Below are 144,179 nucleotides of genomic sequence, written 5' to 3' on the forward strand. Positions count from 1 at the left end.
ACTTTGGAATGGCCAAATTGTACGTCGACAAAAAACACCAAAAATCACATAATGTATAACACGGCAGTCGGCGTGTTTGGAACATTTCAGTTTATGAGCGCTAACAGTCATTTAGGTATAGGTAAGAAGTGTACGCGTAGGTAGATGTACTATAATATAATTTAATTAAACTATTGTTAAAATTTCATCTTTGTCAGTTTAGTACAATTATTATGATCTTCATTATTTAGTTACAAACACAATATATTTAATAAACTTTTCTTGTAATTTCGAAACATTATATAGGTATAATTAAATATTTTATTATACATTTTTAACTAGTAAGTCTTTGCATAAACTTGTTCAGTAGGCCCATAATCTTCTTAAATAAATAAACAAAAATAAATAAAACATACAGTAAAACCAATAATTTCCAGACTATATTTTATTTTTAAATAAACTTTAACGATTCAAACAATTTTTTTATTAAGTTTTTGTAATTTTTATAAATGGACATTATTAACCAATAAACAGATTTAAAAATATAAAAGATAATTAATTGATTTATTTGCAAATAATAAAACGTGACCCAAAACCAAAACAGATTGTATTTTTAATTATCAAGTTACTTATTGAAAACATAGAAAAACAATTTTAAAATCGATTGAGTTTTTTAATGAATAAAAATAATATTTATAGTTTCTTAGTTTCAGAAATACAGAAAATTATAAAGTTGTACGGTTGTTAGTAGATTTAAACACGGTTGTTAATACAAACTCTGATAATTTTTGCAATATTTTACATTTTTAATACCATTTTTACGTGCTGCGGAAAAGTTGATTTTATTTTATTATTTAATTAACTAATTAAATTTAAAATTATAACAAATATAAAATTAAGTTATTTAAATATATTTACACGCCTGCATTATTAGCCAATAAGATATAAAAACTATGATACCTTGGTAAACAGTATTGACACTTATCAATAACCTTCCAGAGTAGAATTGTTAAATTTAATTAGTATTATTATTTGAGTAATTTTATAAATCTTAAAACCAATATTATCATAGTTTAAATATGAAATACTTAGCGTTTCCTCATAAGACGTCGCTTTATTTAGTTTACAATGCAGTTTAAATGTGTACAAAGTACATAGTTAAAATCAACTTGGATTGCAGTTAATAGTGTAAAAACTTTTTTTTAAATTATCTATATTTTTGAAATTATAAATCTCTCAAAATGTACCGGTTTCTAAATTATTTATATTTTATATTATTAATAAGTAACTCTATAAAGAAGTTATTTTAAAATTATGAAAAAAACTGTTTTTATATGAAAAAAATTAACTAATTATTGACACTTTTTTGTAAATCACGTTAAAAGGAAGGCAATTGAGAGTCACATATACTAAACATCATCAAAACACTACACTAAAATTCGTACTACATTTTAAACCAATGCTACTAACTTTTCATTATCTATCTACATAATATACCAACCTATAAATTATAACGATGTGTATATACTTAAACTATGTATAGAGCAAAGTCGCAGAGACGACTTGGAATCTCTTGGATACGTTCTACTGTACTTGATCAACGGCACGTTACCTTGGATGAAATACTTTGAAGAAGACAATGTCAATATAAAAAGCTGCGGAGATATGAAAAAAAAAAATTACAGCGAAAACTCTTTGCGCCAATTTACCTGGTAAAATGGGTAGACATAAAAAATAATCTCATATTTGTAGGTATTTTAAAACAATGTGAGGACTGATCATTTTTTTTTTTTTATCTATAGAAGAATTCGCTAAATATTTTGACTACGTAAAAAAAATTGGAGTTTATCGAAACTCCCAACTACGATGAATTGATAGATTTGTTTCAATCCGTTTACAAGCGTGAAAAATTTCCCGAAGACAATTTATTTGACTGGTCGACTGGTTTAATATAGCATAAAATAACTTATGCATCGTAAACCATAATAAAAATACACAACTTTATACAATGTGTCTCGACGAGGTTCATTGATATTTGCTAAACATAAAATAAACTTTTGGTTTTTTTCCTAATTATAAACTACACATTTAAAAATTCGTATCATTATTATTATTGTAGAACAACGGCAATTCGTGTGAACAGAAATATCTACGGCGTATAAACAATTAAAACAAAAATCTATTCTGAAAGTATACACTACAGTACTACACGAAATAATTATTCCAAATGGTTTTCGTCGTAATGCTAAGTGCGATTATATTTTATCACAAACGCGAAAAAATAACTGAATGTCACTACAATGACAATATCGTCCGTATTGAATGTACCAACAGTGCCCAAATTAGATGAAATTTAATCTCTGTATATGGTGTATACTGTAAAAGCGATTGAACAATGAGAATCAATTTCTAGAAGCAATCGGTCGTTTTAATCAGACAATGTGTTCATCTCAATTGGCGATTGAATCACCAACTTATCGTATTAGCGTAATCTTAAGAATTGCCACACTACCAGAGGATTTGTAATTTCTGGTATATAGTTATAGACGTCGTAATACTACACCACAAACTTACAAAGTGCTCTTGCTTCATCTTATTCTATTTCACTACAGCTTTTACCTAATTTGAAATGAGATCAAACATAATAATTATGATGCACTTAAAAATATAAAATCGAAATTAAAATTATCGATTGACGTTTGAAAATCAGTAGATATTTAGTTTCTTTTGAAAGAATAAAGAATTAGGTATTATTATTTTTTCATTCATAATTATCGACTGAGAAAATTAATGAAATCCTTTATTTTTACATTCAGAATTACCTATTGTTTTAGATGCATATGATATACTTACATATAAAATAGCTTATGACGCAAATGTAATATGCATATCTAACGCGTTATACCCTGTACCGCTGTCCTCCGTGAAAACCGACGAAAATATAGAAATAACGACGCGTGTACAATATAATATGTATATCATGCATAAAAGCACTCCAATATATGTTTATCATTTCTTTTGTACGTTTTGTTTTGTTTTTTATTTACCATTCTACCTTTCAATATTTCTGTAATATACGCGTCTGCACAAAAACATTCATATTATTTACATAGGTATTGTCAGTATATAGTGCGTGAAGTATACCACAAAACAGCTCAGCCAATCGTTTGATATTTATGCTTATAATAATAACCGTATACCTCCTATAGGTAATAAATATAAAAACAAAAACTATAACATATATGATATGTATATAAAAAGAGACAGGCTGCAAAGAGAGCGAGATACACACACGAGGTGAAAACTAACAAACATCACAGAAAATATTGTTCAATATTTATCGAAATATATCGAACGTTTCGTATGTATAACACGGAATCTAGTATTAATAATAAAATGTAGATATTATCAACGCGAGAAAAAACAACAATGTGGTATAAATAGACTGAACATTATCAGACGACGGACAATTATTATTGGTTTAAAAACCTCTCTACGATAAATTAAAAGCCTAAATTTGTTTAATTGTCTTATAAAATATTGTTTGAAGACAATAGACATGTAAGCAAATAATAAGTGAGTGATATTTCGTTTTCGTAAGTTTTAAAAAAAAATAATAAAGTTATATTGAACATTAGTGTTGTAAGTGCTTTGTGAAATTGATAGGTAGTCTTAATTTTTTTTTATTGAAAATTTTAATGGACATAATTATGAACTATAGTTAACTATAATTAAAAAATTTAAGTGAACAAAAACTTAGTAAAAATTTAAAACGAAAAGCAGTTAACGACATGTTTGCTAGCTCGTTAACAATTTACATTTTGAACTGAAAAATTATAATATTGGAAATATAACTTTTGAAGACATTTTATTAACAAAAATAAATATCTATGCTCAATCTTTAAAACTACTCGAATTTTCTACTACATCAACACAAATTATGAATTTCATGGACAGTCATCCATTTTTATATCTGTATACCTTTAGTAAAGATATCCTTCAGATAATATTCTTATACAGCTGTTATCATAAGTTTTGATGTTTTTCTTCCGCATCGTAACTGCCGTTTGTCGTTTATATTCCAGTAAAAAAATTATGATAAATCGTGTTCAATGCGTTCTACTCCTATATTACAATATTATTGAGTATGAAAACACGGCGTTCTAGGTAGGCTATTTCGCTGCACGTACACTTTCGCAGTTCTATATTTTATTTCAGAAGCTTATAAAATATATAAATATGAAAATATGAATAACATATTAACATTAGACTTAGTATACATGACATGGCGATTTCGTGTTTGCAAATAATCAACTTTGAAACGATTGGGATTCAAACGACTGTAGCAACACTCACTACACACCTTGCACGTCGCTGGACATCTCTGTATATTTTATGGAACCAAAATTAAAAAGAGGCAAAGTAGATATAACCACTGTATTGTATGCAGTGTCGAGGGAACTTCGTCACTGAGGAATATATCACAGTAATATCTGTGTTAAATTGGAATTCAATGATAAATCATTAAACACGAAAAACGATTCTTAGTGAAAAATGACCTGTGAGTGCGTATAACTATAAATATATTTATATTTCTGCTATAGAAAATCATTAAACTTTCAATAATTTTACACATTAATTTAGATTAATGTTTACGGAAAACATCGCATTTGAAAATGTCATAGTGTATACAATATAATAATGTATACAGTGAGTTTCAAGTTATCATAAATAATTTTTTTGATTTACAACAAAATGACAAAACCTATTTTGTCGAAATAATTTGTTTGGTGTTTTAACAATTTCATTTTTCACAATAATTATGAAAATTACTTGGAATTTTTAATCAGAATAAATATTGTTGATGTTGAAAATCAAAGCATTTTTAATCAAAAAAACAAACCACAGATCATTATAAAATCAATACTTTCATCGCCTCGTTTCAGATTCTAAAACATATAGTCTACGCAGCCGAACTGAAATATAGTAAACACTGAAGCTATTTTTATTGTGCGTTTATTTAAGTACACTAATCCATTAAAAATAAATTCAACGTACAAATTTGGCCGTTTCACAAAATCGTTTGAGTGGCGTAATGACATTTGAATAAACCGTACGATATTCTGCGGAGAGAGGAGCGTAATATCAATAATTTACCTGCAGAGCTACCGCCTAACCCGGCTTGCAAGCCTGCAGAGTCATACGAGGTATAGGACGAGTGCTTCCAGACGAGTTGCTGCGAAACATCGCCGCAACGCGATTCGTAGAATATACGAATATGATATTTTGTACGACAAAAGTGAGCTCAGTTTTTGAGCTCAGAGTGAGACAAGCAATTTAGGAACCCCCCCCCCCCCCCCCGGTTCAGTTCTACGTGTAATTTTTTTTTTACACCAAAAAAAAAAAACAAAAACCAACGGTACTGCAGTACCTGTATTTTACAGGCATTTGTCGTATTTTTAACGTTTATCAGAACATCCGCTCGCATTTCATCACGTGTTGTTATGAGATAATCGCCACGAAACAACTTCAGACAACCCGTGCTGCTGAGATGTACTTGACTCGGCGTTGACGATAAGGACGGAGATACATAATATGATATAATATTATAATGATATTATCCCCACGGCGCCGGGGGAACCGAATCGTGCGATGGCGTGCGCGAGCGCACGACCGTGTGTGTGTGTGTGCATATACACACTTACATATATATATATATATATATATATATAGAAGACCACCGCCGCAAGCCCCGCCCCTACAACTAAAAGCTATCTGAATCAAATAAACCGACACGAAAACGCGCAGAAACAAGTCATAAATATATATATATGTGTATACAATATGTGCACGTCATCATGTATATATACAAAACTTACAGTCGAATAAGTCGTCGTCGCCTCCACCGCCACCGCCGCCGCGCGCGTAACCATGGCGAAAAGTTATTCGCACAAATCCATATATTTTGTACCGACGACGCCGCATCGTCGTTTACCCCCGCACACGCATATTATGATAATTTATGTACACAATATTTGCCGCCCATAACACCAATATGTCTGACGAGTTAATATTTATTTTATTTTTTTTTTTCCCCCGTCACTCTCGTTTGTCGTACGGCGACATTCGATTGTCCGCGATCTAAAACCTCGCGTTGCATGCGTATACGCGCGGCCGGATATAGATCAGGATTTTCGTCTGGGTTTTTAGTCTTTGTTTCTCTCGTTTATTTCGTTTCAACTACATTGTTTTATCATGCGATCATATCACTGCGCATAAAACACGTCCATAATAATATACCAGATAAATGCTTAATAAAAAAAAAATATAAAAGGTCAATTACTCACACCTCACCGCGATTAGTCCCGTATATTGAGTGCGTCTATACGTAACCACGTGACGGTACATAATGATAATTATTTTATGGACGACTTTTTTGTTTGACTGATGCAAACGAAAAAATATCGTTACCTATATCATATTATATCATAGTACGTAGGTATCCACTATCCAGTAAATCTTAATAAATTTAAACCTTCTCACAATATTTTATTCTGCCAGAGTACTAGACTAGAGATGATGAAAATCCCAGCAAACTATGATTGATTGTCTTACAACTTTTGCTACTTAGAGTTCTATTTATTACGGAATTAATATCCTAAAAAAAATACAATATTAATGATGAGAGTTTTAAAATTTTTTATATGTTTAGTTTATTTTGTATAAATTTTCTTTTCTTTAATTATTTATTAATTAACTGGTACTTGATTACTTCATCTATTGTTATATTTTACTTTTGCGAAATTATACATTTCAAATGTTAAATTAAAAATCATCAACTTTTAACACAAGCTTAACTTTTTGAGATTTTCAAATTTTACAACACACTAGGTATATATATTTTAATTTAAGTTAAAGATGTACTAATTAATTGAATATTTTGTTAAAAAAATATGTTATAATATTATTATTAAATTAACTAAATTTATCAGTGTAAAATGCACAATTTCTGTAGTTCAATAAAAGGATGAAAATAACTTAAATAAATATAACTTTATATAAATTTCCATAAAAAATAACAATCTAACTTCTTTCTGCAATCACATTACTACTCTGAGATGTATAGTTAACTATAAAATACCACATAACTCAGTTCAGCATTAAAAGACATCTGTGTCATGATCTATTAAAAAATTAACCAATATAAAATCAATAACTCCTGTAAGTAAAGTCTATCATTAGATGACCTCTATTTCTGTTAATAATTTATAATCAATCTTACATGTATTATTTTAACTATTTATTTTTATTTTTGTATAAGTTTATATTTTTATTAATTTTGACTAGGCCATAAATATTCAAAAAAATAATGTACTTAACCAATTTATAACTAAGTGAAATTACTTTTTTTTTATTCAAATTGTAACTTAACAAGCTAAAAATAATTAGTTTACTGTCCAATATTTATAATTTAAAAAACATGATCATAAAAAAATGTAATGTTAGATAAAAATACAACTAGACAAATTGTTGAGTCTCTATTACAAATATTTATTTATTATAGAAATATTATTTTTTCTGGTTATATTTCTAATATTTTCAAACTATTAAGTAATAATAGCTGAATAAGTTTGTAAATAAGTTCCAAAATAATCTCCAAACAGGTTTATCAAGCTCCGCTTTACTAACTCGCAAATAATTTAAGGCTGAAGAGTAATGTGAACATTTTAAATTATTATATGTATAGTACCTATTAAACTTTAATAACCACTTGATAGTGGTTAGGTAGCAAAACTTATTGATCTTTGTTTATTCTTTAATACTTTAACCACAATTATTATATTAAAAATATGAATATTTACTGTAAAACTATGTGTTGAAATACCATTCTAAAATAAATTCTCTTTTTTTGACATTTAATGACTATTGTCCATTTTTCTAGTTGAATTTATCCATATTTAATACATGAATACAAATTACAAGCAGAAAGTAGTTACCAATTCTGTTAATGGTTAACTATGGTTAGCAATAGGTTATTTTTTATAACTTAACCGAAAACTGTTCACCTTTTCTAATTCCATAATAAATTATTCCATTTTTTAAGTAGGCCCATGCCATTTTAGGAGAAGAAAAACCAATACCAACTTCCCCACTCTTGGAAATAACAATAGCTCCAGCACTGCCACCCACACGGGCAGACATACCATCACATGCTTTCTGAGCTGCAACATCTGGAGTTTCACCTAAATAATATAAATATTTGTAATAAATATCATAATTTTTAACTAATTAATGATAATTATAATTTATACCATTTTCCAAATTTTGCATTATTCTTTGAGCCAAACAATAGCGCATTATGCTGTCACCGTGGCCAGTAGTTGAAATAGTGCCCACATTATTATCACAGTAACCACCAGCACCAAGAACAGGTGTATCACCAACCCTACCTGCCATTTTGCCAGTGATTCCTCCTGTAGAAGTACATGACACCATATGCCCACCGTTTCTATCCATACCAATTGCACCAACAGTTCCAACACCTCCACTAAAAAACCAAAATATATTATATATTTTTAATAAAAATTGATCTTTACAGACATATATTATTACTGTCCAATTTCAGTAGTAATGGGTTCGCTGCCCGATTTAAAAAAATTGTCCAAGCCTGTTCTTGCATCACTTGTTATCAGATAATCATCACTGACAGTTTCAAATCCCATTTTTTGAGCAAACTCATTAGCACTTGCACCCATCAAAAATACATGAGGAGTATTTTCCATCACTTTTCTGGCTAGTGCTATTGGATGTGCAATGTTTCTTACACCAGTAACACTCCCTTAAATTAAACAGAAATAAATTTAAAATTCATCATCATATTATATGTTTGATATTAAATATTTCTCACCAGCCTTCATGTCTTTTCCTTCCATAATAAGAGCTTCCATTTCAATTTCACCCTTCAGATTTAACACTGATCCACGACCTGCATTGAATGCCGGTTCATCTTCCATGTACTCAACAGCGGCTTGACATGCATCCATAATAGATGATGTTTGTTTATAGATTGCATGAGCCTTTCTGATAGCAGTTAAAATTCCATCAAACTTTGGTTGATCACGATTGTCTGGTATATTTCCTGCTCCACCGTGCACAACAATCACTGGTTCAGACATTATATTTAAACGCCAGAAACAATCTTAAATACAATGATTTAATATCAACAGCATCAACACAAAATATTAAAAAACTAGATTTAGTACCAAAATATAAATGCAATGTAGGTGCAAAACTGTAAATGTATTTTTGTAAAAAAATCAAGTATAAATCATAATATTAAACTACTTTATACGTCTGTACATTTCATAAATACAGTAGGTAGTTATTCCTATGTTGTAATACTTGTAATCTTTATAACATATTTTCATTGTACTATACAACAGTAACAGTGGGTAATCTGTTTATAAAGTGTTACTAAATATTAATAATGCGATAAATAAGTACTATTAATACTATTTAAAAAAAAAATAATTTAAATAAACATTTAACAAGTTGTTTTATCTCTTATCAATTAAACTGTAAAATTGAATAATGAATGTGAGTAGTATTAACTTAAAAGTTAAAAGGACGCGAGACGATTACATACGTTGTCTTCGTTTTATAAACGTACAACATAATAAATATTAAATTTACGTTCGGTAGAACCAATTTATGTTGTAGCATAATATCAAAGAGCATTGACCTATAAATTATGATCAAACTTAAAGCATTGATTATGTATAACAAATAATAATGTTATTATACATAAATATATAATAATTAATTAATGCTTAAATGTAAGAAGTAAGAACATTATATGTTATCTCTCTTCACTGAAGAGTCTGTAGTATTTAACGATGTTTTAATTTTTTAAACATTCAATATGTATTACTATTATACCTTAAAAATGTAAAAATCGTTAAGCCCAACCAAAGATAACAGATAATTTTTGTAGGTACCTTTAAGTTTTATCATATTAAATATTAATCTTAGGTAGTTCACGCTCATATTAAAGCTAAAATCACAGAATCGATTTTACTGAACGCAAATTTGCCATGTTGATTATTTGTAAGACAAATTCAACACAATATGCGAGAGTAGCATTCTGTGAAGTTATTTTTACTTAATATAATGTACTATACAATATACATTGACCATAGGTAATAAACATACTTGATGGTTCCGATAATTACAGTTTTAGATTTCTAGTATATACTCAATAAAACATTACAATGCCAAATCATAAAACATTAAAATCACTAAATAGGTAGGTAGCCTAGCATAATATATACTTAGTATAATACCAATAATTACGAGTACATCTAGATATTTGCTATAATTGTTTCAGATTAGACAATTCAATTAAACATTAACATGAAATAATAAACGTTTTCTATCTTAACTTTGAATTTATAAACATAGGTAGCGTAGTAAAATAATTGAACCTACTGTTATGCAACATGGCCAACTAGAAGACTTGTTTTTGCCTTTTAGCAAGAATATATTAAACTTTAAAAATTGTATTTTTGCTTCTACAGAAATTTAGAAAAATTACATAATCAATATTCTCATACCTTAATTAATTAATAATAATGAATGTATTTTGGAAGTGTTTATTAAATGTAAATACCATATTCTTAAAGGAAAGTCCAGGGGCAAATTTCAAAATTGTAGGTATTACCACTATTACCTAACAGTAATGGCAGTATTATTTCCAGCTGTTATTCGTTAATTTATAACACTTGCACAAACAACCATACTCGAACAGTAACTCAGGAGTCAGGTTCGTTACATGTAATAGTTTGGTACAATTTTCGTTTTCAAACATCTTACAAATAACAAAGCAATCTTGATGCTATTTATAGCCATAATAAGATAATGTTGTTGGGTTTAATTCAGACATTTTACTAACAACTAATAACACAGATCGTACAAAATAATAAATAATAAAAATAAGAAAAAAATCAACTATTAATGGAAATTTTAAACAACACTGGAACAGATAAAACTATTAAAAAAAGTGACTGCAACTTAATTTAATCAAAAGTGAACAAAAATTACCTATACACAATACACATAAGGTTTCTCAAAAAGAACTGTTATACAACATACATATTTTTTCTTATCTCTAAATACAATTTAATTTATTATTACTTATATTTGTTATTAAAGGTGTTTAAGTTATTATTTGTTCCATAAAATATTACTTTGAGCGAATTATATTTGACAAAAAGTCTTTCATTTGATTAAATCCTTCATTTCTTATGTCAAAAAATACACCACTTTATTTTCCCAATTTATTTTTATAATTCTTATTTAATACTTGAATGTTTTACCTTATAAGCAAAATATTGTTTCTGCTTTTATCAACATTTTTCAATAAATACTTTTATAAATGAATCCAGTTTTTAGATAATATGCCCACTTCATTTTACTAAAATACCAATTAACTTTTTTAGGCATTTTCTGGGTAGTTTTTTTAAACACTAGGAAAATTTCAAATTATTGTCAAAAATAAAATACACAGTAAAATATTAACAATTTATCATTTTATACTTATTTATTATCAAAGACAAAGTGTTTACAAGTTTATTCTTCGGTTCCATCAACATTCTCCGTACCCAATTTTTTGAATGTAGGTACATTCACCCAGGTGACCAAAGTGTATAACTTGTGTGGTGAATCTTCATCATCATTTCGTCTCCTTGCTAATTGTACACGAATACGGAACGGTACACTCCTAAAATTAAAATAAGCTTACATTATAGAAAACAAATTATTAACTATGTAATATTATTAATAATTCAACTAATTTAAGAAAAATAAATAAAAATATAAATGTATTTATATTTAACTATTCTAAATTAATTTACACATAATAAACAATATATGTGATTTTAAAATTGAAATAATTTGTTATAATTAAATATTTTTAGGTATGAACTATAATAATAAAAATTTGTTTTGAGGTTATAGTCTTATCTACTCAAATCCATTTTATTAGGAATAATAAATTATTTATATATTTTATAATTTTACAAATAGATGATTATATATGTACAAAATTATAAATAATTAAATTCAGTACTTGATATATTTTTTTTGTAATTTATTAAATTTAGTAATCTAGTAAATAAATGTTGTACAACAACATTTCTTCATCATATTAGATATTCTTAAAAAAACTTCCATTAACCCAGATAACATTCAATCAAAATTAATCAGACTATCAAGGCTCTACTGTACTTGAAATGTTTTATACATAAAGCTGGACTAACAACGAAATATATATTTAAATACTATTTCATTGGGACTAGACTTAAATATATCTATATATTTATAATACATTTTGAAACAAATATTTGAAATTTGTTATAACAAAAAAGTAGCAATTTTATTGATAAATGCAATTTGATTTTTGTTTTTTTCTCAATATATTTCTAATCAACAAATACTGTGAGTCTCCATATAAGGAAATATACTTCAACAATCTGAACCATCAAACAAACTACTGTTTAGTGACAAAGTATCCAATATTTAAGAATTACATTGCACATAAATATCAAAACATGAATTTTAATACAACATCATGAATTAATAAATTTAGTTTCTATTTGTAATGAGTTTAGGTCTTAATTTTCTATATTATAATTAGTATATTAGTAATTATTTAAATACAAATAAGAATTATTTTTTTAACACACCATAACCAAATAGTACCCAATTTCTAATGATTAATCAAATAAAAAATATCTCTCTTCATAAACATTGATTTATATCCATAAAATATTATTTTAATTACTAGTGAATATTAACTTAATTCTCTTTATATTTTAATCAAATATTATTATTTTTATTAACTCACCAGACAGTAAAGTTAATAAGACAATTTTTAATAGTAACATATAAACATTAAACTTAATGTTTTATTATAATCTAGACCTAAAAATTAAATTAGAATTAAGAACTTATTATTGGCCTAGTGACAAATTATCTAACACAAATATTCATATCAGTGGAAAGACTTCAAATAGAAATTGATCTGATATTTAAATTAGATAAAACTAATAGTTAATGATATAATACAAACTATACAGACAAAAATATTTTACATACCTTATTCCTTTGGACCAGACGAACTTGTTCAACCTAGTGTCAATGCGCACATCTTGTGTGCCCATTTGTTGGGTGGCAAACTTGCGAATTTCTTTGATCGCACGGGGAGCTCGCTTCTTAAAACCAATGTTCAAAAGCCTCTTGTGCATGTTAATGGTATACACTCGAGTGACCACCTCATTGATCGCCGATTTACGTTTTCTTTCCCTAGTTAACTTGGCCATCTTATGAATTCGTCTGCAAGACTGCAACAAAACAACGAATTAGAAACATAAATAAAAATTTGGTACCTTTCACGTCAATTATCGATTAACTCTATCTGTTTAATAGGTGTTTCGACAGTAATCGGTATTAAATCTTTAATATATAAACTAATACATAATAAACACACTAATGAACAGAAACGTACGCAAGTACTATTATAACATCAAATGAAAAAAATAATATTTTTTACGGATAAATCAAACAAGTTCAAAGTATAAAGGTTTATTTATTATATTACCCTAAATACTTCTCAATTCTCAGCGACAAATAAATTATATTGACGTTATAGTAAAAGGATTGAGTTGGATAAAAAATTCAACTTACCCGAATCAGACGAGAAAGAACGAAGAATTATTTGCCAAAGAGACGAATTGTTTACAAAAATCTTTATACATTAACCTATAATATTTATTACCACATTTTACACGCACGTCGACGGTACAAAAATAAGTTTGGTCACACTGAAATCACTGATAACAGTAATTAAAAATGATAAAATAATATAGATTAAAATATTATCAATATTATCACCAATTGCCATAGGAATTAGGGATTATTAGGGATTAGATAATAGAAAATAGAAAATAGAAATATAAAATCCATGACCCCTATTTAACAATTTAAGACACATTCAAGTATCTTTGATCGTACCTAATATTTAAATTATTATTAATTATTAAAGGCATTAGAATCACTCTGTCATAACAGTCTGAAAATTCTGGAATGTGTGTTTTCGTCTTTCTAATGTAAAGATTGAAAAAAAAAATTAAATCAATGCTATACTGTCTGCTCAGAACTTTTCCCTATACAAATAAACGATACCTTTACAACATATCATTGAATTCAAATTTGATACATAAATACCTACATTAAGATGATTCACTTGAATCTCGACACCTGTTATACTTTAGTAGAGTCAGACCGATATAAGTACATTTGTCTATCTTTTTTTATGATCATGTATCTATTTAAAATAAAAAAAAATTCAAACATCGAAAGAAATCTTGTATAAAATTTTCAATGGTGAATTTTTTAATGGAAAACGATCAGTGGTTCAATTTGTGATAAGAAATAAGGTGATAACAAATAAAAACAATAACTGATGTCTGTTGCTTGACTTCAAATTTGATTTTGACGCCGGTTTTATAACAAAGTTACTGGTTTACATTAGCTAAATTACTGTTTTAAATGTTTTATTTTTAACATGAATGTTATGTAATCTCATTATTATTTAAATGTGGTAATAATGTTTCAATTTAATATAGTATCATCATTATAGATTATGGAAATTGATGGTAATGATTCTTTTGAAGAGAAATATCTTTTGGTCGCTAAAGCCGACAATGTTAAACACATTTCGTCTTTGTTGAAGGCAGTTAATTTTAAAGATGTGAGTTATTTATATAAATACATAATATTAATCTTAAATTATACTCTTTATCTAATTAATGACTTAAATTATATACTTTCATAATCAATAACTATTATTTCTTTTAAACTCATTTATTTATTTAACAAACACAAAAAGCAGAATATATTGAATTAATTTTGAATGCTTGTATAATGAATTAGTTGATAGCTAGAAAACTACAATATTATATTAAGCTAAAGAATTATTTAAAGTGTGGATGAATATGTTACAAACTTTCAACTATATATAAAAAGAGTGATGGGAAAGGGGGGAAAATACTAAAAAGTGAGTTTCTTGTGCAAAAATCTGGTACTCAGAATAAGATTGATTAGAGATCAAGAGTTTCAATTGAGCCTTTGACGAGAAAAATAATATAAAACATATTGGCATCAGTAACACCTTAAGACAAAGAATGCCTAAGAAAAATTATTAGCAAAGAAGTCATGAGAGTGGAGTGAAAACATAATGTATATTAAAAACTACAATATAACTTTAAATAAATCTATCAACATAATGTTACTATATAAATATGCTGTTTTTAGGTTGGTGTATGTTTTGCAACTGAACACGGTTTAAAAATTGTGGTAGAAGATTCCAAATGTGTACAAGCAAACACTTTTATAGGCAGTGAAATATTTCAAGTATGCTGTAGTATGTTGATGATTTTTTTCTTATGTGTATAAAGTACATAATCAATTTAATTTATTTTCCAGGAATATCATCTTAATGATGATACGGTTGCATTTCGTGTCGATCTCAATACTTTGATTGAGTGTCTAACAGTCTTTGATGGGTGTTCAACTAATCCTAGTTCTACAACTGCTTTAAAGTTGACGTACAAAGAATATGGTTCTCCAGTGAAATTATTGTAACTTTCTATAAAATAAAATAAATTAGCTATTACAAATTTGTATTTTAACCTTAGGTTAGAAGAAGGAGGTATAATTACTGACTGCTCATTAAGAACAATGGAAGTGTTTGATATCCTTGACTTTAGTATACCAGCAGAATCGACTGTCAGTAAAATTATATTAAGATCCTCGGATTTTAAGGACATTCTCAATGACATTGATGGCACTTCTGATTATGTAGAATTTACATTTTCTGAAGAGCCACAGTATTTTAAAATTTTAACTTCTGGAATCGCAGGAAAATGTAGTGTAAGTCTAATAGATTGAAAAACTGAACAAAATTATTACTTTCAGCACTCGATTATATTTGAATTTTTTTTAAGGTTGAAATTCCGTCCAAGAGTGAAATAATGGAGCAGTTTGTTTGCAATGCAACAATTACTGTTAAATATAAATACAAACAGATCAAACCTTTTTTAAAATGTATGAACATATCACAAAAAACATTGATACGGACAAATGAGGATGGACTGTTGTGCTGTCAATTCATGGTACAAGTAGACAGTCATACTTGTTATTTAGAATATTTTGTGAGTACTGTTTTTAATAAATTGTCTCGCATTAAACACTCATTGTATTATCATAACTAAATAATAAATCTAAATTAATGATATCTTATAAGTTACTAATTTTAAAACTGATTACTGAATACAATTTGTAAACATTTAACGGCCAATCAACCTTAAATATTAAATATTAATTATTATAAACTTTGTTTCAGTGCACACCGATTGTTGATGAAGACTGATGTATGAATTATAAACACGTAACATATTTGTTCATTTCATGATATATTACTACAAATTATTATTTGTTATTTTGTTACTTAATTCTATTTTATACAATCTATAAACTAATAAAAAAAATTATGTTTCTATAAATATTAAATATAGTACATTTTTGTAAATATCACATGAAAATATATATTATATTTTACTCCATGAAAAAAATAATCTTAATATTTTTTCTTCACACAATACAATTTTATATTTAAACCATTACTAGATTTTATTTATTATCATTTGTTGCCTGTCAGCAAATACTTAATAGTAAAATAAGTTAAAATTGTAAGTTTATAACATTTCCATTAATATTTTTATCACAAAATAGGTATTGTAAAGAATGGTAAGAATATAAATTTTATGGTTTATTAAAAACATAATTTTATATCAGAAAAATGTTTACTGTATTTTTGTAGTCTGATCAAGTGAAAAACAACAAATCTTGGATCATCAATTGTTTTTCAAAATTGAGTTCAAATAGTGAACACATATCTTCCATACCAATGAGAGTAGATTTTCTAAACCACTCGCTGAACATCTTAGCAGACAAAGTAAATGAATTCATTTACCTCACGCCTGAAACATACGTCATGCACTTGACTCTTAATTTAGGAATTTTATCATTTGATTCATGTCATCACGGAAAGTGGGTTCTAAGCTTTAGTGATGAAGAATCTGTAATGGATTGCATCAAAACATTGAGAAAAAATGACATTAAGGTGACAGACATCCAGAAATTTATGTCAGAAAGAATGCACTTGGAAGAAGTTATTAACAAAACAGTCACTATGGAAGGTTTCCCACATTTTGTAGCTGAAGTGGAAAATGCTATAAAAACAAAACTGTTTGATTATTAAAATTTAATTTAATCGAAAATAAGAGAATATATATAATATTAAAATGAATGTTTAACATGTCTAATTTCAAATCTTAAGTATATAAAGAAAATGTTTTTTTTTTATTTCTTTCCAAAAATAATTTGTATTTTCAAAATTTTCATGAATTTAATTAAAATTTGAAATTTAAAAGCTAATAGACAAAATATTCTGACTATTAACTTTTGTTTATTAATAGAAAATGAATCACTTTAAAAAACCTTGTATTGAATTTTCATTTTTGTCCATTGATAAATATTTATTGATATTCAAGTAAAAAAAAAATTTTAAATTAAATTGACTATAAATAGCTCAAAAAAAAAAAAATATGTATTATTTTGAAAATTATACCTTATAAAAGAAATAATAAATTAACCAACTAGATTTAATTTTCTACTAGCAACCCTCTCCCCCTATTTTTAAGAATCAAAGCATTTTTATTGCCTCAAAAGGTGATGACAGACAGAAAAAAAAACACATATTGCAAAATCAATAAATTCATTGCTCTGCTTCTATAATATTTAAATATTTAAAACCAAATGATTCTTCGCAAAAGATAAAAAATTGCATCGAAATAAAATTAACGAAATTTATTTTTAAATGTCAGCTAAAAGAACGTTTAAAAATACACGAATTAAGCGATAAGTCTATGAGAAATCGTCAAAACATTCTGTGCACACACTGAGAAGTTCTCATAGACAAAAAGTTTCACGCTCTAAATATTAATAATACGTTGAATGAATAAATTATTTTTCGAGGTAAAATTTATGGAAATTCAAATATACAAAGTGTCAACTACGTAAAAGTTTTAAACATCATAACGAAATTGTATAAAAATATATAAAAATGCAATGCAGAATCAGAGAACTTAAATTAGTTTCATTAAAATAAAACTTTTTAAACTATTAATTTTTAATATTATTCATCAAAAATAAATAATAAATAATTAAATAGAGTAGGTACTCAAAAATATCTAATTAATATAATATTATTATTTTTTGTATACTTTATAATACATAGATATAAACTACAGAGTATACATTTTTTTTCTAGTTAAATTATACATATATACTGATAATTGTCTTCATACTTCATACAGATTATTATCTTTGCATAAAAAAAGTAGTTGACAAATTAAAATTAGCTTATTGTAGATTTTATAAGACCTTCACTATTCTACTACTACTCGAACTTTAAAAATACCTTTCACACTAACTATAAATTAATCAAATACCTAAATAAAAACTAAAAGATATGAATTTTTCAATAATCCATTCTTAATAATTACTAATTATTATAAACATATTTTTTTGTCCGTGTAACAATAATTAAATGACTAATTAAAAACAAAGTTTCATCAGCGTGATTTAGCTAATTGCTTTTATCTTGAAATATTTTACAGGTCTTGTAAAATGTTAAAAAAATGTATAATATTAAAATATACATTCATTGTTCTTATATTGTATTATTTTGTATCTGTATATATTGTATAAAAACTACAACAAAAGGAATCCAATGGTAATGTTAAATTTGAGGACTATTCGCATAATTGTATGTGTATACTGAAAACTGTTTATTTGCAATAAAAAAAATAATAAATATAGATGATTAAAATATAAAACAGATGCGACTAGTAAATCGCTAAACGTATTGTTAAAAGTAAAATATTAAAACGATACAGATATAATAAACAGGTCCTTTAAATTTGTCGCGTTTACAAACTAAAAACATATTTGGTGTTCAATAGACTGAACATTTTAGGTATGTAAAAAGCTGTTTTGAACAATATACTTCGTAAAAAAAAATATATTAAATCAAATTTTCTCTTTTCCCTTTGGAAAAAAACTTGCGATATCGATCGACTTATATTAAAACTCATAAAAAGGACGATCGGGTAGGTGATCGGTTTATGTTCTTGGTTTAAATGATTAATGATAATTGATAAGCTACGAGCTTCTGTTAACGGCAATGCGGCATTCGATATACATGTATAATATAAGATTTCTCGAGTTCAGTTTGAACAATCTGTATAAATAATTAATTATAATTTTATATAGGTACTGTGTACGAGTGTAATAGGTAGCGTATATGTAATATGAAGTGTTTAGTGCTGTGCTCTAGAGTTTGATGAAGAGCTTAGAGCAGTCACTGTTTGGTACAGAATTGAATCCCAACGGATAAGATACATAGCTGAACATTGATTAACATTAATATAAATAAAAATAATAATATATTTAATATTTTAATAATCGCTTTAATTTAATCACACAAATTTAAAATGAAAAATATTTAAATTCTGTTAAGCTTTATTTATAAGCTTGAAAAATTAATTAACATAATAGTTACGAGTTTATGTTGTTTAATTACAAAACATTTTTATTGAATATTTAAGTCCATATTTAAGCATAGTTGCATATTGCACATTCAAACATTTTTTAGTCCATACATTTACAAGCCCTATTAAAATTACATAATATTAATTATTAGTATTATTATTATAATCGTTGTTTTACCTAAATACCTAATTAAATATGTTACCTGTCTATAAATTTTGTTTCAACAATCAAAATATTGAACGTAATCGTTTATAAAAACGTGAGAACGATCGATGGACGTAGAACTTGTCGACTTAGAGTCTGCTTACCAAGACCCGAACTTCGTTATCGCGAAACCGACAACAGAAAACGGGAAAGAAGTGATTGCACGTGTCTTATTTGATTTTTCCAGACAACTTAATGTTTAGCCGTCGAACTATACACAGCAGCAGAAATTGTTTGCAATCTTGCGCTCTTCAATAATAGAACCACTACTCAATAATTATTTGCTTGCAGGATATTTATTATTCTGGGAAATAACATACACTATGGTCTCCGCATCTATCGCCATATTCGTAAAAAAGAGATAAGAGGATAAAAATCGATTAGGCTCAATTGCGACTTTCAGTTAGTTATGGGAAGTGATGAAGCCAAAACCTCGAATCGCTGAGACGATTATATCTCGATATATTAATCAAAAATTCAAAACTGTTCGACTACCTAAATACTCGATCAAAGAACGACCACGAGATTCACCGAGTTCCCGTCAGTCAGTCATAAACTCATAACCATTTTTTTACGAGTGTAGATATATAGGCGATGGTAAAGTGACCGTATATAAAGACAACGCATGACATATTTTGAGAACCACTGAATAAAACTGATTAATAAAAATTGATTTCTTACATCAATATTGGAAAAAATCAACATAATTAAAATTAAAATCAATAAAATAAAATAAAAACAAACCATCACATATAATAATGTGTGGCCATGTGGGGAGGAGGTTCATTTCGGTAAATGGGTTTTTAAAATTAGTGATAAACCATCTGTAGTGGAATGCTTTGAAACATTGAGGAAAAATGACAATAAGATCAGATTCAGAAATAAATATCGGAAAGAATACATTTGAAGGATATTATAATAAACATAGTCACCGATGTAGGTATCTTACAATTTGTAGATGAAATGGAAAATGCCATAAAAACAAAACTGATTGATCATTAAAATTAAATTTAATCAAAAATAAGAATAATAATATAGTTATAATATTAAAATTAATATTTTACATGTCTAAAATACTAAAATGTAAGTATTATTTCATGTGTTAAGTACCTATATATTAATAAAAAATAAAATCTGTTAAAATCCACTACAATAGTAAAATATAATATTAAAAAATTATAATAAATTACACATTATTTTTTTATTAATTAGTTTGCAACACAACTAGCCTCTTCGTTCACAAAAAAATGCTCATACACAAATGTTTTCTATTATAATATTAAAGCAAATATAAAAAAAAAAAAGAAACAAATTACATTACACCTTTTGGGTTTTCAGTCTTGGTAGGAGTAGAGAAAGGATTTGGGCATACCGATTTGACCTATATCAGAGTACTTGTTAGAAAATAATACTATATAAATGGAATAACTTTTATTTGCGGGGAGAACGACTTGTGTTGAGCATTGGTAGATCTTCGTCTTGTGAGTCTTCTTCCAGTCGATTGTTTCCATTGCATTCTCCGTTCGATGCACTGTATGTTTCTTCTCTGGATGCTTTCATTTTCAATATTTGCAATCGTTTCATAAAACCATCAGCTTCACTTACAGTGGCACACTCAGGTTTACGCATTGGCATAGATGTGATTGGTTTTAGACTGTCATTATTTCCTACACAATAAGCATAGAGGAATATATAAGTGCTAAAAAAACAATGATTAAGCTAAAAAGAAAAAGTTCAATAATATTACCATTAGGTTCAACTAAACAGCTTTTTAAATTGTCTTCAATTGCTGACAGTTTACGGTGAATATAATCTTGAAAATATTTTGTAGTTTTAGAAATATGTGGTTCTATGTCTATATTTGGATGCTTTATTTTGAATCTATGCAACTGTTGTATGCCCTATTAAAAAAATACACAATATATTGTATTTAAAATAAAGTGTTCTAAGACTTGTACAAAAATATAACTCTGTCATACAGAATATACCACTAATTAATCATTAATTTCTGACATACTACATAATTGTTTTATTAACTCACTTCATCAGTGTTTTCATGTTGACTAATTAGTTGGAATATATCAGATAGTTCGTCATATGGAGTTCGATGTTTTCGTTTACTACTTTCAGGTCTAGGTTCACTGTTCAGATGCTATGAATATATTAAATTGACATTTAATAAATTACATGGTGAACGATGATCAAAGTAAATATTTATAATTAACAATTTTAATAGTTACCCTTAAAAGTTTATGTATGTAAACAACCATTTCTGAATCTTTTGGGAATTCTGGACTAGCTAAGCTTTCCAATACTTTATCACTACGTATTTTTACCATAGTGTGAAGAACAGTTTTACATGTTCTTAGTGGGGTGTCAGATGGTTGTTTTTTCCAATGCTTTGAATCAAACTCCTTGTTAATTTTAAAATAACAATTTATTAGAAAATGCAATATTAAAAAAAAAAGATAAATGTATATAGTTGAATTACCTTTAAGAATCTGTGTATATGTGCAAGGACCCGCTCGTAGCATAATTCATCACCCCATTCTTGAAAATCTTTAACTATTTTCCATATACATTTCATTACTAATTCTTTATAATGATTAGACGAGTTTTGAGGATATTTAACTGTGTCGTAGAGCATTGCCAACAAAGCACTGAAATTATTAAGCTTGTATTAGTCTAAAATAAATGTTGGAATAGAGAAAATGTTTACCATGTAACTGGTGTATGAGCAGATCGTTCCAAAACATTCATAATGAGACTGTTTACACATCGTCCAAAAAGTTGAGTATCTGTACTATTTTCTGGTCCCTTCATACTTAGTAGATACAACAGTTTTGAAAGCAAATCTCGAACAATTTGTTCATTCAGTATTAAGGTAAATTCTTGATATTTGTACAACTAAAATTATAAATTTATCAATGAACTGAAGATCATTTATGGATACACAATTTAAGAAAAAAGTGAAGTAAAAATTGTTGGGATGAAAATGAGAATTGAGTACTTAGCGAGTATTCTCACATATGGAGCATTTAAGAAATTGAATTATTTAGAGCTTATTGAATAGCATTTCACTTATTTTAGAATCTAATAATAATCAAAAATAAATAATACTTACATTCAAACATATATTAAATATATTCTTGTATCCAACAGTGACATCAATGTCATGAGATTCAGATAAAATATCAAATTGTTTAATAATTGCATAAAATAATGATAATACTTTTCCTCCTTCTAAAAACTTTGATCTCATCTGCAATAAATAAAATAGAAAACATATATAATACATATCACATAAATATTATGTTGTAATTAATTATATGAAATATATGATTTTATATGTTACATTCATAACATGAATGTGTATCATTTGCATTTGTTTCAACTTTTGTGCGATTATGACTGTCATATTCTTTATTTATCTATTTAATACATTAATATGAGAAGAATCCGAGTGTGTTTTGGCATATATGTCTAAGTTCTATAAATGTACTTTATCTATTGTATCACATGCACTATATCACAGAAAGAAATTTCAAAATATTTTATTTTGCAAAATCAGTTTGAATATGATTCCAGTGATTATATATCTGTTACATCCCCAAATAGCTCAACAGATTTCTATGAAATATAGACTTATGTCAAACACAACATTAAACTTCTAACTCTAAATGTGTTTACTTGTAAGTCCAATACATTTTATATTATTGTACATCACAAAGGTGTATTCTACTATAATGTACTGCAATCATTGGTCATATAATTCAAATCAATGCTAGTTTCTATACATTCCTAACATATTATCAGTGTCTTTACAGAATTGTAATTAAAAATCTTTATTAATCCACCATAAGTATCAAATACCTGCTAGTAAAATTCTTGCTGCCTTGGTCAAAAGATAACTCTAATACAAGTTTTTAGTGTCAATAAAACAATTGCACCAATTCTATTTTTTATAAATCGAAGATTTCAAGTTAATAATACAGATAATTATGAATATAATATCTCATTGTTGAGTCATTCACACGATCACATACAAAATTATTGCTAACACTATCCCAGATACATGAAATGTCACAAAAAACACTACTCAGAGAATTATACAAAAGATCACAATAACTCTACATAATATGAGCTCAGTAATCAATTATCATACAACTTTAAAGAATGTTCAGTACTCAAGTCAGTCTTTAAAGAATGCTGGACTAATACACCAACAAACACAACCTTAGTTTTAAAATAAAACATAAGAATATCATGCACTGTTATTATTATATTCTAAATTGTAATTCGTGTTATTATTTACATACATATATATAAATACTGGAATTGTAGTTAGTTCAACACCAGTAACTAATAAAATAAAATAAAAAAATATAAAATATATAGTATTTAAAATAGTCTTACATCAGGTCTCAAAAGCATTTTGTCGAGACTTGTTAGAGCAGTTTTTGAAATTTCTATATTTTGGGATGTAACTTGATTTATTAACTGCTGAATAGGATCAGGTGTAGGTGCTGGTGGTGTTTTAGGACTTTTTGTAATAGTTGCAGTACTGTATGGACTCACATTTACACATGGTTTAGATGATGATATATTATCAGGTAATGATCTAAAAACAAGAAAATATTTAAGTTCATGTAAGTATATTTAATAATATATAAACAGTTACATACTGAGTATGATCTTGAATTATTTTTTTGAATTTCACTTCATCTTGATCTGTATTCCAGTTATATGACTTTAATTTTAACTCTGGTTTTGAAATTTCTTCTGCCTCCAATTCTTTAATAAACTTTTCATCGAGACCATAACGTGTCACTTGAGGTTCATCATAGACTTCACTAACAGGTCGTCTAATAAAAATACAAATAATAATATAAAATATATTATAAGTATTTCTGTAAATGTTTAAACTACTAAGAAGTTTTAATTACTGCATCTATTCGACTCCAGTATGAACATAATATATACTATTTATAAGTCCTAGATATATTGAGATCATGCATAAACAATTCATATTATAATATTTTAATTACCTTAATCCCATTCGTAATGCAGACGAATGCTCTATGGTAGTAGGAATGCTTCCTGTTCTATATGATAGAGTACTTGTAGATCTAGAAGGTGAATCATTTGAATATCTTTGAGGACTAGATGTATGGTTAGATTCTTGTGAAACATTAAATGTAGTATTGTGTTCTTCTTCTTCGTCAGAATTATATTCATCGTCAACAATATTCTCAGTGACAGGAACTCGTTGAACGGGAGGTACAACCATTTTGATAGTTGGCTGAACAGTAGCAACTGGCACAGTTCGATTTTTCGATGCTCTTTTTAATCTTTCTCTCAGAAGACCCATATCTTTTTCAGATATCTATATAAAAAGTAAAAATGTTTTATAATTATTTTGTAATTACAATTACACAAAAAAAATCAAATTATAACCAATTAGGAATATAGCTGCAGAAAATTTAAAACACATGATACATTTTTATTCTTACTACTTCAATCTTAAAATTGAATTGGTTATGATTAATTAATTATCAAATTAGTATCACACGATTAATATTATTTTAGAATGACAAATTGCTAGATACATATTTAATACTTATATCATACTATTTTACATGATAAGTCTATTCTTACATTGCCAACAAATTTAAAAAGTGCTTCTCCATGTAAAAAGAATGCAGCAACAAAGCAATTTAGTGCAGCTGTTCGGACGGAATTATCTCTATCTCCAATACTTTTTGCGATTTCTTTACAAGCTGCTGCAACATTAGGTTGGCAAATTGAAGTGCCATAATCTTCTATCATGGTCGCCAAATGTTCTAAACACTCTAAAAATACAGAAAATATTATGATATGTATAATAATACTTTTTAATAAATCATAATGCTGATTAAATAACATTACCTGAACGCTGTCTAGAATTTTTTGATTTAACACCATCCATAATGTACTGAAACATTTTTGTATTTGGGAATATGAATGCAATTTGTTTTAATATGGCACGGACATTGCTTCTCACTGTATCTTTCGGATCACCCAACTAAATATGTGAAAATAAACAAAATTGTTATTTAAATCTAAATACTATCAAAATTAATACATTAAATACATTTATGTATTAATGTATTATTTAATTTTTTTAATACATTACATTTTTTTTTTTATAGATTTTATACATTTAATATTTATTTTTACTTATACTCACTTTTGTTACTAAATATGGCACAAAACTTGATGCTTCAGTATCATGAAGAGTGTATTTTTGAGCCATTAAGATGTCGAATATGTGTTGTAAATAGTCAAGGCCTTTTAAAAGTACTGATGGATTAGTATCAAAAAATCTTAAGGTCATCCATTTCAATATTAGATCAAGATTACTAATTAATGCTCCATTGCTATCATCTGCTGTATTCAAATCCTAATTGAAAATTGGAAAAGAATTAGTATATTTAAGAATATATCAGATAGTCATTTTTGTAATACCTCTGAAAGAGTTTCAATTGCTTTAAGATGATATCTAAAATCTGAATGAAACATGTTTGTAATCAACACCTTGTTAATACCAGCAGTTAACATTTGTTCTCGAAGTTGTTCAACAAATTCTTCTCGAGGAGTAGTAAAATTCCATTTTAATGACTAAACATACCAATATTTTGAAACTATTATTTTTCACTAATAATTAATAATTTAGGTACCTAAACAATTCGATATATAATTATAATAAATGTTTTATTTTTAAACATTCATTGTTTTGACATACATGGTTTTACAACAAAAGCTTTATACTAAGTTAAGCATTGTCTTAAACCCAATGAGAAATTAATTTTAAAACTGCAATAAAAAATAAAAATTAGAATTGTATCAAACTTCAATATTTTGAAAACATTAACTTTTAATACAATTTATTGATTTAGAATATTTAGATAATACAAATATAAGTATAATCGAAAAATTTAGTCCTAATAAATACATAAATAATTTTACTTTTAATTTGTGTTCATCAATATCACGCTGATGCTTTAAGTTATTTTTTTGGAACAATGGGCCATTATCTACTTCTTCTTTCTTTTTTCCAGTAGCTGTACTTACTCGGGGAATTACATTTTCCTTAAAAAAAGAATACATAAATAATAAGTTAACTAATATTTTTAAGTCAATTTAAACCAACTTTGTTAGCTTTAGCAGCAGCTTTAGGAGGAGGTATCTTTGATCCTCCTGATTTAACTGAAGAGCCAGCAGGAATACCAGATTTTACAACCTTAGGTTTTTCAATTGGTACAACAGGTAAATTTGGTCTTTCTTTGTCCAATTTTTCTCTACAAAACTTGACAGACATGGGCTACAAAATGAACAATTTAATAAAATATTCAGATAACTGTTAATATTTTTAAATAATAAAATTATACCTTTAATTTTTCACATGCTCCATACATAGAAGCATAACCTAAGTGCATCATAAATCCAAGTACAGCCTTTTCAGAAGCACTGCGGACACTTGCATTTCTATCTTCAAGACTTGTGTAAAGAACCAAAAGCAAACATTTCAGCTCGTCAGCTGGAATAGACTTAGAAGGGACTAAAAAAATAAAAAAATAAATTGAAAATTGTTCAATTATATTAGTAACTAAAATCATACTGAGTGGTAATTTTTCTGCAAGCCAAGTCCATAATTCTGAACGTAATGTTACTGAATTATTTTTTAACGCGTCCAAAAGTATATCACCTCCAAAAAATTCACGATAACCACATACATCTGCCCATGTATTCATACATTGACGAGCACTTTGACATTTAAAAGTCTAAAATAGTTTAAACATTCATTATTATTATATATTTATTCTGATAAGTGATTGGATGAGTAAAAAACATAATAATTAAATACCTTTGGATCACCCAATGCATTTAAAACACCAGGTAAATAACCTTTTATATAATTTTTAAAAGAAGATCCCATAGCTTTTGAAATTAATTCAACTAAGTTGATTGCATTTGAACCAAGACGAGCGTTTGAATCGCTTATCCTAAATGATAATTGCCAATAAATTAATTAATATAATTTATAATTATTTTTAAATATTTATAAGTAACTAGTAGTTTATACCTGTCTTGTAAAGCTTTTCTAGCTTCTCCTAATTCACTTGTAATAAATTTAGCTTCATTAACAATATTTTGTAGTTTAGTTAAAGCATCAGAACGAACCTAAATATATGTTTATAATTAATACAATTTATTTTATTTAGTTAAAATATCAATACTACTTACTTTCCAATCTTTATCTGAAAGTTCATTAATCAAAGCATCGGTTATTTGAGGAGATATATCAACTCTTGGTACAATGTCTCGTATGTTAACTTCATAGGCAGGTTTATCTTCATCACTTGCAGTTTCTATGGATTCAGTAGATCCATCCATATTTTTTCCACGAGTTGGTTTTGGTGGAGCTTCTCCTTGATGCTAATGAACAAAAAAAAAAAACTATAAGTATTATTATTCCTTATAGAACACGTAATTTTTTTTTTTTTAAGACATTCCTAGCTAGTTGCTATCCAAGTGTACTGATGAGTATGTGTAATTTTTCTTTTTCACTACTTAATATATAATAATCAAATTTACCTTTTCAAATTCTGCGTTTATTTGTTGCACTAAAGTTGGTTTCTCATTTTCAAAAAATAAACTTAATTGAGGTCCCATATAAAGATACATAACACCTAGAAGAGAGATAACAGCCAAACGAACTTGGGGGTTAGAAGCACTCACAGCTTTTTTGACATTTTGCATCACAGATTTAGGTTCAATGCTAAAATATAAATAAATAAATAAATAAATAATATATATATAAAGTTTTTAGTATTAAAAATTATATCATTTAAAAAAATTAAACATCAAACATAATAATATTATCATAAATATACATTGAAATTACATCATTTCACTACCAATTGTAAGATTCTAGTATTTGTTTTAACATGTCATGGTCAATATCAATTATCTATTACAATTCTACAAAATGATGGTAGATATCCCAACATTAAATTTAAAATAACAAATAATAAAAACTAAAAAAAAAAATATTATAAGCTCAACAGTTAAAAGTAAAATTATAATATGTATGTTGGTTATAATTTTATAAATATATTGATTAAAATAAATAAATATGATTACTTACTCCAATTCAGACCTGATAGCATGAAATTTAAGATAATATTTTTAATACATAAATAATTTTAGTATAAAATTTAATATAACTAAAGTAATTTATTTTATCAAGGTAAGATATGATTAAAATTGATAAAATTTACTTAGTTCATTAATTATTTACAATGGTAATATACTAATATACTTAATGAGTTAACATTTATTATATTCTAAATAATAATAAAAATAAAAATGTACTTACATAAATCCAAACTCTAAGATCGCACCTGAAAGCCAATTTAGGGCATCAATCTGAACTTTAGGGTTTTTCTGTACAGTAAATGCATATTCTAACACTGCATTACAAACCAGATCTAGTCTTGTTGATTCTGCGAAAGTAGTCAATACTTGACTAGCTAGATTGCCATTTTTATTATCACCCAATAGAGAAGAAACATCTTGAATACAGCAATTCATACCAGTACTATAAATATTTAATAATAAAAAGATAAATTAAAACCGAAAGTAAAAAAAAAAAAAAAAAACCAAATAAGTAATATTAATACCTAGTTATAGGAAACTTTTCAATGACTTTTTTCAAACACTCAAGTCTCAATTTTTGTATTTGTACATTATTATCTTTTATGCCAGGTTTCTTATTTAGTATTTTTATTAACACTTGGCTGCTAACTGTCAATGATTCCATTTGATCGATTATCTAAAATAAAAAATTTATAAAATATATAAATACTATTTTTTAAATAAATAGCACAAACCTGAGAAAATTCTTGAACATTAGACAAACGAGTTTTCCAATTGGCATCAACCATACCATTTAAAATTTCAGGAGAACAAAATGTCAAAGCCAGTTCTTCTAATTCATCTTCTCCAATTTCATTTTCTGTTTCAATCGGAGGAAGAGATTTTGAATGTACAGGTTTACGTCCTCCTGATAATGTAAATATAATACTAAATTTATTAAAATATTCTGAATTTTAAATTTAATAAATATATACCAGGAGCACTCATAGGTTTTTTAATCTTATTGTTGGTAACAGTTTTACTAGGAATATTAACAGCTGTGCGAGTTCTTCTAATAACAGTGTTTTTGTTAATTGTAACTGTTGCTTTTTTCTCTGTAACATTAGATGAAACAACAGCAGGTTTTGATTCTCTAACAATATTAGTTGGTTTAGCAGTTATAACAGCTTTTTCCGATGCTTCTTTTATCTAAAAAAAATAATCGCCATTAATAATAATAAAAAAATATATTTTTTCTACTTACTTTAGCAAGTTTTATAGCATCAACAGTAGTCAAAAATGGAAGAATATTTTTTTCTGATACAACCTTCCATGCAGTACCAAGAGCTTCAGCAGAATTATCTCGTACAGTTGGATCTATAAAATAAAAATAACTAGTTAATGAATAAACAAAAATTTTTTATTAATGTTCATAAATATACAGTTAAATAAACGTTTATGCTCTGTCTCATTTAAGAAAATAGATGACAAGTTTCTGCATACTGTTGTGATAATATAAATGGCCAAAGAAACTACAATTTAATCACCTGATATAAATTATTTATTATAATCTATAAAAATTAAAATTATTCTGTACATTATGTTGTTATAGAGATATATCAATGGATGTAATCAAATAAAATATTAAAATTTAACTAATATGAAGAATTATTTATTTTTATTAAATAGTTTTTATTTGATTAATATAATATTAAATTGTTTAGCACAAAACATTGATTTAACAAACTATCAAAAAACAAGAAATAAATTTGTTAATCAGAAAAATATGATAAGAAAATATTGTAAGTTATGGAACTTAAAAATAAGTAAAAAATTAATATATTAAAAATACTTATGGATTTAGTAAGAACGAATAAAATCAATTTAACTTATATGAATGATGTTGAAAATAAACTAAACATTGGCCAAGACATAAAAAAAAAAATATGTCAACTATAATAATTTATTAACAAATACAACAAACAAAAATATGAAATATGACTCAATAAAATACACGGGAAAAGTAATAAGTAAAATAATAATGCTGAATATGGATAATATTATGTATATGTGTATCTTGTATGTGCATAATAATATAATAGCATAGGGTATGTGACTTCAATAACCCATTTTCTCGTAATAGTGATATGGATTATTGATGTGTCACAGATAAGATCCTTAAAAACATTCCGTTGCATACTCAACCTCCACTTATAAACATATAAATATGTTTAAACACAGACTCTATTAAAGTATCAAAAACAGAAGAAATATGTAGTGTAGCAGTATAATTTTAACTTTGAAAATTATTTTATTACTATATTTTTTTTATTTTTTTTTTAACTAACTTGTACCCACTAATTATAGTATTTTAAATTTAAATGGGGAGGAGAGAAATCAATTAATTTCATACAAAAACTTGAAAAGATACATAGTAATTCAAATTATATAATAGAATGAAAATTGAACTAAGAGAAATGAGTTTATTATCTTTCTGTTAATTGATAAAAAAAACTGCTTCATGCCTTCAACCACATCATTAAATACATTACTGAATATTCTATATTTTAGGATATACCAAATAAATTTGACAAATTTTATCATACAAATGATGTTTATAAATTTATTGATAATTTAAAGAAAAAAAAATTTGTAAAAGTCTCAACTATTGGATACACTAAACAAGGAACTCCTTTAAAAATAATACACATAAAACCAGATAATAATCGAATAATTAGTGATATTATTTGGATTGATGGAGGTATATTTGTCTTTACACTTTTAAGTATTAAATAACTGTCTGAATATTTTAAATATTTTTTATTAGGTACTCATGCACGTGAATGGATAACCATTTCATCAATGGTATACATAATAAATGAATTGATACATAATAGAAAGTCTTTACCAACATACATGAAAAATATACATTTTGTCTTAATGCCAATTGTAAATCCTGATGGGTAGTATATTAGAGAATTTAAACATATTCAAATTATAGCTATTAGTTACTTTACCAAAAATTATTCAATATTTAGGTATACATATTCATATGAAAATGATAGGTTGTGGAGAAAAAATCGTGTTGAAACATCTAATAACAATTGTATAGGAATAGATTTGAACCGTAATTGGAATTATAATTGGTACAGCATGAACTCAGATAAAAACTATTGCTTAGAAAATTACCAAGGAACAGCTCCAAATTCAGAATTGGAAATAAAAGCAATCATTAAGTTTATTATGAAAAATTTAACTAAAATAAAGGTCAGTTTTATAAAAATTAAAGACCAATCCCTGCCTATGAACATGCATTACCTTTCCTTTATTTAATATAATACTAAGTAAAGTATTTGAAATAGAGTAATATTTGATACTAATATTTATTTAATGTAGTATAAATAATTAATTACATAGGTAAATAAACAATTACAAGAAAATCCTATTTTTTTTTTTTTTTTTTTTTGTTAATATAAAAAAATACTAACATAAAACTATAATACTATAGTTAACATAGTAAGAACTCATACCAAATTAAAAATAATTAGTACTTTAAAAATTCAGTGGCGTATTTACGGGGGGGGGGGGGAGGGTCCCCGGGTCCCGATCCCCCCAGAAAAAAATAATTAAAAAAATCATAAATAGCTTGCTACGTGGTATCTTGAAAAATAATATTAATTTATATTATGTGTTTTTAATGTTTGTATTACAATATTTTTAAAAATAACTTGGGTTTAACTATTAATTGACATTTATTTTCATAATAATAGTGACAAATATTTAGAAAACTTTATACATTACAGTAACACACAATAAAATACTATATAAATATAATATATTAAATAAAGTAAATACTTATAAAAACCTCTTGCTGAACAGGGATTTATAACATTCCATTCATATGGGCAAGCTATTGTATTTCCTTGGGCATACACTAAAGATCATTTAATAGAAGACTATGATAAACATCAAGACATAGCTAAATCCATGTCATTAAAAATATTTGAAAAAACTTCAAACACCTATACTATTGGTCCAGCAAGTAAAGTGCTATACGCAGCATCTGGTATAATCCAATTAATTTTAATAAATTATATATTTAATTAATACAAAAAAATATTTTACAGGAACATCAATGGATTGGATGAAAGGCGTAGCATATATAAGATACGTATTTACATTGGAATTAAGGGATACTGGTATCAATGGTTTTAATTTGCCTACTAGTGAAATAATACCATCTGGTCAAGAAGCGTTTTGTGCGGTTTCTGTACTAGCTAAAGTTGTGGAATCTGATTACCAATCAAAAGGTACATTATGTAGGTCTAAGCAACTATTGTTTAGTATAATGTTAACAATATTTTATTTTAATTAAATAATGAATTTTTGATCTACCAAATATTAATAATAATATAAAATAACTAACAAAGAAATCGTTAGCTTGGTCTGTCAGAAACATCAAAATGAATAAAAACTAGAGTGAGCACGCTAACACATGGAAACAAGTAAACCCATTATTAATTTTAGTTAGCAATAGACTTAAAAGAAGAATTATGTTAATATGTATAATTAATTTTGTTATTTAAAGAATATTATATTATATTAAATAATAAATATATGGAATAATTAGTTTTTTAAAGCTTAATTTAAAATATAATCAATTTAAATTGTAGTTTACGAAAAAAAAAAAAATTACCTGATTCATTTAATGTTTTTATTAATGCAGTAGTGAAAATTTTTAAATATTTTTTATTTAAAATTGACGGTGTACATTTTGAAAAACATCGAGTTAAAAATGAAACTGATTCAGCCTTTACTGATGGATTTTTATTGTCTATTGCAGTCAAAATATCTTCATGAATAGATTCAAGTGTCATCTAAAATAATTAAAAATTATTACATCTATAAAATTATAGCTGTTATAAAATTTAATTTACGCTTAAGTATATGGCATCCACAGCATCTCGAAGAGGCAATACAACATTTTGTTTTTTTTCTTTAAACTTTTCCAACAATGCTGGTATGCAAGCAGAAGCATAAGTTTCAAATCGTTTTTTTAAACCATTAGCTAACATAGCCATACACTTTGCAGCAATACCAACTATTATAACATTCGAATCCTTTGTAATAATCTATAAAAAAATAAAAAATAAGTATACATACATAAAAGTATATTAATTATATTATACTAATTTAATATTTAAGTTTTTAATTACAAAGTAAAATTATTACTAAAAATAAGAGAAATATAGACTTATTATAAATAAAGAAATAACAAGGACTATGATTTTAATGGAATGCATTTTTTTCTTATTTTAGATTATCTGCATAGGTCGAATCAAGTAACAGATACTTAAAATGAAATTTTGTAGTTTTTAGGTTTTTTTTTATTAATATGTAATGCATATTTACATATTTTTGAAGTTAGTGCTATAAAAATTATGTCCCTAATTTAAAATATTATCTTTGAGGATATTGTATTAGATTTAATGCAATGCTCACTATTTTAACAGGTATAAAATTAAATAGTTAAATGTAAAATTTAATATAATATTTATGTTATATTCTATATTTAGAATGAATAGTACAGCACAGTATTACCATATAATGTAGTTAACTAATAAAAATCATCACCAATAAATTACTTTCCTTAATTTAAAAAGATTTTAAATAAAAAAATAAAATAAAAGTATTATTTATTTCAGCATAAATTTTGTTTTTTTCAATTTTTTATAGTTTTTTCTAAAAAACTTAAATTCAATTCCTTTATAATGTTATGATTTCTTACTTTCTTTAAAGCTCTGACCAAATCTCCATATTCCCCACTTTCTAATTTAGGAGCTTTAGACAATATTCCTTCTAGCATATCTATGGCTTCTTTACGTTCTTGCCATTTTTTTGCTTCAAGCTTTTCATAAAAGTCTTTATTAAGTTGACTAAGTATGTTAACTGGATCAATATGTTCTTCTGGGTCATCAACAATTTCAGTGCCTTCTTCCAGTATTATATCTATTATTTAAATTTTTTTTTTAATTTAGCTTACTTGGAATTATTTATTTTTTAGCTTACCTCCATTAGCAGCAGCTACTTCTTCCATTTTAGCAGCTTGTTCTTGTTGAGAACGTAAGAATCGTGTCGGTCTTGGTTTATCACCACTTATTTTTTCAAATTCTACTTCCAACTCTTGAATCTAATTTAAAAATTTATTTTATTAAAATATTACAAGATAGAATTTGGGTATTTTTACTTGTAAAGGTTTTAGACTAGCTAAATTAGCTTTGACAGGTGTAGGCCCAATCCAAGAATAGATTTCTATGGCCAATAATTTTGCTTCATCTCTAACACTTTTGTCTCTATCTTCAAGAATTGATTGCAATTTTTTCAATAAAGGCTTAATATTTATAACTTTTGATCCGTATTCTCTACAATAAATAAAACATGACAGATTTAAAAAATTATAATATTAATTATCACTAATGATTTTATGTATATTGTTTTTAATAATTAGAATTAACATGTTTATAATTTAAGTTTTATGATTCAATCATTTTTTTTTTTTTTTTACTAGGATATACTTACTTTATTGCTTGAGTTGCAGCTTTAATACAAGTTGAAACTATTTTAGGAAATTTATGATCCATTCCTTTAACCAATTCTTCTATTACTATATCTTGTTTTTCAATTTCAATAAACATTAATGTTATTTGTATAGCAATATCCTTAGTTTTTGCTTTTGGTGCACCATAACATTTTGTTATCAAACCAGTCATGACATCACCCACCGTACTATAAAAAAAATTGATAAAAAACACAATACTATTTAAGTAAATTATAGTTAATTAAAATTTTTAGTTAACTAACCGTCCAGCTGTAGCAGAATTTTCCACAAAAACCAAAGTGGCTTCAAGACCTTTTTCTTGTGCGACCGCATTGCTGTCAATAACAAATTTCTTTATTATTCCTGTAAATTTGTTCCATTCAGGAGCTTTTTCATCTAATTGTCCAAATAATTTAATAGCTTCTTCATAACCACTTATTCTGGCTTTCCATAACTAAATAAAATAATTAAAATTTAGAATGCTTTTAAAATAATTGTAATAGGTATTATGTCAAAATGACCAAATATCTTTTTAATTTTATGGGTAGCAATAATTATATGTGATTTTGACTTAATAACTAGAAGTATTCAAACAAAAAAAAAATTTGCAAATGATATTATATAAATTAATACAAAAACACAAATAGTTACTTTGTGTACACATCGTTCTTCAATAGGCAACTTTGTATATGATGTATCTTCCTCAGCAGTCATTTTTCCATAAAGTTTATCAGAATAATATGAAGTTTAAACTCAATAGTTTATTTTTTGATTCATTAATGCGCTAAAAATGAAAATAAATTTAAATTTAAATTATGTAATTTATACTTAAACAAAATACTTATAGGTATATTGTACTTAAATGAAATCATGTTTTAATTATTGATTAAAAATTTTTTATTAACTTTTATTAGGAAATTTTGTTTTACATTTGAATTTAATTTATTTTTATTAACATTATTATCATTGAATGTTAAAACATTCAATGATAATAATGATTTCTTATATGAATAGTATACCTAATTGATGAAAATATTTAATAAACAAAAATTATATTTTGTATTATACTTTAGTGAAATATAAGTATAACTGTAAACAAACACAGCAAAAATTAATTAATAAGATTAATGCAAGTACATTGATAAAAACTTAAGCATTCTTTGAAATGTACAATGTAAAGATTCAACAGATAGAGTGAGAGGTTCTAAACAGGTTTGCTTATTTGGATATGACCAACCTACATAAATTGTCTTGTATGATAAATTTCTTTTTATGTAGGTTGATGGTTAACTAAAATTTCTTTATTATAAACATAACTATATAAATTTGTTGAAGTTTACACCCAAAACCATAAATTAGATACTTTTACATAAACTAAATTTAAATGAAATAGATAAAGTGTTGATGTATGGTAAAATTTAAAATATCTAAGTATATGTTGTAGCTAAAGTATTCTATAATAAACTATTATAATATTAGCTTTAATTTTAAAATTATAAAATTCAGTTTTTTAGTGATTTATTAATAGTATAAATAACTTACAAATTAACCTAACATTAAAAATCTTAAAAAAATAAATATTTAATAGGTATATTGCATACAAGAAATAAATGAACAAATGTAAACAATATTAACAATTATGTCAACACAATAATCTGTTGGTTTACTAAAATACAATAGAAGCAATTAAAATAAAATTGGTAATATTATGTAATTATAAGTAGGTATATTATGTAGATTTAGTATATTTAGATATTATTATTACTAGGCACAATATTTGTGCATAGAAAATAAATAAACTAAGTAACTCTTATATTAACTCTAGTTTATGTTTTGAGATTAAATTTGACTAGGAATGATAAAGGTATAACATCATAGTACATAATACACTACATATAATTTTAAAACGTACCTCAACTTATATCTTAACGTCAATTGTAGAGTTATTCAATGGTTTTCTCAAAATTGTCAATCAATTCAATTACACATAGTAGGTACCTCCTACGTCCAATTCAGTAAGAATATAGATATTTAACGTTAAGGATTTCAGTACGAATTACGAGGATATACTTGTATCAATTTAATATGTTTTATCAGTTGTTACAAGTGAACGGAGGGATATTAACGATTTTCTTTACTTGACGCATTAAAAAAAAAAACAAAACAAAAAGAATAACACATGTTTTATCACTGGGAGGTTGGAATACATGTATAATAGTTCTAGTCTCTTTGGAAAATTTTTGAATATAATGGATCTTGTTATCAATAACAACATTATTGATAACAATTATTTTAAAAATTTAAAATACTACTCTCTAATTCTATCTTCCACGCTAAGTCGCAAACTAAGTTTAATTCTAGACAAACGTACCATATGGGATCCCTACTTAAAAATTCAACGTCAAGTTCTCAAATCGAGATTTCACCTTCTTAGACCCTACTCAGATCTAAACACCTTTGAAAATTAAAAAGAACAATATACATGGCTCTTCTAAGACCCATATGTGATATTATGGTATTCAACTTGAGGGCTCAGCCAAACCATCAAATGGTAAAAAACTACAGGCATTCCAATCTATATGTCTTCGAATATTATCTGGTTCTTTCTGGTGGCCTGGTTTATCCACCAATGACTCACTTTATAAAGACACCTGCATTCCAACCTTAAATAATCTTGCTACGGCCACTTATAAAAAACACACAAGACATGCATTCACTTAAATCCTTTAATCACATATCTATCATCCAAACAAATTACAGTTAATCCACCTAGGTGCTAAAAAAGAACTGACGTAGGAAGTAAAGACCTACTTTTTCCTTTAAAACACTTTTTACGGGGTGATTTCCCCTCTTATCAATCAAACCTTATCCAATTTACTTATTGCATAAAATGTAAATACAAATTGCAAATCTAATTTTGAATCGATAAAAAAAAATTACTAATTAGAATATTCAGATACTTAATATCTGATTGTCTGATATATTTTCTACTGATAATCGATTAATATGAATTAATATGGTGTAATTTAATGATCCAAAGGCTAAAGATATATTGCTATAAAGGTCTTAATAAACTTTAATCTATGACAAGTTAATTTATTCTAGATAAATATAATATTGTGTAAAAGAAAATATACTTCATATTGAAAACTATAACATTATAAGAAATTAAGAAATGTATATAAATTATAAATTACTCCTATAAAACAACCTTCACCTCTGGTCACCCTCCAGAAATAAACACTGTAATTAGTGCAGATCTAATTCTTATAAACGATAATTTTATATATTATATGCAGGGTTCGTAAAAAAACAGTTTTTTTTTAAATAATATAAAACAAAGTTTTATTCATTTAAACCATTGTTTTTATTTTAAAAGTTTGTTATGTTTTAAACAATTTATAAAAAAATTCTTTTTTTAATTTATAACAACCATTTAAGTGTGATATATTGGTATGTTATAAAGTAATATCATTCTTATATTATCTACACCATGGTTGAATATATTATGATCTACAAACAAAATTTGACAGAAAAAATTAAGATCCAAGCTTCTGTTTTATTTTAAACACATGTTTAAAATACATTTCAACCCGGGTCATAAGTTTATATAACGAAGATGTCGGACTGTCGGAGACAACAGTCAACACATAAGGGTGTGACATCCCCTTAAAATAATTAAAATTAAATAATTAATATGAAATTTCATATCATGTGCATAAAATTAAAACGAGAAATTGATAAATTTTTGATTTTTTTTAATATGTTAGTGTTTTATATATTTTTGGTCATTAATCTTTAAAAATAACGGTAAAACATAGATTTAACTCTGTGGTATTTATTTTTTTTATTGTACCAATACCTATTTTATAAGAAAAAAGTATTGTAAAGATTGTTAATTTTTTAAAGGAACATGTGTATACCTATTATGTTAATTTTTAAAAAAAGTAGTGATAATTTTTATCAATTAATTTTTAAAAAGTAGTTATACCTCCATTAATATCACCTAAATATCCAATTATAATTCATATAATGTCTAATCTCTAAATGCATTATAGTCATTATACAGTATACGTGTAGGCGTATATCTTATTAATTCTCGAGTTAACAAAATTCGCGTAAATTAATAATGTCGTAATAAATAACAAAAACAAAATAATTGAAGTTTTTAGAAGACGAGAGTTGAGACTATTATAAAAGGAAGTGCGTAATAAAAATGTTATATAGATTAAACCTACATTTATGGTTTTTAGATTAAAAAAAATATATATTAAAGATTACCCATAGGCCACCAGCGTAACATACCATCTGTTATGTTTTGCTTCTACTTTTTCGTTCTTTAATAAAGACAACACCTTACACGTTACGTGAAGTGTCTTTCCACGAATTCATAAAAATTGTAACCTATTAGAGTATTAGACTGGAATTAAGCTACTGCAGATTTCTAAACGTACTGGCAACCAACAAATTTTGTTATAGATCTTATAAACTGTCATACCATGATATACACGGTACACCGTATTATGAACGTAATGTACATAACAGTAAGTACATATATGGTTAATGGTTATACGTAAGTGTATATAGATAAAACTAAAAAAAAAAAAAAAAATGTTTAATATATTAATATGCATAAACCTACAATATTATGTTATGTAACATTAGTGGCGTACTGGCGTGTTTTGAAATGTTTTCTTTGATGATGGGGTCTGGCCATCTGAGGGTTGATGATAAAGTGCTTTAATATTATTTTTTATGGACTTTTAAAAATATATATATAAAAAAATAAATACTTATTAATAACATATATTTAATTTGTTACATTTTCTTGAGTGAACTCAGCCGGCCTTATTTTTTTATACGTTCAGTGATAAACTAATAATACATTCCATTTTTTTTTTTATAGAAATACAAATTATTATTACCGTCTTTATAACTGTAATGAATAGCAATAATATGTGTTTTATAATTTTATTTATATATTCCTTGATTGGCTTGATTAATTATCTTTTGCGAATATCTAAGAATTAAGAAGACTTTTATATATATTCTAATGAGTATATTAATGTTAAATGTTAATACAAATGTGCATTATAAATATACTAATATTTATAAAACCATAAAGGTAATAGATAATGTAAATGTATATACGATTTTAATATTTATTCTACATTAATAAAATTATCATCACAACATATTATTATTTGAATCCACGACAAAACGTTTGTTATACATTATTTTCCATTTTGAAGGTCGTCTCTATACAAATGCATTTTGAACTGTAAGTAAGTCTATGTTAATATATCAGTCTTATACACGTAAAATGTATTTGATTGTCTCGTTTAGATCTAATTAAGGACCTTAAATGGTAGTCCAATAAGTGATAGACCATATTATACAGACTTATATTTAGTCATGTTTTATGACTTTTATGATTAAGTTTATGTTCATTCATTTAACTAATACCTACGTAGTACCTATGTTGGATGTGTTTATATTTAAGAAGTGTTGTATTGGAAATCGGTGTTTACTGGACGCATATTAGTACTTTGTTCTTCAAATTAATAAGTGAAAAACAAAACGTCAAACACAGAATTTAAATCGTAACGGGTAAACGGTAATAAATCTCGTATTTAGTGTTAAATCATGTAGGCGGTACTCACAAAAACAGTGCACGTTTGAACCTACACAACAACACAACAATACGTAATATAAATATATGACATTACAATACAATATATTAATATGTACGTATAAATATAAATGGGTAGGTACTGTATGTGAATATGGGTACGCCGTACGTAGACGAATTTACGTTTCACGACAATTATTATTATTACGGTGCCGCGTTGTCGGCAACGATAAAATTCAAGTATTATTCGCAATAATGATGTATAATTATAGAGTCGTAAATATCGTAAATGTCATTCGCTCATTCGTGACAGTCGGGTGCCTAAATCTGATTTCGCCGTAGTCGCGCACTAGATGGCAGCACTCGACCGACAAATAACAATATCATATTATTACATACGCGTATACATACTGCGCGCATAGTGCATACACACTATACATATATCGACCGGCCGACCGACAAATCTCGTCGGCACTCGGCGGCGTCCGTCCCCTTCAACCAGAAATCGTGGGCGGCGCGTCCAATGCTGTGCGATTTTCGTCAAAAAAATCGCATCTGCCCCGGTGCGTTCGCCACCGTTTTTGGGCCGACGGCCGTGTCGCGGCGGAAACCGCGAGCTTTTGCGAAAAAAACTCCAAAACACCCGTCTCGTCCGTCGGTTATTATCGATTTTACGAACAGGTGTGTTGACCGCGCGGCTAACGGGCACGCTCCGCCGCAGTGGGCATGACTGTCAACCGCCGCAGCGTACGATATTCCATAGAATTTCCTGCACTACCCGTTCAGTTTTGTCCGACCGAGGTCTCGATTCGAATAAACGCGTGACATATCGAATATTTTCATTCCGATTCGAATCCAGTTCGTGTATTATATAGGTACCTACGGCTACACACAATAGGTACCTATATCGCATCATATCGTAATATTAGGTATATACGATCGTCAACGCCGTCGTACATCGGTTGTATTTTAACAACAGTAATAATAACGCGTGTACCACCGGAAACTGATCAATAATAAATTACCTATATATGTATATTTAATATGTTAATATATTATTATGCGGGAATAGGAAGGTTTTAGACATTATTATAGTATTTTACGTCACGATATCGATTACAAGCAGTGTAGTCGCACGTAAAAGCTCTGCAGGATGTCCGCAAATGTTTGAAGTGCGTGATAATATAATTCGCGATCAACAAACTGCGTATGAGCGGTGAGTAATGAGTACATTATATAAATACAAATGCATTAATAGCTATCGATTTTTTTTTTCATGTCCGTGTTTGAGGAAATTATCAATATTTATTATTTGCATGCGTTTAGTAGCTAGGTATTCGTCATAATATGTACCTATGCAGATTACTTGGTAATCAGTGTAAATATTACTACGCTATTCAGTTCTTTTATAATTCACACATGTCATATTTAGGGCTGACGAATCAGAATGATTAATATAAATTACACGATATAATATAGATTTTTAAATCAAAAATTTAGTTTTTATCATAACTCACCGTTTTTTAAAGTTTTATTTATTTATTTATATTATTTTTTTGAGCCTAAAATGTAAATTTAGGTATCAAACTCTTCTTGTATCCCACAGTACCTACTATACCTACACAATTTAGCGGCTTTTTTAATACCCAGTGTTGCCATAGTTATATTAAGAAACTATAGATACCTAGGTACCAATACATTATAGTACCTAAATATTTTAAAATACATTGTGTTTAAAAATATAAAATGTAAATAGGTATCAACTCATTAATATTTAGATGAATTATAATTGATTCACACCAAAATAATTATTATTTACAACTCAATGTCATGAACTATTGAATTTTTTCTGTTTTTGTTAATTTAAAACATTTTGTAAAAAAAAAAAAAAGGTAAAGCGGGATAGGATACAATTACGGCTTGTTAAGTAATGCTTGAACACTTATCTCACTTGATTCATATTAGCTGGGGCCTCTGTTGTAGTATTGTATATTATACAATATAAATAATATAATATACAGTACTTTTAACAACTTAGAGTACTTTGGGGAGGGGGATACCATGGCATCCACTTGTTTAGTTTATAATATCCCACCAAGTGCCTAGTACCTAGTTCCAACATATTAAAGTACTATAGGTAAAATAATATAATACGAATATATATATATATATATATATATAATACTGTAAGTATTATTAAAATATATCACTATTTTTGGTTGTACTTTTTAAAATTTAAATAATACCAACATTATTAGTGGCTATTATTAATCAAAAATTGTAAACTGAATTATATTTATATCATTTTAAAGGCTGTACGAGGCACGAGCTATATTATAAAATAAAATAATAAACAACAAAAATTGTATTTTATAAAGAAAAAAAAAACATAATATTTCCATTATGATTAGGTTTATATTACCTAAATATTTTTGGTAAATCATTTGTGAATATGCATTGATTATAAATTATAAAATTATAATATACAGTCGACTTTTTTGTTATTTTTTTATACTACCTACTTTAATAATGAGTGTACCTATGTCCTATAATAGAGAAGATATTTTATTTACATTATGATTCATTCGTTGCGTGTTATTTTAAACTTTTACTTAGTCATCATATTATAATTTATGTTGGAACTAAAGAAGTAACAATTTGTATTGATTTTTAAATATTTGTAGTATACAGAATTACATGTTTTAGTATAATAAAAATAGTGCAACTAAATACGCTTTGTATACTTTTAAATAAAAATTTTGTAAAAGATTCATATGTATAAATTTATAATACTCAGTGAATAATGTACTAATGTCTAATACAGATATAATTTATGTAGGTATCAAAACCAATTAAATATAAACAATAAAGTATAATACTTAACGCATCATATTCATGTATTCCTTGTAGATGTCCCCATATTTTCTAAATTACACTTATCAAATGATATATTTTATTTTATAATTTTTATTCCTTAAATAAAATGTATATATTTTATCATGTATTTTAAAACATAAGATAACCGTAAATATAAAATAATTGTACACTACTATCATGAGCAACATTACAAATTAAGTTAGAATAAGTTAGGTCTCAAATGTTCATAAATACGAATAATAAAGTCTATACCTAAACTTCTAGGTATAGTATATAGTATTACTAGCAATAATTATATAGGGTGATTATTCTTAAGTAAATGTTTACAGTGGCAATGAGGGTCTAGCTTTTTTTTATCTAGAGAAGCAATTTTTTTTGAATGGTCATTGAGGGGGAGTGGGGGCTACATTAATTCAAAATGATCGTTCCTCTTCGTTTTTAAAAACATAGGTATTTTATCAAACAGAGTTTTCAACAAAACAAAAATATTGTATAAAACTGTAGGTTATAAAAATACTTTTTAAATTTATTATTATCTTATAAATAAATATTTAAATTATACATTTATACGAGTATATCTATACTCCGATTTAAGGTAGGTTGTTAAAAAAATAGTATTTCAATTTGTGTCATATATGCCTAAAAATATAAATTTTATTATTTATATTATTATACGTAGAAGATTGTATTATAAGGATTTTAATTTAATTACAAATTATTATAAACGGCGACATAAATTATGGTAGAGTAGTTTTATTTCTCTCACTAATCTCAGTATAACATTATCCCCAAATGGCCCAAACATTCATAATTCTGAAAAAGAAAGTTTCTGAAAATATTTTTTCAAACAATAAGTCATTAGGTACACAATATTTATGAAAAAAATATATTATTTTACTACATTTTATTGTTATAATTTTTTGAATAACAGCATAATATAATCTTCTAAATTTTACATTTCTGAGTAGAATATTTATTTGAGAATTTTTATTTATAAAAATTGTTTTTAAAACGAATACTTAATTATTTATAACTTATAAGTAATAAATATTTAAAATTTAAATTAGAAGATTGAAGATCAACATTTTGCAAGATATTTTAGCTCTCTAAATTATAAGACTATACGATTATTAAAACTTAAAATATATCTAGGTGCTTATAATAACTGTCTTACTCGTTTGAAATTTAATTTTTACATAAAGTAATTCTCAAAAAATATTGTACTTTGAATATGAAACTAAAAATGTATTGTTTTTAAAAAATTTCAAAAATGATAACTGTAAAATTATATATATATATATTTATTTTTTTAAATATAATTTTCTCTAATATCAACACTTGAATCAAACTCAATATAGGTAACCTGGTAATCTCCAAAAGAAACTTACAAAAAAATTGTATCATAAATTTAACTCTTAATTAAAAAAAAATTATACCTTTATGCCATATGGTCAATATTTAATCCTCGCAATGTAATTTAATTATAATATTGAGGAGTGGAACTGTTTAAATGTTTACCCATGTACCTACATCTCCAAGATAGTATGTGACGCTTAATGTCCAGAAACGGGAATTCATCGTATGCGATGACTTTATTAATACTTGTAAGTTGCATGTGATATCTATATAACTTCTCATTGTTTATTTAACACAACAAATTAAATCAGATATTAAAGTATAATCGCTGGGCTACTCCCTTTCTCAATTTATCAAGTAATTCATGTCAAGTACTTATATTTATTTATAGTATATATTCTTAATGTAAAATTAGTGAGAAAATTGAATATTTAGGATGTGAAAAAAAATAGAATTTTAAAATAATTTAAAATAAGCTAAAATATGTTTTCTTTTACTTTTTGAGATAATGATTGTTTATATTATATAGTTCTTAATGAAATCAAGTTATATAATATAAATATGTTTGTGATTTACTGATAATGAAAATTTTTTTATTTTACCACAAAATTAATTGATAATTTGAAAAAATTTACAGATTTATTACAGCAACATAAATTAATTTATGTAAAAGGAAATTTAAAATAATTTTCTATTGTGGCTATCATAGCTCGACGAAGAGGACGCAATGGTTTGTGTGCTTTTGGTACCACCCTGGTTAGACACTGGCTGACTAGTTTTTTGCTGGGATCGTTATTCGCATCGTTAATCATTTACTATGTTGTTTTAAATCAACGAGGTATATAAATGGAATCAAAGGCTTAATTATTATTACTATTATCATTATTAAAACTTACATATATTTTTAGTTCCAATCTCAACGTACGTGGAAAGTAGTAATTACGATGTTCAAAAACATGAATCAACGTCAGAAGCCATGGAAAAAGAGTTGAGATTATTAAGAAGGCAGCTTAGTATGACACAAAATCATTTATTAGCTGCAATGAAGACGTCACTGTTTCCCGTTTCCCCAACTGATTCACCACAGTTATTACCAGAGACTCCTGCGCCATGCTCTTCTCAAAAGGTATGTAATAAGAAATAAGTATATATATAAACTTATGATGTTAATTTAATTTACGATAATTGTTTATTAAAAGTTTAGTAACTTATTGTAATTTTTTAAAACGTATTTTAGATTACAGACACGGTAGATAAATGCGAAGTTATTGAAGTCGGAATCGTGTGTGCTGGTTATAATTCTACTCGTTCAGTAGTAACACTTATAAAATCAATATTATTTTATCGTAAAAACCCACTGAGATTTCATTTTGTCGTAGATGTTATATCAAAAAAAATTTTAAAAACTTTGTTCGATACTTGGAAAATACCTCAATGTAAATATTGAGTATTAAGAAAAATATTAATTAAATATTTATTAAAATCTAACAAAATGTGATTTTTTTTTTAGTGGAAATAGAGTTTTATCCAGCTGAAAAAATTATAGCCGATGTCTCTTGGATAAACAATAAACATTATTCTGGAGTTTATGGTTTGATGAAATTATGTTTAACTCAAGTATTTCCAGATACGTTGAAACAGGTTCTAGTTTTAGATACAGATATAACTTTCGCTACAGATATAGCTCAGTTGTGGTCCATGTTAAAACGCTTTAAAAAAGAACAAGTAAATACCTAATTAATTATTTGATTATATGTATAGAATGAACTATAATGGCAAGAAAAATATTAAAAAATAAAATCTTTGTAAAATATACGGTTAATTACATATAAACTTATTTTTTTTAGGCGTTAGGATTAGTAGAAAATCAAAGCGATTGGTATCTCGGAAAATTGTGGAAAAAACATAAGCCATGGCCTGCGCTTGGACGAGGGTAAGCTATTAAATGTGAAAAATAAAACCGAAATATTAATCATATTAAATAATAATATGTAAAATAACACGTATATTTGTTCGTTTATAGTTACAACACGGGTGTGATACTGATGGACTTACAGAAATTACGTTTAATTGGCTGGAACGGATTATGGAGATCTGTGGCAGTAAAAACTTTGGTGACACATTACTGGACCAGTCTGGCCGATCAAGACATTTTTAACACAATTATTAAAGAACGGCCGGAACTCCTATATCCCATGCCATGCCAATGGAATGTCCAACTCAGTGACAACACTAGGAGTGAACTTTGTTACGCCGAAGTTATCGAATTAAAGGTTAGTATTTTGTTGCCGGATTAATTTTATCAATGTAAAATGTGTAATGCATATATTATATAGAGTAAGCAAAAACAAAATTAACATTTTTTTTTTAGCTTGTATCTATTGAATATTTATTGTCATCCAATCACCAATCAAACTATTTTTAAGACAACAATGATACCATCTAATTAAAAACGTTTCTAGATTTTTTTCTTGATTAAATTATTAATTGTAATTATATAAATATATCTTTTCTTCTTAATATTTTATAGTAGTTAGTTTAAGATTTTAGACATTGTATTTGAATCATCTCAGTAGTTGTCTGTTTGTTTATAAATAATAATATTTATAAGAACATATTATATAGGTATAAAAATAACACATGGCGCCATGGAACCTTGGTCCCCAGTTTTATAAGTCTGTCAATCCTTTAGTGGATATTTTATTTTATATTTATATTTATGTAACTATGCACTATATAACTATGTAGTGAATAGATACGTGGTACATCTTATTTAATTGCATAATGCTATTTATGGCTCAAAGCAGTTATGGTTGTACTAAATTAAAAAAAAATAAATATATTAAAACAAAACAGTTGGTTATCGTAATACATGTTATGTAAATACTTTTAAATAAATATCTTTACATTTCAGATAATTCATTGGAATTCGCCGAAAAAACTTAAAGTAAAAAACAAACATGTTGAATTTTTTCGAAATTTATATCTTACATTCTTAGAGTACGATGGAAATTTACTTCAAAGAGAACTTTTTGGTTGTAATTATTCATCCACTACTCAAGATGTACTAGAAGTAAGTTAATTCTTTCGAAATATCAAAATTTTATGTGTATAAAAAATATGTAGATTATAAGTAGACTAATTAGAAAATAATAAAAGTATGAAATAAATGACGAATTTATAATATAATACATTATTATGATACAAACTAATAAGTAATAACTATATTTGTTGAATTCATAATCATGGTTCAGAATAGATATGATATGTTACGTATATTTCTATGTTACCAAAATTTGATAGTTGCATACTCAACTGTCCAGATAATTGCACTAATTAATTTTAAATAACATTGCAATTTACGGCGTAATCATTTTATTATTTCATAATATATAATACACATCATACACATATGATATATATATGTATAAATGATGGGTTTTATGTTGTAAAACTGCATTTAAATTATAAGTTTAAATCTATCGTTTTATAATATTATAAAATTATTATGGATTATTATCAGTTGATTTAATGTGAATATATAAAATAAATGATTTTATAGTTGAATTTTGGCTATCTATACTTGCAGTGGGTACCATTTTATAGAATTTTATAAAATTGATAATTATACCTACATTTTTATTTAGATCAGCGAAGATGATCTCTGTTACGAGTTCAGAAGAGCAGGTATGGCTAGTCTAAGGACTCATTTATATTTCTTGGATTTTGAATACCAGACATCGCCAGATGAATGCGACATAACACTTGTTGCTCAGCTATCAATGGATAGACTTCAAATGGTTGAAATGTTATGCGAGTATTGGGATGGTAATATTATATTTGTTATGATTTTACTATGTATGTATAAATACATAAAAGTTAAATTTGTATTTTTTTTCTCTAGGTCCAATAAGTTTAAGCCTTTATATGTCTGATGCCGAAGCTCAACAGTTTTTGAGCTACGCACAAAATTCGGAAGTGCTTAGGAATCGTAAAAATATTGGATACCACGTAGTTTATAAAGAAGGGGTAACATTTCTATCTAAAATTATTTTAAACTCATACTTAAAATCTAATCAAAATTTATTGATGAACATTTATTATAGGACTTTTATCCTATAAATTTATTGCGGAATGTTGCATTGGAAAATGTTGTAACACCATATGTATTCTTATCTGACATTGATTTCTTACCAATGAGTGGCCTGTACTCATATTTAAAAAAATACATTTTTATAATGAACATTAAGTCTTCCGATAAAGTAATTCCATTGTGCAATATAATTATCTAATTATTCATTATTTGTGTATAAGTAATTGATTAAAATAATTTTATTTTATATGTATATATATATCATAGGCTTTAGTCGTACCTGCTTTTGAAACTCAAAGATATCGAACTGCATTTCCACAAACTAAAGCAGATATATTGAGAATGTTGGACGATGGAGCTTTATTTTCATTTAGGTATCATGTGTGGCCAAAAGGGCATGCGGCGACAAATTATGCCAAGTGGAAAGGATCTACTGTTCCGTATAAAGTAAAAATAATTGTATAACGTCTGTTTAGCATTAAAAATTATTTTTACAAATAAAAATTTGCCTATAAATATTCAAAATTTCTCTTCTGGGAGGGATTATTCATTTTGTAAATAATGTCTTTTATTCATTTTTCTATTTTCTAAACATTAAATTCACTTGTTGTTCGACGCTTAAAAAAAAAAATTGTGCAATAAAAAATATTTAAAATTAAAAAAGAAAAAGAAAAGAAAAACTTAAAAATATACATTTTTTTGTTTCAAACCATACGGTTTTATATTTATACTACATAAGTTTTAATTAATACTTTGTATAGGTATCATGGGAACCAGATTATGAACCTTATGTAGTGGTACGTAGCGATGTTCCAAAATATGATACTAGATTTGTCGGTTTCGGTTGGAATAAAGTATCACATATCATGGAACTTGAAGCTCGAGGATACACTTTTATTGTACTTCCAAATGCGTTTATAATTCATATGCCTCACGCGCCGAGTTTCGATATTGCCAAATTTCGTGGATCTTCTCAGTACAGAAGGTTTGTTTTAATCTAAATCATAGTACATAGTTGTGTTAAGAGTACAATAAAAACTGAATTCATATTTTTTCTTATTTATTTATTACCGGCACTTTAGATGTTTGAAGATTCTTAAGAACGAGTTCATAGAAGACTTACGCATACGGTATTCAAAACGATTAAATCACACCGAGAGTTAATTCGAATTCATTTTTTAAAACATAATAATATCATTGAGTATAAACTATAAATATATTTAGTACCTATACTTACTAACTTAATGACAAAATGTAGGTCTTATTGTTGCCTGCGTTTTATTTTTAGACCGAAATGTATTCATATTAATTTTTAAATTCGTTTTTTTCGTTCGGAATACGTCGATATTTAGCTCAATAGATTATAATTTATTCATAGTATAATAATTATTTATTTATTTTTAAATTTTTGTAATTTTTTAATACGTTGTATTTTATTGTTGTGTAAAATGTTCCTGTTTTGGTTTTTTAAATAAATATATGATAGCTATTTATGAAAATTGTTTGGATCAAAATAAATTAAGTGTTATTTTTTTATTTTATGTATACGAAACAAGTTAGTATGAATAAAATAGTAAGCTTTGCGTTTTAGGGCAAATGCCTGGATACATAGAGTCTATGATATAGTCCCTTGTGAGTGGTAAGCAGGTGTGTTTTATCTACATAAGCACCAAGAGGACAGTTGTTTTCGTTTTCGGGATGTCCCAGCTGTGAGTTGCATCTGGCACGAGCCAAGCAGCTGCATATCGCGTTTACCTATAATTTTAAAAATATCAGCAGCTTGCAATCGCTTTTTAATAGTTAATTTAAGACTCGTTTAGAAATTTGAGAAGACCACATGATTTTACAATGTACATTTTAGTCAAATTTTTGACACAATTTGACATAATAATGAACTTTTTTTTATTATGACTACCCGTATGGTCACACACACACACATATATATATATTAGCAATCTGTTGGTACCATATAAAATAATATTAATATATTTATACAGATAATATTTTTTAAATAAATAATAGTAACAATTTTCTTTGTATCGACTTTCGTTCAATTATTATAATAACACGTACACATTTCATAGAATTAAATTTAAAATAAATAAGCTAGATATAAAGCGTAGTGTCGTCTATCTATCCTCATACTTGGAATATTATTACGTATCAATACATTTAACTATATTATGAGGTCATGAGACAAATAACATGGTATGCACATCCTGGAATAATCGTTTTACATGCATCTTCGGTCATAAATAATAGACAAATGTATCATACATTTTTATACGTTTAAAAAAAAAATTAACGTGACTTAAGCAAAATATAATTCGAAGTAATGGTTTAAAAAAAAAAATCGAAAAATGAAACAAATATTTTGTAAACAGATATCATATATATATAACAGCGGTATATCACAATATTTCAAAATGTGTGCCATAACAATGTAAAAAATATTCAAATATACGTCGATCAAATTTATAAAATTATAATTTATAATTTAATTATTTAACAGGGATTATTATTTAGTTATTTATTATTATGCAAGGCGCATCAAGTCATGAGAAAACGGTAAACGATGTTCATCGTTCAAACTTAAACACGGGACATTTCGTTTACATGGATAATCTCATATTTCACCTATTTATTTTAATAACATAAGTTTTATTTAAATCTACAACCATAACTACTAATTATTATCTAATATTAATTCATTAAATCAAAATAAAAAGTAGGTATAATATTCTTAAAAATAATAATAATATCTGTATTATAAAAAAATAAAATCAAACGCCTAAGTGTGTTTTAATATAGATCAAGTACCTTATATTATATAACGATGTGTTTGTGGGAACTCTCCGCATAAAGATACTTCCTCAACTCCTCCTCATGATCTTACCATAAACGAAGTAGCTAAATCACAATATAACGATTCAAAAATCGTCTCCTGATTATGGACTTATCGAATCTAATAACCTTCATCAGTCCTGAATCTCGACGCCTAAAATGAATAAATTGGCGCAGATACCTTTAATCATATAAAATTTAAATTGTAATTAAAAACCATGTAAACTAGCTACTATACTACCTAAATAGTAAATTATATATAAAACATATAAAAGTATGTATATAGGTTGAGTATTTCTAAAAATAAAATAATACGTAGACGTCATTTGTCACATTATACCTACCTACCTACTTTATGTTTAATTTCTAAATATTTTTTAAAGACATTATTTTATCAACCGATTATTATTAATGTTAACGTAGTATAAACAATTATTAGTAACTCTTTAGTTCAGTATAATGTTCAATGAAAAAACTGTTCATTTTAGTCATATTTTATAATGACTCATAAAATAATAATTATAAGGCTTAATTGTGTTATTTTTAACTAGGGCGTGTGAAATCACACTTAACCACATTAATTTTTCAACTCAGAGAAAAAAACAAAAACATTAATTATAATAATTTTTAATTAAAAAAAAAAAAAAAATTAATGAAACAATTTAATATATAATGATCGGCACATTATTTTATTAAAAATTAACATACTGTACTGAAGTTAAACATTTATAGATTAAAAAATATATGTGTTATTTATATATTATTAGATATTGTAATCGGGTAATTCCGAACATATAGAAATAAAATTTAAGTTTTTTAGGATAGGTACCTTAACAATTTTATTTAAAAAAATAAATACCTATATCAACTTAAAAATTGAATAATACCTACATATTTGACGTACTTATTTTAGTTATTAAAAATTTAGATTTTAATACCAATATAATATATAAAAATGCATCAAGTATTTAAGTGTCATTTAGACACCAAATAAATAAAAATACGAGTATTAACTATGTTATAAACATATAATCAAATTAAACAAAATATATTTAATAATAATCGTGTTTTTGGAGTTTTTATTATTTTAAAAATTAAAATTACACAGGATTTTTTAAAATTTTAAAATTTTTAAGACTTAATGCTCAAAATATACAAAATAATTATTAATGGGGAAAAATTAGTAAGTTAATATTAAAATTTGTTTAATTATTAGTGTTTGCGATTGGTCAGCATAAATTAAAATTTAATGATGTTATTATTGTGTACAAAGATAAATGCAGGAATACGAACAATATCAATTAAGCTATAATGTCTATATTATGTTTTTATAAATAAAACATTTATTTTATAATAATGCGTTGGTCATTGAGCTTAAAGTGTCTAATAAATTGAATTAAACAATACGATGTGTATACATTGCATTTAACAGTTTACTTTATCGTCATCTTTATCGATAAGAGATCAATAATTGTGATTAAGAGAGTTTTTAAAATACAGTATTGAAACAATACTTACACTTCAAAAAGTTGTATTTCAATGGAAAACAAAGATCTATCTATACTTACCTACGGAAATAAAATATGTAATTAGCTAGGTACCGAACTCATCAATGAAGTCTATATACATAATGCATTTTATAGTTTCACTTTATTATATTGAATTATAAAATAAGTACCTTACTATAAAAATTAAATAATTCAAACATGACGTGCATTAGCAATATGTTTAAGAGTGCGCTTAACTCCTGCAATATCCGATGATAAATAATTAGCGAGCAAGTCCGGTACATATTTAATTCAGAGAATCGACTGATCCACGTGCCTAAGCTCGTTGAACACCTGCATAACTGGATTTTTTTATCGATTAAACGTTGATATAATAGAGTGTCCGAATAAATAACCACTTTAATAACAATCCTTTTGATTTTTTTCCTAGCATAAATTTCGTTTTTACCACACTTGCGTTTCTGCAATGTTATATTTCAGTATATAATATAAGAGGTAAGAACACGTTAAAGTGAAAAAACCGGATTCAATGTACGCATGCGCAAACTGAACACGAGCCATGCACCATCTGCTCCTGGCCGGGGTACAGGGACAAGTCTGGACGGATTAGTTAACCGTGTTCAGTTTGAAACGAAGTGTTCAAGCAAGACTACAATCATGTTTCTGTTCCTGATAATAACTGTTGCTATGTGCATGTTCACGAACATCGTTGGGGCTCAGACAGCTCTTGATACAGACGAATTGAGGACGATAAAAAACCAACTGAACTTGCTGATGGAAAAAAGACAACAGGATTACCAGCAGTTGGAAAAATCACTCTACGAATCTCTAAAAGGAAGCACAGACCTCGATGCGTTGAAAGAAGAAATTCAATTAATCAGGTGAATATAATATTATGTTTTTAAAATATTAGCGATTAATTCTCTAATATCTATAGTTAATCGAAATAATATACATATACACCAACTATTTTTTTGATAGACGTCTATTTGAGGGGTGCAATTTTAAAATTTATCAACACATTAATACATATTATACATTAGTCTACTAATACTAATATCGTAAATATTCTTTTGTCTTCAACCACTAAAAATTACTTTTTCAATTCAATTATAAATTATTAAGTAAAACAAGATTACAACAAGTTTTAAATCTCAAAAAATTTATTTAGATAAATTAATTGTAATCAATGAGCCGAGCTTATAATAAAATTTATCAATATAATTCATAACTATAGATTATTAGATAACATTTTCCATAATAATATATTATTAAAAAGACATACATACATATATTATGATTGAGGACCGGATTTAAATGCATAAAAAATCCTAAAAATATGCTACTAAAAATACTGTAAAATGCTATAAAATATGCATTTATTATTAAATGTGCACTAATGATTCAATTGAAAAAATATTTATCTAAAATTATGTAAAAAAATAAGTATTAATTAACCAAATATTAAAAAAGGTATAAAAATGTTTTGAAGATATAAAAATGTATTTCGTCATCTTCGCCATTTAACATTCTTTATCTTCAATCTATAAAATATTAGCCCACATTAATAAAAAATTAAAACAAAAATTTATCCATATTAATATTATATATGTTGAATATGAATATGTCATTTTATCTTTGGCAATAACGATCAGTCGTAAATTTATTGTTATTATGTGGCTGTGAACGTGAAAATAAGACAAAAAACAAATATATGTACTATAAATAATAATATGCACTAAATATGCATTTAATTGGTAAAACCGTTAAAATAAGTAAATAATTATGTAAAGTAAAATTAATGTTATTTTAATAAGAATGATTTAAATCGAGGACAATTCTCATCAGATTTTAAAAATCTCATTCCAATACATATTATGCATTTTCCATTTGCATATAAATCCCATCCCTAATTATGATTAAGAGTTACAGAATACGATTATTAAAATTATATACACTATTTATTTAACTATTTAAAAATATAATAATTCATACATAAAAAAAAATATATATGTATAATTAATAATTATATACAGTAGTATATAATAGTGCCTACTAAGTATTTATATCAGTATTTTAATTAGGTTGCATCAAAAATGAATAAATTTAACAGTTCACTAAAATTTAATGGGCCAATCATGAGCCGCTAAGATATGTTTAAGGAATCATTACATTTCTATTGATTCATTAAATGTTAATAGTAATTGCTTATGTAATCAGGCATTAAAGTTTATTTTTAAATAATGTAGTACTTATAATCACATATATTTATAAAAATTATAAACGTATGAATCCTGTATAATTTTTATTTTTGCTTGTTTATTTTAATATTGTATCTTAACTAGTATATTGAATAACCATATAAATATACATTTAATCAAATAATTAACGAAATTTTTTATTCTAAGAACTTACTTAGAAAAAAAATAATATATATATATACCTGTATTTATTACGAAAACTCGAGTGTTTTGATCCTAATTAGTATCAACAATTTAATAAAAATTAATTCAATTTCTGTTTTTTTGATTGAACAGAAGTAATGATAAAATAAAATTATCATATAACATAACAAACCATAACAGATTAACTTTCAAATACTTTTAATCGTTTAAATTTTATAATTAATATGTTGACTATAAATTCAAATAAAAATTAAAACATCGTAAAAAGTAATAAAAATACTTATTACCTACCTGTATTAACTTCAAAACACAAAGTGCAGTGATCTTGAAGACAGTCCTGGTAAAATACGAGTTATAGAGAACAAAATAATAGTGTGGATTAAATGTGAAACTAAAACGTTAAAATCGTTACACAATTCCACGTGCCTGGAGTAACAGTATTTTTAGAAACAACTAACTGGCAAACGCAACGAGTTATTTACAATGTGTCATATAGTGTTAGTTTTGAAAATTAAGATATTACACATATGGCATATCTCACTGTTATAGATATAGCAGAGTTAAAAAATTGAAAAAATATAATGATATAATAAGTTTCACATGAAAATAAAATATCACAATATTATATACGTATTTATTTCAAATGATATTACATATTCTTACCGATAGCTTAAGATTCCAAAAATTATGCTGCATTATTCAACTATTTTATAAAGTCTAAATTCGTATTCTCAATTCCAGATATTACAAATATTTTAATTGCATATAATATATATAATGTATTATATTGCATTAGTTTCTACTTATTAGTATTATAAAGAGGTTCAAATAAAATTGAATACCAGAAATTAGAATATAATTGAATTTGTAAGGCATGTTTTAAATTATTTTTTAAATATAGTTTTGTATACTCGTACATATATATGTTATATATATTCATCAAGTATCAACCAAATTTACTAATCATAGTGATTTATTAATTAAATAACATTTAATCATCACGTATCCACCTATATGTATGCATTACTGTTATGCAAATGCTTTCGAATATCTAACTAACCTTGTCCATCTATTTTTTGAGTGTTGTTTGATTATTATGAGATTCAAATTTATATTGTGTTAAGATTAAAATTTTCATTTCTTATGTTATGATATCACTAAATTGTCTACCAATAATTTACAGAACTGCTAAGTAATTATTTATTGACCATAATAATGTGCGTATGAACACTTAATAATCAATTTCAACATTATTACGCATACATACATGATAAATATAGATAATTAGTAATTTAACGTTTTTAACGTCATATTTTAGCAAATTTAAACAAAGTAATATATTTAAATGAATATACTACCTTTATTATTTATTAATATCTTTGTTGAGTTACTTTAAGCCAGTATAAGTCTAGGAATCATAATATACGAAGACAAAATAATAAATAGGTAGGTATTTATTATTACTTGAAAAATATTTAGTTTACGTTGTAATTGTTTAAAATATATCATTTTTTAACTAGATGTCAAGTTATCAAAATATATTAATTACTGTATTGTTTACAAGTAACAACATTTCTTGTTAAATATGAGAGTTATATATTTAAATTATTGTTTTTTTACGTATGGTTAACATAACATTTTGAATATTTACATAGAATGAAAGATGAAATAAGGAGTAAAATTATATATCGTATGCGGATGTTCACACATTGGCGTGTTTATTTTTAATTGTTAAACAAGTTACACAAAGTTAACGCTCGTTTTGGGGTTATGCTCAGTAAAAATAAATACATAATATTATTATTCTCAATAATTAAAAGTAATTTAATATATTCATAGGCTTTTCGCAGTATAAACTATAATTACGACCATTACGTTAAGAAAAGCAATTTTAACAATTCGGTAACACGACTACTTATTTTAATATTATACCTAAATTTCCATACGGAAAATGGATCATATTATGGCTATTATAACTTAATATAATAAATAATTTCAGGTTAAAATTGAATTATTTTAATTTTAAAATATCATAGGTAATATGTTTGATTGTCTTTGTATTAGGGATGAACATTTTAGGATGGCCCATTCTGGTAACGATGGGATCCGCGATAAAGTAGCCGTAGGATGGCTAAAGGAAGTAATCGGTGGTTTGAGATCAGAAATGCAAGCAGTGTGGTCGGCCATCAATGAAACGGCACAGATTCACAAGACTGTAGCCATACAAAACGATCTGCAAGCATTAAGAAATGACTTGGATTCTGACCGAAAAGATTTACAAACAATGCAAGGAGAATTACTGTCAGTTAAGAAGAATGTCGAAGAAATATCAATTAAACATTCCGAATTAGAGAAAAAGATTAACACCATGGCTAAACATAAAATCGCAGTTGATAAAGTGAGTAAAATTAGTAATTATTTCTTAAATTTATAAATATTATTAGAGAACATTCAAGTAGAAATGCGTTGATTTCGTTTGCGTAGCCACTTAGGTAAATATAATAAATGAATAAAAGAAAATATATATTCAAATCGCTAGTGTAAAATTAATGTAAGAAAAGTAATTTCGCTTTTTAGGAATATTTAAAGATTTTAGATAGTTATAATACAAAATCATATTGAATTAAATTACCTATTCAGCTGTTTGCAATGCGTAAATAATATTATTAACGCTATTGCCTATTATAATCCCTGTAATATGCTATGTATGTACGTATATCATATATTCGTGCTCTTTACAATTTAATAAAAAAATAAAACACTTACACTTTAAACGCATATAGCAATGGAAATTTCAAAGTTATATCAAAATATATTTAACAACAAAATTTAACAAACAAAAAAAAGAGGGATCAATTGTACCTTAGAGATAGTAATAATTATTATCAAACCATATGGCTAACGTAGGTGTACGTCTGCCACCAAAAAGAGTATCTACTCGCGCATTGACCAAATGGCGTTTTCGGTGATTTTTTATTTAATGGTAAGGATCAAAACGAACGCATATAATGCTGCCTAATCGTATACCTGTCTATTATAATATTATACGAGTATACCTATAACAAAAGCGAACGCGGTAATAAAACATAACATATATAGAGTCACGTTTATAATTATTATTGTATACGTTTTCCAGAAAAACAATGAAAACGACGTACAAACAGCATACAACAACATTTATAAAGTGAGTGTTTGTATACTTACATTGCTTACATATTACATTTATACACACATATACTCGTATATATATAAACCTAAAACAAAAACAATGTATTTCTCGTTCCTATTATTATACACATGTAGTGTTGGGTAGTAACATAAAGAAATTTACTCGTTTTGGTTGCGTTAATTTTTACTAAAATAATTCTTTACATTTTATATTTATCTAGGTTTTAACGCTATAACGTTGACTAAAAATTTTAAAGGTATTTATAGTATAGACGTTATTATTAATATTCACGATTGAATAAAAATAGTACATATATCAATACATATTTACTTCTCTTACTTCTCTAACTATTTAAAATTATACATCGTAGTTAAAAACATAATTATTAATTACTATAGTAGGTATTTTAAATACAACAAATCACTTTTTAATAGAATTAATCAGGGTGTTTTTTTTTATAATGTAATAATATTTACAAACTTACTCGATACACAAACACTGCAGTCTTCTATTTTCACCTGCATGTATTATGCAATGAAATATATACATGTGTATAATACCGGTGTTTGTTTTTTTTCGAATGCAGCAAGTGGCGTTTGAAGTTAACGAAAACAACAATAATGACAAGCGTCTGAGGACAAACGTTATCACCACAGTGGTGACGGATCAAGAAGCACAGGAGCTGGAACAGCTAGAGTCATCGCGCAAGTACCTCGCTCACCGGATGGCCCGTCTAGAAAAGCGCATGAAGGGTGTATTGTACAGAGAGAGCGCGGCTGTGGAACGGGAAAATCGACTGTCACGGCTCGAGGCCGATCTTAACGCCACCAAAGAAGCGTTGGCATTTAATGCCACTCGTCAGGAGGCCACGCAGGATCGGCTGCACGGGTCCTTACTGGAGCTGTTGGAGAGCGTGGAAAACCTCGATGATCGGGTAGACGCGTGTCTACCGGAAGTTCGCAAAGAAATATCGAAAATCGAATTTACCGTGGCTCGGATAAACGCGTCCGTGGCCATCATTAAGGAAGATCAGGTGAGTCCAGTAGAATATTATACTATCTGCTATGTACCTACATCGTATTATTATAATATCTCAAAATTCCCACATACATAATTTTGCAAGTTAAAACTTCGCATTAAAATCAAAATGTCAACGAGTAGTAGAATCTACCTATTTTTTTGTTCTCTACTCAATATATACTATAATAAATGAGTAAATGACAATGTAGTGTTTAATAATATATAAGTACACTAGTTAATACTCAAAAACTCAAAAGCACTTATAACTCGGGCAACTATTACGTTCTATAAACACATAATGTTTAATTAAAATATATTTGTTCATAATATTTTGAGCAGGATTAAATGGAAATGAACAAATGCAGTAAATCTTCTTATGTAGTTATGGATGTCATAGGAAATTTTAAGCTACCAGAAATGTCATTTCTAATGATTGTTTATGTTCACACATATTTTGTTACCTTTTGATTAATTAAAGAATAAAACTTATTTAAACAAACTAATATAAATATATTTAATATATCATTGGAGAGATTAAGCTTATAAAAAAATTCAAAGTTTAAGAATAAAATCGAACTAAAGAAAAGTATTTCAAACTTTTATAATACTAATGAATTAACACTATACCTTATCATGCGCTTTATATTTACACGTCATACGTAATAACTTTATTGTAAGTCTGCAATGGTTATGATTTCAGAACAACCAAATGTTAACTGCAAAAGCTCTCGGAGAAGGGATGTCGGCCATACAAAGAAAAATGACCAAGTATGACAACGAAAAACAAACCGGGAAAACGGTTACGACCCACCTTGTAAGTAAACTGTAGCGATCACTACTTATTATATACTATCGGTGCTTATACTTTTACCGCAGCTATACGTATACCCTATTTCAAATTAATTGACAGCAGGCGTTGCAATAATGAATATTATGTTGTGGTCGATGTATATATATAGGTACTTTTGATATACCCTAAAATCGTGACGGTACATCGAGCAGAGTTATTTTTGATCTTTTTGATTTTAAATTTTCCGTAGGTATATATCCAAAAAAAAAATTTTTTTTGAAGTGTTGGCGCATTGTTTGTCCATTTATTACGTTTATAAATTATAATATTATGTCGACATTTGCACCCGTACGCAATTCGCTGAATAATTTTCATCCTGGTCGACAAAAAACTGGTCCATTATCATCTGCGGTGATTTCATAGATCGCTATAATATTATTGTATACGGATAATAATAACGTATAGGGGCCCCTGGAGCGACGCACACGCTACCCGACGGCGGCAGGTGGTTAGTGTTTTTACCATAATATTTGTTTCGTCCCGACGTAAGCACGAGGTCACAGTCGGCGGCGACGGTCAGGTGCTACTCACACCTGCCCAATTCCATATGTCGGACGAACCGGCTCCTTGTAATACACTCATTGTACAGCACGCACGCATTTATTAACTAGAACGCCTGTAATAAATAACATAATATGTTGGTATAGTGAATTATGAACGTTATTATAATATGCACGTACTTGAATGATAAACAAAAATAAGGTTGCACAATAATATTCGAACAGGACAACTATTAAAGGAGCCATATTCGTTGGACGTACAAAATTAAAACAATGAAATATACGTACAAATGTTGATACGATATGTATGGTCGAAAAATTCAATGAAACGGAAGTGGCGAGCGCTCGAATTACAAAATATAATACGCATTATGCCAAAATTCGGCTTACTTTTTTCAATTGTTATTTCGAGAAAAAGTTAAGAGAAAAAACGGTTATAAAAATAAAATAAATTTTTAACTCGCATACGGCTAAATCGAACATATGCGATAGACAAGTAATTATAATTTTACACTCGTTGTTATATAATCATGATTATACATATTTTCGCTAACTAAATAAGAGTTTAAAGAGTTTTTATCGCCACGCTGAGTAGAAAGATTTATGCAATATGATTCATCATATATTCATACATGCTCCTACTTTCTTGTTCAATAATACAATTTTTCAAAATCTGATTTTTGAAATTTTCTGTAATATTTAAGGAATGTTTTGTAGAGATAGAACCTCTATTTTTTAAATGAGAATTCTCTTTTCTACTACTTAAAAATTATTAACCGGAAATTTTTTTTGAAAATGTTGACATAATATCAAAATTTGAACGAGTAGTTTTTGATTTTATTGACTTTTGTACTAAGGAATAAAGATAATAGATCAATGATATTGGATTTTTAAAATTTGGAGGTTATGCTCACAATTATAGTAATTAATATTAATCATTCAAAATAAATAATTAGTAAAACTAGTCCAAGTAAAATAAACACTAGACCCAATACTACATCTATTTTATATTATTGTAAAACCATTTTTAAAGACAATAGTTATATCCTTAGTATAAATATTTTAATGACTGAAAAATTACATATTCAAATTTCAAAGTTGATAAATACATGGAATCGTTCTTAAAAGTTATACACTAAATAATTTACAGTAATAAAGGGCGATCTCATTTGAAAAACACAAGTTTGAATCATCTCCTTCTTTTTAAGTAATACCTACGTTCTTTTTAAGTAGAGCCAAAACATTCAAAGACTTAAAAATATGGTTTTTAAGTACCTATCTATATTTAAAAATATTGAAAATAGGAAATTGGATAAATTCATTATTAGATGAAAAAAGGAGCGAGCATGCTTGGAGAACCATTCTGTATATATTATGTATATGTATGTGCTTACATTAATACATAAGTATGGGAAAACATTTTTTTCTTCGCATAAAATAACGTTTTATGATGGTATTTAATTATATTACAATCTATTAGCAGGTATTTTAAAATCCAGAAAAATAAAATATTTTTTTATTAAAAAAAGTACCTATTTTATTTATACAGCTAAACAGTTGTCAGTTATTGTTATTATCCAAGATCGTACAATATCAATAATCATCAAATTGTTTGAAATCATTTATGTGTTTAGGTTTTAAGGTACTATACTCGTACCTATACATCGCCGTGGCCACCATTAATAGTTAATTAACATATTTTTGCATATTTTAAATTGTTTGTGTATGAAAATATTTATAAAATTGATTTCGATCTAATAGAACCATTGTTTTTGTTTTTAGATAATGAAAGAAAATTGTACGGAATGCACATACGTAATCGACGAATTGGCCACATTGCAAAATTCATTCGAAAGAATTGTCGACGGACTTCCCAAAGGTATGTGAGAACTATCCCACATTTGTCAGTGCGTGTATAATTATAAATATCGTATTATTAGCATTTAAATATGTACAATTATTTTCATTTTAATTTAAAAAAAAAAAAAAAAAAGTTTTATACATCTGCAATAATAGTCGTATAAAATATCACAAGGGTAAAAAATGTAAAACGTGAGCGTAGTAAATAACGCAGTACGTATACTCCATCTTAACATTCTTATGTCCACGCCTCAAATACAATTATAAAACAAAATACACTCTTTAAAATAAATAAAACTGTGTTTTACCTAGAAGTTAGAATAATACATATATATATATGCACTTGTGTTAAAATGTTTTACATATTAATGTATAATATTATAAAAGGAATATGATAGAAGACACATGTAAAATTTAAAAAACTGGAATTGAAATCGAAAAAGTCCGTTGAAAAAATTCTTGAAGCGTAAACTATAAATAGGGTTGCTTCTGTTACCCTGCAGCAATATAGAAGTATTCACTAGTTAATTATTTTGATCGGTTAACCATATCGAATATGACTGCAGGTGGTTTTTGTATTCATATTCATCCGGTTACTATTGCATTGTTTCCGTTTTCCATGTTTATATATGCGCGTCATGTAGTAAAATAAGAACACGTATAATACTATTAACTAATTACCAGGTATAGCTACTGGTATGACTAAAGGTACATTCATTATTACATTATAAATATACCTTCGTCTGAATAAAAATTATAAAATTTTCTTAATTATCTAGTCAGTATTTCCATAAATGTATAACTAATAGCTTGAATTTCACGTTTAAGGAATATTTAAATATTATACATAAAATATTATTTATAAGTTTTAACTAAACATATGCCTGCCTATACATAGTACATTATGTGTACTATATATATATTATTTTAGATGATATTATATAATTCTTTGTGTTTCATTCACTTCCACGAAATGTTAAATTCATATTCTGACATAAATATTATAATTTTTTAATAAACGCAAAAAATAATAGATATATCTATCTATCGCGTTTTTTGAAGCTTTCTGCTTTCTATAGCTTAAAATAAGGGTTTTAGTAAAAACTTGAGTTTTGAATAATGTCTACATTGTAAAAATACAACATATTATTTTATTTATCCATCATTGCATTAATTAATATTAATTTTTAGATATATTTTAAAAAGTAGGAACATAAAATATGCAAGTAATTTTTTTTTATTAAAAATTATATGTAAGTAATCTACCTAATATGAATTTAGGTATATACACTAAATACAATATTTATATTTTACAAAAATTAATGTTTATTTTATTTCTAACATACCTGTTTATCAATTTAGGAATATATAGCATATTGCTTATAGATTTTCTCAAAAGTTATTTAATTTATTAAATTTAAATATATAATCAAATGTTTTATAGATTGTTCTAAAATGAAATCCTCGGGAACGTACCTCATAGCACCTGATGGAAAAAACCCCTTACTGGTTCAATGCGATATATCAGATGGTATGTCTTGGATCACGGTACAAAAAAGGACCAATGATCGTCTCAAATTCAATAACAATTGGGAAGAGTATGCCAAAGGATTTGGAAACTTATATGGTAAGTGAATATCAGAATACTTAATACTGAGTAATATTTAAATTAATTTGTAAGTGAATTTAATGTGTATAATTTTGTATTAAATAATATTACAATCACCTATATATTTGGATTCGTTTAGCACGTGAATTAATAATTTTGTCAGTTCGAAAAATATTGAGATAGTTGAGAACATTTAAATGTTATGTTTCACATAACTCCTTTAGATTCTACAAGGTCGAGCACAATGTTCAAAGCGTTTTTATTTGTGAATAATTTTTACAATTGACACCCCATGGGTCTTCAAAACCAAAACATTATTGTAACCCTTACGAAAACCAAATAATAAAGAATACCTACCTACGGTTAACGGTATTTTTTCAAGGCTTTACTGAATATTGATGCGCAGTTCAAAATGTATTGTTAGAGAAATTCCTAACATACATATTACCTAAAATTACAATTTGGTCACCTACTTACCTATAATATATTAATATTATAGATTATGGTTAGATATTATGTATGGGTATATGAGATCAAAACAAAATTAATATCTATACGACAACTTCTTAATTAAAAGAAAAAAAATACAAATACTCAAACACCTACGTAATTATTTTCACAATACATTAGTTTCATTAAATAAACTAAAAATATAAAATAGTTCACTTTTATAATTCACACATGTGTAATAGGTCTATATAAACCTATTGTCTATGCCTACGTAGGTACTAGCTATTCTCAATACAAACAAACAAAAAAAATATGCTGAAAATGTGCCGTATTTTATTTTAAATTATTTTGTTATTTTGTATTCACTCATCCCTTTTACGTAATTGGGTGTTTACTTTTTAAGTTGCACATCACTCATGCTTATATCCTGTGTTTAAATAGAAAATAGTTAAAATTATAGTTACCTATAGACTATAATAGTCACGACATGGATCTTTCTTTTAAATGTTACCTGTAATTCATTGACGTAGTTCACAGTCAACTGTATAAGTGATTCGGTACCTAAAAAAATAAACTATACACATCAATTCATTGCACCATACTCAATTATTATAGAATAAACAAATAATGGACATGGTCATATATTATTAAAATCTATAGCTATTTAATCGAAAAAAAGTAATCTATTCTAATTCTAATATTTAAACTGATAAATATACATTTTACTTCAGAAAAAGGTTTGTCCTCGTGAGCTCCCTTCTTATTTTTCTCTGTATAGTATATAAAGTACCTATAACACATAGCAGAGTAGACGGTATTTATAAATATATGTTTTAAATACAGAGTATAGAAATATAAATCATTGGAATTTAATGTAAAAACATTAATCATACATTTTATTTAGGGAAAATTAAGCTAACTTTATAAAACTTTTAAAGAGAAAAAGTCCCCACAACCGACTATTGTACCAATCTGTCTATTGCATAGGTAATGATTTCTAATATAGACGTGAACTCAATATTAATATAGACATCACTATCATGAGACCATAGACGTCGGGTGATCAAATATATCACCCAGGGGGGGGGGGGCTTGAACTTACTTTAAATTTTCAACGTAAACGTATCATTTTGAGGAAGACTCTGCCCGTCTGTCCTCCACCATTTACCCAATCAATATTAATGGCATTCATAAATCAATGCTAGAACTAGGTACTGAAAATTATGCTAACTTTTGTTGATTCAATAGTAAATTAATGACATTTCTAAATTGCCTGCTGTATTGTACTATAATATAAATTGTGGTTCACAGGCGACTTTTGGCTGGGGAACGACGCCATCCACCGGCTGACTGCGGACAACGCTTCTTCACTGCGCGTCCAGATAACCGACATTTACGGTAACGATTGGCGGGCGGATTATGCGAACTTCGCGGTATCGAACGCCACCGATGGTTACCGGCTGGGCATTTCAGGTTATAGCGGTAACGCCTCTGACGCGCTGTCCTTCCAAAACGGTCACCGGTTCAGCACGACGGACCGCGACCAAGACGACAGCGCTGCAAACTGCGCGGCTAACTACGAGGGCGGCTGGTGGTACTCGCGATGTCAGCACGCCAACCTCAACGGCAAGTACAACTTTGGGCTGACGTGGTTCGACACCAGCCGCAATCAGTGGATGGCGATCGCTGAAAGTGAGATGAGAGTCGGACGTCCGGTGTCCGTTCAATAACGTAGATCACCTATTATAATATTATGATACAAATTATACGATAATATGTATATGTATTTATAATACCCGCGTCCAAGCGGCGTTCAACCCATACGTGTGCTAGTCAAGTGAAGACAATGTTGAGTTTATATTATTTATAAATGCATAATATTGTCAGTTTAATTTTAATTTTTTTTTTTATTGAATTTTTTCTATTTATATGTTGAACTGATTAGGTAATAGTTTTGATAATTTAATTGACATCATTCAACTTATTATTTTTTTTTTCAATTCATTTTGATGTTAAATGTTAATAATTATCACTATAGTTTGTAAGAAAAATAAATACACCTTTAGATTTAAGTTGAATTTTAATATAAATTGTACATATAACTTATAAGTATAATTTAAACAAACATTTTTCTTTTCTTTTGTTAAATTTTGATCTCAAAACATGATCAATTATCATCTAAGTATTTTAAAACATTATTCATAGTTACTGAGTTATGTTTTTTTTCTATTATTATACATGTATTGAATCACTGCACATAATTATTATGTATTAAACAAAAAGCACATTTTTTTTAATTTTAAAAGCACTGATATAAATAAAAGTACAAAAATATAATGCTCAATACAATGGTACATAAATAATTTCATAAATAATATCTTAATTTATAATGTTCATAAAGTACTGAATACGACATAATATGTTAATATTTGTTATGTCAACAATAATAAAATTTGATTATATACTATTTTAATAATTTATGATACAATTCTATAAACACAGCCAATACTTGGCTTGAACCTTCCATAAAATTAAAAATAATAATTCAAACAATCACAAATATATAAAAGTATTATTAAATTAGTATTAATAAATAATAAAAAAACATTTAATGCTTTCAACAAAAAAATTTGCATTAACAAATAAATTAAAATTTAAGCGAATGTGATTTAAATACTAAATAAACAAATAATAAATACAATAATGGTATATATCACAGTTATTTAAACAATCAAGTCGGTGAATTTTAAACAATGTTGAATTTTTAAGAATGAAAATGTATTCACTTTAAAAAAAAAGTTCACAGCCTTTTAAACATAAAGCATATCAACATTATTTAAGAATGTCTCCTGTTTAATATATCAAAAAGCACTTCAGTCGAACTATTTAAATCACCAGAATCATCAGAATCGCTATCTGGTAACGTTAAATGTTTATTATCTTCGTTATTAATAATACCATATGGATTTTCAATTGATCTTGAAAATTTTTGCCATACGTGTCCAATAACACCTATCATGCACATAGCTAAGCCTAAGTATTTCATGGTAGTCAATTTGTCACCATTCCATTCCACAGCCAATACCAAAATACAAATTTCCTGATAAAAAACTCAATTAAAACAATATATTAAACTAACAGATTAAGTTATACTAACCTTAATAATACCAACTACACTTAATGTAATGCTTGATGTTTTATAAACAGCAAAATACTCTGATACTTCAAGTCCAAAAGCGAGAAATGATCCAATTAATATACGTAAAATCATATGAAAACATTCAATGTTTTCATTATTTATCCACCAATTCCAAAAATCATTTCCTAGAAATAAGTAATAAAATAATTAAGAAAACAATTTAAAAAAAAACAACTATCATTTAATAAAAACGATAAAATACTAAATTAAAACTTTACTGAACATTAATATATAAATACCTATTAAGTGGTATTATTAATTATTCATTAAATAATATATTATTTTTTTTGTTAGAATAGAAGCCTGAAAATCTAACATTGATTGTTTATAGTACTTGGACTAATTTTAAAACTATTTCTAACTTTTACTTTATTACTTATTTACATTTAAATTAATACAAGCATTTTTAAAATCAATTATAAATTTCAATATGGTTCCAATTAACTATGTTCCTATTTTTACACTAATGTTATTAAAAGAACAAGAAAAAAAAATATATAATTAAAAAGTTGTGTAACATTAGATATTCCAACTTTAAAAAACTTATTATATCATATCAATAACTAGCTATAATTTTAATTATTAATCAGTAATTATAAAACTTATTTTTAAATTTCTTACAATGTAAAACAAAGCCAAAAGTTAAAGTTTTAAAAGATAGCTTGTTTATAATTTTATGTGATAAATATATTTACCTTCTAAAAATAATGAAATAGGAAATATTGTAATAAACATCCAAGGTTGACTAAAATACATCATATCAACAGGACTTCTCATGCCCATATCTGCTTTTTGCATAACAAATTGTGATAATGTCCAACGAAAACCACTGCAATAAATAAATGTGCATTATATAATAAATTAGACATATATCAAGTATTATACATTCTTACAGCTAAAGATAAGTACATTTTGATTTAACACTTTATGTTATAGGACATCATTATTAATTTACCACCTTAATAATTTTATTAGATAAAATCACATGTTTTTATAGTTAAGGTTTGTTTGGTAGATAAGATGATATTCAAATATTAAAATTTGTTGATGTTTTCAATACATACATCTATTGAAAGTTTTTAATAGTCCATTTACATTAGGAATACTTATCTATAAAAACTATTTTTTGTCTGGTTCAGTTAGATAATGTAGAAAAAACATGACATTTATTTATTACAGTTCACGTTTTTACTTTTTAGTACACACATATTTCATACAAATAGTCAATTGGTAATAAATACACATGTACTCAAATTAAAATATCATTGATTAATTGTTTACAATTGCACATACAATAGTAACATCTGGTAAAGTCACAAATAATTATTTTTATATTTACCTGGCAAATGATGCAGTCAATAATAAAATAAATCCTAATGTACTAAAATCTGTGGTTTTGAATGTGAATAAAAATAATCCTCCAGAAATTGAAAATACAATAATGAAAAGTACCACTGACTATAAATGGAAAAAATAATATTAAAAAAATACTTATGAAGTATTATGATTACTTTTTAACTCACTGCTTTTTCTAGACGTAATATCAACGCATTAACTAACACAAAAATAATAGCTGTTGACTTTGTCATAGTGTACCTATAACACACAATTTTATAATATATTAATAAAGAAATAAGTTAATGTTTAAAATTAATAATACATACAATGAAACATTAACAAGTTCTAAGCCCCAATTTGAAAATCCAACATCTAAACCGCTTGAAATTCCAATTGGTGCAATTTTTGAAACTTTATTGTCCCAAGATAATTGTACAATAGGAATTCTCATAGTTGCATGATATAAATACCGATAAATGATTGAAGCAAGAAATTTTAAAACCAAATGACATGAAACAACAAGCAGAGGAAAATGAAAAATCTATAAAAAAAATAATGTATACATTTTATTTAAGATAAAACTAAAAACAGAAGTACATAATTTGTAGTAACAGCTGTTCATACTTGTAAAAATGATCTTTGGTAAAATGTAATTGCAATTGAGAAGAAAAAATACGGCAGTATTAAAAGGCTAGAACTAAATACATTTTTTAAATGAAACGGCATGGTCATAAAACGTTTAAATCTGATATAAATTTTGAATTTATTCATTTAATAATTGTAACGCGTGGCAAATATAAAAATTTAAAGAAATTTTAACATGTTTACATAATAAAAGTAAATTAATAGATGAATTATCATAAATTAAATGCATCTTAGAGGTACTAAAAAACACGATAAGAATACATCTAGTCAGCTAATTCAAAATTTGTAAAATTTTAATTGTTGAATACTACAGATAAAGATAAACAAATTGAAATAATGTAACAAAACACAAATAACAACACATCAATATTAATTTGCTGATAATTGATAAGAGATATTAAACTAGAAAGTGCTGTAAACTATGAAATACAAAATATCTCACAAACTTTTAAATACAAATGATTAAGAATTTCTTATCATCACAATCTTTAAAACAATTCTAATTATATACAAAAGTTAAGTTTTGACCACCACCAAAGTATTAAATTTGAGTGGTAAAAAATTTAAAAGTAATGATTAATGATAAATTATGAAATATAATACTTGAACTTTTATTATAATATTAAAAAGTAGGGATAGATTAATATGATTATTATTGTATTAACATTAAAATAATAAATACTTGATAAATTTAATTTAAAAAATAATTTAACATAAATTTATGTAAATTTTTTTTTGTTCATAATATAAGGTTATACAGGAAATTTAACTAAAGAAAAATTTGTATGTGTTACAAAAAAATTATTAACTAAAAATATAAAATAAATAAACATTCAAAATCTAAATTCTAAAGAATTATTAAACATAAATGATATAGTTAATATGAAGTATACCTTTATTATGTCAATGTGCAACATTAGTTCAGTCATTACGATAACATGTTCTGATCAAATTGTTGCCATTTAAAATATTTAAAATTTAGAAAATATGGAGTTTCACATTGTTTCAAGAATTAAGTATGCAATAAATACCTAATTTTTTGCTAAACTTTAAACATACTTATTTTTTTTAAATTTTTTTTTTGTTAAACAATTATTACACACTTCAATTTTTTTCTACATATTTTAGTGTATTTATTACATTTATATTCTTTTCCTAATCATAATATATTTTTACCATCAACTAATTGAGCAGTTGTTTACAAAAATCATAATTAAAAACAGAATCACTCATATTAGAATCAATATTGAAGAATCAGATATTTGTATTAGTGATTTTATCTTAGTTACATTACCTGATACTACTGGCATTGTTTTTGTAAAATACTTTCATCAAATATCATTATATTGTCTAAATCACCATTGACTACTGCTTGATCAATTGCATTCCTTCTTTCGTCAATTGTGCTCATTATATTCATTAGCCCTTGGTGAACTATGGCAAATTCATCATTGCAAGTAATTTGATTAACTATTAATTTCATTTTTTCCATTAAACTTAATCTCTCATTTTCAATATTTGTCAATTGTTGTTGGTAGTCTATAACTTGATTATCTTCCAATATCTAAAAAAAATTATGTCGTAATTGAAACATTTATTTCTTTAATCATATCTTAATTCCAATCTAAACATTTTAGTCAAGTATCAAGATCATTAATAAAACATCATACCATTGGGTTAATTTACATTGGCCATAATTACATTCAGCTTGAATACTAATTCTAATAAAATTATACAAACTGAATATCTTAATGAAACCAAATTAAATATATTAAAATTTGTGCATATATATATATAAGAGAATAAAATTGAAAAAAATCAATATTCAACAATCTAATTCTATTCAACAATAGAACAAAACCAATAGGATAAATTTTCATTTAAAATTTAAAAATATTAAAAAAATTATTTGAATTGTTTGCTGTTTTATTAAATTTTTGTTTATCAAGACTAATATAAGCATTTTAACATAAGACTTAGTTAATATTTACTTACTTCATGATTAAACTCTAAAACTGGTATTTGTTCATTTGACTCAATCATTTGTTGTTCAACATTTATTTCATATAAAGGTTGAATTTTATTTGTGTAACTATTTTTTATGTTTAAATGATCTGAAGTCAAAAGTGTATTATTTACATCGACAATATCTTGTTTATTAGATCCCACACAACCATTATCTGAATTTAAGACTAATGGTGACTTTTTGTTATTTTGATCATTAAATAAATCTACTAAATCACCATCAATAACATTATTAATTTCTACTGTATCAACTAGATTATCATTAGTTTTAATCATGGTATTATTTTTTTTTGCCGTCTCTTTTATAGAACTATTAATTGTAACTAAATCTTTTCTTGTTAAATGATGCAAACGACTTGTTGAATTTAAGGTTTTAACAACATTTAAAATATCATTGTAATTAGTATTAGGCATTGTTAATTGTTCTGCTAGGAAGTCTTTCTCAGTTTTGGCTAGAGTCAAACGTTTTGGTTCTAAATCATGCCCAATATGTGTTTTAATATAAAGTACACTAACTTCATTGCCTTCAACCCTGACATCCATTCTAGCTGGACAATAGGAACCAATTTTATTGGTACCTAGTGCTTTTAATTTTCTAATGTTATTGCCTTTAGGCTTATATTTTCCATCACGATGGCATTTAAAAAATAAGTGTTTTGAACCAGATGTACCAACATAGGTTGTTCGAGCTTTTACAAATCTAAAACATAATAATATAATTAAACCTTATCATAACATTACTTTAAATGTTTAAATTAAAATACTATTATTTACCTACTAATATCTTGATCTTCAACTTCATACTTCCACGCATAAAATTCATCTAAACTATCAAACTTTAATTGTTCACTAACAACTTCTGTTGGATGACAGACCATATAATGTGCAGATAAATTACTTTTGGAGCAATGGTGATTGCAAAACACACAAGATACTTTTAAAAGACTGTTGTTTTTATTTAGATGGACACTTTGAATATGCCGTGTCAACATGAATTTTAACTGAGAACTATAGCCACATTCCGAACACGAGTAAACAGAAGTTGCTATTTTATGAACATTCATATGCCTGTTGAATGATTGTTTGTAGGAAAATGGTTTCTTACAAACTGAGCAAACATATTTTTTTGAGTTGGAATGTTTTGCTAAAATATGATCATTTAAATTATTCTTTTTCGAGAATTTTTTCATACACTCATTGCATTCAAATTTTTTGCAGTTTTCAGAAGACATATTAACAGTACAATCTGTATAAGAACAAAATATTATATTTTTACTATTGAAATAAGTACAAAAATATTATTTAAATGTAATAAATATGATAATATTACCTTCAAATTATCAATTAATCAGTATATAGAATTGCAGGAATATAAAAATAACGCTTGTTTCTTGAATAAAAGAACTATAATTAATAACTGAACTATTAAAGCTACTTACTTAGTATCTGTATCTTGCTAGTAATGAATTTATAGCGTTAAAAAAATACGATTTAAACAACCATTACACGAATAACAATTTTAATTATTGTTAGAAAAGATGTTATTAATTATTATTGAATTATTTAATATTCATTATTTATTATGGTTATTACTAATTGCTTAATGGTCATGGATTTATTTATAGGATAGGTATAATTTATACTATTAATGCCATTATTACAAATATTATGTTGTTAATTGTTATCATAATAATTCAATATAATCGACCAGTAAAGTTATCCTCGACCATAATAGATTAGATTACAAAAATCACAAATTCTTAAATAAAATTATAATAAATATGATTAATTTGAGATATAGGTACTAAGATAGTAAATACTTATACAATATACATATTAATTGTATCTTTATTCTTGTTGATAATTAATAATATATTATTTATTCTTATCAGAAATATGTGATTCAATGATAAAACGTATTTCTGTTATCATAGCTCGACTACCATAATACCACATACACTATAATATAGTGATTAGGGAATGTTCATGATTAGTCATAGTCCATAGAGGAAGTCTTCAGTAGATGGTGTTTTTTTTTTTTTTTAAGTTATTTTATAACATATCAAACAAATTATTTTTTTACGTTTTACTAAATAGTAGTAAATAATTCGATGTATTTTAGACATTTTAAATAAACCTGGTACGTAAATGAATGTGTTACAATAAAACTTATAAATTAATAATAATGTACTATATCTTGTATAATTTTATGGTATTAATTTATCATTATATATTTTAATTTTATATTAAAAATATTATGATTATTATTTAATTACGAAATATGAGAATAAGATTAATATAATGTCTATAGTTAATTAAATAATTTATACCAAAAATTATTATGATTTCAGGTGCATAGTAACTTTTCTATGAGTTCATTACCCAAGGATTTTTTATTTAATGTTGAAATGAATGATTCAGTAATTTCTCAATCATCAATATCATCTGATTCAGTGTCATCTGAAAGTTCAACATCTAAATCTGATAACTTTTTAACAATAAATGAAGTAGATAAATAGTAAATATCCTATTTCAGTTCAAATATTTATTTGCTATCACTTTTTAGAATGATTTAAATGAGGATAAATTGAAAAAAGAAATTGAAAAATGCAATCAATTGATAAGAACTACTAAAGAGTGTAGTCAAGAACGTATGCGATTGGTCAGAAGACTAGTAGAGTTAAGATTCAAATTAGAAATGACAATAGAAATAAAGGCTTTAGAAAACAAAGATCAGTTAAATCAAGCCAAAGTGATTTTTGGCCATCATTTATCTTTTATATGGAAGCCAAATTTGTTAGAAAATAAAATCTGTGATGTATGTACAAAAACTATTTGGAAATACATGCATCAGTTGTATGAATGTTCAGGTAAAATAATTATTATTTTTATTCATTAAACAAAATATCTAACAATTAAATTATTATGTTATTGTAGATTGTGGATACTGTAGTCATATTTTTTGTTTAAATAAAATTAAAAGGGTTTGTACTGCAGTTTTTGCTAGTGAACATTCTATGATTTTAACTATCACTCCATCTAATGGATTGTTATCTCAAGATTACAAATGTGCTGAATGCCAATCATATATTCGTATTCGTAATTCCAAAATGTCACCTGGTAAAATAAAATAATAATATTTTAAGTATACAATTTGCATAATAACAAAACTTATTATATTAATTAAATAATTTTTTTCTTTAGAAGATACTCTTTCATTAGAAGCTCGCTTATGTGATTATGATGGAAAATTTTACTGTCCTTTACATCATTGGAATAATACTGCTTTAATACCAGCACGTGTTCTATGTAATTGGCAATTTGAGAAAAAATGTGTAAGCCAGGCATCTTTTCAACTACTTAATTATAATTTTAAATCAAAAATGTATAATTTGGAAAAACACAACCCTAAACTCTTTACATATTTAGAGTCACTCAATCAAATCAAAGTAAGAAACTAAGTTTCCTTTTTGTTACAAGTTGTTATCAAACAAGTTATTAATCTTGGATTTTTACAGAATATTAAAAATAGTTTAATAAAAATGAAAAAATACTTGGTTTTATGCAAAGTTTGGAATGCACAATTAAAAAATGTATCCTCAAGATGTCATGAATTACTATATGATAGTATTTTGTATAGTATGAAAGATATGGTTGAAATAAAATCAGGACTTTTTTTAGAAGATTTACAGAAAGTAAATGACATTTGTGAAAAACATATTCGATATGAATGCGAAGTTAGTTCATTTTTATAATAAAACTGCCATAAATAATATTTTGAATATGTATTATTATTTTTAGATTTGTAAAAATCAAGGATATATTTGTGAGCTTTGTCAAAAGGACTCAATAATATTTCCATTCGATGAAGACGCCCATGGCTGTGATAAATGTGATAATGTTTATCACTATCAATGTTGGAAAAATAGAGATTTCTGTCCTAAATGCAAAAGAATTAAAGAACGGTCTAAACTTCAAGAAGTATAATTAAATATTTTCAAAAGTATTGAAAACATTTTATATTAATCTATTGTAATATTTTTTATTTACTCAAAAATTTAAAATATTTTGTATTAAGTAAAAATATTTAATTAATTATTGTTTTATAGCAATAACTGCCTTTAAAAATAATATTAATAATTAAAATGTATCTATAGAAGGGTTAATTACTGTGATATTTTTCATTATAAATTCAATTTTATTATTATTCTGTTGATGTTTAACATATTATATATTAGGATTAAAATTTAGATAAGGATAAAATAATTATATTAACAATGATATTATAATATATTTTGAATATTATTTAAAAACACGATTATTACTTTTGAGTGAATTTCCTTAACTATAACAACAATAAAAACATTTACTTATCTTTAAGTTAAATATAATAAAGTTATTGTATTTGTGAAGATAGTGATAAGTATTTTTAAATAATATTGAAAAATCTGAACAAGATATAAATACTAGAAATCACTGTATTGCAATTTTTTTTTTAAGAAAACTAGATTTGAAAATAAAATAAACTTTTACTGTGTTAAAGATTACAAAACAGGAAATTTAGTTGACTAATGAAATTTAGAGATGATTAAATTGGAGACAAATAGTAAGAGATCGTATTACTCATATACATAGATATAAGTATATAACCATTTAATTATGTATACAATAATACTGTCGATATTTATATACATTTATTTGTCTATGGATGACATAGTCAAAACTAGGTACACTATAATCAACTTATTTATATCCATGTATCATGGTTAAAACCTATTATAGAATACAAATAATGAAATGTTTCTTAATATTGGACAAGACACAGGAAGAACTAATAAAAATGTCTTTATTTAATTATAAATATGTCTTTGGTAGGAACTTGAAATTTGGAACTGAAGTAGGTAGTTGTTAAATCATATAGTATCGATAAGATCATAAGAATAATAAGTTCAAGTTATCTTTGAAGAGAGATGTATGACCATATAAACCATATAGCACTCTCTGGTAAACTGAATACAAATCTCCGAAATCAGATATTTCGTTTTCTAGTATTTTAATAATATTTTAAGAACTTCAAATGTCATTGATGTGTACGATGGCAGTGTGAAGGTACCTTTGATAGTATATATATATATAAAAAAACAATTTATATAATTTTCAATTAAAATTATTTGATTAATTTTCAAACATAATTCTAATACTAATATATTATAGTATAATTTATATTTTATATTAATTATAATGAAATGCAATCAACTATCAGATAACATGTTTGAAGAAAGGGTTATATTTAAATCTAATTTATAGTTATTAATTTTAATTTTTGTTTTTATTATTTACAACTATTTATTATTGTCGTAATTATCCATAACGAAATTATTAAAGTAATATTAAAATGTATATTATATTTTCTCCATTATGTAGTTCTATATAGATATGCTTTGCGTATAATATTTTTGAATTTATTCAGAATAAGATAATATTTATAGTTATGTGACTTAAAATACAAAATTATTAGTCAAATATTGTTTTTAATAATTGTTTGTTTAAAATTATTATTTATGATATATTTAATCTTCAATCAAATAAAATAACTATTAACTAGTAATTATTCAAATAATTGTATTAAAAAATTATTTAAATTATTTTTTATTCGAGTAAAATATTATTTGAATAATCATTTAAACACAATTTTATTTGAATTACGCCCTACTCTGCTACTTGTATATTTTTTATTTGTTATACAAGAATGTATGAGTTTGTTCTTTTTTTTTATGGATTTGATTTGTAAATAATATACTATTATTACTATTATTGCATTTTAGTGATTTTTTTGGGAACGGGGATTTTTATTCCGCAATTCGTACCCCCATTACCCCTAAATCAGAACCGCAACAGGACACTACACAGACATTTGTTGTTTCTGTCTTACAAGTGCTTAACATAGCAAATTTACGTTCAGTAGATTTGGTTTAGCTTTGTTAGTTTGTTGGTTTTTACGATAATTCAAATTTTTAAGTAAATTATAAGCATTTTTAATTTACTATATTTTGCATTCATAAAACTCACTAAAAAACCGAACTATCGTAAAAAACCCACATACAAACACAGAAAATGTTCTTACCATCAAGTTTCATTATAGGTCGATTCACCCTAATTTTTAAACTAACGAAGTTAAACTTAATCTACTGAATGTAAATTTGTTATGTTACGCTCTTGTAAAACAGAGACAACAAATATCCGTGTAGCGTCCTCTTAATATAAAGTATTACATGGCATTAAGTAAAATAAAGAATAATTTATAAAATTCCTAAATATTTATTTAGTAATACAATATAGTACAACATGTCGTAAATTTCATATTTTGTAGCTTGTTCAGTAGTTACGCTGGAAACACCAGATAGCGCGGTTCTTGATTGCCGTGGCGGTCTTCTGTAATCTGAACGTGCTTTGCTGTTGTAGTGCTGTTCAATGGTTCAGTCTTCAGTACTCGAGATAACTACATTACGAGTGGTGTGTGTGACCGAGTCACTAACAATATTATTCTCGAATTAACCGTTTGAACGTTTTAGTTGGAAATGTGTTTGTGTAAAAATACATAATCCATTAATATTTTTAGTCCTGAAATTTCACATTTTATTTTTTGTGTTTAAAAGAAGTCACCCTGGAGTCCGGCCCGATTATTAAAAGGTAACTAATAATTGTACAATTACAGCCTTATTTATTATTTAAACTTCAATAATTATATCAGGCATTCAAGTTCTCAAGTAAAAATCTAGTTTTAAGAATAGTGCTAGTTTTTTAATAAATAAATGTTAAGTTATAATATATTGTAGGTATAACGACAAGTATAAAGAATATTTTAATTAATATAATATATTATATGAATTATGGCTATTATTTTAAATTTTAAATCTAAAATATTGTACAATAATGACAGTATAACATTAAACACACCTTAATTTGTAGTTTTATTTTTTTTATATTGAAATTTTAATGGTATACTAAGAATAGGTACATTTTATATTTTATTATAGCAGATAAGCATAATTTTTTTTTAAAGGGGAGGAATGCATTGGTGACCTTCATTATTTTCCCAATTTTGAAATATGCTTCTTAATAATTTATATAATTTTTGGCTAGTAAGTTCTTATTTCATATTTATAAATTAACATATTAATAGCAGGTATTAAATCATGATGTTAAACATGTAGTTATCAATTGTGTAATCTTTGTTCATAAAACAGAAAAAACTGAGGGTACCGAAGCCCCCTATTTTTTTAATTAAAATTGCGCCCCTGGGCTTTGTTGAAGACTGTTATTATTCAAACAAGAATGGTTGCAAAATGTATTTATTTTTTAATTATAATTTACATTAATTAGTTAAAATATGAAAATATGTGCAACTAATAACGGATTATGGTATTCATATACTATGGTTAATATCTTAAATTTTATTCGGTATTTTACAAAATATACCAATATAATAAACAAAAATTGAGGATTTTATATTTTAACATTGATTGTTGTTTATGTGATTATGTTACATGCATGATATCTATTTTTAAACAGTTATTATATTTAAATGTTTAATTTCTTACTCGATAATTAAAAAAAAAAATTAATAAGAAATTCGGATACCTATTGTATAACTGTTTGATTGATGAATACAATATCCCAATTCTCAGAATCTCTGTAACAGTGTATTAATTGACTGAAATACTTATTCAAAAAATTTAGTTTGAAAAATAATTTGTTTTTCTTATCATTTATTATAACAAATACTTTTCATGAATTCTATTTTAAATTCTTAACGTTCAATTGTTTAAAAGATTTCTTGGGCTGTTACTAAAATAATGCAGATTTCTCTAGTTTTATCTTTTATAGTTTATATCTATTCGTCAGGTTCTATGCTTAGGTAAAAGTAAAATCGTTATTACCGCTCTTTAAAAAAATAATAAGGTATACACTTGCGAGTTTAAAATTATGTCTATTTGTAATACTTAGCTGGCAATATCGTTTTGTACGGAAACTAAAATAATGGGACATCAAGTGAACACTGCCATCGGTCGGTATTGCGTGCATGGCGTGTCCATCATCGTAATCGCCGGTGTGTAAACCTACATGCATAATAATATGATGTATTACCCATTTATTATTAATACATGATTCATCGAAGGCGCCGTGAGTCCACCCACACATATATGATAATATTATAATGTATGTGCGCGCGCGCATACTTATACATATTAATAATCGCATAATGTCATGCATTAGCGGGTAGGTATAATAGAAAAATTTGTAAAATTATCAAAGTATATATCAGTCACACACACACATATATGTGTGTAGATGGTATATTTATTTTACATATATAATTAGATACCTAATGAGGGAGAAGAATATTGTATAATATGTTTATATAGTGTCGTTGTATTGGAAGAATATAATATAACGACCGCATGGAAAGGATTTCGGTCATTGGCGAAATAAAAATAATACGATTTACATATATTAGGCGTATTATCTATCCAGGTAAACAACAAAAATAAAATCGTAAAAAGTAAACCAATCGAACGGTCTCGCGGACTTGCGCCTGTTTCCCGCGTGCGAGTGTTAGAGTACCCAGTACTGATGGCTCGTGTGTATATATGCATCATCATCACCATCATCATAAGTAGTAAATACATATCAATAATATGCGTTCATAAACGTGAGTGTGTATGTGTGAGAGAGTATGTATTTATACGCGTGTGCGTGCGCGCGCGCGGTCGTATATATACACACTGGAGGCGAAAATCATTACGTGCACATGTTTATTATTTTTATATTTTTTCCCTCGGAATATCGCCCGGAGGTGTACGGTTTTTATTTTATGTTTTTGTGCGCGTTTGATGTGCCGTGACATGAGGTCGTACGCGACCCCGGGCGACAATCGTGCTGGTGCCCGAGGCCGACCGCGCGCTCCGGTGCCCCCCCCCCACGTCCCCATGCTCGCCTCCACCCCCCGCCCCCCCCCCCCCCCCCCCATTGCCTCAACCACGCCAACGACAACCGACCCCCGATCTCCGCTCGCTGCTATACACACTGATGCACGGCCGTTTCCCCCCGGGCAGGGATGACCGGACCTACGTGTATATGTGAGTGTTTGCGTCTGTTTCTATGTGTGTACCTATACGTAAATGCATATATTTATACAACCATATAGGTATATACCCGCGCCAGTATGTACGTGTGTGTGTAATATCTATCTCAACTAAATAATATATTTGTCTGTATATATATATATATCTACAATTACTTGTGTATCGGTATAGGTACACGCGGTGCTCTTCTATGCATATACCAACATAATATTGTGCGGCGGTGGGTACTCGTGCCGTACGCCCGGAGTGATCACGGCCCGCGTATATTCGTTTCCCACGTGTTTTTCGTATTATTATCATTATATTAATATTATACATAATATGTATATACGGTACACCACCCCGGCGGGATCGTTCCCACGAGCCCCGTCGCCATCGTCGTCATCGTCGTCGTCGTCGAGCGCGCGAGATCGTCCGACATAAGTCACATACACGCCGCGCGTTCACACTGTTTACGTTATACACAGGTTTAATGTATATAGATATTGTATTATCGCCGTTGATCTTATTATGCATAATATTAATTTATATACATCAACATTCATAGCTGATATTACGACGGACTGAGGCGTTAAACCAATGAAATATTATTATTACTATTATTGTCGTTGTTGCTGTCAATTTGTTATTATTATCTTATACTCTCGAAATTATATTAGGTAGGTATATTATACATATAATACACACAGATACATTATCTAGATGCGGTCTAAATGAGGTCTGTAGACGTTTTAATAAAAATAAGTGAAGAATTAAACACAAAACTAATTACGAGAAATTAACTTGACTGTGGACGATTATATGTGTTATATTTTCGACCTTTACACTCGTAAACGAGTATAATGTCTAGTATGCAGCAGTTGTAATTTGATTTTGATTTCAGTATCAAGTAGATTGATAATATACGTCAAAATTTCATTACAGATATCACATGAAATGTAATTGTTTTAAGAGAGCGAAAAAATATAGTTAAATCATTATAATGTAAATATATCTATAATATCATAACAAAACTTATTTACTCGAAAAATATCCTCAGTATGATATCCTCAGGATTCCTAGCAATATAGCATGCAAACCTAAACTTATTTTTTTATAATTATAGAAATATGAGGTCATATAACTTGATAAACTAATAATTTACTATATTTATTTTAACACATTTGTACCTACTACAACATAATACGAAACGAAACTACTTGAACTTTTTATAGTAAAATTTTTATATGTGTAACTGCTTGCAAAATATCAATGTCCAAGCTATAACTGTAAAATTTGCTGCAAGAGCATGTATCCAATTTTCGGATGTATTATGTTAAATATATTCGATGAAACTATAAAACAAGAACAAAAACGATAAAATATTTAGTTTTAAATTTTAAAAATTTAAGTGATATAATAATTTTAAAATCAATATATAACGTATAATATATTAGAATGATATCAAATATTCAATGTAGAAGGTATAATTTTATTTAATCCCAACATAAGGTATAATAAAAGTAAAACAATAATATATATTAGGATTTTAAATTCAAAATATGTTTTTGTTACGGTAACTTAAATACTCTATTACCTACACTGGCTACACTTTTAGTTGTAAATATTCTTGAACACAAATTTACCAATTAAATTTGATAATGTATACTATTATTAACAAACATTTATACAAGTAAACAGTAAACTATAGTATTTTATAGTTATTAGATCTTAATAAAATATTATTCCCTGCTTAATTACTTAAATTGATTTTATTTTTGTGAACGACTTATTGAACACAAACTTAATTTTAGAAGTAGTAGAATATTTATTGTTCAATTTACAATATAATTTAACCTTTAGATACTATTAAGACTTGAGAGTATAATATATGACATTTTCTTATAGATTTTTGGTTATATAACATATAAACGGAACCACTTTACTAATGGCACTAGTTTATGTATTAATCTCTCCGTTTCTATGCGGTGTAAAAATGGAGAGAAAAAAGTTGGTTTTGGCATGGTCGCGTTTTATTTATTTTTTTTATTATGTTTAATGTCACGTGCCTTCCGTCCGGTACAACTGGTATCATCATCAACAGGTAGGTCCGGATAATATGAAGAAGCGAAACAAATATCATTGACCTTTATTATGACGCTTTCACAGACCATAGACAGGTGCCTTATTTTTACTTCGTTCTGGAATATCAAGATGTCGCATTTTCTCTCACAGTGTTTTCACAAAACGATTTCTTTTGTAATGAATATACTGGTTTGGCCACATTTAGAATACTTTACCAAAATTATTGGTGACTAATACCAATGACAAAATACAAACAAAAATCATTAACATATTATAATATGCATCTCTATGTACTCGTGTACTTTCTTTAAAAGTATATTATGAGCATTGTGTATGTACACACGTTGACATATATATTACGTATAAAATATATGTGAATTGAATACAAAGTGATATATGGTGTACAAGAAAGCATCGCACTTTATATTTTATCTTCGATCGTTGGAAATTGTGTATTGTTCAGTGCACCTGTAGTGTTTATTTGACAATGTCAACACAAAATCATAAATTACAGTTTTAAACGCATTACACATATCCAGTATATACAAATATGGTTTGACAAAATTATACAGTCCAGTGTTACCGCTAAATTAATCTACGATGTCTGAGCGAGATAATCATCTATACATTATAAACTATATATAGGTATTCATAATAAGTGCATGTTGCTCACTCGCCCAAATGACATTTTTATATTATTTATTTCATACAACATGCGGACAATTGGATTATCGTTTTCAGTTACACCTTAGGCGTGGTCACAGCGCGTGTGTATAGTATACACGTTCCATGTATAATATGTTTTATGTGTTTGTATACTATACAGTTTATAACTATTCTACAATTTTCCACCTTTTTCGTCGTATTGTGAACGATTTTTTTGTGATCAAACCAGAATCATCTTCAGTATCGTGTACAACGCCCACGAAATTGTCGACCCACTATAGATACATAAGCTGTATAATACGATAAGCAGCAGTTGGCTAAATTCAAATAGAGAATTTAAACACTATACAATAATAAACAACAATGATCCAGCTGACTTTAAACTAGTGGGTGAATACTTACTCATAATGTCGTTTTGAAATAAATTGTAATCAATTTACCCGACTGTGATACCCCCACATAAAGATATTTTTTATATGATTAAAATTAAATTGTTTAGTATAATAATTTTAATATCACACACAAAAATCAAATCAAAATAATATAAACAACGTTAATTTTGTTCTTACCAGAATTAATTTCGAGTTTTGGTTTTCTGTTTTCGATTTTATTAACTAAACATAATTCTCATAGTAATACTAATATAATATACTGTATGTTTTATAAGATTTATTTATTTTTCAAATTATACTCACTGACAGTAAAAGAGTTATTATTTTTATTTTTTGATTTTAGACGAAAGTGTGAAGTGGTTCGAGATGTGGACGGAATGGAGCCTAAAGATCTCACTTCATCCAGATCCTTATATACAAGTACACAAATCAAAATCAGGTGCGTACCTGTTTAGAATAATATTATGTTCATAGTAAATATGTATTGGAAAATATAAGTACAATGTACGTACGTTTCTATAATTAATTCCAACACGATGACGAGATTTTTAGTTGAATTTACTTTTGCTGTGTATTAATACTCATTTATATTTGTGGTGATATCGTATTGCTTGTCGGTCAATATTCAATATAGATAATACACATACACATTTACATATATTGAACACCTACTTATATAAAATAAAACAAACCATCTATAAACATTAGAATAAGCTTAAAAATAAAAATAAAATACCACATAGATGACTAAGTAATTTAAATAATTTGCATGATTAGAAGTTTTAGGTGTCTTTTATAATTTATTCTGAGTACCTATATAATATTTTTATGTAGACACCTTATAACGTTAATTTTTCAATTCCTGTTTAACAATAACGAAACTATTTTTTTTACAATATTCAATCTTAAACATTGAAGTATTAAAATATAACGTCATTAATAAAACATTTGATTTGGTTTTTAATATATGACAAGTAATACGCAAAGTTAATAGTAAAGTTTCAACCCTTAATCTTAACCATTGATATCAATTACACTATTGAAAATATTCAATAAATAATCATTATTCATCAATTGGTTGTTTTTTTTACTCAGAAATAATACATATTTATAACTAATCTAAAGTAGGTACATAATATATAGCGTACAATAATAAATATATATATTGGGTACAAATGTATCTATATATTCTATATTGTACTTAAATATATTTTTCCATTATTGAAAGTATTTTTTAAGTGTTAAAATATTGAATTGCTAGACAAATAAACTAATAATAAACTTGTAATTTTAATTTGTGATTTTAAACATCTATCAATCTTGAGTATTTGCTTTTTAATAAATTTTTTAGTAATTTTTTTTTTATCTGTATTTTAAAGTTTTCTAAGTTTGACTTTTTATTAAAAAAGAAGTATCTTCGTCTTTATATTCATATAAATATACTATATTTTTTTACATTTATATAATAAATTTATCACTAATAACATTGTAAAACAATAAATAATATATAAGTTAAAGGAATAATATTTTTCTATTATTTAAATTTATATTAAGCAACAAGTTATTATATTTCAAATATGGAAAATAATACTATAAAGCTATTCAATTTGAAAGTTTCACTAAAATATACACACATAACAAACATAACATACGATAGGTATATCTTGTATATTCAAAAATAAATCATTTCTGGCTGATTGGATTTATTCGTGCCTATATTTTGGTTATATATATATATTTACTGATTATTTGAAAATGTTAACTCCGATTGCTTTCTTATTTAAAGGTTTATGATTTTTTTCCTTTTTCCATTATAATAATATTTGATTATTATTTGTATTTCTCATAGTAATTCACCGGCCACGTCTCCTACCGTATCACATAACAGCAATTCACCATCACCAACACCGGTAGTGCCGACTACCGGTTACAACCACAAAATCATTGCTGGCATACCATGTGTAGCAGCCGCGTCTAAATATACAGCTCCCGTACATATAGACGTCGGCGGCACCATTTATACGTCTTCACTGGATACTCTAACCAAGTTAGTTGTTAGTTTAATGTAATATGTATGGCATTTTATCCATAGATATTTGCATGTATACGCAAATAAATTTGGGTTAATTACCCAATGAAACCTCTCTATTAATATAAGTATTTACGTAAGGTCACGGCGCAAACATGGGAAATAAGTAATAATACCAATCAATGATGCGAAGAGTGGGTTCTGTTTCCTTTTTATTTATATATATATATTTTTTTTTGGCTTACCTAACGATTGGTCCTTTCAGCATTGCACGCCGTGTCCATCGCCTTTAGCGTTACACGAACGCGCTACGCTTCACTAGTCACTCTCGCATAAAAGTCGTGCATTACGAGTCTTCGATATTTTATATACCTATGTATATAATACGGGATTTACTATTTTTCTATAAATATTATTGCCTTGTTATTATATGTCTATACAGAAATTTAATCTCATAGCACACACTTGAAGAAACTAAAAAAAAAATAAACGAATGTATTGTATTGTTATGTTATATGTATTATAATTTATATTTATGTTTATTATAATATGTAATATGTATAAATACTTTAAACACGATAATGTCATTATTATATTATGTTTAAAAAGTATGGAAATTACAATATTATTTTTTTTTTTTATCGAATTACACGTTTTCCAATATAATAGTGACAGAAATTTCATTATACATTTTATGTAAATGGTTCGTGCATATTATAATAATACAACGAACACAATTCGAATATTTTATACCGAAAGTCTTACATTCAATTTAATTTCAGGAATCCTGATACCAAACTGGCGAAATTGTTCAATGGTAGTATACCCATAGTGTTAGATTCTCTTAAACAACACTATTTCATCGACAGGGATGGCAAGATGTTCAGGCATATTCTCAACTTTATGAGAAATTCGAAGCTTTCGTTACCTGAAAATTTCACTGATATTGACCTATTACTAGAAGAAGCTAGATATTTTGAAATCACTCGTAAGTAAATTTTCAAAAATTGTATCAACTATTATAATGAGCATACATTATTTAGTCGTAGCCTATTATTTCGTTTAATAATTTATAAAGGATGTTTCATATAAAGTGTGCAATTTTTGAAATGTGTAGGATTTTTTTGTTTGAAGGTTGTCAACCATATTTTAATTATTTTTTTCATCTATTATCACTCCGATTAAAAAGTAATTGTTTTTATTAAATTTAAAATTGTCATGGAGCGACTCAGTAACCATCAGCGTATACTCATACTGAAAACCCATTACAAAAACGGCGAGTGCTCAGCTGTGACTGTTCGTAAACTCCGCACGACTTTTGGACGTGTAAAGCTCTTACTGCATCCAAATTTCTGAGGTTATTACGGAAACTTGAACAAACTGGTTCAGATGAAACATAAAAAAGTTCAGGTTCAAACCGTACAATTCGTATACAACTCAACATTACAGTGAGTGTGAATATGAATCCTGGAAATAATGGCCCGCAGAGATAGTGGAGATGGCATATGGTGGATATAATTTTTAAACATTAAATAAAAATGTACTTTGAGTGTAATAAAATAAAAATTTTAAATTTATTTTTTATTCTGACTGATTTATTTCATGTTTGAAAATTCGCACTTTATGAAACACCTTATATTATAAAACTAATTAAAGTCCTAAAAAGTATGTCGCGTAGTATTTGAATTCTTAATAAAACATGGTTTTTTTTTGTATTTAATGAGATAATTGGGCATATAAATAGTCAGTTCATTGTGTATTTAAGTGAGATGCTATTATACCAATAATACCTACACGCTGTTGTCTGAGGACAAGGTTAAGAATGTAAATTTCTGGTCTAGTCGAAAGGTATTGTGTGGCTGCAGTCTTTTATACGGCCCCGGGTACGTGATACTTGTCTCACTTTCGAGCAATCATACTAAATCTTTTACATCCGTTTTTGTCCCATCATCATTATTATATTCATAACATTCGTAATTCGTGAAATATGGGCTTGAAATATAGAAATCATTAGATAAATTAAAATATTGTGTAATAACAATTGATCATGATTCACGATTTTGGTCTTTTTCCGGAGGCAATTGAATGATGTTGAGCATTTTTGAACAAATAAATGTTACGTGACAACAGTATAACATTAAATTGCATTTATATTCGAGTTTAGATAATTCAAAGAGAATTATTTCAATATTACATTGTACAATTTAGTAGGTAGTTAAAAAAAAAGTATAAGAATTTATTAATTTTAACCCTATGCAAGTTAAGTGTTAACCAGTTCGATCCCTCACGCAGAGTTATTTATTGAACAAAGAAAATAAACATATTATATATCTATTTAAAAATAAAAATAAATATTAAATTTAATTAAATGTATATATAGGTATTCATCGTTAATAGAATTAAGGTTAAAAAATATTATGAGTAATCACATGACGTATCGCCATGCGTTTTCATATAAACAATGATAAACAGTGTATAATGTACACATATATAAATAAACATGCAAATAGTAAATTCCGAGATTATGAGGTATACTTACCTACCCCTCTATTATTTATATGAATAGTTAAATGAAGTTAATTAACCTGCACTCTGCAGTATAATACAGTATTTAAACTTGATAATATTATATGTAATGTATATTAACAGAAAAATAATGTTGATCGTATATTTATTGTGTATATAATCAGTGAAATTGGTTTATTGTTCCAGCCATGTGTAAACAGTTAGAAAACTTGAAACGAGATCGGATGAAATGTAACCGGACGAACGGTTGGGATTCCAACGGCCCAAGCCGGTCCAACAGTAGCCTTTCCGGCACGAAAGACCAGTACGAGTGCGTGTCCGTTCACGTGAGCCCGGACCTCGGGGAGCGGGTGATGTTGTCTGGTGACCACGCGGTTTTGGACGAGGTGTTTCCGGAAACGGGACACTCGGCACTGGAACCCTCGGCCGGACGTCCGGCCGTGTCTTGGACGCCCGTGGACTCCAGACACCTGGTCCGGTTCCCGTTAAACGGATACTGTAAGCTCAACAGCGTGCAGGCCATCACTCGGTTGCTGAACGCCGGTTTCACGGTGGCTGCAAGCACAGGTGGCGGTGTACACGGCCAACAGTTTTCCGAATACCTGTTCATTCGAAAAATGTCCAATTGACTAACACTCATCGGACAGACCACGTTGGGTAAAATGACAACATCAAATCATAATTTATAGATATATATATATTATACTCACCAATATATTTTCACGCGTTACCTGAAAAGTGTACGTTTTTATAATATGATAATACATGTATAATATATTGACGAAATTAGTTGTATAATTTTAGATGATATTAAATTTTTTTTAAGGCTGGTTTATATGTTGAAAATAACTTTACTTTGGCTATTTTATAATAATATATATTATGCCCGTTTTGTATAAAATTATAGATGACTTATTATATTTTGTTGGATGTGAATAATTTTGCAATAAACAAACAATAACTTCACATATTACACATACAATAGCAGTAGTTATTTACAATGAAATCAGTTAAGAAATTAAAACTTGGTCACTGTGTCATATTGTACGGTTTATACTTCCTTCCTTCTTTTTTCACTATTCCTATACATTATATCTAAAAATCATTTCAACCTTAAAATTTACAATAAAAGCGAATAAATTCAAAAGCGTATTCTAAAACATGAACTAAATAATACTGCAGAGTTTTCCGAAACCTACGTACGCAATAATATCCGTTAAATGTTTAGTAAATATAGATATTTGTTTCGTTTGCTTAGTAAAAATAAATAAATTATACTTAAAATATATTAATTTAATGGTATATAAATGTGTGCAAATTATTTATCATTATTATTTTTATAAATATATATATATATGATTCTGGATTTAAATTTCATGAAAACTATTTAGAAATCAAAAAAAGCTTTATAAGTGTCATTTCATTTTAATCTTAGCTACTAGTTTTTCTTTAATCTTCAGACAGACTATATTCAAATAAATGATTTGTTTACTAATGCATTGTAGGTTAATTTATCAAACGAAAAAAATAACATATTTGCATAGCCTTATTCATATCTGAAGTTATCGTACAGCACATTTACTTTATACATATTTTTTATTCGTGTTTTCACCACCCTCTTTATAAACCAATATTTAAGGCGAGGGAGGAATAAAAAAAACACAACATGAAGTCACTACTTAGTGGTCGGCTATCCTCTTTCATACTAGCTGGTTTATAATCTGAATAAACCTGATATTTTGCTGTTTTTAAATAGAATAAACATCACATTGTACACATTCAATGTGAGAGTATATAAATCTTCTACTGATGGATCTATACGACTGTACTCGTATATATTATTAATACATAACCTGTATCGCTAATCATTCAACGGTTTTCAAAGTTGTTTTGAATCGATTAGAGTAAAAAATAAATAAATAAAAATAAAAATCGTTAGTTTTGTAAATACGTTGTCAAACTCTGACTTATGTATATCGCGTAAATAATATTTTTTCCACTATATAGATAAAAAGCGATGATAGTACGTATTTTAAATTTCGTCTAACAATTTTGTTTTGTTTTAGGGTGTGTAAAGGTACTTAGTTATATTAAATATGACTATACGAGTATGTATTACTGTATACGACGTCATCGAGGACTGAACTATTTTTCCCGTGTGATTCTTATTTCTTTCACTGCAACGCCTGAAGTAGTTTATAAACCCCTCCGGGCCTAAGCGAGGTCACTCGTTGTCTATATCATATACTCGTATATTCAATACATCTATAATGGTTTTCGATAAAACACTGTTTTTTTTTTTTTTTTTGCGTGTTAACGTATTAAGGGCAAATTATTATTGTATAAATGACTATAAACTCGTGTTTACGCGTTAATACATACATATTTTGTACTTAATGACTTTAAAAAAAATATAACAAACGTTTTTGCAACGGCAACTAATACACTACGTGGTGGATCATAAAATTATTTTATTTACAATAAATTGAATGTAACATGGCCGTAATTAAAAATGTCAATAATTGTGCGATATTTGTTATATAGTTAACTATAATACACATTACATACATACGTGAAACCGATTCATCGCTACATTTTTACGTGTAATATATTATATTATATTTATATGTGTTTTTCAGCGTTTTATCTGTAAATAAATACCAATACAAGTATACTGAGACGTTGTGCACTGTACTTGTGCATTAAAGTCGCACACAAGAGCTGCTTAACACAAGTGTAACTTTAAAGTTAGGAATTATAGGTATGTAGGTACCTAAAATTTAATAATTAAATTTTTTCTAATTTTTATTAATAGTCGTTTTAAAAAATTAAGATACTTTGTATCGTATCAATTAACTGTAACTTATAATGCTTTGACTTTTAACTAAATCACTTTTATCTTAAAATACAGTTACAGAAACTTAGAAATATATTTTTTCTAAATCGTTATTCATATTTCAACGAAAACTTTTTTTCGTATTTGTAGTGTGCTATATCATAGATTATAGCACCGCAGACAAATTCCACATAGATATCTAAATTTTTATCAGTGACTAATAACCACGCCAACGACATTATTATGTATTAAATATATTATTGTGTATAGTATCGTACTTGATCAGCCTATCGGTCGATAATCTTAAATTCTTACATATAATAAAATATAATACGGTCAATGGTCACGACTCATGACAACGACCGTATCAAATACACATTAAATAAATAGCGTAATTTGTATTTGCTATGAAACGAATACAAAATGACATATAAATAATAAGTATTAAAAATATAGCTAAGTATAATATTACAGAATTATTATGTTATAAGTTATTGCTCAGAAAAGTAGTTTGAAGGGGTCACAAACTCACAAATATCAAATTTTATATTATAATACGTTTAACGGTCGGCAGCGGTCATACAGCACGATACATGGTACCTATATAGGATGGATATTAGACATAATATTATATAGTATTTGGATGACGGGTACTCGACTATATATTTATTTATCAACGCGAAACGATACACCTTTCGACTACAACGTTTATTTTGTTTAAATAGCGAACATTGTACTTACCAATAAATAGTATTTCACTAATACCTACGTAGGTATACGTAGTTCCATTAATGCGATCACTGAATGAGGTGTTTATAATTCTCACAAAATCGGGGTTGTGGCAAAGATTTTAACGCCTCTGGGCGCAACGTGCAGCTGTTTGACGCCCACTTTGTTATAATTTGTTCTTTAATTTTCCATCGCGATATGTATTTTATTTTTTCGTCGATGACTTATCGACAATATTATTATTAATCATAGCCGCCGTATCTGTTCCCACAATCGAAATACAAATACAGTATCTACCGATTAACAGTATTTTACTACAGACGTGTAGCTCTATAATAATATATATAGCTAGCTATTATTAAGTGTTATATTATAGGTGGGTTATATATATGCAATGTTGTCAACAAGAACTATAAATTTACCACACACACACGTCTTTATATATTATAATATATTTTTTGCTGATTATAATATGCATTGGTTATATTATAGTATAGGTATATACACTCGTATCCGCATGTTATTGAAGATTTAATTGGTACTCGTCCGCGGTGATGTTTTGATTTTAAGCGCTACTCGTTTAACATCATATTATTATATTATGTCTACCGTGTTATACGTGACGTGTGTTCATGCACACTCTCACACTCACACACACATTTATAACGTTATTATGTATATTTATATAGCTACTCTATAGCTGGTAGCGCGTGTAACAGTTTTGTTCCACGTGCGCGTATACATAAACTATTAAATCCGCAAACATACACACATAATCCATCATAATATGACATTATTTAGTTAAGACGTCCAAAATTGAATTTCGCTTTTCAAATCCTACAACGAACGCATCGATGATACGTATTGACGGTTTGCGTCGATTTCTTGCTATACAGTGCAAAAAATCACGCGCAACTCGACGACAACGGGATTGCAGCATCAATAATAACAATAATAATATAATCGTGCACGGGTCGTTTAAATATCTCATCATCGATACTTATTATTATAATTCGCCGCTCAGTTTCTGGGACGATGGATTTGCACACAGACACTTTATTACTATGATCCTAAATACATATTATTGTACACATTTCACCAACTATTTATTTGTAAAAATATATATGCTGCACGCGTGCGCCGTTATCGTATATGTACAGCTACAACGGCGATGTAAGTTTACTCAAACATATATTTATATGAATGTATATTATGATGTTTTAATGTTTGTAGTGTTTGTACGTATTCTTATCGTACGTCAAATTGTGTACACATTATTTGCGCGCGGGTATGTTATTATCGAAAAGTTAAAACGTATATATTATGAAGTGAGAGAGAGACAGAGACAGAGACGGAGAGAGAGAAAAGTGTTAAAAGTTTCGAAGGTGTTTTTAACGTACAACTCTATGGTGATATATAATATAATATTGTATATAAGTGCATAAAATAATAATATAAACACATATATACGCGGTGTATAATATTATACATATACATATTACATATATATATATATAGTCGAGGGAACGGCGGCGCGTTCACAAAAGTATTATACATACTGCAATATAATATGATGCATATATACATAAAATATATATATATAATAATATATTTTATAGAATGTATATAAAGGTCGTCGTGGTAATATATATCTTTGCGGCCCGGAGGCTATTTCCGCCGTCCAAAGAGCGTCGCGCGCGCGGCTACGGCGGACATGTATATACGCTAGCGCCCGCGCGCCAGCACACACACACACACACACATACACGCCCGTGGACGGTGCGCTGAGAGAGGAGATCCGGAGAGAGACGGTGCCCGGAGCGATGTTAATTTGTAAGTCCGCGTCGAACGCCCGGGGCCGCGTAGACGCGCGCTCGCTACACCGCTGCCGCCGACGACGACGACGGCGGCGGCGGCGGCGACCTGCCGGATCTCGCGCCCCCCGGGGAGGCCGCCCCCCGGAGCCCCTTCACCTCCCGTACGTAGCGTCGCCAACCGCCGCCTCGCCCCGTAAAGTATTCATAGGACAATATAAGACCGTCGGGCACGAAAACCGCCCCGGCCCCGGCCCCGCTGCCCAGACGCGGAGACCATCCGCGCGAACCCCCCCGGGCCATCAATTGATTCGAACGCGTATGTATAATATATGTATATATATATCGGAGTTGCCATAGTTACAGCCCGGGGCGGTATCCTCGTCAGTGTGCGTGTGCGTATACGTCGTGTACGTGTGCCCGCGCGTATATACGTATATATATATATATATATTTATATATATGTGTGCGCGTACAACTGGCTCACGCCCCGGAGCAATGCACCGCCGCCGCCGCTATACCTCTACCCCTTCGTCGTCTTCTTCTCGCAGTCGCCCGTCGCGTTTTTCTACTCGTTTACGCGCGTATATTATATATAATACATTATTATTATTATTATTATTATTATTATTATTACATCGTCGTCATGAGCCTTATACTAGGTATATACAGCTGATGCTGTGTCATATATACCGATTACCTGTATGTATTGTATGGTTGTTATGCCGCGCACTGCAGCGGAAGAAGACAATGCGTTATAGGTAGTCGTCTTTTCGATCGTTTTTTTTTGGGATTTTTTTTACCAAATTTTGGAATTTCTATAACCCAATTTTGTTTTTCACGAAATCGTCAGCAAATCTTACTATAGATTTTTATGTCGTTTTGTTGTACATACCTTTCGTTAATAATATTTTACTAATTTATTGTTTATTTAGCCATACCCGTACCGGTAGGTATAGGTTACCGAAATGACGACGACTAGAAGATTTGGTGCGAAGACGACTGCAGACTTTACGAAAGAGGAGCGTCGTCGTCATTATACGTTATATATGTTACGGGTAAAGTATATAATTCGGGCATTTTCCACAATGCCCAGGCATCTTATACAATTACCAGGCATTATATAAAACGGCCTTCGTATATTGGACAATATAGATAATATAATATTTTAAAGTTAATAGTAAAGTATTAGAGCCAGATTAAGCACTGATTATTATTTGTAGATTTGGATTAGCTAGTGTGTTTTTTTCGTTTGTTCTTGTCGGTTTTCTTATAATAGGAAAGTGCATACACTAAATGTGACATGTATTGTGATTGTAATGTTTATCGTATAATACCATAATCAATAAGACCTTTTACCTATACCGGTTAGTCAGTGGCGCAACTAGGTGGGTGCGAAAGGGTTTTTAGCACCCCCTAGTTCAAATCTAGCACTCCTTATTTTTTTTTTACCTAACTGTTAGATATTGTTTTAGAGAAGTACCATGGCTCTGTAAGGCATTAACAGTTTTAGCACCCCCACGTTTTAGAGGTTTTGTTGCGCCTATAGGGTTAATTCTCGTAAAATTAACCACGAATCATTTACATAGTGTAGTTCAATCGCGTACTAACTTACAATTAAAATATGGAAAAGTTTAATGCAAATTTAAATGATTTGTTAAAAAAAGGTTCAATTAATTCATTTTTTACCAAGTTGAAAAAATGCCACGGAAGCAGTACATGCAAAAATAAGTGAATAAAAATAAAAAAATAAAAAAAAATTATGTTTTCTAATAATATAAATAGGTATATATTATTCATTATATTTTTACAATACTTAACTATCAAACATTATATTATCTATATTGCCCAATATACGAAAGCCATTTTATATAATGCCTGGTCATTGAATAAAATGCCCAAATTATATACTTTGTCCATAACATATATACATATTATTTTATTGTACGTGCAGGTAATATAAGTCAAGTATAATAATTTAATACGGAAATGACAAATACGTGCGACGTGTGAATACAAAAACAGTTATTCTACTGAAATACCTATACGTCATAATGCTGTATTATACTACATATACTCTGTGATTAATCAAATATCTTCAAAAATAGATATTATTTTAATGTTGAGTATTTAACTATTATTACATATTTTGTGTATATATATACATATATGGATAATTGTATACACATGGTAAATTTTAATAGACTTAGGCATTGATGTTGTTGCAAAACTATACATAACGTGCTAAATTTACGAATATATTAAAAAGCAATGCAGTCGACCTTGAGTTAGTTACACTGTACAAGATGCGTTTACCTTATAATGTATATGTGTTATGGTCCCCAGTGACATAATTACTATGTGTTTACATGTGCGTGCAATTTAAATCGTTAAATCCCATCAGTATAACTATATAGGTTATACAATATACATACATAATTTAATATATAAATACGCAGCAGTAACTGTGTGCACTTTTAATACATCCTTGGGTTTGGGAATTAAAAAATGATAATATTATAAAGGATATTATAGGCTTCTATACTCGGTAGGATATCTGTGTACACATTTTTTTAAGATTGTTTTGCCTTTGCAACTCTTATAATCAATTAAAATACCTACTTATTAATGTAAAAAATTATAATATTAGTTAATTTTTTCGTAAGTACCTATTTGAAACTTTAACGTAGGTATACTAAAATTATATTATTTTGTACATAAAATATTTAGATCAATTTTATGCTATTTCTTATTTATAGTTTATACCGTATTCTTCGTGTTGAAAATAATAAGATAAATTACCATAAACATAGTAGCATTTTAGCAACATATATATCATAAATTTATAAATATTTTGATGTTTAAGTTTCTTAAAATGATTTAGAGTGTAAATAAAGTTCAATACATTACAAAAAAAAAAAAAAAATAAATAAAATAAAAATAAGGACATTGATAGCAAAAATCGTTTCAAAATCAATAAATTATAATACTTATTATTATTTTTGTTAACAATAATTAAGAATAGATAGTCACTAGTCAGTTTAATAGGTCTTCTATAAAGAGTACGTATTATGGACATTTATAATATATTTATACGTTATAGATATACTTATATCAACAAGACATCATTTCCTATAAAGCTTTTTTAATAAATATTTAAAGTTTAAAAAATATTATAATTATGTAACTATTCGTATAATTTATAAAATTATTGCATATTAATATATTATAAACTCCAATGAGAATTCAATAACAGTATAATTTGTGATAATGTGTGCCGCATTAAAGTTTAATGTGATATAGTATAGATATCACGCGTACAATATCACACATTACCAGGAAAATTAAATCATATTATTTTTTAAATTCTTCTTGTATTTATACTTATGATAAACTAGATAAATAATTATATTTAATACCCGGGAATTTAGCCATATCCCACTAAAATTTTACACTTAAAATTTATGACAGAGACTTGAAAGTTATTGACCAGGTAATTGGGTTATTTTATTTTAATAAAATAATATATAATATTATACACCTTTATGTCTATAATATATAATTTACTTTACTACTGTTTAGTTTTCACGAAATTTTACTAGAGGCGATGGCGTACCTTATCAGAATAAAATAAATTATACAGTACTAAATAATATAGAATTATCAGCTACGACAATGGCTGTCGGTTATCAACGAATGAGTTGGATAAAAAGAGCCAAAAGCATAATTTACAAAAATTATGAAATATCGTAAATCGTGATCGTTTAGTTAGTTGTAAACTAAACGGTCCATGTCTAGTATCATAAATATTGGCGGTATTACCGTAATATAGAAATAAAATAAGTATTTTTCAAAAGTACAATAGAAGTTAAATTTCCGAGAAAAGGAATAAAAAAATATTGATTTTTAACAACTACAAATATTATTTTATTCATAATAGTTAGTAACTAATAAAATTAATTGATGATATCTTAAAAAATATGTAAAACTAAATTATATAGAATTTTATTCTCTATTAATAAATGTTAAAAAATACGTATATTTTTGTGTAATACATTTGTGACTCCAGGTACCCTTTAAAAATGTATAATACGTTATATAGATTTCATTTGTGACCTAATACCCTAGTAAATGGTAATGCAATGTAAACAAATATAAAAATATTGTATATATGAAATACAAAGCAAGTAAATAAAATGTAGTCCAATCACCGACCTCCCTTATATTTTATTGTACATAACTTTACATTTCTAATTCCTAATTTACACTTTTGTTTTACCTAATTTTCAAAAACGTACATTAAATTATTTTGAGTTAATTTACTTCATTAAAAATGTATACAGTAATTTTATAATAATGACAGTTATTTATAATAATTCATTATCAGGAAATTTTTCTGTTATAAGTTTTATGATTTCGAAATAACCTATATATATTATAAACATGAAACAAAGTTATGATTAAGTATATGATGTATACTGCATAACCAAATTACATAATTTTTAAGCATACCTAGCAATTAAAATCATGCTATATATTATGAAAGTGATGAGAATTCCATACCACGTGAAAATGTGCAATAATCTTTTTATTTATTATTAGCTAGTAATAAAATAAAAAGACTACAATGTAAGTACATTTTTATTCCTCTTTTTGAGGCAGGTGAAGATTTTTCAAAGATCTCTCCTATTACTACTGATGAAATGATGACCTATTCAAACACAATTTAAAAAATAAGGGTTCATTAATTTAATGTAAATGAAGCGTAAATAAAACAAAAATCTATACGCACAGTGACGTAAGCAAAAAAAAAGGTGTATTTAAAATTTTTTTTAAATTAGATTTTGATAATTACTACTACATTTTTCAATAAATATATATATAATATATGAATATCACACGTTCTATCAAAAAGTTCTTCAATAATTTTTTTCTCATAATATAAACATTAGTATTCTAAAAAAGGTAAGCAAGTGGGTATCACTCTGTTGCACATACAGTAAGTGTAGAAAAAACAATTCTGAGCCGAAAACGATTTATCAGCCCTATATAACTAAATTCATTTCATAATAAGTTTTTTGATATTGCCATTAAAGTAATGTATTTTTCTATGGTAGGTTGATTTAACTTTTGCCGAAAACATTGCATTAATTATATTATAAATATTTAATTATTATAATAACTAATAATACATATTTATACCATTCTATATTATTGTTGTAAGCTTTTGAATGTAGCCTTGAACCTTACGGAAAAATAGTGCAAATAGATATAATTATATGATTACTAAATTTTGTACATGATATTATCTTAAAATTAATCTAAATATTTTAAATTTCATTGCATATGGTAAAATATACGTAAACATTTTAAATCCTCAAAAATAATGTTTTTGAATCACAACAAAATAATTAACATAGTTGTTCGTTGTAAAAATATGTAATTTTGCCCTAACTTGTACTTCATATATCAAATGTCTATAAACAACAATTTTGATTAATAATTTCTTAGATTTTTTAGTTTTAGTATGGAATAAGTACTCACAAGGAACCTTCTATTATATGTACAAACTTAAGCTATAAAAATTAAACATTTAATTAATTTTTAACAACGAAATAATACACGAATTTTCATAATTTTGATAAATATTGAACTTGAAATATACTCGTTGAAAATCGTTTCTATGATATTTTTTGATTAGTTTATGAAAAACTCATAAGAAACATTCTATACAATTTTAAAAATTGTTGCCCAAGCCTAATTTTTTTTATTGTCATTAATAATAAAACTAAAAAAATTTAAAATAACATCTATAAATAACTTGAAAAAAGTTAAAATATTTTCAAAAATTTTCCATTTTTATATCGAATATGATCATATAAACATTTGATGAAAAATTGAATATAGTATTTATTATACTGCTATACTGATGCAGTTATCAAATATAGACATAAATAAGTTTATATCTTTGAAGGCTACAATTCGAGTTACTTTTAGTTATTTTGATAATGCATTAATGCACCATAATAATTATTATTGAAATAAATAACGATCAATGGTAGTATTTATTTTAGGGAATGGCTAGTGAGTAGTGCCAGTGTAATATTATTTCCCACATAAAAAAAATACACTATAAAGAAAACTGATTTTCTTTTTACTCTCTCCATTATTTTCTTTTATGACATATTCTCTTGAAAATGTATGATACCTTCTTGGTCTCCCAGAATAGAAGGTCTGAAATAAACACTGATCAACAAAGTGCAACGTGTACTGCAATATTATGATATTTTTTTAATAAACTGTGATTAATAAATAATAATAATTTAAAATCGAAAAATAAAATGTTTATATAATCTATATTTAAAATTAAATTATTATCTCGTGTCGTTTGGAAAAATTATATCTTTTTTCAACTACTAGGTTTAATTAAAAATATTATAAGTATCAAAACTTAAATATCATTAAAAATTTAAAAAAAAATTATCTTATATTGGTCTTAAGTATATAATATAGTTTGCATTCCACATTTAAATACGTTTATTTTATTTATGTTTTAACTATAAATTGATAAACGTTTTTAAATATTTAAAGTTTAAACCTTTATATTTCATAAACATTCAGTTTATACGACGAAATTTATATATAAATCATTTTTAATATATACTAAATACTTATTGCAGTAATACTCAGTGTTGTCTAGAAATTATTGAAACCTAGATGGGAAATCCACTAGTAATGGAAAGCATAATAAGAATATGTCTTATACTAGTTATACTCTTATTATTTTTTACCAAAGAACACCAAAGTGTCTTACTATAAACTAGCTTAATATTTTTAACTTTGGTTTTTATAAAATAAAATAAATATCAATAAGTATATCTGTATGCTAATTATTATTAGAAAACAATAATTGTAGACAGGAACGTAGCCAGGATAGGGGTCTATGAGGTCCTGACCCCCCTCAAATATCATCGATAAAATTTTTTTTTACATTTTTATATATAGAAAGAATTATTCTCATACAAACCAAACCACATCATAACCGCTTGTCTGCGTAGATAAGAATTTACACAATATTAATATACCCACCTAATTTAAGATAAATTTGTAATATAATAATCATGATTGTCCTTTATCAAATAACTAGATAAAATTTATACAACCAAAGTTGAACTTCGTTTTCTACTTTAAAAATAGTAAAACCACTACTTCGAAATCAAATTGGAAATTACCTAAACAATTATTATTACTTTTGAATTTTGATACTATAATAATTTGATTTTTACTTCAATAATAAAAATGTTTAAAAATATCTATTTATTTTTTTTTTTAACTTGACCCCCTCTGAAACAAATACTTGGCTACGGTCTGATTGTTAGCAAGGGTATTGAAGTCTTGATCTATATAATTGGCGTAATTTTGATATTTATCCTGGCATGAAAAATCTTAGTTCCGCCTCTGGCCATAACTATACACATTTTAAAGGTTATTAAATGATATATGTGTATAAAATATATATTATGTATTATAATGTTTGTGAAAAGTTTAAAATCAAAACTTTCGCGAAGTCTATACAATATACATTGTAGCTATAACAAAATATATAATATATATGTATATGTAAAGAAACATGTTTTAATCATGAAAACTGACAAAATGTTAATTAAAATTAGCTGCCTACAGACATATTAGTTCATTATAATTCGGACTAAGTCCAGATTAACAATTTTAAAATTAATGGAATATTGGAATGCATTGGTTTTGAAATAATGTTTTTTTTTGTTATCACTTTTTATTACAATAAAAATACTTTTTGAATTTTCAACACTAAGCGTGATTGCTAGTTGAAAACTGAAACTAGTAGTCACTTTATACTTTAGTAAGTTATAACAATGAAAAAATCAGAGTTATCGAGGAAAAAATTATCTAAATATTTATTCAAAACCAAATTTTAAAAAAAAATGTGTAGTTTTTTTAATTTTCAGAATTAAAAAATGAATAACTACAGGAATTTTTACCAACAATTTATATTAGCATTTTAAAGATATGATGTATCTAAATTTCATTAAAGTTTAGATTTTTTGTGTTATTAATAGACATTAAAAGAAATTTCATACCATTTTTGTTTTGTTAAAAATCTTGAAAGTGTAATACAAAGCTTCTCATAATTTTTATTTTTTTTTAATCATTAAAATATTAAAAATATGATCACATTTTTTATTTATTAGTAGCCGAAAATAAATTCAGAGAATTCGACAAAATCATGAAAATTTTCCTTCTTATGAGAATAAGAATAAAAATCAGGGTCGGTCTTAGGGATAGGCGAGCTAGACGATCGCCCATGGCGCCGATGTATCATGAGCGCCATCAAAGTTTGTAATTTATACAGCTTAATAATGATTAAAATACGAAATATGCAATATTTTCTTGTATAATTTTATCGAGATGCAATAATAAAAATAGAATTTTGTTTATTAAAAAACATACAATAATATTTTAAAATAAGTGAAAAATATGTATTATATTTTGCTCCCCACTCACCAAAAAAACAACTCTAAGTTACCTACGCCATTGATAATTATGGGCTTAGCATATTAATGTTACAATAATCAAACATAGTTTTTTATAACAAAATAACTTGTTGCATAATTTTTGATAAAATATTATGATATATGACAGCTAAAAAATAAAAAATGTATTAAAATAACTCATCATAATTAACCGTAGTATCACGAATTATTATTAACCTGCAGTAAGAAGGTGTGAAAATCTTAATCTGAAATTTAAAATATTGGTATAAATGGTATACCTAGTGTCTTTAAAAATAAACTGACTGTTTAATATATTTTAAATAATGTAAAAAGAACTTTGCTAGCTGTCTTGGATATATTCGCTTGAATGTTTATCTATATGTTTGATTACAAATTTTGAATTAGTTTGATTCTATACTTCGCAAAGAACAACTATTAATTGCATTCTTATATTTTCGCATGAACATTTGTATCATATAATATATTTATATAAAAATTGTCTTATATATTCAATAATTTTCTAATTAAGTTAACTTCATGGAAGAAAATTCATTATTAGAAAACAAATTAACACCAGAATCATCATATAGACTAGAGCCGACCAACGGAGATCCTTAACCGGGATGTCCGGGTTAAGAACAGATCTCTCAGCTCCGCAGCAAACATCAATTGACATCACTGACTTCGGCGCATTTTAAGGTATTGGACGCGCTAACCGACGAGTTACTGGAGGCGGCCACTCGGAGATCGAACAATTTGAATGACGACCGGTCGTCGTTGAGTTCTAGCGACAGGAACGTGGCGTCGTCGGAAATACACGGACGGTGGACTAGAACAACTATATCGGAAAAACTGTTAAAGTTCGAAGAGATCTCGCGGAAAATCAGTAATTCCAGTTTGGAGATCGGAAAACACTTACCGCCATTCTTATGTCTACGAGGAAGTGCACCAAGCTACGAAATTGGTAAATCATTGGTGTCTCTTGCAGAGATGACCACCGAAGATGTCGAGAAGACCGTTTTGTCGTCAGTTTCTGGCCGTTTGGGATACGTGCGGGGACAGAAGTGTACGCGAGTCAGCGCGTATTAGACGCTGAGATGGTTCTACGTGATGGTGTTAAAAGTGACGGTGACGGGCTGTATAAAGCCACTATGGAAGAAATAAAATCAGTGCCAATACTGCCAATAGTAGAACAATCACATCCAAACGTAGTAGGCCGTTTCTATTGGCATTGAGAAGGCGACTTCTCAAGTTCTGTAGAAGTTTGTGCTGCTGGCTTTGTAAATAACGATGGTATACGGATACGTGGTGAGCTTGATTGACTGTGCAAGGCGACGTGTAAGATCGTTCCAAAAATCGCTAACCTACAGTACTATGGTTTGTACACCACACGCCATTGACTGCCCTGTAATCGAAGCAGCTATCCAGTGTTAAGTGTTTGATATCATAATTTACTACCTATGATATAAATGTTGCACATAATACTTTCTGAGCTTATTATTAATGTATTTGTATTAAAAAATTAAATAATTTATGATATTTATTGATATATTGTTCATTGGTAATTTACCTATATATTTAGTTATCTTATGTTCATCAAATGTATAATTAACCTGTTCCGTTTTGTTATGTAAAAAAATTAAAGTTACTCATACAAATATACAAAACACTGGTTAATTAAAATTTATCGATAAACCAATTTAAACGCGATAATTCAAATATTCTAATGTAGTGTATGTGTCTTTAATTAAAATTAAAACCTAACTGCAAAAACAAATTAGTGGAAGCTTTTGATATTATTACATATAGTGTACCGTAAGGGAAATAAGAGTGAAAAAAAAACTACAACTTACAATAATTAATTATAAGTGAATATTATAATTGTAATTATATTGTAATGACGCATCTACACTATTATAGTATTTATATTTTACTATTTGAATAATAATTATACATAATTAATATAACAATATATATAATATATCCTAAACGGCTTGACACGTTTGTCATTTTACATTCATTCGTTTTGTATTATCGCGAAGTTCCTCAATTATAGGTACCTATAGCTACGTTTTGATTACTCAACAAAATTTTATATATACCTATTATAAATATATATATATTTACTACATACCTATTTGAAGTTGTAAATCGTTGTAGCATCAATGAATTTAAATAAAAACTGATGTAGTGCTTACAGAATTTTTCAGAATATCAAAGGAATTCAAAAGTCCGAGCTATACAACCTGGTAAGATATGTGCTTGGAAGATGGCCTAGTGATAAGGAGTTTGGACTATTTATAGTTTTCAGCGTCGGCAGCGGCAGAAGGAGTACGAGTAGGAGTAAATTTCTGAATCGGAAATGTTATACTACTAACAAAATCCATTATAGCGATTTACTCAATTACGAATACCATTTGACATCTACAGCACAGTAGAGAAGTATTCACTTGCCTTATTGCCTACCCTTTTTAATTAGGAATTCAAGAATTAAATTTGAATTAACCGAATTACTTTAAAAAATACAAGAGAAGAACAACTGGAAAAAATAGTGAATATCTTATCCGATTTCCATTCAAACAAAGGTGAACGTAAATACATTTTTTAATGAAAAACTGTTTGTTTTATTTAAATACAGCCCTGAATTTTTTTTTTAAATTACATTTAAATTATAAATGATTAGTGAAGTTTTAGAATTATGCAATGTACCAACTGTATAAATTGACTTTGCCCGGGAAAAAATGAACAAATATCAAGTATAATAGGTACGTATCAGCTAGAAACTCAGTGAATCAAAATAAATATATAAGCTCAAAATTTGTTTCACAGCACAATTACTGTTTGAACCAAAACACATACTTAAGTGTAAATAAATATTTCTTACACTAAAATAATATTTATTTCAATTTCATTGTTTCATTATGAAAACTCTCTCGAGTCACAACTATTAGTTGTTGTAAAAAATATTCTTTCCACGAAAAATGTATTCCGATCGTCAATTTGTTCCAAATTGTTGTGGAACAAAAAAACATTAGTACAAATGTTTTGTGGAACTACAGATATTGGTTCCACCTAAAATCATGCTTTTGACAGACAACAACAAGCAGTGATAACACTGATAAAATGATAAGTAGATAGAATGATGAATACATAGAAAATGAACAAGTAACGACAATATTCTAGTCGAAACTCGAAATATTACAATAACTACAGAGATATTAGTGTAGTAAACATTTATGCTTTATTTTAAAAACTTATAGTTTGATTGAAACTTTGATCATCACGAACATGTCCCAACTGGACGTGAACAAAAACAGACAGAAAATATTGGATACTTGGAAAGATGTGGTAGATGACAAGACACCGACTAATTGGTAAGTACTACGCAAGTTGTAAGCAGTGAAAGATATCTGATACTAAAACATTAATAATGATTTTTTTTTATTTTAGGGCCTTGTACGGCTATGAGGGTCCAACAAACGTACTCAAGTTTATCAGCCAAGGAGGTATTCTTTTATATGTAGTTGCTTAAATCATGATTTATGACTAAAATACTATTTTATGTATTATAATTTATAATTAATATATATCTGTCCAATGAGAGAATATAATAATTGTGTGCATCCTCACAACTCCCTACTATCGAGACTGGTTCTACTATGACAGTGTATCATACGGGATACGTGAAAGATCCAATTTTTATCCTACTGTAGTTTATTCTCTCACTAGACAAAGTATAGGTAGTAAATTCTTAATTTTAAAAATCTATTATATTTTTTCTGAACTTTGTAGAAGGAGGAATTGAAGAAATGAAAGAAGACTTAAATAGCGCTAAAATAATGTATGCTTTCTGTCGAGTTTTGGACCCAAAAACTAGCCTTTATAAATGTGTTTTAATAAATTGGGTTAGTAAATGTTAATAAATTAGCAATGGATAAATGTTTCTTAAATTTAAAAAATTATGTTTGTTATTTTCAGCAAGGAGAAGGAGCGCCTATTGTCAGAAAAGGAACTTGTGCTAATCATATTCGCGATGTATCCAACATTTTAAAAGGAGCGCATGTAACTATAAACGCACGTAATGATGATGAAGTAGACACAGATATAATACTTTCTAAAGTTTCCAAGTCATCAGGATCAGTATACTCATTTAAAGAAAGACTTGACCAATCGCAGCCACAAGAGAAAATTGTAAACTCATCGATACAAATTATTTTTATTTATATAGTAATATCTAATAACAGAATAACTGTTTCAGGGTACTACTTATAAAAGAATTCAGCCTAATTTAGAAATAAATTCTTCAGAAAGGGATAAGTTTTGGGCAGCTGAAGAAGAAAAAGAGAAATTAAGACAAGAAGAAGAACGAAAAAAAAAAGAACAAGAGCAGAAAAATATAGAGGATGAAAGACTATTGCGAGAAGTATGATATAATAAGCATTTTATTATTTATGTAAAAACTAAATTTATGACTTTTATAGGATGCTGATAGATTAAGAAGAGATTCAGTAACAATTGAAGAAATTCAAAAAACCGAACCAACACCTACTGTTGTTACAGTAGAATCAAAAATACCTAAAGATGTTGAAATTGAATTAGCAAAACCGGGATTAGTCACCGAAGAAATTGAAAATCAAAATGAACAAAGCAATGTTGAAGATGATTTAGGAATTAGAGCTGAAGCCTTGTATGATTACCAAGCAGGTAGTATAAAAATACATTATTTTTTTATTTAATTTAACTTGATTTATTCTTGTCTAGCTGATGATACAGAAATTTCATTTGATCCTGGTGATATAATTTGTCATATTGATCAAATTGATCAAGGTTGGTGGCAGGGTTTAAGTCCTGATGGTACATTTGGTCTATTTCCAGCCAATTACGTTCAACTTCTTCCTTAAGATCTAATTCTCTCATTTTACCATAATAATTACTAATTAATATTTATATCTGCGATTTTATTATTAATTTATCTCAATAGATAATCGGTTGTGAAAACATGTTTAAATCATGTTTAAGTTTAAAATATTTAAAACTAATGTTTTGGTAATAATTACAATTATTGTTAATCTAGTTAAATATTTATTTATTTAATGTTTCTATTAAATTTTAATGATTAAAATTCCACAAACTACTTTATTAATAAAAACAAAAAAGTTAATAAGTACTTTTATTTTACATTAAATAATGGATATGATGTATATTTATTTATATAACTTTTATCATGATTAGTTAGTTAACAAAAATTAATTTTAGGAAATTGCTGATTAAATATTTGTAACAAAAAAAATATTTAACTAACATGTATCATTGATCAAAATCTAAAAAACAACAGAGATATTTGGTTTTGGTGAATATCATTTTTTTTATCAATTTATAAATTATTGTTAGATTTTAAACAATTTTACCTCATAATCAATGTTTGTATTTCTTACTAATTATTCTATTCATGTGTTAACTGTTAAATACATATTACGTTATTACCGTTTTATATGAATATGTTCTGTTGTATCTGTGTAGTTTATATACTTTGTCTGTCACTATGAGTAATTGTCAAACCAAGGTTTTATTCACTACGACAAGGAAAGTAAGGTGATATATTTCTCCTTTGGCTTATTTTTAGTTTTGTAATTTTTAAATTATATTATTAGCAAACAATATCTAGTATATATATATTTAATGCACATTATATTATACATAAAACTAGGGCCGGGAACTTTATGACCTAAAATTCTTTAAAAAATACATATAAAAAAAGTGTTAAAGTGATTTAAAATAAAAATGGTCCTAGAAAATACAAGCATTAGATAAAAAGATACAAATGCATCAAGTTTTGGGCCCTATGTATATTGTATAATGTATGTATAAAAAAAAAAAGAATTATTATTAGAGCATGTATGAAAAATAAAAGTATTTGTACACTTTAGAGCTATATATATATATATTATAGACAAGACAAAAAAACAGTTAAATTTATTATTCTGTAGTTTATACAATCCTCATCAGACTCAATGAATAATTTCATATTATCAACAAAACAGAGAAGACAACTTTAGATACTGGAGAAGCAGATAATTCTGCGTGTACCATCAACAAATGGAAAGCAAAAATAGGTGAAAAGTGATTACTTCGTAGAACATCCAAAAATACTTGGAGAACAGTGACTTACATAAGACCAAAAACTTTAATCCACTAGTTTCTGTTCTGAAACTATAAGTAGTCATTATAAAAGGAGTTATTATTTCCACTAAAATTAAAAATAGTTTGATTTATGGTCCTGCTAACTCTAGTTTCTAATTAAATAATATATTGTATTGAAATAACAATTAATAGACTATTATAAACTTTGATAAACTTTAGAATTACTCTAGAGCTACCTTGAGAAAGTAATGCTCATTGGCCACAAAATAGTTTAGCTACCTACTTAAAAAGATTTTACATATGTTGTAGTCAGTAAATAATGCTGTTTTCAAGAATTCTATACGGGTAATACTGTAATAGTGTTAGTTTTATACTTTGTTATTAAAATGTCCAGTTGACATAATTGCATACTAATTTATCTAATTTAAATATATTTTTTGTCATTTTAATTTTAAATATTTAATTTAGAACTATTTATTGGCATAGACACATTATTTTGTATAATTTAAATTTTAAAAATGTATTAATAATAGGACTTGAAATTTAAAAATATTCTTTGAAATGTGTAAGGAATGATTTGCAATTATTTGTTATTCTACTTAATACTGAAATAGGACCACATCATGAGGGTAGAAACAAACAAGTTTTAGTCAAGCATTATTTCTTATTCTTATCATTTATCAAGTTTAACATTGAAAATTGTATACTTAAATATTATGTTTAATATAAAATCCTTATAGTGTAAATATGTAAATAATTTTATAATACATAATTTTATTTTTTGTACAAACATAACATAATACTTTCAATTCTACTTTTTAGATTCATTTGTGATAGGAATGGTCATAGGAAACCTTCCGCACGGGACAGTTTCCATTTCTTCGATTTCTGCATTTGACACAATGATCGACACTGCTCTTTTGATCTTTGCCACAGTGATGGGTTTCAACTGTTTGACTGTTTGTGCCATGGCATGGAAAAATGCGTCCACCGAATCCATGTCTTCCAATCTAAATACAAACATAATGTTATATATTCTTTCAGTATGTATCAATCAGCATTAGGGTAACGCAATTATGCTGCAACAGTACATATACCTAACTAGGTAGTTATATGACTTATAACTATCACTTTAAGGTTTTTACAGCCATTCCACCAACCACCCTTCTCCCCAAGCGATATTTTTCTCCTAGGCCATAAAAACAAAATAAATTGACCGCTATATAGTTCAATATAACCGAGAAACTACAAATTGATAAATGCACTTCTTCCACAATCCACAATGAACATTTATTTTATCTCTTCTTGTATTCTTTCTCTCTCTCTCTCTATATATATATATATATATATATATATAGGTACATATTCTCGGGCGAGCCAATACAATATAATGATAAAGTTTCAATATTATTTCTTTGATAAACATAAATCACTAGCTGAGATTTAGAAGCTTTATGTGAATCCTAAATTAGTATAAAATAGGTCGAAACGTATAAATACCTAACATTGTTTTATTAATTCTAACTAAATAGTTTATTTAAACGACGTTGATCATAAACCATTTAACCATCCACTATGTTTTCTTAGCTAATGCCCTCTTAGATCTCTGCAGCCTGCCCGCAATACACACCCGTTAAGTAAATACCTCCTCGTTATCTACGATATAGGTAAATTGTAATCGTAATTCGTAGGTGATGTAGAATAGATAATTACTTGTAATTATAATAAGATTATTATCGGGCGCAACTTCTTCCGCCAGAAAATGTCTTCCTCTTTTCGACAAAATATGATAAAGTAGTTCCTCCGTTTGCTTAAAAATAATTATATTCATTTCGCCCACGGCTTCACATTCAACGTTTTGGGAAACATTGTTTCAAAATTAGTTTAATAAAGCCATTTAACATAACCCAGAGAGCACTACAAGGAGGAAACTTTTATTATTACTGACCAAAAATGTATTGTTTCTATGTAGGTACATTAAAATATGATTATTATATAATTTAAAAGGTTGAGTTTATGTAGGTACATTAAAATAATTATTTGTAATTAATTGTTAAAACGTCATTAAATTCATAATTATGTTTTGTATTTTATGTGATTATTAATAATTGGTAGGTAATTAATTAAGATTCAAGTGATTATATAATTGAATGCAAAGATTTAATAAAGTCATACTAACTTAACTCTCCTTAATTATATTTTTTGATTTTATCTTCGCTTTTCAATTGAAATTATTTAACTTTCCTATTTTTGGAAAAGCTAGATGAATACTGTTTAATGAATACATTAATTAGTATTTATATCATACTATAATTATATATTTATGTATCCACAATCTACACAACCACAACTTTTTTAATTAAATAATAATAATCTAAATGTACACAAATACAATAATGTTTTAGAAAATAATAGGAGCTGTCTCTTCATAGTGCTTTGTGGATTCTGCTAAGTAGTTTTACTAAACTAATTTTGAGATAGTGCCTCTTTAAATGTTAAATGGGAAACCATGGCCGAAGAAAATAAAATTATTTTAAGACGAAAGAAGAAAACTACTTAATCATATTTTGTCGAAAAAAATACCATCCTCTCCCCGAGTAACTTACTTGTAATTAGTGGCGGCTGCCTGTTTATACCGTTGGTCGCATAGGAAATGTATAGAGCGGTCCAAGGCTTCGTGTTCGTTGCACGCTTTGTCTATATTAGATTGTTCGTAGAGCATTTCGGTAGTTGTCTGTTGATCATACGCTGATGATTCGCATTCATTGGTCTTGATGTCGGTAATCAGCAGCGAAGAAGTGTCCTCATCGTCGTTGCTACCGCCGTTGTCGTCCTCGTCGCGGAAAGACACATGCGGCAACAGGAACGAAATTTGTCTTTCTAGCTTGTACGGGCGCATGGCTGCCGCCGCAGTATACATTTCCATCGTCTTTTTCTTCTTCAAATGCCTGACAAAACCATCCCGTAGGGTTTTCCAACGGACTTTCAACCGTTCAACTAAAATTGCGAAAATGTTAACGAAATTAATCTTTGCCAGTCGAACAATTATTAAGGTTGAACGGTGTAGTAGATAGGTTACACCACCGTTGTCAAATTTACAATATCTTATTACTTTATCAAAATTATTAATATTATACATAATGTATAGCCTAATAGCCGTTAAGGTATGAACTATTGTATTAATTTTAAACTGAATTAATAGAGGAAGCAGTTGGAGACAAACAAAACGGAACACACCCATCTACCTTCTTTCTTAGGAAAAATAATATGAATTTATAATTAAATAAATAAATATTACTTAATTGCTTAGACAGCATAACCAAAACATTTTTTCTTAATCATTTTTTGCCTCCAACCTAAAATCGTGTCCTTTATGGTGCCTATGTAACAGTGTTTTACTCATTATAAATACATCAACTTAAATATATAGTCCTCTCATTATGAAATTCCTCCCCCAAATTCGGTATTGACCTATAAAAAATATTGCATGCCTACAATACTAATATATCACGATAATTTACCTAAGTTTTTATTAGAAAAATATACGGTAAACCATAATTTATAAGTTACTAGTACTTTACACTTTCTCTCATTTCAAAATTCTAAACTAAAAACAATTTCTTAATTTATAGATCTAATTAGCCTAGTTACTGGTGTATAATTATATATAGTACGGTAGTACAAGAAAGTTTTCCGAGATATATTCTCTGACCACATAAAATTGAAAAAGTTTATAGGTACTAAGAATTCGAAAATTAACATTTATTCAATATAGGTATGTTTTTTTCTAAAACTTTTAAAGTGAGAGTAAATAAATCCTTATAAAAACTTGGTTCGCCAATAAAAGGTGCTATATATGCTATATTAAACGCTTATAACTTCAATATGTTATTTATTGCAGCAGTAAAAAGTAATAATAGTTTAAACTAAATTACGGTTTAATATAAATAGTCTGAGGAAATGGTCTCAAACACTTGGTTTTGCTTCTTCTCCGGGAAATCTCAATATATAATTTTCATCAAAAAAAAAAAAACATTAAACTTAGTAAATATAGTCGTAATATAATATTTTGATTTGATATTTTTTAAGTAATTTAAGTCCGAGTTTTATGACTGATGAATATATAATTTTATTCACAGCACTTGTAAAAAGTATCTATTTCCTGCTTATGATAACCAAATTTACATATATGGGGGCAGATGCACGTGCGCTGCGTCGTTAATACTTATGTATCGTTAATCTAGGCCTGTTTTAAAATATTTATTGTAATAACTTATCGCCAGTTTAATTGAAAACTAATAAGTTAAAAAGTGTCAGCGGATTAGTTGTTTTTCACTTAGGGTTCTCTGCAGACTCGTGTACAACATAGCACAACAGAACCAATTATATGCATTATAACTTATAACTTATAATTTATAAGTTTTAATATTAGAGTAAATTTATCTCACCATAATCTGTGTTGTTATACAATTACTTTTTTACGATATTTTAATTTTATTGCAATATTTAATTATTGATGAGCAATTTTTCAACAGTTTACGACTTATTTTTCTCCACACAGGATCACTATTCCACGATTGTCAATGCTATAAATCTTTGTTCTATACTCTATATATGGTATATTATTGTATTTGACAACTATATGTAAAACAAAAAATCATACGATTAAAATTTGAATTATACATTTATAAACGTATTAATAGTATTTTATTGCTTTTCGTGTAAATTTTTTTTTTTATTTTCTATAATTTTTTTACTATTACAAACATAATAAATTAGTCATACATTAAACATCGTTTAGACCTTATAGTGTTATAACTTATAACCTATATAATATATATAGCGTATACCGATTTCAATTACTGAATTACATATAATAAATAATTACAGACAATATTTACTGATAACGCGCAGGTACGTTTATATAAATTATTTTAAGCAATTTTATACATTTTTTTTCATAGAATTAATAAAAAAAATTTTGAAAATAATTCCATTATAATACCTTTATTTTTACTGTCCTTGTCTATAAGTTAAATTATTTTTAGCTTAAAATTACATGAGTATAGAATATAGATATATTTGTATTAGATATTATGTAGTACTCAATGGCGCAATCAGAAATTATTTTTATATTATGAATTGTAATTATTTTAAAGAAATTTCTTATTTTATACAGCTTACAGCCCTCCGAAAATGTGTCATTGATAGAACATGCTAATAAATAAAGGTATTTTTAAGAATTTAAATATAGGAAGGTAGTAAAATGTATAACAAAGTTAATCATGTAATATAAAGTATATTAAGTATATTATACTATATGGTTATAATTTAAAACGAAACAAACTACTAACATTAAATAATTTTAGATTTCAATATTACAATTTTTTATAGTGTATTATTAAATTTAATGATTGATACCTGTTGGAATCAATATCCAGTGAAGTTTTTAGTTTTGCAAGTATTATAAGCAAACTTGCTATTATACTAGCCAGCGCGGCGCAGCGTAACTACAGTTGATACAATTAGATAAGAGGAATATATAATTCCGCCTGGCAGAGATTCTCGTTAAACCATCCTTCCAATAAAATGTTTTCATACTATAATAAAGAGTTTATAAATAAAAATAATTTTCGTCATAAAAATGTTTTCTTTTTAATTTTTATATCATGGTAGTACAATTGCATAATTATATTATATTGTATAATTTTACAATTTATAATTACGTGTATAGTGTACTTTATATTTCATATATTTATTTTTTTATACCCTTGACTTTATACTGTTTATATTATAAATTATAAGTAATATTATTGACAAAATTTTTACTATTAATTTTATTTAAGTTTTACCTAGATAATGAAATGGTACTGATATACAGGGAAATTATTTTAAAGGCTTAAGATTTTTTAGTTAATTTGAAATGAAAGTAACTAAAATCTCTTAGATACAGTTACACATTTTTTACATTTCGAAAAAAAAATATTTTTTTCTGAAAATAGACGTGTCTTACAACATTTTTTTTCAGATTTTAGTTTATTACTTCATACTTGTTACAGATTTGTGTAATTTTCAAAGTTCCGATAAATTTCACTATGGAAGAATAATATACTGCGTTAAAAACTGTGGTAAATGAATTGTGCTAACCTTTTATGAAGTTATTGATTTAGGTCATTTAAGAAATATTATTTGAACTAAATTGAAATAATTCCATAGTTCTATAGGACATTTTGGATTAAATTTTCGATTTTGGGTACTACAATCAACCCATGTTTGATGTAACCTCAAAATTGTTGAAAAATGTATTTATTGTATTATTATGGTTGTAAAAACATTTTATAAGTGTCAATTAGTTAAAATTTGGGAATATAAGCTAATATATTTAACCATTCTAATATGAAATGGAAATTCAGCGTTTTCGTGATATTCTATCGATAGCCCGAGTTTTTTGTGTATAGCTCCAAAGTAATTGAGAAAAGTAAAAATACAATAATTTAATGAGTATTGAGGAAATACTTTTCGTACAGTTTTAATAGGTAAAGTATTTGTTTTTTCAGGCTCCAATAAGTTAATTATACGAAATAATCTCATTTATATTTCTTCAGTTGTATTTGGAAGACGTGCAAATATGAACGATAGAACATTATAGACTAGAATGTAAATAATTCATTAAATATTTTATATGTGCAGATAAAAATATACCGACATTACCGTCAATATGCCATTCTTTACAATCTATACAAGCGTGTATATGACTATAAACTACATTTATTTTGATTTAGAATCTGTATATCTCCAAATAATCTTTGTTTTGCTTTGTCTATTTTATTTGCAAAAAAAACCTTTCTTTACTAACATATTAGTCATATTACGTTCTTTTTTCACTTTTAATGTAATAAGTACAGTTTTGACAAATTCTTTATAAAAATATAAAAACAAAAACACAGGGCATATGGATATTTAGTTATCTATTTAACTATCTAGTTAAAAACAAAATCGTTGATCTCAAGTAATAATGTTATTGTGTTGAGGTCGTTCATAAATAATGAATTATTAAATTTTATCAAACAAAGACTACGAGTATCTATTTATAATATATTTTTGCTATGTATGTATATCTATATAATTAAAAACCAGCGATAACCGATAACGTGAAAATATGATAAATACTTAATAAAATATAATTTCATACATTATGTAATATACGAATATACCTATAAAACTATAGAATTTAAAATATACCTCTATATGGTGAATTTATTTGGACCAATAATTGTCCATGCGCCAAATAGCTTCCATAAAGTCCTCGTGTTTAATTTTCTTTACACCAAATTATCAGCGATTACGTGTCCGATACCATTAGTAATAATCATTAATTTCAATACATACATAAACATATAGCTAAGAAACTTAGTACCTACTCATATAAAACTTTTTGAATATATAGTTTTTAAAATAACTTCTAAAATATAATTATCTAAAACAAAAAATTCCAAAACCGTTAAAACTTAAAATTTCACTTTTATTAGAATCAATCTGTACGCATGTTATTATAAGGTATCTAATGATTAATGAAATATAAACTAATATTTATATTTATTAGGAAAGTGTATAAATGTACTTCAACGATTAACCCTTTATTTTTATTAGGTATTAAATAAAATATATGAGTTAAATATTTAGTTGATATATGGAACAAAAATTAAAAAAAAATTATTAAAATTATTTTACCCAACTTCCTCCAAAGGTTTTTTCTAGCTATGACCTTGAAATGTTAATTATATACATTTTTATTAATCAGTAAACCTATCTATTGTTTTATTTTTAGTTTAAAAACTAAAATGATTAAAATCTGTTTATAAATTATTATTTATCATAAAATAATGTTAAGTATAAAGTAATAAATACAAATAGTTAATAATACTTTTGTGTTTATTTACATTTTTTTAAATTTTTGATCAATAATCAATATAATTGTATCAATTCACAGTATTATTTTACTCTATACTCGTATTTGTTAAATATAATTGATTGCTACTTATTTTACAATATAATTTGTATAAAACAATAATTCTGAACTCAATAATTACAAATAAATACTTAATTCGTACAGATTAGTAAGATAGAAGTAAGAAGACGAATATTATAGCTTTTACGTACCTATAGCCATTACTCATAAGTCATAAATGAACCATTTGCTTAAAAAAAGAAAGTAATATGCCGTATGCCTCACATTGTCTATCCGCCAAGTTCCAATTCGTATATACTATTAATAATATATGTTCAAATCATTCAAAATAGTCCGGTAAGTGCACTTTAAAACTCATCTGTCCCGACAATATTGTTTGTAATGTTCGTAAGACGAGGATATCATCATTTATATATTATGATGATATAAACGAGGAATTTTTCCAGACAGTTCCCGTTATACACTAATACACTATATTCGTATATCAGTACAATATGCATTCATTCATATTTTACTTTTGTTAGAAGAATATTAGGTCGCAAAGAATCTACTCGTATTGTATGGTGTATGCATATCATATAGCATATAATAAAACCTTAAACCCATAGTTCCATTTTAAGGGTACGAGAACTATCCCAGTATAAAAAATGTGCGCCTCTTCATCAAAACACTGCTGTGGGTAGTATAGAGTGCTATGATAATAATTCATAATATTATTATATTGATGTATAATACATCTCTCCAATAAATTGTTACTATAAAGTTATTTATTTTTTATAGATTTCTTTATCTAATACACGAAAATGAATATCAGACGACGTTCATAATAAAGGATCCGACAATAAAACTTCTCATATTTCGGATTTCGTCAATGTGTCAACAATTGATGACGCTATTTACCATTTATAGTGTTTAAAACCAAGTAATATAAAATACCATAGTATTTTTTGGTCACGAACAAAAAGATTAATAAAACGGGTGGTTTTTTTTTTTTGCCGAACCCTGTGCAAAGCTCTTTAAAATCACTAATTTTCTACCTATAGTACATACTTAATATATTTAAGTGTTCAATCTAACAATTTAAAAACTGTTTTCCAAATGTAAACTTATTTAACACAGGCTTATGGGTGGCTTCACCCCCTCCCCCCGAGAACCACTTCAATATTATGAATACTAAATATTATCTATTATAAACATATATAATTAAAATAAGATAGAAATTGTTAGATAAATAGATTGAGCCGTCGTAACCGGTATGACACTATAAATACTATATAGAAGCCGTATAGGACATCGACAAATAAACATTATATTATACAAACTATAAACTAAAATCAAAAATATTAAAAATTATAAAATTCATTAGGTATAAACTCGAGGTAAACTTTTACGATTTATTTAACGACAATAGCAATGTATTATCATTACCGAAAATTTAAGCCCACATTTAAAGAAAATCAATTCAGGTTTTAGATTGTCCCGTTCGGAAACCGAGGGTTCCAATAAAAAAAAAAAGCATAGTTAAGGTGTTCCGTGCGAATCTCCCTTACTTTAAGCACTTCATTATAATGATGTAACAATAAACCACAAAAACGTAAACATACATATACATATACCGCGAGTTTGGTAGGTTAGACCTTAAACACATTATATTTCATTGATTTTAAACGTAATATTTCGTCGAAACGCGATAAACTGAATATATTACACCGTTAAAAATGTGCGAGGAAACGTGTATGTGTATACTGCATAATATGAAATATAGAAATATAGTACGAATAGTGGGATGAAATATTAAAAACTCAGAGTGAATCGCAAAATTAACGTGTACAAAAAAATCAACCGTGCAATTTGTTTTTTTCTGCAAAAATCGAAACAATTGCGATAGTCACTGTATACACGCCGTATCCAAGGTGATCGCACGCACTATCATGCGCAAATTATAATGATATATTTTTTCACTCTGTGTATACCCTCAATAATTACGTAGTTTCACGCCCTGTATATACCCGACCGCGCATTGCACCAACAGAATAATATATATATATATATATAATTAGCATAAAATATAAATATACTGTACATCACCTACAGTCACCGACTATTTATTGTGTATAGTATGTACATATACCTAAATATATACACGGTTAAACCTTCCCTAACGGATAAAAGTTCAAAGACCTAGAGTGACCGGTACTTAAAGGCCGGATCAGTTTGTAGTTTGTTTCCAAGAAAACTTCCACACTATTTGGAGATGTTCGTCAGGGTAGGTAATATGTTAATTATGTATCACTTCGAGCTGCTAATGAATAATTTGGCGGGAAAACATCAATTGATCGACTTGCACGAGCAACAGCAGTCGTCGTCGCCGACATCGGATAATTAGACGTTATAGAAGTTGTTGAGGGGGCTGACGAGTCGGAGATGGTCTTTAATTACTCATCTCATTATATCTAACTGCTGTACCAAAACTAACATATATCTACCGCGGTAAAGACTTTACATTATAATAATATGTCAGTATACATCTAATATGTATTATCCGGTCGGGGTCGTAACTGATTAAAACATTATTATCATACCGTGGTATAAAAATCGTTAGTTTAAAATTTAAATTACCATCTCGGAACCAACTCCTCCCCCTCCCTCATCCAAGGCCAATGAAGTCTTAAGCATAGCACACCATCGCAACTCGTCTCATTATGTGCCGATTAGGCAAAATATTTATTATGCCGCACATAATGATATTATAACACGTACGCGACGAACAAGAATATTATATTAATAACTATGTTAATCGTAATAAATTATAAATATATAATATCACATTATAATGCTAAAAATAGATTAATATAATGTAATACGCATGTGTGTATATATGTATATATATATATATATATTTAGAATTGACTGACCGGCCTGTTTGTCCTGAGAACCGACCACGGCGGAGGCCACTTCTTTCCACGCGGCGTTCTTGGCGCCATAGTCTTTGAACACGTGAATTGACTGATCGTAGAGCACCGGTCGATCACGCACCGCGGCCAACAGCTTTTCGTCGCGCACTTTGCTCGCAGCCTTTTTCATGTCGGTGACGACCGTAAATGTCCGGACGGCGCGCGACTACTTCGGTCGAGCTCAACAGCGTCGCGCGTATAATATTATAACAATAATATTTGTGTACATCACACGACCAAAACGATTTATGATATTATAATAATATAACGACGTTTACAGGTTTTAAATTATTATTATTATTATTATTATTATTACTATTATCAGTACGCGAGATCGCGAGCCGTTATTTTTGACGCGGAAACCTAAGAACACTGCAACGAGACAGAGACGTTCCACGACGACGACCTGCAGTGCACAACGTGCGCGGCAAGCGATGTCAAAATATTTTGTGCGACGTTGCGTTACGCGCGTGTTACGCGAATGCGCGACCGTGTGACGACGTGCGCAGTTTTTGACGCGACGCTCGGACTGCGACTGCGGTTGTAGAACAATACAACAACAACAACAACAACAATAATAATAAATTTTTCCGTCGCCGCCGTTATATGCGCCGCGCGCGCGATATTTTATAATGCGGTACGCGCGGTGGCGGTCGAGGGAATCGCTGCTGCCTGCTAGGCGTCGACGACGTCGCGCGTATAACGCGCAAACGTATACGTGTGCATATATGTGAGCGTATATATATATATATACATCATGTGGTGCCACACGGCGCACACGCACGGCGCGGCAGTCGCAGAGCCGATGCGCGCCGCGCGCGAACGCGGCTCGGGTGACTTCCGCTCGCCGCCGTCGATCGAGCGGACCGCGCGCGCGCGCGCTCGCGTCACTGCGGCGCCCACAACTGCAACCTCTCGTCGCACTGTACGTATATGTATATATTTACATTATATTATACGCGCGGCGTGTGCGTGTGCGCGCACGACGTTGTAACGCGACGCGCAATCGATTGCGTGCAGACCGAGGCGGCGGCGGCGGCGGCGGCGATGGCGGCGGTGATGGTGTTGTCACTAAATTATAATATTATATAGTGCACAAACCGATGCCGCCGCCGCCGCCGCGTGCAGGACGCGAAGCACGGAAGCCGGTGGGTGGGTTAGCGATCGGTGGCCCGGGCGGACGACGACGGAACGGCGGCGTGCGTGTACGCCGTGCACCGGCGGATGGACGCGCGCGCTGATGTTCATGTCGCGCTATAACCGCATATACCTATATACCTCCTAATAATAATAATAATATCATGCGCGCGTGTAGACCGGAAGGACGGAGGACTGCGACGACCGACGGGTTGATCGCGTACCGCAAAACATCACGTCGCGTGTGATGACTGCAGCGATGTTATTCGCGTCGGCAACGCAAAAAAAAAAAAAAAAACCCGAAAAAACGTTTCCCCCTCGTTCTCTCGGCGGCGGTTCGCTCGCGCGTCCGACGCGAATTAAAATTTTAATTGTACGTAGGTAACGCGCTCCCGCAGTAATTTTTGTTCGTCACATTTCACTCGTGAAATTCGTGCACTGTGCCGCTGTATGTCTGAGTGGCATACAGTGGCGAGGCGAGGGATGAGAGTGTCGTCCTGCCTATGGCTTGTAATGATTTTGCTGAGCAAAAAAACACACGCGACATCATTCGACGAGCGTTAAAAATTCGTTTTATTTCGTATTAACCTTTAGGCCTAACCTACCCGACTGAAAGTCGTCGTGGCCCGACGGCACTCTATATCTGTACCTACGCGTTTAACATTATACTTGAGCCGCGAGCAGCCAAAATCCCGAAATCCCTTTTCGTTCGTTCGCGGTTCATGTCGTGTTATTATTATTCACTATTGTCTATTTATAAAGATTATTTACATAATAAAATATGATATATTTTAGTGTCCGTCGACTATCGTGTATTGTTGTTGTGCTTATTACGGTCGATCGTTTCATTTCAATTTTTTCCTTTTTTTTTTTTTTTTGCCTTTAAAATCGTAGTTTTTTCATCTCTAACGCTACATCATTTTCTCGTCCCATCACGATGGTTTTAAAATCTATTAAAAAAACGCCAATAGTCAAGCGTCAAGCCGTCAACCGTCATCGAACCACTAAAATAATTCCAAATAATTCATATCGTTTTGTAATAATTGTATACGCGCGTTACCGATTTCGGAGATCGTCCCCTCTTCCACCGTATATGTTTTATAACAATATATTATATTATCGCGTTTTTAACTTACCCGCGCGCACCCCGTGACCCGTTTGCAGCGGCGCGCAATTATAATATCGTTGCACGCGCTGCGCCGCTGAATTCCCGAATCCATAACATTATAATATTATTATTGTTATTGTAACAGAATTATTTTTCGGTTTTATAAAATACTCGCACGCGCGTGCACGCAACGACGGGTGGAGCACGTGGTGCGGTTGGCGGGTGTGTTGCATTCCGATAAAATATTATTCTCCGTTTTAGCGATCCATCTGAATATCTGATAGATCCATCTCAGTCCGTTAGTTCGTAATAAACGAAACTTACGAAACGTTTCGCAACTATGACATACTAGAACGCGCGTGCAAATCATGATGATAACGTAGTTACGGCTGTGTGACATTACGGTTATTACTTTGTTATGCACGATTTTTTTTTCTTTATTGAACCAAATACATTATAATCACATTTTAGAGATTAAAATTACAATAACACATTTCAGTTAATTGACAACACAAAGCCGTGTTTGTGACGAGTGATGGGGTATTATTTTGTTATTATTTTATAATTTCACTTTTAAATTGTATCAGTACATCTAAAATACTATTAAAATAAATACATTAATTGCAGTTTATAAAGCAACCAGTTTACAGTAGCAAGATCGTTTGATAAATGATTCTTCTTATTATTTGCATACTATATTATTGAATATTATAAGTGTTTTATTAACAATAATAGTATCGAATATTCGAGTGAAAATATATTGGACCCAAATAATCCAAGAATTATTACAGTTATACAAATTTATAATACGTATAAATTAATTTATCTGAGCGCACAATAATGCACCGTATCAGGTTTAAGCTGCATACTATGTATCTTTACATGAGTCAATTCGCCCTTATATCTCTACTTGCAGGCATCTTTGGATATTGCAATTTTAAACTTCGATTAAGCCGAAATAACTTAAATTAAATAAAAACAATAATGTAAAACATTAGTTTAAAATAATATTAAACTATTTCTAATGGGGAGATTTTTATAATTTTTTTTATTTTTTTTTCTTACCATCGTCGTCAAAATTATGAGGAACTTCCATAAAAGCAAAAACGTAAAATTTGACACAAAGATATTTCATATAGTCTAAGGCAAAAATCTCAAAAAAATTCAATTTTCTTAAAAATAGAACTGTTTTAAAAAAGAAAGATTTAAAAGTTTGAAGTGCTAATAACAATAATGATAATTTATAATGAAAACCAAAAACTAAATGAATAATATGATGGACGACTCGTAGCGAAGTGAAAATAAATTTCGATCGTAATACAGAATATTATTATATTATTATTACATCACTTATGACGTGTTAATGAAATGCACTCAGCTGATTATTATATATTATAACGAATAAACTGTTATCATAAAAATTTCTTTTAAAATTGATGGGCATATCAAAAGCCAAAAGGTACACGTTAAGACTAGCTGACAATGGTGCCTTATTGTTCAACATGTTGAACCTGACACTATTCGGAGCAAAAGTGATTTTGGTGCTTATTAGGAAAGACATAAAAATTATGCAATTTATCCATTGTGTTCGAAACCTGGACTTCTATGAAACCTAAACTCTTCAACAATATGAAACTTACATGGCTGATCCTATAATAATTTCGGGTACCTAATGAATTATAGTAAAACAGAAATTTTTACGCAAAACAGTCTTTCATATCGTAGTTTAAAAACAACCAAAGATACTTTAATATTTTTTTCCCATTTGTTTGTATTATACACGATAAAATTTTCAAAATATTTTAAGTTTTTTGTGAGCTTTTTATAGATATTAAAATTAAAAAATATTTGTTTATAAATGACGATAAAAATGTTTAACTGAGTAAAAATTTTATTAAAAGTGTAATTCAAGATTTCTCATAAGAATTCAGACTGTTTTACAGTAAGGGTAGTATCGACTCTCAAAAATACTATAAGTAATAATAATATATAAATATATTTATTATTTTAATAATTTAATAGATACTATTGATACTTGTAATATTATGAACGTTATGTTTTCGATAAAAATTAAATCAATCTATTATAATACTATTAAATTAAATGAATGAATTTAATAACTATTATGTTAAAAAACATTTCATGAATATGTTTAGTAAAATAGGCTGACAAGACCGTAACCGCTCAGAATCATTTTTCGCATAAAATTATTTATTTTTTTATAGCCATTAGTATTAAAATTATGATAACTCAGACATACAATGATATATCATTGTATTCAAATTTAATACATCATACATTACAAAACATACTTGACACCTAATGTATAACAAGCAGTATCCACTAACTTATCTTTTTTTCAATGAGAATTTATAGAAACTATTTGTATGCTAATTAGTTATAAAAAAATAATAGGTAAAAACTTTAAAACATAATTTATATTAAAAAAGTAATAACTAGGTACCTATCTAATAAAATGATGATGGTCGCACATTATTATATTTTATATTAAAGTAACAAGCTTAGTTGTTATATTACCAAACATAGAAAAAGCATTGTATTTTAAATTGTATAAATACCTATAGTCTGGAATGTATAATTTTGTTTATACTGTCCATCGAAAATGTACATATTTTCCGTTACATCAATACAATTTTTGTGATACAGTGATACGTTAAGTATAGTTAACATTTTTTAGACTTCTTATCCCAAGTATCAATCATACAGTCTACAGGCTGTACACGTGCATTGTAAAAGTGTAGAACAAAGTTTCGACTACAGGTTCCAGACGGCCAACGCCACGTCGTTATTGACTATACCCGCATACCGCAAACACAATCGATAAACATTAATCATCACTTGTTGGGGTCGAAATCAAACTTTATTGTATTAAAAATTGACAAAAATCGTTTGACTAAAAAAAAATTCAAAAGTATTGTGATTGTTGATCACCATATTTTTTTACTTAATTGCCCATAATATTTATAAATATTATTGCTTATTATTTTCAAAACAATGCCAAAATAATCCAAAAACCAAAAAGCTCTAATTTCGTTTTCCATGATTTCTTACGTTGGCAATTAGTTTTTTTCAATTGTTTTGCGATTGAAAACTTGTGGCCTTTATGGTAGTGTTATTCCTAGGATTCGTAAATTTAGATAACTTATCAATTATCATCATTTTCTCTCTTTTCCCTCGTGTATTCAAAGTATGCTATTGTAAATCGTTATATGATATCTCGGCCTGAATTATAAAAATCAATCAATCACCAACTGTGAAAACTTTCTGACTTCAACCAGTAAATAATACAGTTTGTATTGCTGGTACAAGATTAATACAAAAATACACCTGCAGTCATTATGTAAGTATTATAAATTTATAAATAAGGTACTACTCAGACTATTTCAAAGTTATTCAGCATGCGTATTCCCATTTTTTATTTTGATAATGAATATATTTAAATTTTGATTTTTAGGATTTTTAAGTATACTCAAGGTTTATATTTTTATATAATCAAGGGAAGGAACGTTATGCGGTGATAAAATATTTTTGACATTCGGGTATCTTATGTCTGAACATAAAAAATATCTGTGTACCACAAAAAAAAATGCAACGTTTTTTTTTTTATTTACTTAGCAACGTGTTATTTCGAAAGGTCAAAACTAACGAAGTAACATGTTTCCAATCACACACATTTGAACATTTATAAATACAAAACTATATACATATATTTCGTAATCCTCCTATCATTTACTATTACTTACCATTACTTATTGATATAAATAAATAAATCTAATGATTAGGACGTAAAATCAGTAACCTTCTATTTTTCCTAAAAGAAATAAAAAGTCTAATTTTTTTATATCGCAGATTCAATTATTTTCAAATGAATGGCAATCATCTTATTGTAAATTATTATTACATTTGTAGTTGTATATATCTTTATTTTTAGTTGAGACAAAATCCCTATTTCTTTAAAAATAGTAGGTCACGAGTTCACGAGAAAATTATTTATTTGTAAATCTTTCCTTATTTAAAAACGAAATATTATTTAAAATTTATGTTAAAATGGTGAAGTGCGAGTAAGTTTTCCTCTACCTATTGTGAAAAAGTTGGGTACCACTCTAATTAAGTAGATGATTTTTTTTTTTTTTTTTAATATCGATGTAATGATATATCTTAATCAAAATTCAAAGTAATTTCTGTGTTATTTAAATATATTTACTTAGTATTTACACAAGGTTAAATAACTAAAAAAATTACTCGTTCAAATTTTAATTTAGCCAGTTTACAAAAAAAAAAAAGGTAATTCTCATTTGAAAAATATAAGTTGCTATCTCTGTAGGACGCTCTTTATAAGGACAAGAATTATCTTTATAAAAGGTAAATTAAGGATGGACATATTTATAAATCACCCTTAGCTATTATTAAGCTTATTGAAGGATAACCAAAAATATCACTTAAAAATGCATTTTTTTTAATCTTTTAAAAAAATCATAATGTCTCGTATAGATATTAAATTAACTTCAATTAACAGAAGAAAAATATAAAACAATTTATCTTGAATTAAAAATTCATTAGCTCTACTTCCCAGACTATAACAGACTTAAAATCGAACCCTTTCAACTCTCAAACATTAACCATTCTCACCTAATATTTTTAATAATTAGGTACTTTAGGCTGTTTATAATTTGTAATTATTTATCATTTAAACGAAAAACATAAAGTAAAATAATAATACTATCAAATAATTATATAGTATTACAATTATAAATGTAACCGGCCAAAAAGTAAGAAAAAATTGCGAATTGAAAAAATTCAACATTATAGACATTTATCGATGTGTTGAAAGATTAGAAAAATTTAGAGAACATTAAACAGAAACAGTTCATTACTGGTGCAAAAAAAAAAAAGCATAAAAAAATATATATATGTACATAAAAAATTTTCAGAAAAAAATACGTAATCTAACCTTATCTTACAAACGACAATATTAATTATTTAAAATTTATCGCTTATAACTTAACCATACAAATCTAATCAAAATAATTAAAATAATATTTTTTCGTTATTTTGGAATTCTTGATAATATAAATTTTGCTTTTATTTTTTCGATATTATGGCTTATAATTAATTATAAAATTTTGAAAGAAAGATACTAGATATTAATTGCCACAACCATTTCAATAACAAACTATATTTTATTAAAGGTTAAACAATACTATAAAATAGAAATAAATATTATTGTTACCTCACACGAAAAGCTTAAAAGTACCTAATATTAATTAATAGTTAAAAATTTTAATTAAAAAAATAATAATAATAATAATAAATTAATTATAGGTATTTCAACAATTTAGTACATATTTACATTTTTATATCATTCATACTATTGATTTAAATATTATTCACAGATCCCACTTTCGCTAATTTTTAACTTTATATCATATTGTTGTCAAATATCAATTCATAATTAATTTATTATTTAGTAATATTTCATGAGTATATAGTTTATATTTTATTTTCTGAAATTTCTTTTGAATGTGTGCAGTTTTTTGTAGGCCTTCTATCAAGCTCTGATTAAGGGGGCAGGGAGGGGGAACGGTCCCGGGGCCTACAGATTTTGGGAGCACATCTTTATCGCCAAAATATATATTTTTTAATGCATTTAAAATAGTTTAAAAAAATTCTTTTTGTGGGTGTAGTAGGTGATTAATAATTATAAAATAAAAATGTTCTAAATTTTATATCACGAAAAATTACTAAATGATAATAAATATTAAATTGTTATTCTAATAATTGATAGTGTATATATGGTAATAAATGATATTAGGAATTCTTTATATATGCACATGGGGTGCCTATATATAATAATAAAAATAATTGTTCGGCCGATAAAGCATTTTCAAAATTTATAAGAATAAAAAATAAATAAAGAACAAGCCAGACTCAGCAAAATTTAACATCATTATTCATTAATGCTATCATACTCAGAAAATGATAAATTGTATTTGATCGATTTTAATGAAACTATTCAAAAATTTTCAAAAGAAAAATTAAGAAAATAATTTAAATTATTATTCTTTTTAACAAATACAATGTTTTGTATATATATTATAAATATAAAATATGTGTAATAAATTATTACATATAATATATAACTATTAATTTATATAGCCTTGTATTATTTTATTTGTTTTGTACAAAATTATACAATAATATACAGTCTTTAAAATGTAGTGATACAATTTTTTTAAGTTAAAGTTGAAAGGGAATTGACTAAGTTTATAGTGTCCTGGGGCCCAATCGATCCTTAATCCAAGCTTTCCCTATATCAATGAGCCCCTGAACCTAAAATAAATTCACCCTACTTTCTTATACCTTCAAATTATGAAGATCGAGTATCTAATGTATAGGTAACAGGAAGATTTTTTTTTATTAATTTAAATATATTCATGGTGAAATTATTTTAAGTAAAAATTTATTTTATTCTATAATTTTACCTTCATTAAAATTTTAAAAGTGTATTAAATATTTAAATGTAATTTTTATTTAGGTGAATAATACATTCGATACAAAAAATTAAAACTAGTGATGAAGGTATCAAAAAATGTTCTGAAAATTGTTATTGAAGTTTTTTTGTGTGTATGTGATACTAATGTTTTTTTTACAGCAAAAAAATTATATCTTTATCAATATTTCCTACATACAATTTATCATACAAACGCCATAGCTGGCCCGTAGTTCTATGCTAATACTTCATCCTCCACCTTTAGGTACCTAACCAGCTAGTATTTTACTAAATACTCAATGAAATTAATAGATACGTTCATGTTTATTAATCTTAAATTTGGACAGCAGCCTTAAAATAAATAAACATTTTAATTGTCCACTGAACGAATTAAAATAATTTTGTTTAATGCTTCAACTGGCATTTATGGCAAAATTAAACTTTAAACGAAGCCATGACAACAAAATGACATTGCGATTAAGTTATGGTCACTTGGATGGACACATCACGTCATCGCCTAAACTACAACAGACGACTAACGCACGAGAATCTTTTCGTTCAATATTTATCCTAATATTTTATAAACAAAAGCATTAAATATTCAAATATTCATATGTATTGTGAAATGGTTAATAATGTTCATAACATAAGTTCGAATAGATATGTTATTATTTTATGTATAAATAAAGCTTAAATATTTTACGCACTAATGTAAATCGTAATATACCCCATCCTCATAATATTAAACTATAAAAAAAATACGTTACATGTAGACTGTGGCAGATTTGACTGGAGAAGTGGAGGCGACGTGGCGATTGCCCCCTTGGAATTTTTTTTGTATAGAAAAGGGGTGGGCAACTGGTGGCCCACGAGCCTTTTTTATCTAAATATATAAATGTTAATTGAAATGCATATTTTGAATGACCTTTTTTTTTGCTTTCTATGTTCTGGCTTGCTAGATTTTAATTTTCTAAAAATTGGCCCTTTAGTAATACCAATTACTGCCTCCTTAAATGAGCGTCAGATCCGCTACTACATGTAGACAGTATTATTAGTAACTAAAAAAAAAAAAAAATATGTGGCATAAAAATAATTGGAAACGGGAATCAGTCAATATTCAATAATTAATTATAAAGTAAATAATAATTGATGGAAATGTGTACCTGTATATCTTCCGATAAAAATGCATTGAAGCTGTGCCAAAAAATATTAATACATTTATTTTATATAACTGACAATAATTGACAAACACACAAAGTATTACACATTTGCGTACTTCAAACTACCCACCTACAAATCCAACAATTATAAAATATTTTATTCTGTGATAAATAAAATATTAAAATAATCTTTTTTTAACGATTTCAACTATATGTATTATGAATGTATGCAAATCTTTACCCAAAATTTCAAATGTGTTACGCTGATAATAATTTATGACTTTCTTTATACCACTTCGATTTTATAATGAACCTATAAATATTTATAAACACGATATTGACATTAAATAATAGCTAGCTTTTTTTTAAGACGGCGTTTTGTATAGGCAATATGTGTACTTACAGGAGAATAATAAAATTATATAACATTCAATTTGAATTTAGAATATTAATGGATTAATAATACAGTTTACTATTTTCTTTATACCTTATTTATTTCTGTGGACATGTACATGTAAATTATAATGATAGAAGTATGTTTGATTTAACTTGAATTTGAAAAATATTAGTTTTCAAAATAAAATAATCTCTTGATTTGAAAATTTAAACACTTAAAAAATGGTTTTTTTAGTTCATACATTTTTTTTGTTTAATAAATTATTTAAATAACTAAAAAATTTTAAATCAATTAAATTTTGTAATTAGTTAATAATTTATCTATCAATTTTTAACTGTATGCAGTTACTTATTTGCTATTTACTTTGAATGCATCAATCAATTATTTAAATTAATATTCAGTAATTATAATGTAATAAAATTATAATTAATTTATCATTAATAATTAATGTGCATTTCAAATTAATGGAAAATCTTACAAACTAATAAAAGTTTATATTTTTTCTTTTTTTTAAACATTATGAAATAGACAACAATATTTTTTTATAATAACAATATTTATTGACAAAACAAAAAAAAAACGAAATAATTAAATATTCATAAGAGATACCAATATTGGTCATTGCAGCTTCTAACATCAGTCAATATTACTAAAGCTGATCAACACAACACTTATTGGTGAATTTGATTTGTTTTATACAAAATATACGTCATATATATTTTTTGTGGAAGTTATGTTATGTAATTAAATTTAATAAAAGATCTCAAAGAATTGTACACCTCTGCAAAACCAAACTGCAACATTGATTATCAGTTTTAGTTGCATGTTGTGGTGGTATCAAGTCTAAATCCTCAGATTCTATAGATCCATGAAATTCTTGTAGACTGAAAGTATCGCTCAATGTTTGCCTAGCCTTTGGTCCAGGAAAAAACCGTATTTCCATTTCACTATAAAATAAATCAAAATGTACATTTTTAACTTTTAGATGAATATATATGTAAGAAATACCTATCAGATGAATCCCAATCTACTAACACTGGTAACTTATCAATTTTGGATGATTTGCTGTTTGGAACAGCCATTTGATTATATTCCATCAAACCTGGTTTAGCATATTGTTCTGTTATAAAACACAAATAAAAAATTAATTATAATTCAATAAAAATATGATTGTAAAATGATAAATTCTACAGGAATAATAGCAATAAAGAAATAAAAACTAAAATTGATAAAAAAAAAAATCTTACCACTGTTTTTCTTTCATCGTGCATTCGTGCATGATAAAATAATTCAAAAATTCAGTTAATGTTAAAGAAACATAAAGCTAAATCTAAACAAAATATACAAAAATAAAAATAAAATAGGATGTTTTTCTACAATAAAACCATACAATAATAAATAAAATAATATGTTGATTGTTAACTGGTTTGTTGACTTGCCCAATTTTTTTTGGAAAAATGAAGGTTTTGTAACTCTCATTGAACAATCACTTATGTTGCTGTCCTCATCACTGTTCTACAATAAAAATTAAAACATTTATTTCATGATTTAACTATATTTTTCTACATTTTATAACAATTTAAAATAATATTATTATAGTGTTAAAAAAATAAAGTATTTATAATATAATGAACAACATTCGACACCTAGAACAATTAAATTGAATAAAACAAAAATTTTAAATGAAATTTAAACTGTATTAGCGTTATTAAAATGTATACACAATAATATTAAATCAGTATATAACATATATATAGTTACTCTGTCATTTTCTTCAATTGTAGTTTTATGACGCTTTGTAGTATCGCTGTCTATTCCACTATCGTCCATCTAAAATACACAATTCAGTATGATATAGTTTGTACAGAGAATAAAATACAATAATTTGGCTGTTTGGCACAAATTTTAAAATGGTACTATAATAACTGAATAATTGATTGCTTGTCATACATTCTGTTACACACATTCAAAATAAAAATCTCTAACTTGTATCCACTTAAAATTACAATAATAGTAAAAAAAAAAAAAATTAAATTAATGTCATGGGCAGATATCTGGGGGAAGAGCTTAGGGCTTAGAGTTCCTCCCAAATTGAAACTTTATTATTGCTATTATTGTTGTTAGGTATTAATATTTTGATTATTCTAGCTTCCTAAAAATGCAATTAAATGTCCACCTGCGATTAATGTACTTATTTTTTTAGACACAGTTACAACACTGACCATATTTTATTATATTTCAAAATAAAATTATTATTCATACGTGATCTAATAGTATACATAGATAATTTAAAGTTGTAATTGGTACATTAGATACAGAAAAACAAATTTTAATTAAATATAAAATTTAACACTTACCATGATTAACAGAATTACGAAAAATTAAATTTCTAATCTTGTTAAACACACATAAATAAATAAAAACTTTAAAGTTGAACAAATTCCGACACCTTAATTAATTAATGGATACTTTTTTTTTAAGTAGGTAGTCTGGTAGACACTAGACAGTTCACAGTACTACATTAACAGGACGTCTAGACTCTAGACAGTAGACGTACTATTTAGTATTAAGTATTTACGTATTAATCATAATATTCAATCATAACAAGTCTATACCCGTCTATCTTGTCATTTACAACCGTGGTTTGAAGCGATAATATATTTTGATAATACAAATTTTATTGATAACACGGTAGATATTTAACATGATAATAATTATTAAAAGCTACTGGTGCCGAATGCCGATGTTTAAATGTTTCAAGATTTTTTTGTCATTGATTAACTCGCTATAAATTAAATAAATAAAGGCTCTTTAAATGTGTTAAGAAAAGAAAACATTTTTAATTGACAATGATCGAAGGATTTATTCCCGAATATTTCGATTGGATTAAATGTACATTCAGTAGAATTGAAATTTGACTAATTTATATAAACGGTATATTAATAAAAGTAATTACAATCGAATACGTAAAATATATTTCAAACACTTAAGGATTTTCATATTAGCAATGCATCATTCTCAATGTTCTTTAACTTCTAACTGAATTACGATTGTTGTAATATAATCTTTAAAAAAACCAATATTTATTTAACAATCATGATGTTTAAAGCAAAAATCTTGTTAATTGGAATCATACTCACTTTGGTAATCACTCTATTATTATCACTGTTATATGTGCGTAAGTACCTACATTCATTATTAATTATTAGTATCTGATGAATGTGTATGAAATATCAAATATTTGGCATTTATTTTTTGTTTTAATAGATGCTTTTTTTTAGGAGAATTTGAGAATGGCGGAAATATACGGTTAAAAGAACAGGCTTCTTCTGTGTTTAAGGGTAATAAACTTGGTATCATAATACCATTTAAAGATAGGTTTGATGAGCTCTTAGAGTTTGTGCCACATATCCATTCGTTCCTGAAAAATCAAGATGTACTCCATGAAATATTTGTTATCAACCAAGTAATTAACTGTTAAATTTAAGTATAATTACAATAAGTTTAAAAACATTCTTTTTTTGTTTACTATTCAGGTTGATCAGTACCGTTTTAACAGAGGTTCATTGATTAATGCTGGGTTTAAAGAAATAATGTCCTCATATAGTATGATTGATTATATAGCTATGCATGATGTTGATTTATTACCTCTTAATCCTGCACTTGATTATCATTATCCACCAACTGGTCATGTTAACCACATTGCTGCACCTCATTTACATCCACGATACCATTATGCTTCATTTGTGGGTGGTATTCTACTTATTACCAAGTATGTAATTAGTATTTTATTTTAATATGATTTGTTGTTTTTATTTTTATTCATTTGTTTTATTTAATTAGAGAAGACTTTATACAAATTGATGGCTTAAGTAACAATTATTGGGGTTGGGGTCTTGAAGATGATGAATTCTATTTACGTCTTAAAGAAGCCAAGATAGGTATTCATAGGCCAGGGAATTTAACAACAGGCATATCAAATACATTCAGGTAAGAGAAATGAGTTTTATGATCAAACATATTTAAAATAAGAAAATGTTATAAAATTTAAGTTTAATTCTTATTTTTAGACATAATCATGATCGAACTGTTAGAAAACGTGATATGACAAAATGCTATAACCAGCGTGAAGTAACAAGAAAACGTGATAGACACACTGGATTACATAATGTTAATTATTTTGTAAAAAAACAACATGAATTGCTCATAGATGGTGTACATACAGTAGTGTTGGATATAGAATTAAAGTGTAATAAGACTTTAACTCCTTGGTGCTTATGTTCAGAGTATGGTATAAAAAATACTAAAAATCTAAAAAAAGGCAAGTGAATATTTAAGGTACAATGATTTAGGTGAGTTTAAGATTAAATTTTACAGCTATGAATTATATTATAATGTTAATATTGCTCAGATAGTACAAATTTAAATTTTATTACTTTAATACCAAACTTCACAAATTTATCATGAAAACTTTAACATTTATAATTTTAAAAAACAACATCAAATCTGAATTATGAATAAACTTGCATATGAAAACAAATATATTATATAGGACAAATTTAAATAAAGAAACCCGTGAAATTGCCTACTATATTTGTTATCTAATTGATAAATTTTAATATTTTTAGCTTCCTTTAACTCGACACATTTAGTATGCACTGATATTTATTACTTTTTAATATATGAGGCAATGTGTCCAACTAGATATTCCAGTTCCTGGACAGAAAATAATGAGTGTATCAAGTTCCCTTGTATATATTTACTATACACTTTAACAATTAACTTTTGATGCAGTAATTGTGTTTAAATTAAATATTAGTAAATAAATATACATAAATATAAAATTGACATTACTAATTGTTAAGAATAAACTCTAGTACAATGACGGATTTAATGTCACAGAATAATCAATCTGGAACATCGAGGGTATATCCAGAATTTTTTTTTGAAGGGGGTCTTAAAACTGTATAATGTATATTGTATATTTACTGAATTCAAGTTTTGACATTTAGTTAAAAATAAAGTATATAAATTAAAACAATGTTAAATTATTAATAAAATAATACACTTAAAATATGAAATAAAATAATATACCTTTAGAAGTTTAAAAAATAATTTAATAATACGTTTTTTTTTTTTTTATCTTGCTTACTCATTATGACAAATTTATTAAAACTATTTGACATGTTTGTCACTGTCTGGCAGACGACAGTATAAAACTATGATAATATTTTTAATTTACACAAATGTAATATTGTTGTTATTTATCAATATTGACCGGCATCTATAACAGTTGTTTTCGATCAATAAAAGTCTATTATTAGATGCTAAAATAATATTTTCATATGATATTATGATACAATACACTATACAGTAAATAATCAACTTAATAAGTTGTAATTTTAGCCATTTATGTTGGTATTAAAAATAAATAGTTATTTTACATATTTTTAAACCATTTAAGAAATTTTGGGAATGAGGAAGTCCAAGGAGTTTAGACCCCCTCAAGTATGAGCTTGTAGGACATTAATTTTTTATTAAAATTATGTTTTATATATTTCTTGTATCTATTATTTTATTTAATTGCAAGTTTATCTAAGACATGATTATTCTCTAAATATCTATTGTATTAATATCTCATTTCACAATTACTATAATTCATTAAATGTTGAGGTATGAACCTAAACAGTTATTAGTCAAACCATGTTTTTTTTTTTTAATATATACTTTTATATATGTTGGTATTAACTTGAAACAATTACTCGTGTATTTAAAAAAAAGTTAAATTGAAGTTTAAGTATGATGTAAATCCGTCCCTGATCTAGTAAAAATTTAACATCTATAAAAATAGAACTTATTATAATTGTGTTCATTTAAGTTAGTAATAATTAATAAGCTATAAAATACAAATTTTAAATTATTATTTTATTATAGATTGGATTTTCTTTTGTTATTATTATTATTATTGTTGTTATTGTTGTTGTTGTTGTTGTTGTACAAATTGTTATATTATTTGTAGAAAATACAAAATATTGTATTATAGCTTAAAAAGTTGACTTAACATTCACTTATAGTATAATTCAGTTTATTGTATTATTATGTGTCAATGCAGTGTATTTTAAGATGTATAAATTATAATAACTTCTGAACTATAATAATCTCAATCAAAATAATTTAATTGCCATAGGAAACTATAGATTTATTAAATGTTATTTATTTATTTTTTTCATAATTTTATTGGTTTTTGATCTCATTAAACATATTTAGCCATAATGTTTTTGTTACCAAAAAATTATGATTATATTTTTATCATTATTTTTAGTTTGTTTAATTTTTTTAGCAACATTGTTTTGTTTTTTTTTCAGTTAATTTAACGTTTAATTCAGTATTGTAATAGTTGCTCAAATAAAATAAATAAATAAAAATATTTAATACATATTATTTATTTATTTTATTCTTTAATAAATAATAAAACCATTTGCTATATATTTAATACAAAGAAAGTATTCTTATTTTATACATAATTTAACATCTTAGATGTGTATTGTTTGCTTTATAATTTATAATTCAATGTATCAAATAATTAAATAATCCATTTTTATGATTTCTTTGTTGTGTATTTTATGTAGATTCTTTTAAAACAGAAAACCAAAAATGTTTTACATAAAACAATTGGGGTATACGAAGCAGATATGTTGCTATAGATACTTGTTTTTATTTTTAATATATAGGTATATGTATATCATTCTTTAAGTTTCCCCCTGGTTCTTAAAGAATACATTTTATAATCAACTATAACTTATGAAATTCTATGTCTTAATATTTATCTATTTAATTTGTTTTTTTGAATAATAATTTAACAAATTGTTAATTTTTTATAAATAGCTTTAATAATCTCTTATCATTTATTAATATTTTATTATTCATATCAAATCAATATTTATTCCATTTACTAAAATATTATTAAAGATTAAAAAACTAATTCATTGAGTAATCACACTAATAATTATTTGTCCACAAAAATTAAAACAAATACCTACATTATTTTAGTTCATAAATAATTGCATAATATACATAATACATCAATCATTTATAGGTACTCAGTTTTTTAAGTTAATTTTATTTCCAATATAATTAATTATTAATTTCATGCTTTTATAAAAGTTTTTCTTCATTAATACTATCTAATGACTTGAATACATAGGTAGTTAATATTCATATTCGTGTTTTTATCCACATATTTTCTTCGTCAGTCGTCATGGGCTCATGGCCATCAACTGTGTTATCTTAAATATTATTATCATGTACTATCACTTATTTAATTAATTATATATTATAACAAAAATAAAAGGATTCATTAGAAATAATTATAAAATTTATTATTTGGATTTATAGTTATTCGTTTTAAACGTGAATTTTAATATTTTATAAGATAAAAGAATATAAAATGTACAATTCTAACAGGTAATAATTATATATTACAAAAAAATTAACTTGAATTTAATTTAATGTACATATGTATTTATTATACAACACCATGTTTGTGTGTTTTGTTTAATTTCAGGCCTAATTTTTCTGATTATAATCTTGAAAGAGTTTCCGCTAATAATAGAAACCATTATAATGCTACAAGAAAACCCAAACCTTCAAAATCAAGAAATTCAAAGGTTGATAGTCGGCCACCTAGTTGTAATGAACAAATATCCGAATTCTCTCCATTTCAATGGAATCAATCCAATCAACGATTGTATCCTACAATGTCAGACTCTGCTGTTTGTGGTTATCCTGTTCCAGTTAATATACCTGTCGACCCACGCTTTCATACCTTGTATCCTATTTATCAACCGTACATGTCAGTTGGAGTTGGCAGAGAATATTTAGAACCCAATCAACATATGTCATCCAGAGATCAATTTACTAGTTTACCTCCTATTAATATTGTGGACAACGAATCTGAAATTAAACGTACACATAGTGATCCAGGTTTAAATAATCAAGATGATAAATTTGAACTACTTAGCAGCGAATCAGACAAAGAATCGTATGATACCTATTATGCTAATGAAGTGGCTGAATTAAAAAAAGATAATCAAAGATTAGCTAATGAATTAGAATTAGTGAAAATTGAATTAAGAAATTTGAAATTGGATTTATCAAGCAAAAATAATGACAAATGTAGTTGTGCAGATCCCGGATCTATTATAAGTAAATTTTCAGAATTATTAAATATGTGTATGTATAGTGACATTGAATTTAGTTTTCAATGTAGGCCATTTCTCCAGTTTTCACTTTTTTGATGCCTTGATAAAATTAACTAAAATTTGTGATAATAATGTATGATTGTGAATACGGTTCCATCTATTTAGGATTTGTTTGCAATGATAGATTTCTGAGTTAATTTATGGTATGAAAAACATTAATTATAAACTTAAATACATACAATTTCTTTCAGTACCCCAACGCTGATATTTATTACAGGTATATATTATATTTTACTTTACCACAGCTACTATTGGTATCTGAAATGTACTGATCTGCCATAATACCATCTATTCCACTTCTTAAATACACATGATAAATTCATAACACATTTTGGACATTCCCTACTGAATTGTATTACTTCACAAACTTTTGTAGGCATATGCAGACAATATCCACTTATGTAATTTTTAGTGAGATAATAATAACATTCATATAATGCAATTTTTTTTTTTTTTAGATATTGTTCAAGAAATTAGAGCAGCACATAAATTAATGGAACAGACATTAGAGGCAAAATTAAATTCATTTAACGCTAATAAAAATGAAATTACTGTAAGCAATTTCTATAAAAATCTTGCTGTTAACTAATTAAACTAAATAAACAATTTTTACAGAATGATAGTACTCAATTATTATTAATAAATGAGCGGCTAGAAAAATTAGAAAAATCAAGTGACAAATCAAAAAGGTAAAATAATAAGACCTATAATTACTATATACTATTTTTCTTTTACTATCTTATAAGTAGTTATGTAGGGAATCGTATTAAATAAAGTTTAAGTGCCATAGTACACAAATTATAGATTCAAAATTATCATATTAGATTTAATAAATTCCCATCAGCTTAAAATTTGAAATGTAATATTTAGTGTTTATAAATTTAAGAATTATTTTTATTTATATTAAAATTATTGCTAATTCTAATACTTTAAAAATTAAGTATCTCTTAATATAATTGTTACAAGTTAATCATATATCATGCATTTTTTATTAATAATTTTAATTTAAAAAAATTTTAAATACAATTTATTTATAATATATTGTACACTTTGTACTTATACAGTATTTAAAATCTTTTTTTTCTCTGATTTTAGAATGGACTCGGAGAAAAGATTAGTTAAAATTAATAACCCACCAAAAAAAAGCTCTGCTGTGACAGCTTTGTGAATTAGAAATAAAAAAAAACCCACAAATTAAAAATCAAACATAATAACAAATCATGCCATAAATAATTTAACTCAATATTATGTTAATTAAAATGACATGAGCAATATTGTATTATAGATATTTAATTATAAATATTGTAAATGATATATTAATTAACAGTATTTTTAAAATTACTAAAGAGTAATGACTACTTTGTAACATAATGTATTTTGTAGAGCCTTTACTTTTTAAGAGGTTGTATTTATTAATTTATAGAATTTAAAATATTGTCAATAAGAAACATTTAGAGATTCTTTTTAACAATATTTATCTACTAACCACATATTTTTTATAAAGTATTGTGTTATATTCCATAAACGTATTCCATTTATATTTTAATTAAAATAAGATTGTTCATGTACATTCCTTCCATAATAATAAATAAAATTTTTATTATATAAATAGTTAAATTATATAAAACTGAGTAGATGTATTACTAACTAATTGCATGTTCTAAATATGGTCAGTGTGTAGAATGAGTACTGTAAGTATTCATTAGAATGTTTTAATATTTAATCATTTATAAACTAACAAATATTATTATTTTTTTTTTGTTCTTTAATTTTTCTGTTTATTGTTCAGACTGCTCAACTTAACATACTATAAGGTTATTATTTTGTTGGAGTTTTAACAAAGAGAACTTATATAATTTGGTTTTATTAAAATGTTATTCATGCCCACTACATAGTAATAAGACTGTTTTTGCATATATTTAGTTTCAGATTGATATTAAAACTTAAATTTAATCTTTATAAATGAAAAACAATTTCTTGTGTATTATCATTTTTAAAGCTATATTAAAATGAAAATACGTACAATTTTATACTATCTAGTTTCATTAGCAATACTCTTCTCAACCAAAGATTATCAGTATTTTGTAATTGTATTTTGAATGTTTACTTATGTATTTATTTTTGTGTGGTGCTATTCATAGCATTAAATTTAATAAATCAAATGTTTTTTAAAAATTTTAATGACTTAATTTGAATTATTTTAACACAATTTGTGAACATTGTGAGAAAAATTATCTGTGGTGACTTGCAATTGGCTACTATTATATTTAACTATATCAAATACATTATATTGATATTAAAAAAATATTTTTAAGTTTACTTTTTTATATATAATTATTAATATTTTTATTATTGTAATAATGTCTTAGTCTGAATCAAATTATTTAAGTTAGTATTATTCTAAAATAACTAATATTTTTATAAAATTCTAAGATACTATTTATATAATGATTAAAAGAAAAAAATTATATTGTTTTACACAAAACAAATAATATTAGTATTTTATGAGAAATACAAAGTTAACTTACATTGCTGCGCACATTTAGGGATCACATAATACACTATAATATACTATGTGTAATTACTGATTAATGATTTTTAGTTATTTTTCATTTCTTGATAATTTAGTAAATAAGAATTTATTATAATAACTGATGTGTAATGTATTGTATTATTAATTTACCTTTCTAAACGATGAACCGAAATTATTAATTTATCTTTATTATTATTATAACTTGAAACGTAAATTATATTTTGTATAATACTTATGACAATGGTGTATTTCCTATTTGATTAATTTCAAAATAAAATCAAAATAATCTTTGAGCTTATTCTCATACAGGGCACAAATTAAATGCAATAAATATGTACTAGCAAACTATGTTTTTAGTATGTAATTCAGATTATTTTATTGTTTATAACTTACTAGTTGTTCATATTATATACTGTTGTTATTGTAATTTGTATATTAATAAAAATTGTTATGTATATTTTTAAAAAATTGAAAAATAAAATTAATAGTTTTGTAATTCTAAGCATTTGATTGTTAAAATTATTGTATTTTTATTGTGAAATTATTTTTCATTTTTATTTATCAGATAAAATAATGGAATCATTAAAAACTATGAAAATCAGATTTAATGAATTTAAATATTTAAGCACCTACTCTAATAATAAAATTTCAGTCATCAGTTCAAAAAAAGTCAGTCTGTCCATGGTATTTTATCTCTGTACTTTTCAGGTTGTTAAACTAAATATGCTTATGAGTGTTAAAAGTATCGAGCAGCGTGATTAAATCCCAAAAAACAAGTGTAGGTATATGAAAATTAGATTTGCCTGATTTTTACAACTTCATAGCTGAGACAATGGGCAAGATCATTTATGAATCAAAATATTCTTTAATTGAGTAACTTAATGTATATTTTAATATGTTATTATAATATATCTATGGTTATTCTTTTTTGAGTTACAAAAAAAAAAACCAAACCGATTTTGTCAAAAATTGGATTTGCGTGAAAATTCTCAATTATATAAATAAGTACTTTGAAGTTTTAAGCTTGACCTAAAACTAAAAAGTACAAACTAAATCCAATTTGATATATAGAACCACCTCCATTTTTTCAAACCGAACATTTTATCAATAACTTATCGTGTATTCGTGTGCTCGTACTGAGTCGTATGCAAAAAAAAAAAAAAAAAATGAAATCAATACATACATCGTTCTTGATCAGAACCTAAAATTTAAACTTCCAACAAATTAATGTGAATTCGTAAACTTTTGTTTTAAGGAAAACTAACAAAGAATCTTGTATTAAATTTCAAATTTTAGATTAAAAAAAAAAGAAAAATTTTTTTACATGTTTTACTTTAAACTAATTTGTAAATTTTCGAGAGTTTACGAATTTCATCAGAATATTAAATTTAAACACATAAAAAAACTATTGTGATTATGTATTTTTGATATTTTTTAATCGGTCAATTAAAAACGCATGACTTTGCGCACAATTTTCGATAATTTTGATAAAGCAAAAATTTTGCTATCAATATTTATAGAACAAATAGAATTCAAAAGTATCAAAATATTTAAAAAAATATAGTATGGCAGCATGGCACTATTCGAAAGAAATGCTAGAAACGCTAACATAAATATACAGAGAAAATAGCAGGTATTTATAGTTTTTACGTGAAATTTGACCAAGGACCGTGTTCACTTTGGATTTACCGACAATTAAATTTCTAAAACCATTTGACACACGTAGAGACGTGTAATCAGTGTGACATTGAATATGAACATATATAGTCGAATACAACAAACTTATTCTGTGATTGCAAACACTATACTCACAACAAAAGATTACAAAACACGACACTGTACAACTTTCCTTATTATTGGAGCAACAAGTGGTAAGTAGGGTGGGTCGTAGCCGTTCGGTGTTGTGGAGCGGCGTTTCCAAAACTTTTTCCCTGCCGGACCCTCTGACCTTAATAGAAATATAAAATAATAATAAATATTATAATTATTAATTCAGTATTTTCGATTTACGTTCGCGGACTCCCTCTGGTACACGTGCGGACCACAGTTTGGAATACAATACACTGTTGTAGAGGGTGGTGGAAACTAACGGATTTTCGACTTGTCGGCTGACACGCAGTCCTGGTCTCTCGGCGAACAGACTATATTGTATAGGTAATATTTATTCTGTGACTATAGAGACCATGGTATCCTTATTTCT

At 26.9% G+C, this 144,179-nt stretch overlaps 17 protein-coding genes and 1 pseudogene across 19 annotated transcripts; 11 read left to right on the top strand and 7 right to left on the bottom strand.

The window, feature by feature from the left end:
* The window catches only part of LOC112601542, a 4,342-nt pseudogene extending 2,320 nt beyond the window's left edge, over window positions 1–2,022 (top strand).
* A 5,501-nt stretch (window positions 2,023–7,523) lies between these two features.
* LOC112601503 (isoaspartyl peptidase/L-asparaginase) lies at window positions 7,524–9,281 on the bottom strand. Its single transcript, XM_025349162.1, has 5 exons — window positions 9,243–9,281; window positions 8,888–9,178; window positions 8,593–8,818; window positions 8,292–8,527; window positions 7,524–8,222 (listed from the first exon to the last, which is right to left on the bottom strand). The coding sequence occupies exons 2-5, from the start codon at window positions 9,153–9,155 to the stop codon at window positions 8,020–8,022; spliced, it is 933 nt and encodes a 310-aa protein (XP_025204947.1). The 5' UTR covers window positions 9,156–9,178; window positions 9,243–9,281; the 3' UTR covers window positions 7,524–8,019.
* Window positions 9,282–11,550: 2,269 nt separating this feature from the next.
* LOC112601519 (60S ribosomal protein L31) lies at window positions 11,551–13,827 on the bottom strand. 2 transcript variants are annotated; one of them, XM_025349186.1, is made up of 3 exons: window positions 13,723–13,827; window positions 13,135–13,379; window positions 11,551–11,758 (listed from the first exon to the last, which is right to left on the bottom strand). In XM_025349186.1, the coding sequence occupies exons 2-3, from the start codon at window positions 13,356–13,358 to the stop codon at window positions 11,608–11,610; spliced, it is 375 nt and encodes a 124-aa protein (XP_025204971.1). In that variant the 5' UTR covers window positions 13,359–13,379; window positions 13,723–13,827; the 3' UTR covers window positions 11,551–11,607. The 2 variants fall into 2 exon arrangements, with proteins under 2 accessions (XP_025204971.1, XP_025204972.1); XM_025349187.1 differs by having other exon boundaries at window positions 13,637–13,729.
* Window positions 13,828–14,413: 586 nt separating this feature from the next.
* On the top strand, window positions 14,414–16,571 carry LOC112601520 (cell cycle checkpoint protein RAD1-like). Its single transcript, XM_025349188.1, has 6 exons — window positions 14,414–14,788; window positions 15,352–15,450; window positions 15,523–15,677; window positions 15,735–15,969; window positions 16,044–16,250; window positions 16,442–16,571. Exons 1-6 carry the CDS (start codon window positions 14,681–14,683, stop codon window positions 16,466–16,468), a joined length of 831 nt encoding a protein of 276 aa, XP_025204973.1. The 5' UTR covers window positions 14,414–14,680; the 3' UTR covers window positions 16,469–16,571.
* On the top strand, window positions 16,472–17,388 carry LOC112601479. The gene is made up of 2 exons (XM_025349127.1): window positions 16,472–16,486; window positions 16,919–17,388. The coding sequence occupies exons 1-2, from the start codon at window positions 16,472–16,474 to the stop codon at window positions 17,357–17,359; spliced, it is 456 nt and encodes a 151-aa protein (XP_025204912.1). The 3' UTR covers window positions 17,360–17,388.
* Window positions 17,389–21,058: 3,670 nt separating this feature from the next.
* On the bottom strand, window positions 21,059–37,795 carry LOC112601547 (protein mini spindles). 2 transcript variants are annotated; one of them, XM_025349235.1, is made up of 37 exons: window positions 37,608–37,795; window positions 36,347–36,479; window positions 35,959–36,149; window positions 35,677–35,883; window positions 35,345–35,519; window positions 35,167–35,287; window positions 34,886–35,106; window positions 34,035–34,229; window positions 33,794–33,974; window positions 30,362–30,474; window positions 30,093–30,306; window positions 29,853–30,025; window positions 29,643–29,794; window positions 29,339–29,560; window positions 29,108–29,119; window positions 28,555–28,738; window positions 28,204–28,395; window positions 28,043–28,140; window positions 27,824–27,962; window positions 27,578–27,740; window positions 27,348–27,517; window positions 27,110–27,280; window positions 26,926–27,048; window positions 26,425–26,577; window positions 26,147–26,359; window positions 25,846–25,981; window positions 25,576–25,769; window positions 24,966–25,303; window positions 24,603–24,782; window positions 24,334–24,538; window positions 23,042–23,179; window positions 22,637–22,824; window positions 22,409–22,577; window positions 22,158–22,331; window positions 21,959–22,069; window positions 21,665–21,818; window positions 21,059–21,584 (listed from the first exon to the last, which is right to left on the bottom strand). In XM_025349235.1, the coding sequence occupies exons 2-37, from the start codon at window positions 36,407–36,409 to the stop codon at window positions 21,349–21,351; spliced, it is 6,069 nt and encodes a 2,022-aa protein (XP_025205020.1). In that variant the 5' UTR covers window positions 36,410–36,479; window positions 37,608–37,795; the 3' UTR covers window positions 21,059–21,348. The 2 variants fall into 2 exon arrangements, with proteins under 2 accessions (XP_025205020.1, XP_025205021.1); XM_025349236.1 differs by lacking the exon at window positions 29,108–29,119.
* Window positions 31,945–33,472, top strand: LOC112601548 (carboxypeptidase B-like). Its single transcript, XM_025349237.1, has 4 exons — window positions 31,945–32,060; window positions 32,136–32,364; window positions 32,977–33,163; window positions 33,225–33,472. The coding sequence occupies exons 1-4, from the start codon at window positions 31,960–31,962 to the stop codon at window positions 33,470–33,472; spliced, it is 765 nt and encodes a 254-aa protein (XP_025205022.1). The 5' UTR covers window positions 31,945–31,959.
* A 4,020-nt stretch (window positions 37,796–41,815) lies between the features above and the next one.
* Window positions 41,816–51,024, top strand: LOC112601525 (LARGE xylosyl- and glucuronyltransferase 1-like). Its single transcript, XM_025349195.1, has 14 exons — window positions 41,816–42,543; window positions 46,198–46,398; window positions 46,469–46,686; window positions 46,798–46,996; window positions 47,071–47,285; window positions 47,408–47,493; window positions 47,584–47,833; window positions 48,475–48,633; window positions 49,208–49,388; window positions 49,465–49,589; window positions 49,667–49,822; window positions 49,921–50,100; window positions 50,415–50,638; window positions 50,736–51,024. Exons 3-14 carry the CDS (start codon window positions 46,537–46,539, stop codon window positions 50,815–50,817), a joined length of 2,007 nt encoding a protein of 668 aa, XP_025204980.1. The 5' UTR covers window positions 41,816–42,543; window positions 46,198–46,398; window positions 46,469–46,536; the 3' UTR covers window positions 50,818–51,024.
* A 3,518-nt stretch (window positions 51,025–54,542) lies between these two features.
* On the top strand, window positions 54,543–67,793 carry LOC112601534 (protein scabrous-like). The gene is made up of 8 exons (XM_025349220.1): window positions 54,543–54,886; window positions 58,475–58,808; window positions 59,547–59,594; window positions 60,166–60,612; window positions 61,300–61,413; window positions 63,732–63,828; window positions 65,254–65,436; window positions 67,180–67,793. The coding sequence occupies exons 1-8, from the start codon at window positions 54,543–54,545 to the stop codon at window positions 67,596–67,598; spliced, it is 1,986 nt and encodes a 661-aa protein (XP_025205005.1). The 3' UTR covers window positions 67,599–67,793.
* Window positions 67,794–68,596: 803 nt separating this feature from the next.
* On the bottom strand, window positions 68,597–71,191 carry LOC112601485 (solute carrier family 35 member C2). The gene is made up of 7 exons (XM_025349140.1): window positions 71,030–71,191; window positions 70,732–70,946; window positions 70,591–70,663; window positions 70,407–70,525; window positions 69,763–69,896; window positions 69,026–69,192; window positions 68,597–68,968 (listed from the first exon to the last, which is right to left on the bottom strand). The coding sequence occupies exons 1-7, from the start codon at window positions 71,174–71,176 to the stop codon at window positions 68,705–68,707; spliced, it is 1,119 nt and encodes a 372-aa protein (XP_025204925.1). The 5' UTR covers window positions 71,177–71,191; the 3' UTR covers window positions 68,597–68,704.
* A 2,490-nt stretch (window positions 71,192–73,681) lies between these two features.
* LOC112601486 (zinc finger protein 81-like) lies at window positions 73,682–74,442 on the bottom strand. The gene is made up of 3 exons (XM_025349141.1): window positions 74,406–74,442; window positions 73,854–74,321; window positions 73,682–73,775 (listed from the first exon to the last, which is right to left on the bottom strand). Exons 2-3 carry the CDS (start codon window positions 74,305–74,307, stop codon window positions 73,768–73,770), a joined length of 462 nt encoding a protein of 153 aa, XP_025204926.1. The 5' UTR covers window positions 74,308–74,321; window positions 74,406–74,442; the 3' UTR covers window positions 73,682–73,767.
* A 644-nt stretch (window positions 74,443–75,086) lies between these two features.
* On the top strand, window positions 75,087–77,113 carry LOC112601514 (differentially expressed in FDCP 8 homolog). Its single transcript, XM_025349178.1, has 7 exons — window positions 75,087–75,215; window positions 75,427–75,582; window positions 75,642–75,945; window positions 76,013–76,195; window positions 76,280–76,524; window positions 76,594–76,812; window positions 76,877–77,113. Exons 2-7 carry the CDS (start codon window positions 75,445–75,447, stop codon window positions 77,060–77,062), a joined length of 1,275 nt encoding a protein of 424 aa, XP_025204963.1. The 5' UTR covers window positions 75,087–75,215; window positions 75,427–75,444; the 3' UTR covers window positions 77,063–77,113.
* Window positions 77,114–79,540: 2,427 nt separating this feature from the next.
* On the top strand, window positions 79,541–90,713 carry LOC112601544 (BTB/POZ domain-containing protein kctd15-like). Its single transcript, XM_025349229.1, has 5 exons — window positions 79,541–79,765; window positions 85,687–85,782; window positions 87,193–87,390; window positions 88,155–88,360; window positions 90,085–90,713. Exons 2-5 carry the CDS (start codon window positions 85,721–85,723, stop codon window positions 90,525–90,527), a joined length of 909 nt encoding a protein of 302 aa, XP_025205014.1. The 5' UTR covers window positions 79,541–79,765; window positions 85,687–85,720; the 3' UTR covers window positions 90,528–90,713.
* A 16,219-nt stretch (window positions 90,714–106,932) lies between these two features.
* On the top strand, window positions 106,933–108,798 carry LOC112601504 (drebrin-like protein). The gene is made up of 7 exons (XM_025349163.1): window positions 106,933–107,182; window positions 107,259–107,314; window positions 107,601–107,713; window positions 107,787–107,999; window positions 108,067–108,231; window positions 108,290–108,512; window positions 108,570–108,798. Exons 1-7 carry the CDS (start codon window positions 107,097–107,099, stop codon window positions 108,707–108,709), a joined length of 996 nt encoding a protein of 331 aa, XP_025204948.1. The 5' UTR covers window positions 106,933–107,096; the 3' UTR covers window positions 108,710–108,798.
* A 1,816-nt stretch (window positions 108,799–110,614) lies between these two features.
* LOC112601500 lies at window positions 110,615–121,617 on the bottom strand. The gene is made up of 3 exons (XM_025349159.1): window positions 120,834–121,617; window positions 112,556–112,946; window positions 110,615–110,959 (listed from the first exon to the last, which is right to left on the bottom strand). The coding sequence occupies exons 1-3, from the start codon at window positions 121,000–121,002 to the stop codon at window positions 110,761–110,763; spliced, it is 759 nt and encodes a 252-aa protein (XP_025204944.1). The 5' UTR covers window positions 121,003–121,617; the 3' UTR covers window positions 110,615–110,760.
* A 10,119-nt stretch (window positions 121,618–131,736) lies between these two features.
* Window positions 131,737–133,583, bottom strand: LOC112601524. Its single transcript, XM_025349194.1, has 5 exons — window positions 133,543–133,583; window positions 132,947–133,015; window positions 132,625–132,700; window positions 132,194–132,305; window positions 131,737–132,132 (listed from the first exon to the last, which is right to left on the bottom strand). Exons 1-5 carry the CDS (start codon window positions 133,543–133,545, stop codon window positions 131,949–131,951), a joined length of 444 nt encoding a protein of 147 aa, XP_025204979.1. The 5' UTR covers window positions 133,546–133,583; the 3' UTR covers window positions 131,737–131,948.
* Window positions 133,584–133,972: 389 nt separating this feature from the next.
* LOC112601512 (xylosylprotein 4-beta-galactosyltransferase) lies at window positions 133,973–136,192 on the top strand. Its single transcript, XM_025349175.1, has 5 exons — window positions 133,973–134,363; window positions 134,467–134,651; window positions 134,722–134,957; window positions 135,029–135,175; window positions 135,256–136,192. The coding sequence occupies exons 1-5, from the start codon at window positions 134,282–134,284 to the stop codon at window positions 135,512–135,514; spliced, it is 909 nt and encodes a 302-aa protein (XP_025204960.1). The 5' UTR covers window positions 133,973–134,281; the 3' UTR covers window positions 135,515–136,192.
* Window positions 136,193–138,614: 2,422 nt separating this feature from the next.
* Window positions 138,615–140,684, top strand: LOC112601521. The gene is made up of 5 exons (XM_025349190.1): window positions 138,615–138,649; window positions 138,750–139,390; window positions 139,905–139,999; window positions 140,062–140,135; window positions 140,542–140,684. Exons 1-5 carry the CDS (start codon window positions 138,633–138,635, stop codon window positions 140,612–140,614), a joined length of 900 nt encoding a protein of 299 aa, XP_025204975.1. The 5' UTR covers window positions 138,615–138,632; the 3' UTR covers window positions 140,615–140,684.
* The last annotated feature ends 3,495 nt before the right edge of the window (window positions 140,685–144,179 follow it).

This window comes from Melanaphis sacchari, unplaced genomic scaffold (genome assembly GCF_002803265.2).
Source record: "Melanaphis sacchari strain LSU unplaced genomic scaffold, SCAv2.0 Contig79_pilon_pilon, whole genome shotgun sequence".
NCBI lineage: Eukaryota > Metazoa > Arthropoda > Insecta > Hemiptera > Aphididae > Melanaphis > Melanaphis sacchari.

Coding starts and splice junctions, on each gene's coding strand:
- LOC112601503 (XM_025349162.1), bottom strand. CDS start 9,155: ATGTCTGAACCAGTGATTGTTGTGCACGGTGGAGCAGGAAATATACCA. Junction 8,819..8,887: donor AGGAAAAGACATGAAGGCTG/GTGAGAAATATT, acceptor GTTTAATTTAAG/GGAGTGTTACTGGTGTAAGA. Junction 8,223..8,291: donor AATGCAAAATTTGGAAAATG/GTATAAATTATA, acceptor TATATTATTTAG/GTGAAACTCCAGATGTTGCA.
- LOC112601519 (XM_025349186.1), bottom strand. CDS start 13,358: ATGGCCAAGTTAACTAGGGAAAGAAAACGTAAATCGGCGATCAATGAG. Junction 11,759..13,134: donor GTCTGGTCCAAAGGAATAAG/GTATGTAAAATA, acceptor TTTTAATTTTAG/GAGTGTACCGTTCCGTATTC.
- LOC112601520 (XM_025349188.1), top strand. CDS start 14,681: ATGGAAATTGATGGTAATGATTCTTTTGAAGAGAAATATCTTTTGGTC. Junction 15,678..15,734: donor GGTTCTCCAGTGAAATTATT/GTAACTTTCTAT, acceptor TTTTAACCTTAG/GTTAGAAGAAGGAGGTATAA. Junction 15,970..16,043: donor GAATCGCAGGAAAATGTAGT/GTAAGTCTAATA, acceptor ATTTTTTTTAAG/GTTGAAATTCCGTCCAAGAG.
- LOC112601548 (XM_025349237.1), top strand. CDS start 31,960: ATGGTATACATAATAAATGAATTGATACATAATAGAAAGTCTTTACCA. Junction 32,061..32,135: donor CCAATTGTAAATCCTGATGG/GTAGTATATTAG, acceptor TTCAATATTTAG/GTATACATATTCATATGAAA. Junction 32,365..32,976: donor AAAATTTAACTAAAATAAAG/GTCAGTTTTATA, acceptor CTTGCTGAACAG/GGATTTATAACATTCCATTC.
- LOC112601547 (XM_025349235.1), bottom strand. CDS start 36,409: ATGACTGCTGAGGAAGATACATCATATACAAAGTTGCCTATTGAAGAA. Junction 24,783..24,965: donor GCATTACGAATGGGATTAAG/GTAATTAAAATA, acceptor TATTTTTATTAG/ACGACCTGTTAGTGAAGTCT. Junction 24,539..24,602: donor ATAATTCAAGATCATACTCA/GTATGTAACTGT, acceptor TCTTGTTTTTAG/ATCATTACCTGATAATATAT.
- LOC112601525 (XM_025349195.1), top strand. CDS start 46,537: ATGGAAAAAGAGTTGAGATTATTAAGAAGGCAGCTTAGTATGACACAA. Junction 46,997..47,070: donor TACTTGGAAAATACCTCAAT/GTAAATATTGAG, acceptor TTTTTTTTTTAG/TGGAAATAGAGTTTTATCCA. Junction 47,834..48,474: donor CCGAAGTTATCGAATTAAAG/GTTAGTATTTTG, acceptor TTTACATTTCAG/ATAATTCATTGGAATTCGCC.
- LOC112601534 (XM_025349220.1), top strand. CDS start 54,543: ATGCGCAAACTGAACACGAGCCATGCACCATCTGCTCCTGGCCGGGGT. Junction 54,887..58,474: donor GAAGAAATTCAATTAATCAG/GTGAATATAATA, acceptor TCTTTGTATTAG/GGATGAACATTTTAGGATGG. Junction 59,595..60,165: donor CATACAACAACATTTATAAA/GTGAGTGTTTGT, acceptor TTTCGAATGCAG/CAAGTGGCGTTTGAAGTTAA.
- LOC112601485 (XM_025349140.1), bottom strand. CDS start 71,176: ATGAATAAATTCAAAATTTATATCAGATTTAAACGTTTTATGACCATG. Junction 70,664..70,731: donor GAACTTGTTAATGTTTCATT/GTATGTATTATT, acceptor TGTGTGTTATAG/GTACACTATGACAAAGTCAA. Junction 68,969..69,025: donor GTGTAGTTGGTATTATTAAG/GTTAGTATAACT, acceptor GTTTTTTATCAG/GAAATTTGTATTTTGGTATT.
- LOC112601486 (XM_025349141.1), bottom strand. CDS start 74,307: ATGTCTTCTGAAAACTGCAAAAAATTTGAATGCAATGAGTGTATGAAA.
- LOC112601514 (XM_025349178.1), top strand. CDS start 75,445: ATGAGTTCATTACCCAAGGATTTTTTATTTAATGTTGAAATGAATGAT. Junction 75,583..75,641: donor ACTTTTTAACAATAAATGAA/GTAGATAAATAG, acceptor ATCACTTTTTAG/AATGATTTAAATGAGGATAA. Junction 76,813..76,876: donor ATATTCGATATGAATGCGAA/GTTAGTTCATTT, acceptor TATTATTTTTAG/ATTTGTAAAAATCAAGGATA.
- LOC112601544 (XM_025349229.1), top strand. CDS start 85,721: ATGGAGCCTAAAGATCTCACTTCATCCAGATCCTTATATACAAGTACA. Junction 85,783..87,192: donor AGTACACAAATCAAAATCAG/GTGCGTACCTGT, acceptor TATTTCTCATAG/TAATTCACCGGCCACGTCTC. Junction 87,391..88,154: donor TCACTGGATACTCTAACCAA/GTTAGTTGTTAG, acceptor ATTTAATTTCAG/GAATCCTGATACCAAACTGG.
- LOC112601504 (XM_025349163.1), top strand. CDS start 107,097: ATGTCCCAACTGGACGTGAACAAAAACAGACAGAAAATATTGGATACT. Junction 107,183..107,258: donor GACAAGACACCGACTAATTG/GTAAGTACTACG, acceptor TTTTTATTTTAG/GGCCTTGTACGGCTATGAGG. Junction 108,513..108,569: donor CTTGTATGATTACCAAGCAG/GTAGTATAAAAA, acceptor ATTCTTGTCTAG/CTGATGATACAGAAATTTCA.
- LOC112601500 (XM_025349159.1), bottom strand. CDS start 121,002: ATGAAAAAGGCTGCGAGCAAAGTGCGCGACGAAAAGCTGTTGGCCGCG. Junction 112,947..120,833: donor TTCTCAGGACAAACAGGCCG/GTCAGTCAATTC, acceptor TCGCAATTTTAG/TTGAACGGTTGAAAGTCCGT. Junction 110,960..112,555: donor GCAGCCGCCACTAATTACAA/GTAAGTTACTCG, acceptor GTTTGTATTTAG/ATTGGAAGACATGGATTCGG.
- LOC112601524 (XM_025349194.1), bottom strand. Junction 132,701..132,946: donor CAATTGAAGAAAATGACAGA/GTAACTATATAT, acceptor TTTTTATTGTAG/AACAGTGATGAGGACAGCAA. Junction 132,133..132,193: donor GATTGGGATTCATCTGATAG/GTATTTCTTACA, acceptor TTTATTTTATAG/TGAAATGGAAATACGGTTTT.
- LOC112601512 (XM_025349175.1), top strand. CDS start 134,282: ATGATGTTTAAAGCAAAAATCTTGTTAATTGGAATCATACTCACTTTG. Junction 134,652..134,721: donor AAATATTTGTTATCAACCAA/GTAATTAACTGT, acceptor TTTACTATTCAG/GTTGATCAGTACCGTTTTAA. Junction 134,958..135,028: donor GGTATTCTACTTATTACCAA/GTATGTAATTAG, acceptor TTATTTAATTAG/AGAAGACTTTATACAAATTG.
- LOC112601521 (XM_025349190.1), top strand. Junction 139,391..139,904: donor AGATCCCGGATCTATTATAA/GTAAATTTTCAG, acceptor TTTTTTTTTTAG/ATATTGTTCAAGAAATTAGA. Junction 140,136..140,541: donor TCAAGTGACAAATCAAAAAG/GTAAAATAATAA, acceptor CTCTGATTTTAG/AATGGACTCGGAGAAAAGAT.